The following is a 121,896-nucleotide window of genomic DNA, read 5'->3' as shown; positions in this document are numbered from 1 at the left end:
AAGCATTTTCATGGCAAATTTACAATTTTTATCCGGCGTGGCAAAGCAGGAGGGGGGGGGGCTCTGTATAATATGTTGCCTAGGGCCTCAAAAGGCCTAGAACCGGCACTGGCTATACAAATGTGCTATATAAAAGTGCTATATAAATGTGCTATACAAATGTGCTATACAAATGTGCTATATAAAAGTGCTATATAAATGTGCTAGATGTAATTTCCTGGGGTCTATAATAAATCGCTATAAAATTGTGCAAGAAAATACATATTTAGCCCCATGTTCAAATGCCCCCGCCCATGTCAAAAACAGCTAAAATCCCTAAAACGAAAAACAAAATCAGCAAATGAATAAGAAATAACACTCATATTTTACTTTCTCTAATAACCTAAAACATGAATCTTGGTTGAAAAAAACTGAAGTTGTCCTTTAAACAGGCATAACTCATGCCTCGTTTGCCCAAAAGCCATGGAATTTGTTTACACATGCGGAACACATCTGTCACTTTGTACGTGAAGAAATGTGTAAATAAATAAATAATAATAATAAATCTGCAAGCAGCGATAAGTGGAGCAAAGGAATGCAGCAATACAAAAAGACTACATGCAATATGCACAATAAGCAGGTCTGTTTGGGCCCTGTTTGGGGTGCGAACAGCTGCAATACCGCTGGGTGACCTAAAGTGGCATGGTTAAGCAAAAGGGTCATTCACATTGAGCAAATGAGCACTATAACTGCAGAAACCAGCGGTGTTGTTGAGCACACGCTCAGTTGACACGGGTGATTTTTCTTATTGCTGCTTGTATATATTTCACATTGAGTTTGAATTATCAACAGCCTTCTAAAATGCTCTGTTTGTTGTCGGCTAAATCTAAGTCTCATTCAATAATTGTTGGTAGGCTACAGCATTCATTACAAATTAATGCCAGTTTTTGTGTGCTGTCTTTGACTTTGACTTGACTTTGCATCCGTATACTGTATAATCTGTTCAGCAAAGTTGTTTTTTATTTAAGCATCAAAACCTACATCTATCTGTGGTGGTGCCATTTTATACGAAATATATTTCACTTTCTACCTTCTAGTATAAGTACACAACAACACATCAGCATCACATATACTAGGATGTATAATGTTTATAGGTGCTGATGTGATAAGTGATATTGTTACGTTGTTTTTATTGTTGCAACTGGAACACTATACAATGAAGCTGATAAATGAAATTTTATTTTCCGATTAGCTGAAATTGGTGGGGGGGGGGGGGGTTAAGCTTCTGTAGACTATGATTGATAACCATCTGCTACTTTTGCGATTGCAAAAAAAACTTAACAAAACAACTAAAACTAATAGTAAAATAGGCTAAAGAATACAACAACATATTTTTTTATACTCAAAATACAAATACAAACTATATCCAATCTTGATTAAGACAGCCTACAACTTAAAAAAATGTCTTAAGACTACACATCCTGATTCCTGCACACTTGTCCTTCCTCTGACGTTCAGATGTTTTCTGTCATCTTAAAGACACAACCTGTTGCAGCCATAGCACTGCGCGATCGCTATCATTTCGTTTCATCATCATTACTCTTTCTTCCATCAATAATCCAATCCGTGCATAACAGTGATGGGATGGGCTTGGTCAAGAACATCCTGATTCGCTGCATCGCTGTGCTGTCTCTGGCCACTGATTCGCGCACATCGTTGCACTATATTCACATCATATTTGTTTTCTTCTAGGGCTGCAAGAATCGGTGCTCGATTGGATTGGACTGGAGAGAAACCATGGCAGAAACATCCGAGGATAATGTTACAGTTCCTGAGTTCAACAACCTTCTCCAGATGGACCCCTACCTCAAACCGTTCGAGAAGGACTTCAAGAGGAGGTAAACAGCTCCAAACGGTAGCATTATGCCTAGCTTGTCGCACCAAGTCAAATCCGGATGTTGCGGACAGCACCGGGGCTTGCTTTGGCATCAATGTCTGTTAGTAAAACGCACAACAAGCGACGAAAAACACCGTTTCTTTCAGATGACGAGGCAGCATCTATTAACGGTCATGACATTTAGGCAGGGGTCGCGTTCTTTCCTCTGTGTGCGCGTGCGCGCGCTTTTCTCGTCCCCTCGATCGCCTCGGTCTCCTCCTTTGGACTTTCACATAGAAGGCGGCTGCATGTTAGTAGACACATTTGCGGTTTCCCCATCTTGCTAAACGACTGCCGTTTGTCATTCTAAAACAATCGCCACATATGATATTCTATTCATGGTGTTATCCCTGCTATGTTATTATCAACTTCCGGGTGCTTGGGCTTCATTCATAATTTGTAGGGTAGTTCCCTCCCGGTTGTGTGACACTGGCATACATAATAGGCCAATAGATGTGGTCCTTCATTGTCTGCATCTCAGTCTGGGACAGGAACTCAGGTTGAGGCTGCATGCTCGACACAGTAGTAGAGAGTTTATTGGAAACAGTATGCGAACATGTCGACAAATTTGTAGGGTAGTCCTGGTCGTGTGACACTGGCATCTATATATATTTTATATTTTCATACTTGATAGGCCAATAGGGTAATAATGTGGTCCTTGTCTGCATCTCAGTCTGGGACAGGAACTCAGGTTGAGGCTGCATGCTCGACACAGTAGTAGAGAGTTTATTTAATGGAAACATTATGCGAACATGTCGACAAATATGGATGAACCATGAATTATTTTAGATCATACTTTATCCTGATTTTGTCTTCCGTTCGGATAGAAATTGTCCATTAGATAGGACAAGAGTCATATAGGCAATATTGCATCAGTCAGATTTTAATCTGATGAGATATTTTGTAACATATGGTCAGAGATAGTCTCCTTTCAACTAACTAACAAGTTGACAGTATGTCATTGTTTACTTGTCCACTGTACTAGTTTGCAATCCCTATAGGCATGTAAACACGGCATATGTTGTGTTGGGCTAGTCTAGAGAGGACTATATGCACTATGCATATTGGTAGACAGTAAAGCTGTCTCTGCAAGCAGTTCTACAGTGCTAAAATTGCAGTGTTAAGGTGCCCCATTTCTCTGTCAATGTGATTCATGCTTGTGTCCCGACTCCCAAGTCCCTAGTATTTACTCATGCAGTCCCAAGTCAATTGTATTGGTCTTTAAACACTCTAAACCCTCTAAACACTCAAAAAGGTGCCAGGATTATTATAGAGTAGTCAGAATTGTGGGGTGGATCCCAATCATAGACTGTAAAGGTAGCCACGCCCCTCAGAACATACTCGACTTTATGGTAATTGTTTAATAAATTGGACCATAATTTTCCAAAAAGAATATTATGACATGAGAAATGAGATTTTAAACTAGTGACTGGAAGCATAAAGTATTCATGACCATGTTTATTAAGGTAATACAGTCTAGGTGAAGTTGGGCCCAAATACATGGAGCTATGGGGTTTTTTGGGCCCAATGACAGCGCCACAACAGGCCATTATATGAACTTTCAGGAAATCAGGATATCCTACTGGCTTCAGACACTATTGGCTTCACTGCCCCCCTGGTAGTAGTACAAGATGTGAGTGTTGCAACGGCAAGGAAAAACTTTCAGTTGCATTTATTTCTATTTTGTGAGGTAAAGCAGAAAAGCACTGCTTTGGGTTCTTTAGCGAGACCTAAGATGAACCTACGTACAAATGGGGTCGTTTGTGGCCAACATACTGCCAAGCCAACACTGCTCTTCAGAAGTACTGTAAATACACATGTCCTGGCTTATCAAGAAACTCAGATAACAGTTTGTTTTTGACCTCACTAACTTGTTGCTATTTTGTTTGTTTTCAAAGTACCACTGTCAATTCATTCAGAGATGGTGTGCGTGTGCGTGCGTGCGTGCGTGTGTGTGTGTGTGTGTGTGTGTGTGTGTGTGTGTGTTGTGTGTGTGTGTGTGTGCGCTAGCCTACATCTTCACCATCCACCCATAAGCCGATTCGGAACCCATTTAGACCTGAGGCCGATCCTAAATCCTAACAGTTCTCTTAAACACTTTTTCAATGATAAAGTACGTTGCTTTTGCAACATCTAAATGTACACAGACGCTGTCCCAGATTGAGAGGTATAACAACGTATAGATTTATCAGGTCTAAATGGGTTATATAGCTGTGGGTTGCATACATTTTATTTCTGGGAAAATTAAAAGAGTAAGAACCCTGTTACGTTACAAGTTAGGCAGATTTAGCATTAAGCCTATGATGACATATTGAATGATTGAATACTTTATTAACAGTTTGCAGAAAAAACCCCCAGGAAAGTGCAGTTCAATACAAAGTCTGCTAAGAGGATTTAAACTAAAGAAAGCCTATTTGTTTCCATTGGGATCTTTCATACTCAATACATGACGTTACCATTATAATTGCTGTATCTGCCTAGCAGGGCATTAGATATGTTTTAGCTCCAAATTTAATTAATGGAAAAAACCCACTGGTGGCCAGTGATGATGTAGTGGTTAAATCCTGTATCTCTGAAACCACATGCCACTGCAAGCCAGTGTTAAATCTCAACAGAACGTCCCACTCAATGTTCATATTGCCTCAAAAAATATGAAAGGGGTGTAAACTGCTCTTCTAATCAAAAACATAATTTGTAATGTCCTGCTCAGCATTTTCTTGTTCAACCATATATCCATTAGGCACATTTTTTTAATAAGAATTGCTCTTAAATAAGTCTCCCCTCCCCATTCTGGTTAGTTCCAGTTAAAACAGTCTGTCTGCAGTTATATAGCACCTTTTATGTGTTAGTAGTGTTACCTTCACCCATTCACATCATTCCCTCACTGACATAGGAGGTACCAATCTGCTCATCAGGAGCAGTTAGAGGTTCAGTGTCTTGCTCAAGGGTACTGTACTTCAACACAAAGCCAGGGATTTAACCTGGGTTGGCTGGGCCCTTACAGTAGAGTTCTCCAGTTAGGGCCCAGTTAGGGCCAGGCCTTAATTCTCAGGCCCATTGAGAACACTAGCTTCCAGGTCTGCCCCCGGCCCTCAACCCACTCTTCACAAGATTACTGTACTGTACTGTGGGGTGCATACTTAGTTTAGACTAGTCATTGGTTAGACATGGGTTAAGGTTAGGTTTAGGTGTGCTGCCCCGTGGGAGGTGAGGGTTTGAGATGGGTTGTAGTTGTAGGACTAATGACTGTACTGTACTGTACTGTACTGTACTGTACTGTACTGTACTGTACTGCCTTACCAGACAAATCCATCAAAATCCAGATGTTTGTGGATCTGTAGTGGGTCTCATCTCTTATCAGCGATGAGACCATCTCCCCCGTTCCAAGAACTGACTGCAGCAGTACAGGACAGGCCCATCACCAATTCACCATGCGTACAAAATGCCAACTCCAGAGCTATACAGCTCCTCAACAATCACTTGTAGATTCCCTTTCCCAGTGTCCACACACACACACACACACACACACACACACACACACACACACACGCACACACACACACACACACACACACACACACACACACACACAGTAATAAAAAAACAGTCACAGTAGTACTATTTAACTCTTCTGAACTGATTGCCCTGTTTTGCACTAAATACTGCTTTTAGTTTTTTGTATTATTCTAATATATGGTCGTGCTGCTATGTGCACACTACAGTTGCACATAGTTATTTAACTTAAACATAGTTGTATCCTATTTTTCATGTTGGTCCACAACCACAACCATTTCATGCATGTTCTATATTGGCAATAAGTGTATGTGAGCTCATCAATAAATGCGTACTATAGTGTTCTCTGTATCTTGGTGGTATTATACATAATTTATATTGCATGGACACTTCCATCTTCCAGTGATGTGATGTCCAATATTATGTAGTTACAAGTACTTTGGCTTAAAGATGGAGTGCCGTGATTTATTTCCACCCTAAAACATGATCATCAGGTATTATAAGTAGAAAGATTTCTCCAAAAACTGTACAGTATTTGTTAAAATATAGTTTTTTAGGTTACTGGACAATACATGCCCACCAATTCATTAAGTATGCCTGGTTTTCCTGGGGGGTGGTGATCGACCTGAACTGATTCCGCATCCACAGCTGTTGTATGATAAAGGGGGAGGGGTTAGGGTGGGGACGTTTGACTGTCAAGGTTTCAGCCTCCAGGAAGAAACCCTAAATTCAAAGGGAAAACATCATTGCATTTATCAACCACAAAAAGGAGTCTAAATGAAGTCACCTCAAACACATTAACTGGAAAAAGAAAATACAAAAATCACGGCTACCATATTTCACTGTTATAATTCCAGATACTGCGGCTATTGTATTTGCATATACAGTATGCCACTAAACCATTTTGTATAAATGGAACACTGCATCATAGTGAATGGGCCTAAATGTATTATTGTGTTTTGGCAAGTGATGTTGTGGTCATTTGGCTGTTATAAGTTGACAGTATATAGTCATATATTGTTTACTTGTTGTTCACTGTACAGTTTGCAATCCCTTTAGCTGCGTGTAAACACAGCATAGGTTGTGTTGGGCTAGGATGCACTATGCATCATTTGGTTGTAGAGTAGACAATGTAAAGCTGTCTCTGCAAGCAGTTCTACAGTGCTGAAATTGCAGTGTTAAGGTGCCCAATTTCTCTGTCAGTGTGATTCATGCTTGTGTCCCTAGTAATTACCCAGTCCAAGTCAATAATCCTTGGACCCATTTATTGGTCTTTAGCCCTCTAAATACTCAAAAAGGTGCCAGGAGTTTATAGAGTAGAGTCAGAATTTGTCAAAACGAAAAAGCTGTGAGTGTTGAAGCGGCAAGCAAAAACCTTTAGTACATGGGCTAATTTGCATTTATTTGTACGTGTATGCTTAGACCTACATTACGTTTTGTGAGGTACAGCAGAAAAGCACCGCGTTGGGTTCTTTAGCGAGACCTAAGATGAACTGGGGTCGTTTGTGGTCAACAGACTGACTTCCTGCCAACACTACTCTTTAGAAGTACTGTAAATACACATGTCCTGGCTTATCAATAAACTAACTCAGATAACAGTTTATTGTGTGACCTCACTAACTTGTTGCTATTTTGTTTGTTTTTAAAGTTGCACTGTTTGCCAATACATTCAGTGAAGTCTATTGTTTAACTGAGAAATTAAATGGGACACTCACTTAAAGTTAAGCTGAATATGCATTACGCAATCATTATAATAATTTTCCTGTGTAATTCCGGTACATTACATTTCTAAATGAGATGGCATGTGTGCTTGCACATACATTGATCTTTGTGTTGCTATGCTAATGTCAACACTGCCCTGCTACTGCCCAACACTACTGTGTGTGTGTGTGTGTGTGTGTGTGTGTGTGTGTGTGTGTGTGTGTGTGTGTGTGTGTGTGTGTGTGTGTGTGTGTGTGTGTGTGTGTGTGTGTGTGTGTGTGTGTGTGTGTGTGTGTGTGTGTGTGTGTGTGTGTGTGTGTGTGTGTGTGTGTGTGTGTGTGTGTGTGTGTGTGTGTGTGTGTGTGTGTGTGTGTGTGTGTGTGTGGTACACAATATACATCGCATTGCTGCACCTGGGACGTATCCTCAGTGATGTATCCCAAGGTCATCAGGGTTTCGGGTCTTCCAACATCATACCTCTCACTCAGGTGTTCCAGCCGGGGTGATCAAGTCCCACTTACGTCCTAGTAGCTAGCTACCCTCGATCAGTCCCATTAGGGAAAAACCAGGGCCACACAATCCGTTCCTCCCGAACTACTCTGCCAGGACTGGGAGGCACTATTCTGGCGCCTTGCACCAGACTCCCAGCACCAGACACTTCATTAAGGAAAGGTTGGATTCTCGGGCCGCAATGGTTCCGCAGGCTCCACCTTGCCCATGATGGTGTAAATAATAATTTATATATATATATATATATATGAGAATGAGACAAAAAAGGGACTCCTGCACATCCAAAAAGACCTGTAGGAGGTGCAAGTCTAGTTACCAGGCATAGACATCAAAAAGAGAAAAACCTTCCAAGGAAGGGACTGCACACTCCAGGGAACAGAGACGGACAACTTACTGCATCAACTTATTTATTAGCATGACGCGTTTCGCCGTGAGCTTCGTCAGGTGCTATATATATATATATATATATATATATATATATATACATAGTATACTTTGGCTCCAGAATCTACATCTGATCTTGTGTAATGTGACGGCATGTAAGGGACCACATGCTTTGTATTTGAACCATGTGAGTGGTGCGCTAACCTTGCAGAGAGATGAGCATGTCAGTTTAATCTCAAACACAGCTTGGGTTCGCTAGGCTTCACTGAGCCCTAGACGTGTCTCCAACACCTGTCTCACAGATGAAAGTTACACATAAATAATTTTACATATAGATGCACTGCTGTATGAAGGTTAATTCTTGAACAGCCCTCGGTGTACAAAGTTGCAAACCCCCCCAGAGTACAAAGATTTCATGAACACAATCGTAGAAACTCAAGAGCTTTCTCAGACTTTGATGTCCTCTTGCTGTGCAGCTCAGTGCTACGAATTCAACTGCCTTATCAGAAAAAAATCTGAAATGAGTTATACTGTACAACTACAGTAAGTGTAGTGTAGTGCAGACTGTAGTGTATTCAGACAGATGTATTTTCTCTGTTAATTTTAATCAGTGTAAATGACAAGTTCCATGGTTGAATATAACGTGTGATTTTATGCAAATTCCATTGTCAATGGAGTTGTAAAACAATGAATCATCCTTTTAACACTCCAGCGACAAGACACAGTTTGCTCTCTTGCAGAATCAACTAGAAATGTCGCCATTTTGGAAAAGTGTGGTTGCTGCAGTCGCTTATATAGGTCCCTTCCACTAATTTTGCTAGCCAATTACAATCTCACGTCACTCCTGTGATTATGTGTAAGTAATTTTTGGGGGGGGGATTTATCCCCCCAACAAAACATTTTTATGCAACAAACTGTTACACTTTTTGCATTTACGGCGCCCCTATGGATGAAAATGGAATTGCTTTTAGCTCTTGGTTGATTAAACCATCGACATCTGATTCAAATTCGGGGTGGATTGGACGTTTGGTTCATTATAGGGTCCGGAGATCTCTTAGCAAAATACAAGCACACGATTCCAGATGAAGCCGATGGGTCGATTTGACATATGGCTCAAGTGTGTGCGGCCAAAAACTGTGGGAGGAGTAGTGCAGCAAAGTATCGCTCATTTACAATAACAATAGTCTGGTTGGCAACCACACTCAATAACCATAGTCTGGTTGCCCTACACTAATAACTTTTTTAGCCTTTCGAAGATTATCCCCCGATATTTTGTAAAAACTGCAGCCAGTCATCTTCAAAATTGGAGGAAGTGAAAGAATATCAAAGTTCATTATAATACTTGTGCATGTTCAAGGTAGTATTGAGTTTACTTTTCTATCACCTTGGTTGAGGGTCAGCAAAATCATTGTTTGCATGACATTTTAGCCTTCATCAATCAGCCTTTCTGAAAATGCTCAGGCAGCTGTTTCGCCTCGTTAATGTACTTTTCTCAAATAATGGCATTCATAACATCTTTGAAAGTCACCTTGCCATTGAGAAATAGAACCGCTTCAAACCACCTTAAATAATAATAATTACAAAAAGCCTTTACTACTTACTGTATGATTTCCCCATTATAACAGACAGAGAGCCTAAAATCACACAAAATCTTTAGTATAGTGGCTCAGTTGTGAGAAGATTTTTGGACTTTATTGATTATGAATAAGCTTGGGATACATCACTGAGGATACGTCCCAGGTGCATGCAATGTTTTTAATCAGCTTGGGATACATCATTGAGGATACGTCCCAGGTGCATGCAATGTTTTTAATCAGCTTGGGATACATCATTGAGGATACGTCCCAGGTGCATGCAATGTTTTTAATCAGCTTGGGATACATCATTGAGGATACGTCCCAGGTGCATGCAATGTTTTTAATCAGCTTGGGATACATCACTGAGGATACGTCCCAGGTGCATGCAATGTTTTTAATCAGCTTGGGATACATCACTGAGGATACGTCCCAGGTGCATGCAATGTTTTTAATCAGCTTGGGATACATCACTGAGGATACGTCCCAGGTGCATGCAATGTTTTTTCGTTCTGGTCTGTACAGCCTGGTTTGTTCCGTTTCACTAAAGCCAAGTGAGGCTGAGGATTGGCGGATTTGGCGAGTCAGGATTATCAAGACTGGATAAAAGCACAGCCTGGCTTTTCCTCAGTAGACCATGCAGTGGAGCACAGATTTACTGATCATTCTTCTTCATGGGGTATTATGGCAGTTGGCATCCTTAATAGTTGCATTACCGCCCCCTTCTGTATATCTCAGTATAGGTACTTAGAATCTATCCCACAGACTTACTGATACGAGGCCTAGCTGATAAAATAAATACTGTTGCTATAATCAAAGAGAGAATACTCTCAATAGTGGACACGGAATGATTAACTCCACCAAAAATATTGATTTTTAGATTGATTGGAGTATTTACAGTTTGCAGAATGGGTACATTTCATATGAAAGCACAACTCAATACAAAGACTTACTGTGGATGACACACTGATAAAGCATTACTTATTTACATCACGGTCCACCATTTTCAATTCATCAGAACATTTAGAGACGTACAAATATACACTACTATATAAAAAAACAAGGTAAAAAGGTAAAAGAAACATACGGAATTGGGGTGAGGGATTCAGATTTTACAGGTTCCAGTTTTGAATAGCAGCTCTCCGTAGGTGCCCTTTTGAGAGTCAACTTCAAGGGATTCCTTAATTGCTGTTGGTAAGGCATTCCACATTTTGGTGGCGTAGGAGCGAAATGAATTTAGTCCCTTGTTTGTGCCGAATCTGGGTTGCACATGGTTTGTTGAACTCCCTCTGGTGTTGTGGGTGTGAACTTCTTTGACATTAAGGAAGTATTTAGACAGGTATCATGGTGGTAGTGTATCTTGTGGACTAGACCCATTGCAAGATGCTGTACTCTGTCCCCAACCCTAAGCCTGTCAAAGTGGGCAGAGGTGAGGTGGGTTCGGGGAGTGAGGTCAAGTAGTAGCCTGACCAGTTTGTTTTTGGAAGTCTGGACTCTGGAGCCTTGTTTTAAGGGCATTTGTGGTGCTGTGGTACCAAGAGGTGCATGCATAGTCGAAGAAACCTTGTACGGGGGTTCCTTTTAGGGTCTTCAAGGTGTTTTTGTTGACCAGTTTGGAGATCCTGTATAGGAATGTTGTTCTTTGGTTGACCTTTTTCATTTCGTTGGTGGCCATTTTATCACCGGAAAGATTTGCCTCCAGGATGAAACCTAGGTAGGTAAATTCATCTTTACGTGTGATAAAATTGTCACCCACTTTAACCAAGAAGCCATCTGCCTTGCTGAGATTACTATTTGATCCAAAGAGAATGGATTCAGTTTTTCCCAGTTGTATGAGTACCGAGTTCAGAGCTGAGGGCATTTTCAACCTGCAGTTTGTTCCTGTCCGAGACCAGCAGTGCTGAGTCATCTGCGAACAGGAACAAGTTGCAGTCACAAGCTGATGTCACGTTGTTTACATATTTTAGGAACAGTGAAGTGAAGTCCCTAGTATGCTTCCTTGTGGAACGCCACAGCTCACTGGGAGGAGGGGGGGGGGCAGTGTTCCGTTCACCTCCACCATCTGTTCTCTCCCCTCTAGGTACAGTAGCATTGCATCCAGCTCACTGATGAAATTGTAAGCATAAAGATATTGTAGTGTTGTGATATTTGGCCATAACTCAACTAGATTAGGCCGGGGGCCACAACAGTAGAATGATTGTGTGTGGGGGGGGCGCACAGCGTGCGCGCGAAACGCCAAGATTTGTGGGTTCTCAATGCATTTTGTTCTTAAACTTACTATGTGTGTGTGTTACCTTAGAATATCTGTAGTACTATTTGACAGCGCATTAACATAATTGCCATGACATTAACGGGCGTCAACGAGCACCAGCTGAAAACACACACACACACACACACACACACACACACACAGTATTCTAGTCTAAAATGACTGGTGTCTGTCTCATTTCTCTCCAAAAGCTCTTGAGTATTATAGAATATGATTAAGGATTACTGTCATTATGATAATCTCACACTTAATACCGCACAAACCATATCTGTAACTTTCATTAGCTCTCTCAAAAAAGTTGCAATGGGGGACGCATTTGGCTTGCGGGCCGCCAGTTGAATACCCCTGCCATACAGTATGTCAGATTGTCACCTCCCCCTGATGAGACATGTATTACTACTCACATCATATCAAGTACATTTAACTATATGGGTGATGCTAGCCAAAGGTAAAATACCAATATTCAAAATAGATTATGGTTCTTGATAGTTTACTGATACTGTAGGTAGGCTAATATTTAGTCATTGATTAGAAGGTTAATTGCCGTATGTATATTAAAGCAAATAAACTCAATCAAATGCAAATCTTTTCTCTAATAATTTAGTGCATAGCTACAGTGTAGCACCACTTTGTCTTGTGCCATGGTCTTTTTTTGAGGCAAGTTTTGAGACTTCTAATTTGTATCAATACCAATTAAATGACACAATATGTACTTCCTTTTGGCAAACCTTTAGATTTTACTCTGGCTCAGACATAACTAACTGTCTGAGAAATCAGTTTCAAATGTAGTCACATTGTGATTTTGCTGCGTAGCCTGATGTAATCTGCTTGTGGTAATCATGACTGGATTGTAATCACGACTAGGCCCACAGTCTAAAGATGCAGAGGATCTTGCACCCCTACGGGAGCTAACCATTCTTCTCCTACCACTGGAGAAGAATTTCTTGGAATCATAATTTTTACTCTGTCTTTAATTTATTTTTAACCAATGGGAGATTTAGAATCCCTGAAATGTGTCGGTCTGTCAGAGGGTTTCTACGGCAGCATGGGTTGGACTTTAAAAGTTGACGTTTGGCAAATGCTGTCTGTATCCACTGTGCTTTACACAGGGAGCAGCTGCTGAGAAATCGCACTGTTACCTCAGCCCATCATCACTAGCCCCAGGGCATTCAGCAGCCAGTCTGAGCTTGGCTGCAGGGCTGTATGGGGGAGAGTGCACTTAACTCAGTTGGCTGAGAGACTCTCTGTACCAGGGGAATCTGATATGGACACCAGCTGGCCGCTGGAACTTAAGTGAGATAAATTGCAAAGTAGTTAGTCTATCCTCCAGAACTTGAAAGTAACAGACAGAGGTTTATCTCTAGGATGTGCCCATAGTCACATTTTCTGGCGGCACAGAGGCAATTTTTATGTTTTGCATATCCAGGCAGGTGCCAGGAGGCAGGAGCTAATTGTGGACAGAAATAAGGTGATACAACGCTTTATGTTTTGGAACATCATACAGTAGACACCTCTTTAAAACTTACCATTAAGCTGATGCTGTTACATTAATATGGAGTATTGCAAAACAAATAAAGAATCTCTAACTATTTAATTGCACATTAAAGCATGCTGGCTGAATTTAAACATGGTTGAACATATATATACATTTACATTTGTGCTTTCTACAGCAATTGACAGTTTAATCAAAAGCTGTTTTAATTTCAGAATCAAAAACCTTGCGTGTTAAGTCTGTAGTTCACAGACTTGACACGCATTAATATAGAATACTTGACTACTCTCAATGAGCGTAGTGAAGTGACGTCGTGATGCCTGCCCAAAATGTAATTCCTGGAAACGCTACTGACGCTCATACTAAATCTGGATTAATCATGTTGAAGATTATTTTATCCAGTAATTATTAGGTGTGATGATTGATAATTGTGTTTCCTTTGGTTTTGAAGGTATGGACTGCTGCAAAAGCATCTCTTCCTCCTGGAGGAAGCCGAGGGAGGTTTTGACCAGTTCACACGCAGCTACAGGAACTTTGGCATCACACGACAGCCTGACAACAGCCTGTTCTTAAAAGAATGGGCTCCAGCAGCCGAAGCCCTCTTCCTCACCGGTGACTTCAGTAAGTACACTGCTTGCAGCACAAGCATAGCTGTCAGCTCCAGACTAAACTTGTCAGCGTAATGTATAAGCCAGGGTTCCTAAGGGAAGCTTTGAGTTCTGTGGCCTTCTCATATGTTATCAAAACGTTTACTATATATTTTGAGCATGGCTGGCTCTGTGTTTTTGCTGAAAGGTGCAGCAGTTTGATAAAGTATGCCCGCTCCAGTTCTTTAACAGTAATGATTAAAAAAAAAGATTTATCGACTTAACCCAGACATAAACAGCACTCAATAGTGACTCCACATGAAAACATTTGAAACGTTATTTATTTATAGAATATGTATTCATATTTTAGTGGCTAGATTTTGAGAGAGTGCAAGCTTTCTGTTTGTAACTTTGTACTGAAATCTTCTTTTCCTCTGTGTCCAACTTTGAAGGTAGTTTCAGGTTGAGGATCTGTGGTTATTTTGTTCATACTATACCGTTGTAAATTATGTAATAGTTAAAGGGGTAGTGCATTTTTTGGGCGAATCTAGCTATTTTCCCTACTGACCCAGTGTCTTGAGGTAGACAGTAGTGTGACAGGAAATGGGGAGGGGGGGTGGCTCGAACCTGCTACATGCAGTCAAGCTGGATTACCAGCCTCGGTGCCCAGACCGCTAGGCCGGCCCGGACCATTCATGAATGCATTTTTCCCTCTTATTCACTTTAATGCTATATTGCAGTTGCATGGTGAGGTTAGCCCAGTTCTATTGCAATTCTTTCCCTCAAAAGTAGGGAAATGCACCTTTTAAACTTCTACAAAAAATGATTTCTGCTCTAACAAAACTACACATTGTAATTTACACAATAAAGTAGTAAATAAATTAGATTGGTTTTCTCGTGGACAGCCACGAGAAAACATTCATAAATGCTTTCATACAAGGGACAGATTTCCAGCTGCATAACGCAATATGCTGTTAACCACAGTGAGAGGCGAGACAATGTATTCTGCAGAAACAAGGGGCTTGTCAGGGGACATGAGGATAAGGATCAAACGTCCTCTTGACTTTCATGGTCACAAATTCTTTCCCCACAACATATTGAATGAACTAATGGAATGTAATCGTGGCATGCACGGTCAATACGCTGCTGAGTCACAGGTGCTAGGCATTATGCCATGATAGAATAAGACGATCGAGGGACATAAGTTTTTAGAGTTAATTTAACTCATTTGTCAAAAAGTTATTTACACAATATACATAGCATAATAGCTGGTACAGTATGTACATTTTGTTAGACATAAGGGCCCTCATTTATCAATTGAGTGTAAAATCTGCCACAGATTCGAGTGCAGGTTTCGTAGTACACCCACGTCGCCACGGCATTTATAAAGTGATCGCAAACAGCTGATCCTTCCTTAATTTCGTTCTGACGTTAATAAATGTGACGGCTGAAATCTATTTGGCACGCCCTATCTATGAAATCAAGCCTCGCCCTCGTTTTTGCGACATCAACCACTGCAGTACGACCTTCGAAACCATAGTTACATGACGAAAAAAGTAAATGAAAACGTTTCCCTCTCATACACACACACACACACACACACACACACAAAGACGCACGCACGCACACGCAACTTGCAAGCCCATGGTGTGTTAAATAAATAAAGAACGAACACTTTTCTCCTCTCGCCTCGCTTGCCTTGCTGCTCGCCTCACCCACACACACACGCACGCACATATCGCAACTTAATTGCAAGCAATTGTCACTGTGTCACCGGCGTAGGGTCCATTCGAGCCTTGTGCATGCAAATTTCTTGTTAGTAAACCACAGCATGCCTTTGTTAATGGTCCCCCAAACCGTTCACACTTCACACCTACATCGGCCGGGGATGTGCTGCTGCCCCATGCTAATTTGCACAGTCAAACATTTGATCGACGCTACGTGCCTGCTGTGTGTTGTTAGTTGTAGCCTATATTAAATGATTCAATTATTTATTAATTTAATATAGCCTACAACAATATATTTGTGAACGAAAACCTGAACCTGCATGTGAACCATTAATTAAATAACAAATAGGCGCACACAGCCACACACACGCTGCTGTTTTGCAACATCTCCTCCTCTCCTGACCTGTCTGTCTCTCTCTATCACTGTGGTCCGTTCATGACACCGTGACCATGCACGTTTATGACAATCTATTTAGATTACCTCGCTATAGTCGCTGCAGTGGCTGGGGCTGTCTGTCAATATGTGCAGCCTAAACCAGCCTCATGCACTGGCACTGTGGGCTGGCAGCCTGGCTGGCTTAGCCTACCTATCTCCGATGCGGTCAGACGGTCCCCTGTACTTGCGCTGGCACGGCACATTTGGCATTCGAGCGACACGTCAGGTTTATCCTTAAAACGGCGAGATGTAACTCGAGAAAGACATGGCTGTAGATTGCACTATAGCCTACCCGTTGGTTGGTAGACTTGACTATAGCTGCAGCACTGCAAATGCCTCTCGATCCATGTCATGGAAGTAACTTCCAGGGGGGGGGGCACCGGCATGCGCTCATGCAAAACACTGTTTAAATGGCTTAAGCATCAAGCGCAATTTTAATTGTAAAGTTGGAAATCCCCTACTAATTTAATTTCATATGACACAAAGACACATCTTGTAGGTCTATTCCTTTTTTCTTTTCTTTTTCTATGTTTACATGTAGCCATATACATACAGTTTTATATTAACATTTTAGGAGTGAATACATATATGTTTAGATGCCTGTGACAGCCTCTCAGCTGGTCAAACAATGCTGCTCCGCTGTTCTACGACAGAAAAACTGGTGAGGACAAAGCGTACGACAGCTCCCGACCAGACGTGACTTTTTGTCCTACTCAAGTTCAATTTCAAGCCGGAAATGGTAAATGCCGAAAATGTCGGTAATTCCGGCGTGCCCCCATATTTTGCCGTACGCACGGTTGATAAATGAGGGCCAAGGTGTATACGGTTAGACACAAAGGTGGTAGCACTGGTAGGTCGACAAAGTAGCAGCTGTAACATGACATTAGTGGTGCAAAAGACTGTCAGCATGTTGTAACTGAGATAAAGTGCAAACGAGTGTGAACGAATTGTCAGGTTACCACATAACTAACCACTAACTCTAGAAAACCCCTTTTGAGTTGGTACACATTTGACATTTTGACTATTTAGAGTCTAAATAGTCTAAATTTGAGACCTTCGTGTGTGTGTGTGTGTGTGTGTGTGTGCATTTGCATAGTCTGATTGGTGGTTGTCCAGAACCGCCGATCCAATGGTGCTGATCAGTCCAGCTGTTGAGAGATTATCCCCAGACAGACAGACACTCTTCTAGACAGTTCACCTCTGAGGAACAATGTCATAAAAACTACAACAGCAATACACTCAGATTAATATTGTGTACTAAACCTAAGGTCTGTCAATTTGTTTATTGTCACTATTCAGTTGTCTGCGCTGCGGGTACTACTGCTATTCCTCCTTTAGACGCTTCTCCATTTATTTTCCTTTTTTAATTATCTTCCCGACCTGGGGCAGGGGCTCAATTCCAACATTCAATTCTGCAAGAGATTACATTTTGACACGGCTCAGTCATATTATTTGATTTCAATTTCATAGCAAATGTAGAAACAGCCCAGCAGCCCTAGTCATGAATATGGTGCAGGTTGGATGCATAATACACCCCCCCCCCCCCCCCCCCTTTAAGCAAGGCAAGATAAATAAATTGTGAAAAATAAGACCTAGTCTGTCTGTGAAAACGGGTAGGTGCTGAGCCTGGTCACTTCTGGTGTAACGCTGGTGATTCATTTTGCATCCTGCATTTTTTCATTTTTTTCATGAATACTAAACAGAAATGGTTTGCTGTATAATAACACAATGTATTAAAGTGACATGCAAAGATGGTCTGTTTGTAATAATGTTTGTTGCTGTGTCCTAATATACCCCTGTCAATCAATGTGGCATCATAAAATATACTCCTTTGTATTTGTGGTATCGTATGAAATAAAATATTCAATGAGCAGTGAAGTAACGTACAGTACTGTATTTCACATTGATGATTAATCTACACACTGTGGTGAGCTGTACAGATGAGGATAAAGAATATGTACCCTAAGTGAGTTTAGACACTTACTCTACACATATTTTTGAGAAAATATTTTACAAAAAACAATAATGTCCCATAACAGGCACAACAATATTGGTCTCATCAGAGTCAATCACAGAATGAGCACAGGCCTTGTTGGGTTTGAACCTGGCTCATGATGTTACCATCCCTCTGCCCACCCCTTTTCCTCACCGTAGTACATGATGTTATATTTTCCTTTCTTTCTTCTATGTAAGAGCAATGAAGTCAAATTCCTCATATATTATATGAACATACCTGGGTGGACAATTAATAAATGGTTTCTGTTAAAGTCTCTCCTGATGAAGGTCTAATCGGCCGAAACGTCAACCCAATAAAGAGCAACATTTTGGCAAGTGTCTGACAGTGTGCAGGACCTTTTCTTTGTTTTTCAAAGATACCCTTTTTAAAGTCTGACAATAAAGCAGAATTCTTCTGATTGTTTGTTTGCAGTATTAACTTGGTATCCATCTTCAACCCATTTTGCTTTTCACTTGTAGATGGCTGGGACAAATTCTCTCACCGTTACGACAAGAAAGAATTTGGGAAGTGGGAGCTCACTCTGCCACCCAAGCCTGATGGGTCTCCAGCTGTGGATCACAACAGCAAACTCAAGGTACAGGATGGTAGTTTGGTGTCTATTTTTATGTCGTCAGTTGGTGTCACCTCAGTCTGGCTGCATGGGGCCTTGTTGTTGTAATGTGTGATGGAGATTAGCTCTCATGCGTGGTGTCCTTTATTATGATCCAAGTGGAGCCCCACCGTGTAGCCGTCAACAATATGTCACACTCACAGCGCACCAGAGGGAGATTACTGTATGTACAAGATGTGACACAGCAGTGCACTCCTGAGAAACCTGCTTCTGTAAATTACGTCCCTTTGGTTACATTAAAATGTAACTCCCTCTCTGACCGGTTTCTCTCAGGATGTGTTGTTCTTTCACACAACACAGCCCACTGTGTGTGCAGATGATTGTGTTTTAGCTCTAGTAAATAATTCATCAGGGTTAAATGCAAAGAAGCAACCTCCCATAATGCGTCTCCCAGAGTCTCGGGCCCAAACTGCATGGATGAGAAATGAGCCTGAATGTGATGCCATGAAGGTGAAAGAAAGAATGACACAATATCAATCTCCTTGGAATCAGGTCATCATTGGCACACACCTTTGTCATTGACAGCCATCCGCAATCCCATTGTCAGCGGAGGTCAGTCTAAGGACGATAAGAAGCAGATGGAAATGTTGGCACATGGCCTCTAGTTGGGCACCCCTGTAGCCTATGAATGGCTGTCTTGCTGCGGGCTCCATTTTAAAATTAGTTCCACAGCACTCCCTCGTGAAAGCAAAAGCCTAGCTACGATCGCTCTCATATTGAGCTTGCCCTTGCATGCTTTGTGTTCAGTGCATTGAATTCACCCTTTGTCAGCCTTCTGATTGGTCCCTGATTGGCTAACCAGCAGGCTCTTGTTCCGCCCTGGTTCGGCCTTGTTTATGTTGAATTTGCTAAAACATATTTTTTGGAAAAAACTAAAGACCCAGTCACCATTCTGTGCACTCAGTATTGAGTGCACAGAATATAAATATGAAGCAACTGAAAAACATTTTATTTCAATGGAGGACTTTTATCCAACCACGAAACAGCAACCAATGTTGCGAAGAGGGGCACAACCACGGGCGGGACTTGACAAAGGGTGAATTGTCTATGTCCATGGCAGGTTCAGTGTTTAAATTTGCATTACATACGTTTTGCTAAAGTAATCACAAAATCACAAAATCACATCTTAACATTGCATGTGATGTTTATTTATTGTAGTATTAGCTTTCAGTTCAGCTCAGACGTCTGTTCATTTTGCCAGAAGGACGACCACTCTGTCAGACCCTACAGCAGTCCAATTATCCAGCTATCTTTTCCTAATCTTATATAAAGTATAAAGTACAGGTCTCTAACCCCCAGGTGGCTTGGCGGTAATGAAAAAGTCTCAGAGGGGGGTCTTGCCAGTGGCTCACAAGCAGGTGGTGTTGGGACAGTCAGTACCTCACAACAGAATTAGTTGTGTTCAAATGCCCATTTCTGCAGGGGACAGAACCAGGCGCACTCATACTGTGGGCTACCAAATTGATTCTCTCTGCGGCTTTCAAGCACCCTTGCTGCCTTTCTCCTTTCTTCTCTGAACGACGGCAGGAAAGTAACTTGGCAATTAGAACTCCAAACCACACCGAATAGATTCTCGTTTTTGCCTTCAACTGAGTAGAAGACATTATAGATAAAAGTGGCTATAGAACATTATTTTGTTAGATTCTTCTTTATGTGTGTAGTTTTAGATGTGTTAGATTTTAACAGTGAGCCCAGTGTCTCTGAAGTCATGGACGCTTGATTATGGATCCTGCCGCAAAAGAACAAGGATTTGCGCTAGAGGCAGACCCACAGCCGTCTTGAGTGACAGGCTGTCAGGCAGGCAGGCACCGCTGTTAAGAACACAACAGAATAGCGTTGTTACTTTGTATTTTATCTATCTATCTATCTATCTATCTATCTATCTATCTATCTATCTATCTATCTATCTATCTATCTATCTATCTGCTAATTGTAGTGAGCAAGGAAGGTGTTGGTGTGAGTAATGAGTGTGGTTGATGCACATATGTATGGTGTAAATGCAGACGGGTGTTTGTATTAATTTTGGATCCCAAAATAAATGTGATACAAATGGATCCTTTCAAGACATTAAAAGGCAGTCTCGTTTAGAAGATCATAGAAAGAAGATAGCATGTGTTGTGTAATGACATGGTTTATTGTCATATTGTACGCAGAGTGTTTGTAGCAATATGTAAAGAAATGTAAGGAAGGCTGAATAGTAGTAAATTATATTGATAATATGACAGTATGTAGTGTGAACATTAACAGTGAAGTGCAATTGTATGTTGCATCAGGGGAACAGTGCAAAGCATAGGCAATGGCAAAGATGTTGAATATGAAGGTCATTAATTGCATGCATGCAGGTAGTAGCATTAAATGTGATTGTTAATCCGTCCCTGGTATGGGGACATGTTTTACTCTTGATTATAGTTGTCTGATGTCTAAAATATAAATATTTTAAAAATGTAGTGAAGTTGGCTAGAGGAATAGGATGTTTGTAAAAAGTGGTGGGCAGGGAATATGTGGTTAATTACGTATACAGAGCTGAATGGAGGCCATGGGGAGCAGAAGGTGTGTCATTGTGTGGAAATGGGCCTGTGCAGGACACTGAACCCCTAACAGCTCCCCGGGTGCATGCTGCTCCTAATAGTGAGGTTTCACTGTAGCTGTGTGTGTGTGTGTGTGTGGGGGGAATATAAGCATAGACCCGATTGCTTGTTTCTGTCTCAGCTGTAAATTCTGGCAACCCGTGTCGTGGCAAAGATGGCCTACCTGATTGCGTGACAGATGGATTGATTCTAAAAACCCTTGGCTTCCCCAAAAACTCAGCTTCCCATCATGCACCTGTGCACAGTGTGAAGCTCCACAGCACCACTGTGCAACGGCGTCAACTCCGCGGGTGCGCAGGAGCCGAAGCACCCGCTGGCAAAGTAATAAGCCAATAATAATAAGTTGCGGGGCGGGTGGGCACCTTAAAATATATAGGCTACTCTAAGGTGGGCACCCACTGTCGTTATAGGAACCTTCTGCCCCTGCCACTGTGTCACCCAGTGGTACCCTAAACTGACGTGGTTACCCTAAACATACATACATACTACATACATACAGTACATACATACATACCAGCTTCCATAACCATCAAACACATAATTCATCCAACAGAAATTAACTTCATGGACACCGCCATATTTTTTCATACAATAGATCATACACATAAACGACTACTGACAAAAATATATTTTAAGGACACAGACACACACGCACTACTCCATAAACACAGTTACCACCCAAAGCACACTTTTGCAGGAATCATCAAATCACAAATCATTCGGTTTTTCAGGATTTCATCCAATAGGGAACACTTTAATCAGGCCACACACACACTCTTTACAGTCCTCCGAAGGAGAGGTTACAGCAAAAGATCTTTGCGTACTATCAGGAGCAATGCCCTGGCCTCTCTCTCCCCCACCCAGCCACTCTCCACAAACACTCTGCCTCCTACCCCTAACCCTCTCACCCCCATTTCTAACCCTAACCTCAATCCTAGCTTTCTTCCCCAGCCACCTCAGAGCATGCACCCGGATCAGAGGCCTCTCTCTAACATTACCCTCTCCTCTATGTCTTCCCTCCTCCAACTCTTCTTCTCCCACCATCCAGGCCATCGGCTCCTCTACCATTACAACACTACTCCCATTCATAACTACATTTTCACATACACTCCAACCACCACAAATTGAAACAGAATTTCACTACTACACAACAATCCTACCCCCCATTACAAACACATCAAGTAATTTCGGCACTTAGAAGGAATAGGAACCTGGGAGACCTCCTTGTGCATTCCAAATGTTCCTTTACCTCCCAAGCCCCCACAGCCACATACACTCCATTTCAAACCCCGCAAATTCATCAACAACCCCCATAGTCACACTTCCTCCCCCATCACGGACCCCCTGTCTCTGACCACCCCCAATATAGTCTACATCATCACCTGCACACAATGTCATAAACACTACATAGGAGAAACCGGACACACACTAGAAACACGCCTCAAACAAAAATAAATAATTGCGAATGCAATGAGCACTTACTATGAGACCTAGCAGATCATGTCTGTCTGTCTGTGTGTCTGTCTGTCTGTCTGTCTGTCTGTGTGTGTCCCCCCCCTTTGTGCCCATATATGGAGCTACGTCCAAATATGGAGTGTGTTGCATCAATACGTCACCATGACTCAGCCATGACTCAGCCATAACCATAATATGGGGACTCCTTATATTATAAGGAGTCCCCAAAGCAGCTATACGTCCAAAACCCAAATATGTACGAGCTGCGTTCGCTTCCTGCGTTTGCGCGTCTTACTGGCATATTTTTTGCCCAACGTTAAACACGTTAAAAAGGCGTTAAAGACGTTGTTGGCAGTCTGGGAGATCAAAAAAAAGAAGTTAAATAAGTCCTTGGCGATGGATAATGCAAGGCTGACGTCACGGTAGCCCTACTGGCCTACCGGTGCCATTTTGATTGTGATGGCCTACATATTAGATCTGCATTGAGTGTATACTATAAAGTTGGTGTTTGAGTGTTTAGTACACAGTGCTAGAGCTCTTTCAGTTCGCCAAAATGGGATTTATTAAGCCTACTTGAGTAGGCTACTTGTTGTGTGAAATACAACAAGTAGGCTTCTCACCATAAACGAGGTCAGAATAAAGGGGATAAAATAGATAATGGACTAACATAACGTTTCACCGCATTCCTCTCACTGCCGCCGCCTCCTCCGAGTGTGACTTCTCTCTCTCTCTCTCTCTCTCTCTCTCTCTCTCTCTCTCTCTCTCTCTCATATATCTCACACGTTATACATTACGGGCTGATTCATACAGCAGTACTACGACATGTTTCCTACCTGCTGCTGCTCCATCTGTCTGTCAGTGTCAAACAGAAACAACCACACGTCATTTAATTATTTAATATCGCCAGCCGACGTGGACCCCATGCGGACATAATTATCCTTATGGAAGGGCGAGAGGGGAAAACACCACAAGAGTGACTATTCATCAGGCAAACTTTGTTGCTAGCCACCTATGGCAGTGGTTCCCAAAGTGAGGTCCGGGGACCCCCAGGCGTACTTCCATTCCAGGGGGGACCCAGCTAAATGATAATTTGGAACCATGTGGACCCTTATCGGTCTGTAACTCAGAGAGTGTACAAATGGAACCAAATGGACCTAGTTCCATTTGTACGTTCTCAGAGTAAAATTAGCATTGATTTTACAATATAAATTGGGGGTCCCAGAGATAAAAAATTCTATTATTCTGCATACAGCATAACATACTGAGGTTATGCTCTCGCTGTAGCGACTAGTTTTATATAATATATATTAATGTGTGCTCCTTTTTTATGTACAGTAACATGTAAATGTGCCTTGTTTTAAAGACAAATGTTTTTGAATCTTGCTCATAACATTATTTGCTTAATACTTTTGATGTGAAACAGTCTCCTTCTCTGTTAGCTCAAAATGAGCTAACAGGCTCTCTTTGTAGCCCACAAACAAACATGAAGACTTCACTAAGTTGACTTATACGCAGAAATACAGAGAATAAATCGGGGACAGGTTGAATTGAATTGTGGTTCCTCTAGATACCACAGATGCACTGTTGTTGTTCTGATATATATACGTATGCCTGTCCGTTGGCCAGGTATAGTGACTTATCAGTTATCGCATTCACAATGGCGCACCCTCCCCCAAAGGTGCGAGGTTTGCATGCCCTAGCCCCTAACAGACTGGCATGATGTAATTAGCACAGCTGTGTGAGGTAGCCGGGGTGTTGGAAAGACTCGGCGGACGGCTCTGGGCTCTCCCACAGCGTCCCGCTGGCGATATTTGTTTTCATAGGCGACCATTTCAAAACTCTGTTTGTGATTGGTTGTCAGTGGGATAGGGAGCGCTGTGCTGTGTTCATTTGGACCGCACACAAGTGGTTTTGCCTACTAGTACTAACCCTGTCTCTAACTCTAACCTAAACATAACCGCAAGCAGGGGAGCAACGTACCCCTCACGAACCTTAATCCAAAAACGATTAACGTACCCCTCACCAACCTTAATCCAAAAACTATTAACGTACCCCTCACCAACCTTAATCCAAAAACGATTAACGTACCCCTCACCAACCTTAATCCAAAAACGATTAACGTACCCCTCACCAACCTTAATCCAAAAACGATTAACGTACCCCTCACCAACCTTAATCCAAAAACTATTAACGTACCCCTCACCAACCTTAATCCAAAAACTATTAAAGTCGGCGCGAACACGCAACCCATGGATTGCAAGTCGGCGTAGTAGTTCACTAGGCTAACGAGGCAGCTATCAGGATGGGGTTTTAGTTTGTATTAGAAGGTGAAGTTCCGCCTGTGCGGGTGGCGCTTTCCTTGGCTTTCCTCGGCTAACTACGCAGGCAGGGTAAAACGAGCACACCCTTGGAAATTGGCGCCTATGAATACAATATTAGCATCCTGCTGTGTGGCACGTCGCATGCGTTGTGAAGTTGTGGTGGTGGGAAAGTGAAATATATTCCACGAATCTGCTCTCTGTCCCTGTCTGTGTCGCGGCGCTAAGCGCATGCATATTTTGTGGGGGTGACAGTGAATTTGGTGACCTGCAGAAATGTGCTGCGGATCGAAGTGTGTGTGTGTGTGTGTGTGTGTGTGTGTGTGTGTGTGTTGATGATGTGTTGATGGACAAGGAAGGTGGCTGCATGGCGCCAGATTAGAGCGGTTTTATATTGTTTGTACAGTATGTGGAGAGATTAGTAGCGGGATGATGGGGCACAAACCTTGCCGGAGTACTTAGCAAGTGTCGTGTGAAATGTGGTGGCACGTAAGTGTGCGTGTGTTTGTGAGGAAGGTTTTGGCTGTGGCCGTCATTTGTGTGGCTTGGGATACTAAGGTATCTTTTTCTTCTTTTTTTTAATGTTTTTTTTTGTGGCTTTCGCCTTTATTTTATATTTATTATTTTTTTATGGAGGGACAGACAGTAGGCTGACAGGAAATGGGGAGAGAGATGGGGGGAAGACATGCAGTAAAGGCCGTCGGGATCGGGAGTCGAACCCGCGGCACACTGCCAGACTGGATTGCCAGCCAAGGTGCCTGGACCACTGAGCCATGGCCCAGGCCTAAGGTATCTTTAAATACTATAGGGTATTCTAACAATTGGAATATGTAGAAATTGCACTTCCCACACATAACGGCACCCCACAAACTGATGTTAAGCCTGTATTCTAACAATTGGAATATATAGAAATTGCACCTCCCACACACAACGGCACCCCACAAACTGACGTTAATAGGAAAAAGATTACCATAAATCAGACTTGCCAGTGTATAGTAAAGTATTAAATGGTTTCTTCCATCTTGTGATCAATGGATCTTTGGCCACTGCCCCATCATCTTTCAAAGACTCTCTGAGCCACTATATTAGCGTAAAAGCTGTGAGCAGTTTGCTGCAAGAGAGATGCTTCTGATGCTGTAATGGCATTGAAAAATCACACTTGTCTGAAGTGAGGGGCGCTCTTATCATCATACATCATCATATATCGGCCAATCAAATCATCACATTCCGTGCTACAAACACACCAACACACAAAGCTGTACAAAAATGTTTGGTTGAACTGTCTGCGGTCCAAAAGAATGTGGATGGAGCATATATATATAAACAAAATGAATACACAAGATGTGAATACAAATAAATCTTCATATAATCCTATCGTATAATTAAATTTGGCTTAACAGCTGTAACGGCTACGCCCAAATATGTAGTGTGTTGTCATGATCATGAATCTGCAAACAAATCAGTCGGCTCCTTTTATGGGCACAAAAGGGGCATGCCCATGAGCATATACTGATGACATCAGTGATCTCCATATATGGATATGAAAGGGACTGACAGATGCATGGGCATATCAGTCAGGTCGACTTTCTTTCTGGCAGTAATTTGCTTTGTTGAGATCAGATGCAAATTTTGGTGTGTAACACCTTTTGTAGGAGGAAGGTAGGATAAATCATGCTTAACCCATTTTAGACTGAGGTCGATAAAAAAAAGGCTTCTAAATCCTAACATTTTTCTGAAAAACCCATGTTTCTATGTCAGTGGTGCTCAACCTTTTTCATGTCGAGGAACCCCAGAATTATCTCTATTGGGCCACGGACCCCCATCTCAAAATATGTAGTTCCAGGGACCCCCCAGAAGCCAATATTTTAGTTAAAAATGTTCGCTCTGAAATATAATATTCAATGATTTGCGCCACATTTTAACAATTAAAACAAAATAGCAGACCTACAAGCTCGTAGCGCGCCACTCGGTGGCGCGCTATGAGCTTGTAGATCTGCTATTTTTCAATAGCTAAATTATAACATAATGTTTAAAACACCAAAAGGGGTTCCTGCCCAAAATGGATTAAAACTTAAACCTTTTGCGTTATGAGCTATTGTCAGAAAGTTGAATTTGGTCTGAACTGGAAAGAGAGATGAGGACATGCAACACAGGCCCCCAGCTGGGTGTGATTATGTGGCGGTGACACACTGTCAAGCATTTACTGATTCATGACCATCTGTCTATAATGCTTGAATACTGTTTGGTTTTGCTAAGTACTCTCCTATACGCTTTATGGCATCATTTCCAATTCCATTATACAGTGTTTCTGTTTTTAACTTTATTATATTTTACTAGCCGTTACCAGTAGTGAAATACTTGCCGGGGGTACTGCGCCTTGGGTGCGTTTTCGCGTTTTTAATTCACTAATAAATTCATTATTAATTTATAATTTGTTAAATTGGAAAAAGGGCTTCGTTAAGACCTCCATATTATTATGGTCAATTGGTGATTGGTGCAGGCAGTGAGGAGCTACGGCAGTCACAGTGACAGACAGACAAACATTCAGACATTCAGACATTGTCCGAATTTTAGTATGATTTATATTTGACTCAGAACACACCTTTTACTTTCCCCTTATATGGTTATTTTCTGTACCTTAATTTTGAGTGCACTCCCTAAAACAATCCAACATTTTTCTCTTGTCCCAGGTGGTAGTACACACTTCAACAGGCGAACGGCTGTACAGAATGTCCCCCTGGGCAAAATATGTGACCAGACCGGAGAAGTCGGTCATCTATGATTGGGTACACTGGGACCCTGTTCAGCCGTATGTAGTAAGTTTCTCATCATATTTAAATTTCTCAATATGTTATGCCCAGTATGGATTACTTGGAATATATATGATGAAACAAGTCAAAGATAATTCACATTCTGAACTTGGCTTTCATATCCACATTCTACCCTCATTGCATTTGATGGAGACATCCAAACCTTGAAATCTCCTTCTCAGACCTAATCAAATCTTGACTATTCTTAATAAGGGTGCTTGATTGTGATGTTTATTTATATCCTTGCACAAGTCTGCAAAAAAGAAGAGAGTAATAATGACTACACTGTTTTACTATTTATTTGAGAAGTATACCCTTCTGTCAGCTGAATATTCACTTTGTTTTTAAGAAACTCAATTATGCACTTCAGACTTGCCTGGTTGGTAGTTGTCATTGGATTGTCACTGTAAATACATCTGAGTGGTTCTAATTATCAGTGGATGCTGGGATTCATAGATCATAGGGGTCACATACAAATATATACTGTAGACCTCTGGAATAGTGATGTATGATTACTGAATTAATGTAATTTCAGCACTTACAAAAATGTGGCCTCAGATGCCATGATTTATCTGTTTTGGTTGTCATCATCAGCACATCCACCCCAGGCCAAAGAAGCCCAAGAGTTTGAGAATTTATGAGTCGCATGTGGGCATTGCTTCACCGGAAGGGAAGGTTGCATCATATACCAACTTTACAACCAATGTATTGCCTCGAATAAAAGACCTGGGTAAGATACCTACAAACAGAGAATTGCCTAAAGTCGAAATACTTCCTTTTCCTTTATACTTACCAACCCTTTGTTATGGAGCATGATATTTACTGTGATTTTTTTTTGCTGTGTCTGCAAAATGGCAGTGCATGATCGTGCAGTGAATATTTTCATAGAAGGGAAACATTTCTGTCAGTGGATCCTTTTGTAAGTTGTATTGCAACTAAGTGCTTTAGTACAAAGAGCAAGTTGAAGCATTGCAACTATCAATTCTGATCCTATGATATCGTTTGAAAAACAGTAGTCAGGACAGGGCTGCAGCACACATTTTCTGCCTGCCAGTGTCCAGTGTCATCTCTTTCACGGTATGTTGTTTTGAGTGCCACCAGTCTTTTAAGAGGTATTTTCAGTGGCAGACCTGTCACATTTACTTAGTGCAACGCCTCATCGACAAGGCAACATCCTTTGTACTAGTCTATGACCTGCAGTGGTCATTACTACTGGACAGGTTTTGTCAGGGCAGCTCTATGGCATAAGTCACACCCAGCTCTGAGAGCCTTGACTGCAAACCTGCCAGTTTGTCTTTGTTTCTTTGATTTGGACAAAGACAAATGATAGCTTCAATGCTCCTGCAACACGCGTGTTGTGTCCTACTGTGTATCCTATGTCATAACAACTGCAATAGGATGCGCATATATTGAACACTATTTTGTCAGTATGTTTGAAATTATATTCTCAGACTCAAGGTCCATATCGCATACAAAATGACACAATGCACAATAAATAAGACAAAACAACAACTAAAACTGAAAAACATAATGAAAATATGCTTAGTCTGTAGGGGCTGATTAGACTTCACAGGGTTGATTAAAATACAATGGCACAGTTGTCAGACTCTTCTAATCGACACAAGATTTTTTTCTTAAAAGGACTTGACAGTTAGGCACCCCCAAGTTCACAAACAGCTGGTTGGCACTGTGCCATCTTGGTACCCTCACCAGCAACCGGAATGCATCATTGTATGCAACCTTTAGTTTTTCAAGAGTATTATTTTGCATTTTAGTACAAGCTGCTTCTTTGACAGTAGTATAAGGCACTAAGGCAGTGATATGTCTGGCACAGAAACCAAGGAGTAATCAGATAATGTTTCCTTGGTTGTGCCATCATTTTTAAATGGGTAAAGAAACTGCCAGTTTAAAATGCTGTCAGGAAAATCTACCTGCAGTTGAAATGAAACTGCACAATAGGATTCTCCAAGAGACTAAATTTCCCCATTTCCAGTGATGGCTGCTTTTGCCTGCTGTTTCCGATTGCAGAGACATGAGTGCATATTAAAGAGAGATATCCTCTCACCCATCTGTTTTGTCACAGTTCCGTTGGATGCCTTATTTCACTATAGTCTGAAAAGAAGCAGAGATATAAATAAATAAATAAATCTGCTTCACATGTCTGGGCTTTCCCCCCTGAGACTTCATTGTAAGTTTAAAAGCCTGATGTTCTCTTATTTGTGGAACTTGTACTATACAGTACCTGTTTTGATGTTTCACACATGACCTCATGACTTGGATAGCGTGTGTTTGACCATAGATGTTTGTCTTGGGGATTCAACAGTACAACTGGCATAGGTTTAAATTATAATTTTAAATCATTCTAATGTTTGGAGCAGAATTAAGGTCAGATAAATTGTCAGCCACAGAAAAGTTGACATTTACTTTGAAATATTTCACTATATTCTATGAATCTACTGCACATGATTTGTCCTGCAACATGAGGTGGAAATCACCTACATATAGCTGTCTGAAACCTTTTTGTGTGTTTCTGAAACCCTAAATGGGGAAAAAACAACCTAACTGCATAAGAGAATTGATACATTTAAGACAGGAGAAGGTACACTGTTGGGTGGGGAAATATACTTGAATTATATTAACAGGAATTCATGTTACATGTCAAACTGCCACCACATAACTGCATATTGTATTTATCTGAATTAAAATAATTTATCCTGTTGTAGTAGGCAAGCTATAAAAATATTCCTTTCTTGAAGTATCTACTTTATTTTTATAATAACTTTTATTTCAGAAACTTTGGAGGTTTACAGATCAATATATGTTTACACTCCCTCTTTATATTCAGGTTACAACTGTATCCAATTGATGGCTATCATGGAACATGCCTACTATGCTTGCTTTGGATATCAGGTTACAAGTTTCTTTGCTGCTTCCAGGTAAATCCATGATTATTTGTGAACATCATTTGCATTTGTTTACAAATTATTGATGTTCCACTTGATGTTCCTCGGCCACCCTGGAACTAACTTCTACCTTTCACTGTAAGTCGCACTAGATAAAAACATCTGCTAAATGCCTAATTGGAAATTCACCCCACGACCTCCCAGATAGTGTTTGGTATTCTCCCTTGGCAAAGTTTTAGGAACATCTGGGAAAAGTTTATGCTCATCTGGGTTGAATGAATAACTCTAAAATATTACATGATCATGGAAATAGTTATCTGGATGGTGATTGGAAATGAAGTTGAGGTATTCTGACAGCAGCCATAATCTCCCTCTAGGCACATTTGCAGTTAATCCAGGGAGGAGGAGCAGATAAAACTGGACTAGTCAGGAAATCTATCTACAGTATATCCCTTATTCCAAAGGCTCCAAGCAAGGCTCCTTCCCTTGCTTGGAGGGGCACATAAGCCCAAACTGTAATGTATACACAGTGTAATTTCACCCATGATTGATCTCTCATAGTCATTTGAAACCTGAGCAGTTGGATACTGGGAAGCAGGATAATACTTCTGCTGTGTATTCTGTTTGCAAGGAAACTGATATTATGATAGCCTGAAGGACAGATGAGACATCATAGGACAATATAAGAAATGTACATGGAGGTGTGTGTGTGTGCGTGCACATACCCATGCGTACATATAATGGTGTTTAATATAGTCTGTGGTTTGCAGGGTGTGGCATAGATGAAAAATATCCTCTACACGTATGACCATTCCAATGGTATTACATTAATGTAATAAATGTAGGTGGTACTTTTGATGAATTGAAGCTCAGTTAATAACCTCAGAAGGCTTTGGGTACTTAATATACCAACAAACGGTGTCATTGTTGTTTTAAGCACCTTTCATATGCAATGAAATAGATTGATATGTGTGCATGCGTACACTGTGTGTGTACTGTAATGTAGTTTATGTGTGTGTATTTTTACACATCTTTGCAGTGGTGGACAAAGTACTCACATGTCACTCTTAAGTAAAAGTATCAATACTGTAATGTAGAAATACTCTGTTACAAGTAAAAGTCTGCATCAAAATGTAATTATAGTACCAAAAGTAGCCAAAATGTAGGGCTGAAGTGGTAAATGTATGTTTTGTAATAATAATATTAAGTACCGGTAACTAGTAACTACAGTTTTCAAATAAATGTATTGGGAGTAAAAGTATAATATTTGGATCTGAGATGTAGTGCAGTAGAAGTAATGATATTGGAAATTGGAAATATTCAAGCAAAGTACAAATGCCTCAAAGTACTTAAGTAAATGTACTTTGTTACTTACCACCACTGCACCCTTGCAATTGTCCCCAGTCGCTATGGGACACCAGAGGAGCTGAAGGAGCTGATAGACGTGGCTCATTCCATGGGCATTGTGGTGCTGCTGGACGTGGTCCACAGTCACGCCTGCAAGAACACAGAGGATGGCCTCAACCAATTCGATGGCTCAGACTCCTGCTTCTTCCACTCTCCACCCAGAGGGGAACACGCCATGTGGGACAGTCGCCTCTTCAACTACTCCAGGTATTCTCCGTTCACTCTTGTCCACACATGTACACACTGGATAAATTGACACATCACATTTTACTGTGCACTAGAGCGGTGCCGGTTGGGCACTGGTCTTCTTGGAGACTTGGTGCATTTATAGCTAGATAGATAAGATAGATGTGTTCATGGGGTTCCTACTGATCACGCTGGCTGTAAACATCCAACAATATGGCACTATACAATTTCTATACAAAATGTCTATACAAAATACTTTACATGGAAATGTACAGTAAGCATTTCCATTCTCTCACAGCCAGTGATGTCACTGTGTATGCATTTCATATTCTACTGGCCAAGTTCATTTAAATTAATTTGTACATGAAGTGATTGGACAGAAAGTACAAAGTTTCCCAGTTGTGTGCAACTACAACAGAGACAGAGGTTCTGTAATGTCCTTCGTTAGATCATAGTTAGCATTTGCAAGATAAACACATTTGCATCATTTTTTTAATTCATTTTCAAAGGATTTGACTTCCAGTTTACCCCTCTGTCAGCAGTACAGAAAAGAGATTAGATCACAATGCAAATGCAACATTTGGGACATTTGGCAAAACCAGATAAGAACCTACCGCTACTTACTGTAATAATAATAATATAACTTTTTATAAATGTTAAATGGTGCATTTAGTGTCTCATTTATGTAGCGCTTTTAAACGATCTTGATTCATGTCAGTGAAATTGTGACTGGGTACACCAATAGTACTAGCAGCTGGAGAATGCTCATATAGCGGTACATAAAAAAACAAGGTTGATTTAAAAGGGTAGCATTTCAGTGTGGCTGTGGCTGCATTTTAACACAAATAATTATGTGCTCAACTTAAGAGCAGATTGATAAGTTACATTTAGAGTGATCTGACGTAACACACTACAGTTAGAGTGATCTTACGTAACACACTAACTGATAATTTATTGCATAATTTCCTGATGGTCAAAGATATGGCATGTTCCTGAGATGGCAGACTACATCTTTCAATTTAGTGGCTATGTAGCAAGATTATTTGATACTCCCAAGGCTTAGAATGCAGTGTTAATAGTACGTTTAAGCTTCGTCTCTTAGATCATACAATAATGCATGGCCAGATGGATGTTCAATTTCAAAGAATTGCGAATCATGATATGATGTTACGTTGGCAGCAAGTGATATCCATATATTCAGATCATTATAGAAGCATGGGGGAAAAAACATCAAAGTCTGTGCACGGTGGTTATTATCTGACCCTGTCACTGTGCACTGTATACCAAAGCCATTGATTGGTGTTTGTGTTTGGCCTTCTAATTAATCTCTCCTCTGCTGTCTGTCATTGGGAAATGATCCCACCACACATTAAAAGGAAACGGGAACCTGCACCTATCAACTACCCCTTTGAACTTGCGTTTAATAAGTATGTGCAACTTCTAATGCATTATAAAATGCTTAGTGTGAGGCATAGAGGCTATAATAAGGAAAGCGTTACACGTTGAAGTCTCCTCATATCACATGGACTCATTTCCTTCCTAGCCACTCTCACCGGTTGTTTGGATGTGTCCTTTGTGTCACACGTTCCTTATACTGTCCCTTTTTGAAGGAAACAGACCCCAGAAGGATGTCAGGAACCAAGGACCCTAAAATGATATAAATTTTTAACCAAGCAGCCCTAATATAAGAATCATTATGCAGACACTGATACAGGCTGATACAGGTTGCATGCTGCTGGCGTGTTCTCTCAGTTGTACCCATCAACATCTCTGTCAAAGAACACCTTGTTTCATGTCCGCCATGTCACCCTGAGGGTGAGAAGCGACCTCGCTCTAAAGGGCGAGGTAGCGCTGAAACAACAGAGCTTCTTAATACGGCACAGTTGAGAACCTCTGCCGTAGAATACTGGGTGAGCGCTGGCGCTTTGGCATGGGATCAACTTTGGCCAACAAAATACACATCTGGCAGTGGGGGCAGTGTCTTACTACTCTTGAGTGTACAGCCTTTGATGAGGTCTGGCCATATATGGTTCGTGTCTTGAATGTACAGGGTTTGATGAGGTCAGATCAACATATGGAATGTCAGAACAGGTCAGCTCCATATAATGGAGATCTAAGGGTGGCGGCGGGGGCAGTGTCTTGAGTATACAGAGTTTGATGAGGTCAGATCAATATAATGGAAGGAATTGGCCATATATGGAGTGCGTCACGAGGCGTGACTGATGGACAGACAGGTTTTAGTGTTACTGACTGACAGGTTTTGCAGGTTTTCATAGTAAACTGCGACCTATGGTCACAATGAAGGTTGATTAGACATATGTTTATTGTTTGATGCTTCTAATCTGTAAAATGCTGAGGTAAATTAACTTTACCATGCATGGATTGCGTACTCTGGAGTTATTACCATCATTCTTTCTTCCTCTTTTCCTTTTGGCTTTTGGGGTCACCACAGCGAATCATCTGCCTCTACCTCACCCTGTCCTCTGCCTCCTCTTCTCTAACACCAAATAACTTCATGTCCTCTTTCACTACATCCATACAGTACATCTTCTCTTTGGTCTTCCTCTAGTCTAGACCTCCTGCCTGGCAGTTCAACGTCAACATCCTTCTACCGATATACTCGGTACTCTGTACGTGTCCAAACCATCTCAGTCTGGCCTCTCTGGCTTTATCCCCAAAACATCTGACATGTGCTGTCCCTCTGATGTACTCGTTTCTGATCCTATACATCCTTGTTACTCCCAGAGAGAACCTCAACGTAATGGTCTCTGCTACCTCCAGCTATGCTTCCAGACTTTTCCTCAGTGCGACTGTCTCTAAACCATGCAACATAGCTGATCTCACCACCGTCTTGTACGCCTTCCCTTTCAGTCTTGCTGATAGTTCCTATCACACATCACACACACAAGACCATCATTCTTTGACTTTATTTATTCTCTACGGTTACATTATACTGTATTGTATTGTACTGTATACATACTGTGTCCAATGTCCATATGGTGCTCCCAATGTGATGAACACTAACTGGCTCTGGGATATTCAGGACCCGTCTTTTCTTTTCCTTTTTTTCCTTTTTTTTTCACGGCTGCTTTAATAAGCCTTTTCAAAGAGGGCAAGGACACCTTGAGACAGTGAGTACATTAATGTAGCCCATATTATTTCATGGTTTGAAGGGGCACCATCATCTCATTCCAGCCATTGAAGGCAGACCTTTCTGCAGATCAGGCCCTTCAGATGTGAGACTTCTGACAGTTTTGAGGTTCGCTTCCCCAGTAATCCTCACTCTGTGGCTCTAGTAGAATCATTTGAATCCATTTTTCATGTATCTTTGTATATTTTCTTTAGATATGACTATAGGCCCAAGGCCAAGCTTTTGAGTGAAAAAGATCGTTTCAATTCTTCTCCACGTTTCTTCTCCACGTTCCTGTATCTTATGAGGGTAGAGTGTTTGATGGTCAATGACATAATTTTCTTTTTGACATTACTGCACACAGCAGCATGCATGCTGACATGCACTGCATGTATTAATGTCTTCTAAAAGTAATTGTTGTGTTTGCTTTACATAAAACCGATGAAGAAATAATACAATAAATGCAGCAACATAATAAAAATACCACAACGATGAAGTGAGCATTACAATTTCACACATTAAATTTATGGAACAGTCTTTTGATAAATGTAAGAAGACAGTGATTTATCAAGCCTCAGGCAGGTCATTTCAGAGTCAAGGAGCCCTGACATCAAATTCACAGTCATACTTTGTCTTGAGCTTAGACTCGGGTAAAACCTGCCTGAGGACTTCAATAGTGGTATATGGAGTATCTCCAGCCATGGTGAAAAAGAGGCCAGTTTGGTATTATGTAACCTGACTCCATGGTTCCAATGGTTAAAATATATTTTCATTTAATAATGAAGAATAATACATTAAAATAACTTTGGTTCCTCAGTGAGGTTTTGTGAATATAATCTCATTTAATCATCTCATCAAAGTTCCCTTATTATAACTCAAATACGTATTGTAGACTACTGGCAGTCTAATTAGCCAATCTAATTTTATATCAAATCTTTTATCTGTATTATTTTAAAATAAATAAAAAATGGTTTAAAAAAATTATCTGTTTCTTACCTATACAAATGTTACAGCATAATCTGTGTCTAGCAATGTGTGAATTTGCCAAACGTTACATGTCATTTCTGTGTTCCCTTTATTTCCTGGTTCTCTCCACACTGTCCACAGCATACTATGTAACACTAAAGGGGAGGTATAAGAGTAACATGTGAAGGCAAGAGATAGAGTTCCCTGCTGATGACTGGCCTGGGGGTTTTATTGTGTTCAAAACAAAGAAAAAGGGAATAGAATAGAAATTTGGCAAGATAGAAACAAAACAACCAGGCTCCCGACTTCCCCTAGGAGTTTTCACCTTTTATTTCATCGGTCCCTGGAAGGACTGGGCCACTATCCAGCTGACCAATCAATCAAGAAGCCAAAAATAAACGGTCAAGGGTTCAAATGCCAGTCTAGTCCAAAAGCCTGTAATTCCTGTACCCATGAGGTGTTTTTCCTGCCACAGCTACCAGCCTCTGGTGAGCTCCAGGTAATGAGCTCAACTGCTGTAGCTCCAGGTGTGTGTGTGCATGTGTGCGTGTGCTACCATGAGCTTTTGTTTCATACCACACATTACCAATGGACAGGAACGTAGAGGTCCTCCACTACAGTATTACACTATCTATCTAGTAAAGATTACATTCAAGCCATTTTCATATAATCTTCTAAAATAGACCATTTGGAAATGTCACAGGAGGTAAAGACAGCTGCCATTAATAGAAATATTAGTGTGTACATTTGATTTAGGTGTTTCAGTTAAGCTTTGATAGCGACTATATAGGGTATGCGCATGCATAAAGTGAGTGGCAAATCAATAAAAATGTAAGTTATATAAACTCACTTTGCCACTTGTTTTACAAGACAAGACAGAAAAAACAAACTTACAATACATATTACATCACAAACGTACATAAAATAAAAAACAGAAAAATAAAAAATACAACAGGCATCGACATTGCGTTTTAAAAAGTTACATACATCTTTCTAGGCATTCACAGTTGTCTCTCATTCCCCTATACCCTTAAATATTGTCCATTTATACCATTTGTCCTCCATTTTTTTCTTCTTGTAGCTTCAGACTGTGTGTTAGTTTCTCCATAAAATGAATCTCCTGAATCAAGTCCTCCCATTGTTCCTGTGTTGGAGGTTCCATCTGTCCCCATTTTCTTGTGATAGCTTTCTTTGCTGCCGCCAATAAAATGTTTACCAAATATCTATCCTCTCCTCGTATCTGACCCCCCATCAGGTTTCCTAAATACAAAACATCACACTTCATAGGCACCTCATATCCCAATATCTTTTGTATCTGCTCATGTATCATTTTCCAAAACTCATCCATTTTGGGACATTTCCAAAAAACATGATCTACATTTGCATCCCCACAACCTCTCCAACATTGTATCTGTTGCTTCAACTGTTTACTCTTGATTTTTGGTGTTATAAAAAATCTGCATAGATTTTTCCAAGAGAATTCCCTCCAGGCAAAGTGAGTTTAATGTCGTTTAATGCAATAAGTTTGGATGTGGGCTGTCAAAGCCAGAGAGTAGTTTTTTGCCACTCAGTAGGCGTTCCCGCATAACTTCCAGGTATGCTCATAGCCTCTATGTTGTCAATGCTTAATTCTTAGGCTTAAATCAAACAGACTCATTATGAATGTTATTATCTGCAGCTGTTTGGACCCTGCTATGACACAGTAGGAAAACAGTCCATTGTTTGTCCGCCATGTCATGGTGCCCGGTTACAGTTTTTTCTTAATTTAATTATATGATTTATTTTTATATCTATTACATTTGAGACAGAACTAATTGTGAGTGCATATTTCGTGCGCAGTTCAGTTGGGCAAGTCATAGCCGGCCACCGCAGGCGGGTCGAGCTTACACACTTGTTTAGCTTATCTGGTGTTCTAATTAATAGCCTCAGAAAGTGACTGGGACTGAAATGTATTGCAGTCGTGTTTCTGGTCAATGCCACTGTCCCTGGATGCATCAATACCAGGGGACCAGAGAAAAGCCTGAAATGCCTTAAATGAAGCACCTTATATGTCCTTTTCGCTCTAACAAATGCACACCATCCATCAGGCTGTCTAGTGTTGTTGTTTGAGCATCACAACTCTTGTGGAATGACCTGTCAGCTTTTTAAATTTATTTTGTCTTATCTGGAGCTTAACTGTAATGTTGTGACTACAGGCACTTAAATCTTCATCTCTGCCACTATGACAAGTTACCTTGACCCTTTTATATAAAACGGACATTCAGGAACACAGCATGTTTAGGCTTTTGTGCTGTAATTGTCACATCAATTCTAGAATATGGACACAGGGAATACGCTTCTGATAAGGCCTAGTAGGAGAAGCTGAAATATGAACCGATTTACAAAAGATGAATGAATGCAGATTCACTTACAGTTTATCTGTATGTTTGACATTCATTTAACATGGTACGCCTTATAGTTAAAATATCAAACATCACGGTTATCTTTTTTTTTTTTATGTTGCTGCATGCAAACTCACACAACATTCACACTTCAACTCCAATAGTGGTTAGAAACAAATTGGCTATTTTTCCTTTGGTGAGGTTTTGCATGATGAGTACAGCCGCAAGTGTGACCCACTTTCGTAATAATATCACAAACCAGAGGTCGAATTAATTTAACTGCATACCCTGTAAAATAATCTGTTAATTTAACTTAGCCTGGAAACCAGACGAATGTGCTAGTGCAAATAGTGAAAATAAAAGCCTGTGGCAGATTTGGTCTGGCCCTGCTCGGTTGTGTTTGGATTTCCCTGCCCCTGAAGTTGTGAGGCACCTATCAGGCCCAGCATGCAAATATGGGGAAGGTTTAACGGAGGCATTTTTTAAAAATCTGGCCCTAAATGCAGGTTCCACACACAGATCCAAGACTAATATATCTACGCAGTGGATATATTAGTGGTAACATTTTTCAGTGTACAAACAAATCACACCCAGTGAAGTAAGCGGTGCCTTTGATTAGTAATACTACTCTACTTGAGTGTGCTCATCCAATAATATCAATATAAAAACACATCCATTATGCAATGTAAAAACATCCCATAAAATCTATGTAAAAAACATCAGCTTCAGATGCAGCCGTTTATGTCATGTTTAGCAGAGTGGCTCAGAGCCTGATGGCCTCAAAAGTCTAATATCTCCATAGGGATATCCCTTTGGTCTAGACTCTAGTGGTTAAGATGTTGGACTTTCACACGGGAGACCCGAGTTTGAACCGGGCGTTACACATGCACATACAGAGTCAGACAACGTGTGTGGCTGTGCCATGCACACACAAAAACTCACTTGTAGAATCGGCATGCACCACTTTAAAAGAGTGTAACTCAGCGAGTGTACACATACAACAAAATGAACGCATTTGGTTACATTTGTCCACTCTCTGAGTTGAATCGCCACTCAGGATTTCACAGGGTAGATAAGCACCACGCAGTGTATTGCATCAGGTATAGGGATCTAACTTCCTGCTGTAATTGGACTTGGTGATGAATGGCATTGTGGATCTTAATGTGGCAGTATGGTTTCATCTTGAGCCGCTGGCTCTCGCTGGCTATTATCTCTATCCCGTGAGGATACATTGTGTCTGAGCCTTTGTTGGCTCTGTGCAGTGGAGTGGTGCACCTAATCTATTTATCACAGGAGCTGCGTGACCACCCAGCCAGGTTGCTATATCGGATTCTACAAGGCTCCCATGTTGCATTTCCTCTGGGGAAGCATGCAGCTTTACACCTATCAAACAGTGCCGCTGGGGTGCTCCCTCCCGCCCCAACATACGGAGCGTGGAACATCACATTATCTAAATGTATTTTTAGATAATGTGATGTCGTTGGGAATTTGGGATTTTCTGATATGCCCCAAAATTGTATACATTGTTTGTCATTTTGACAATTAATGATGCAGTCTAGATCTTATTTGAATCACTAAAACAATATCTTAAACAATCTGTATGGTAGACTATGTTAATATACAATATAACTAGAACATATGCTGTGGTCGAAAAATCCAAGAATCGAAGTATATCGAAATGGAAACTCAACATATCTTATTGTTTGACTTTGTATCGTATCGTATCATTTTGAAATGCTAATAATTGGTATCGAATCGTTTTGCAATGCAAATAATAGTAGCAATACTAAGCACGTAAATGTGTGAATTCTCTGTGTTCATGTCAAGGTGCAGGTTTGTCCATATGTGTTCAAATATAATGTCCATATGTTTGCCAGAGAAACACTGTTTATTTTATATGCATACTAATAAATGTTTCCCTAAAAAACTGCTATATCCACATGTTTCACACATGTCTTTGCTAAATAGTTACTGTAACGATTTTAAATCATTGAATCATGAATGAATCATGAACCAATATCGTCCATGTACGTCAACCATGTACTGTGATATGTATCGTATCGCTATTAAAATGTATTGTTACACCCCTATAGTTTACCCTACTCTTCCATTGAGAAATACTTATCCCTGTATTGGGCAGGACACCTACTGGTTGACATGTACTAATAAGTGCAATATTTCTCCTGGTCAAGCCGGGATTGTCTCTTTTGACCGATCAGTAGAGGTTTGTTCTCTCACAGGGGAGACACGTGTTTGAAAGTAATCCAAACCTCCAAACAGTATGCTCTTCATGCTCATCTCCATTCACAAGACACGAGAAGAGGCAACTACCGTATATACAGTATAGTACAGAGAGCACTTAACCACTTCTGGAATACAATCTTTCATCTCTATTTTAGGCATGTCATTATAAGCACTGTGTACAAAGAAGCTAACACACACCAAAGTCCTTTTAGCGGTGCTGGCACACGGGAGAAAACTGTAGAGGAAATCTTGAAAAAACAAGAGGGAATGATGAATTCCCTGATGAAGGCTTAACCGCCGAAACGTTGGATTCATTTTTGGCTTACCTGCTGTCCTAATAAAATATTGGCACTCTGGCTATTGGCGTGTGTGGTCACCCTCTTTTTTTCAAGATTTCCTCTACATGCAAACATTTTCAATTTCAAAGATTTTCTGAAATAGTGACAATTAGCCCTTCACCAAATCCATCCCCAAAAAGCGATTGTCCAATGCCAATCCAAATAGTTTAGCAACGGTTGATATGCAGGTCAAGCTTTCTTCGCTGCAAACTGCCTATTGGACAAGGATGGGTTGGGGAGGGACTTAGTGAAGGGCTAATTGCAGCTACAAGTTGCATCGCTGTATGACAAGCTCACAAAACGAAGTGTATATAGGGCTTATTATTAAGTATTTATTAAGCATTTGCCAGGGTTGCAGTACACTACAGTAGATCAGTGGTCATGAATATAGCATGTGCCTTGCATCCTCTATGCTACACAGTAAAACATTTTATTTACCGTCATTACATTTCCAGATCATATTTGAAGACTGTTACCTAAAATTATTTTCAGCATGTGTATAAGGATGTTGCTTCATTACACATCATTTGCATATAGTCACCAGCACTTACATACTAGTAATGGTTAAAAGATATTACTCAATAAAATTATACAATATTTACTTTGTTGTCAGCAGCCTGCTTCTGGAATATCCTGACCAACATGATCAGCACTGACCAGCACTTAACTGATGATTCTATGGCAACATGTGCTTGATCACATGACTGCACGTGTCTAGTTATTTGTTCATGTCGGGATGACACATTTTCCCAGATTCTTCAACCTTCAAGGATAGGGGCTAAAATACACTATCAATCAAAGTCAACTCCTAAATTCTGTGCCGACATAGAACAGCCAGAAAGGCCCTCCAACTCTGTCTCACTAGTTAGTTAACAACGTTATCTGTCAGAGTTTTTGTCTTCCTGGTTGTGAGGACTGAGATGACAGTCACACTTCGGTAATGGCGCCAAAAGCAGGTGGAAGTATATTATCTCGGATCTTATCCTTGACTGTGAGAGGGAACCCATTTTCTCAGCATGGTGTTTGTTTACCCAGGTGTTACATGAAAACATATCGCTTCAAACACGCAGAGACATACTTAACATTTAGTGAGTCGGCATGCTGATGGAAATCAGACAAGGCTGCATACTGTAAAGCCATTGATTTCTCTTCCTGACAGTGCTAACAATTGGACACATCAGGGATGGCTTGGCTTCCCCTCTACAGTTTAGTTAATGAAAACACCATCCTTTACACTCCATCTCTGACACTGTGCAGCTCTGCCTATCAATATGGGAATGTCCTGTAGTAGTGAAAATTAATCTCTGGAGCCTGCAACCTGTGTGAAGAGATATGTGAATAATTCACAACGTCTTGTTTGTCTGACCTTGAAGTCGTGTGTGTGTGTGTGTGTGTGTGTGTGTGTGTGTGTGTGTGTGTGTGTGTGTGTGTGTGTGTGTGCGCACGTGTGCACCTGCATGCGTGCGTGCTCTCTTTCCTTTCTAGCTGGGAAGTGTTGCGGTTCCTGTTGTCAAACTTGCGCTGGTGGATGGAGGAGTACCGCTTCGACGGCTTCCGCTTTGATGGCGTGACCTCCATGCTGTACCACCACCATGGCATAGGTAAGGCTAGCTAACAAGACTAGAGTCATGTACCAACCAACACCATGACATAGGTATAGCTATCTAACAGGAGTGGAGTCATGCAAGCATGTACCCCCACCATGACAGTCATGTACCAACCAACACCATGACACATCCCACCATGTCTTCAGTAAGGCTTGCTAACAGGACTGGAGTGATGTGCACAAAGCATATCAGCCAGCTCATCCCATAGTCAACACGCATTGTAGCACTGAGCATTTCATTTGCAATGCAAGGCAGCTGAAGCGTTGGGTTTAGCCAGCAGGGTTTGGCTGACGGGGCTGAACGGTGCCATTCCAGCAGGCTTCACAAAAATGGTTTATTGGATCTGGTGAACATGCATTGGTGCTTCATATCAATGTGAAAGAACTGATGTGTTGCATGGAGAAAGGCCACATTCTTTAGTCTTTGTGGGGAATTCCAGACATTTTGAATAGAAAGTGGAGCAGCGAGATAAGCTGACGTGCGAAAAGTGCACAAGCCGTACTATAGCAGATGTGTGTAGTGTGCACGGCTGTTCAATCCGCAGGTGTAATATGGCAGATGTGTGTTGTGTGCACGACTGTTCACTCAGGTAGCGGCTTCTCAGGAGACTACAGTGAGTACTTCGGCCTACAGGTGGATGAGGACTCTCTGGTTTACCTGATGCTGGCCAACCACATTCTGCACACACTCTATCCTGACTGTATCACCATCGCAGAGGTGAGACGACCTACTCTTGTGTTAATTTGACTCTGTAAGTACACAAATGTAACCAGGCCCATTTGGTTATCTTCGACTCACAGAGTTATGAATGCATAAATTAACACTGAGGACTTAACTGTGTACTGTAATTCTGCATGTTTGCGCGCATACCACACACACACACACACACACACACACACACACACACACACACACACACACACACAAGCACAATCACACGTAAACTTATTCAGTAACGTCTCACTGACACCGACCACTGTTAAGATTAGATGAGCACACTGAGTAGCACCAGTTGTCATTGGTTTAATTAAAATATGGTGCAGTGGTAAATGGGGTTGCCACCATTTTGTTTCGTATGTGTGCTGTCAAGTGTAGTACATGTAGTAAACATGTTATTTCTAGCATATCGTCGCACAGATAAAGATGCAGATGCAGAAATCACTCTCACGGATGCAAACACACAAATGTAATTAGAATGTTTGTCTCATCCTAGGATGTGTCAGGAATGCCTGCGCTGTGCAGAGGAGTGGCAGAGGGAGGGCTTGGTTTTGATTACCGTCTGGCTATGGCCATCCCAGACAAGTGGATCCAGGTGAGCATGTTTGGAGAAAGGCACTAATATAAATTGACCATAAATAGCAAAGCACAACAAAGGGTGCAACAATTAATCAAACTAATTGATTTATTGGATTATACAAAAACATTCAAGTATCGATAATTTGATAAAATAATGCATCTCTATTTTTGTCATGTCCTTGTAGGTGAAAAGTCGCATTTACTATGAAAACGTACATTTGTCATCATTGATATATTCCTATATTGATATAGTGAGAACGTGTTAAGTTAGAAGTTAAGAGATGGGCACTGTTCCTAATTTCTAGGCTTTCAGATTGTACCTGTTTTGAGTGTTTTCAAGCGTAAACCATACTTTATGATACATAGGGAAGTGCTTTTGTTCAAGTCAGTTGTCTGTATATTCATGGTAAGAAACTAGAAACTTAATTGAAATCATTTAATTAGTATATACAAACACAAGCCATTAGTCCTTTTCATCATTTTATTATATTTTTATTTTTATTTATTATAAATATATCATACAGTAGAGATAATTGAGATGGGGAAAAAAATTACTTACGGTAATACAAACTTGCTATATCCAGATTCCAGACCAACATTTAACCTCTCGCAAAAATATCTGAGGCTGGGTATAGACGTATTTGCATTAATCTGCTGCCTGCAGCAGTCGAACAGCACTGTATCTCTGAACCTGTGACCTCCTTGGCCAGACAGTAAAATCCACTGTATTAAGAGGAGGCAATTCAATAGACCAGTATTCACCATAAGATTTTTCTTTGCTTCATTATTCTTTCTGAAACTGCTGTTCTTGGGGTAGCAACATGAAGTGTCCAACCTCACTTGCGGGTGAATGGAAGCACATTGCAGCAGAAATGCTCCAACTAGTGAAACGCCATCCTAGAATAATGGAGAATGTTATAGTAACAAAGGGGGACCAACTGCATATCAATGCTCATGATTTGCTTCCATTAGGCACAAGACCCAGTGACGAGGTCTCAGGTCAGACACTGATGTTGCGTGATTAGGCCTGGCTCACAATGCATTCCAAAAGGTGGTTTGATTTGAACCAGAGGCGCAACACGGACCGAACGCTTTGCGGCGCCGCCGAAAAATCCGTCCCCCCCGTCCCCCCCACCACCCTAGGGGAGGGGGGGGATGGGGGGGTGTAACCACCAAAACGTGGGGTTATGGTTAGGGTCGGATTACAGAGAGGTTGTTCCAGTGACTCAATGCACATACAAAACTGCTTTGGCACAGTTATTATTATTATTATGAATTACCTGGCTGTGATTCCTCCTCCTCCCATGTGTCTCAAAACGTAAAAGTTTAACCACATTATCAGCAGCGCCTAAAACAGGTCAAAACTCACTGACCTCATGTAAGTTAGCCTATTCTATATAAAATGTACAACACCTGGGAAGTTTTCAGGAGAGGAGAGGGTTCGCATGTTTTAAATATGTAGTTGCACCTTACCTGGTGTTGACAGTTGTGCTTTCATTAGTGGCTAATATAATAATATAAATACCAAAGTGGGGTCCGGCCGTCCGGGGACCCCCAGAGGTCCTTGAGCCGTGAGTTCCAGGGGGTACAGTATAGCTACATGATAGTTTGGAACCAAATGGACCCTTGTCGCCTTAATTGTGGCATGTCATGTGGACGCAGCGGGGTCCTTGAAATTAAACGGGTTGAGAATCACTGCTACTGCTAGAGCTGTATAAATCTTCTCTTATGGGGGTCCTTCTCTTCTCTTCAAATGGGGGGAGGGGGGTCCGCGGGCTAATACGTGTCCATAGAGTAGAGGATAAAGTATATTCATTCATCTCCTATCGATCTAGTCAATACACGTTACCAAAAGTTGTGCGTGACACCAAAAGTGGTGACCTATTGAATACTGTTCCTGTATTATTAGAATCATTACGCAATCACCACAGAGTGCAAAGCACATTGGGTCACTGATGGCGGTGTAACAACTTCCAACAAACCGGAGGTAGATGGGCCAAACCATTTTGGGATTTAGACAGGGGTGGATCAAATATACCCTTCAAAATATGTCGCGTTTATGAACGCAGGATTTCACAAGTATTACTCCTAAGATAACTTTGGAGCCAGGGGGGATAAAGGGGGGGACCCCCAAGCCAGAGGGGGATCCCCAAACTCATTTGGGGGGGACCAATGTGACGCTGGCAGGGGATTCGTCCCCTCCGTCCCCTAGCTTATTGCGCCCCTGATTTGAACTGCAAATAACATTCGTTAAAAGACATTTGATTGTGGCAGTGATACTGTATGTACAATAGCCTCAGAGACCACATGCATTTTCCTTTCAAAAGAAAAGGAAACGCCTGGGCAAGAACCCCTTCAATTGTAATATATACAGGAGCGCTAACACGTCTCTCACTCTGCTAATTACTGATGCTCTGCAGCTTAATTCAATTGACACACGCATACACACTTCTCTTTGTCGGCCGGGAGATGCTAAGCCAAAAGAAGGACGGGTCTCTTTCAGGGTATATGTATAATAAATACAACCGATTTGCATAACAAAACATCACACCATGACAATGTATACTTGTATAGTATACAATAATAAAACAAGAAAAACGGTCTCTGCCAGGCTCGTGGCCTACACAGGGCCCACACATTTTGGAAATCCGACTGATACATGTTGATCACAAGACGTCAGACATGTGTGCTGATTTGCATGAGTTTGGACTACATCTGTAGCAGCAAAATGTGTTTGGAATAAAACACAATGGGCTGTATTTTGCGTGTCTTAAGTACCAGGTCTTATTCCCTAACTTGAGTAAACTAAAGACCTGGAGGCGTGATCAATGCCATTTGGCTATTCTGAGTGGCCAAAGAGCATTGATCACGCCTCCAGGTCTTTAGTTTACTCAAGTTAGGGAATAAGACCTGGTACTTAAGACACGCAAAATACAGCCAAATGTCTCAACCTGATTTAGCTCCACCATGAGTGGTTCTTACTCCCTACTGGGAGTGTGTGTCCATGCAAAGTTTCACAGCGATTGATCCAACAGTGCCGGAGATTAGCTGTTCACAGTTGGACCTACCTAGGCAGAAGGACGGACACAGAGATGGACAACATAGATCCTTTTAGATTATTCGTTTTATACATCTGCTATTCAAAAATAGACAATCTACAAGCTCCCATACATAAAACAACTAGAAATGCACTCTGTCAAGCTGCCAACTTGCGACGCCACCAAAGACAATACACAATCCCTGATTGGCCGAGCGTGTCACCGAAAATTCACAAGCCCCGATTGGCCGAAGCAGTCACGGACATACGCAGCCGAAAACAGTACTTGCGCCACTCTGCTCACGCAAGTAATAATAATAAGTAAAAGCTGTAACAGTAATTCAAATCCCATCTACATACACTTTCTCCGAGTGTGTGCACAATAATGCACATACCGGTATGCATGCATGTGTACTGTACATTGTACAAGTAGGGGATATTGAAGAGAAGTGTTTAGCAGTCAGAGGTAGGTGAAAAGCCACAGATGTAGCTCTGTACAATAGATGGACCTGGACCTCATCTTCCTGCGGAAGAACAGGCGTTTGTTGGCACTTGAAATGTATCCTCTCACCATTGGTCTTAAAGGTGAGCTTGTGATCGATGGTCGTGCCAAGTTTATACTCCTCGTGACAGGTTTATACTCAATGCGCTGTAATGTTGGCCATTTATCTCCAGGCTTGGGCGAATGGGCTGGTTTCTTTGGTGTTGCTGGAATTTAGGTCCAGGTGTTCTCACACCACCAAAATGTGGATTGAGTTGTGTCAGAGTGTGTTGTTGAGTATTTGATCATTGTCTCACTCTCCACCAGTAGAGAAGGCATGGGGAGAGAGTATGTTTTGCACTCCGTCCGTGTCTGTGTGTGTGTTCGTGTGTCCGTCCGTTCGTCTGTTACCAGCTAATCTCCGGCACCATTAACCCAGTCGATGCCAAATTTTGCACACACTCCCTGGATGCCAACGATGAACCTCTGCCCCAAAATTTCCAGAATGGCCTGTTATAGTGCCACCAGGAGGCCGACTTTTGAAAAACTGTGGCCTTGATCAGAGTCTCTCTGATTCATTGAAATAAGGTGATATTCTGGGCCAGATCTGACTAGTCTTGCTTTGCCTTGATCTGGCCCCAATCGAGACGTCACTAATTCGTCCAGGTCCTGACCGTGCTTGCTGGGGTATCTATGCTATATTGCATTATTTAACATACTCATCCATGCAGACTTTTATTCATTGAGATAAGTTTCAGATTGCAGCTTTAACCATAACATGCTCCAGTAAAAGAGCAATATCCAGCCTCTGCAAAACATCCCTAGATAAATCACAGTTAACATACAGTACAGTGCACAGTGCAGTTACATGTTGTTTTGCCCATGCCATCTACACTCGAGAGGATGTTGTAAGACTATCTGCAATCTTACTGTATGATTGAATGAATGAATGAAGACTGGTGTGCACTCTGGTTAGGAGCCCCGACATAATTCATAATTGATTATATTCTCATCCCTTGGGGTTTTCGAATGTTGAATGTATTCATTCATATCCAGGCCATGAATTCTTTCGCTGCATGAGCTGGTGTTTTTTTTTAAGATTCCTCAGAAAAAAATGTTTGTGGGAAAGCAGATAGCGGCCTCTCTCTGGGGGGGTTTGCGTATCTGTTTGGGTGACGAGGGTGCTGCGGATCGCTTGAATCATAACCTGTGTGTTTGCTGTATCTGGGACTGGGTAGATACAGGCTTCTTATTACAGTATTTTGGCTTTCTACATTTATGGTAAAGGTAGCAATATGCTGTTTGAGATACAGAATGGCCTACAAGGTATGTGTAAGACACCTTTTTATTTTATCTTACAGAACAAACATTATATTTACGTGATCTTGAAGGATATCTGGATAATGTCTCTTGTTTAATCCAAGTTACCAACTACAACACAAGTTATATTTACTTGATTTCATGAGAAGCTACAGTGTGTGACCTCGTAACTGCATGCATCCTATCACACTACAGTGTTTCTTGTCTCTCGATGGGGGATATCCACGCATCGTTAATCAAGTCTGTCTCTCACAGCAGTGGTTTTTACTCGGTAGCAGAGCGAGATGGAAAGAGGAGCAGGAGGAGGAGAAGAGGGGGTTTAGTCCCAGACTTGACCTTCCTCAGCGACGCTTGTGCTAGCTGTGCAGTGAGCATTGCTGTACACCACTGAGGCGCAGCCTTCTTGACAGTTACCCAGAAGGTTCATGGGATAATCCTTTGGATGCCTCTGGAGAGGCAGTTGCTGCTCATTCTTTAAAAAAACAAAAAATGGCAACAACATTGCTTGCAATGTAATATTCATTTACCGTAGATCGTTCTTTGGGTTGCTTTTCCCCCTCTCAGATTATATTTGTTGCTTCCCTGAGGAGGCCAGGCCATGTGAAACGTAAAGCCAGAGGGATGCAAGCGAGCAGTGTTATTCATGTATTTCTGTGCAGGGATGCATTCATGTGCTTCCAGTGAAGTGCACTCAGGGTTGCCTAGACTCTCCTCACAGTGTCAATTAGGAGGGATTTGAATGGGCTGAAGTATAGCCCCGACTGAGGTGTGTGCCTTTGAGAGTAAGCGAGAGAAACCAGAGACAAAGACAGAGAGTGAGCCATGTGTAGATTTAGAGAATCATGGTGTGCGATTGTGCGTACGTGCGAACAAATCAACAGCCTGCTGGTTCCTTGAGCTGGGTCTCATGCTGTGCTTTGTCCTTTGCCTGACTGATTCATATGACTCATTTCCTGCCTGTGCCAATCTGTTAGGATCAACTAGCTGTGAAATATGAAGATACCTTAATGAGAGAACCTGATCAAGTTTGGGATGATTCAATCTGATTACAAGCATAAAATGCTGTCACTCCTGATGGATAATGTGACAAAAGCCCTATAATTTAACAAGTGCCCTTCCCTCTAGCTACAATAGATTGAGACGTAATTGAAACAATTAGATGTGGAGGAGGTAGAGAATTAGCCATTATCTCTTTTTTTATGGCGATGCTCTGCAAGAAACAAGTCTACAAATAGGTCTGTGAGTCTGTCAATCTGTTTGTTTGTCCGAGGCTAATCTCATATAATATGCTGGACTGAGCACCATACAGTAGTATGTTTTGTTTTGTGCATTCTGCCTGTAGACTGCTTGTAAGGAAGTACATCCATGCATTTTATTTCACATTATGTTTTAGATATTCTATATATTTTTGAGAGGCGCTAGCCCCTCCAATAGCATACTGAAATTATGTCATGTGGCAGCCAAGTCTATGGACTTTTAATGTTTGCATAGAACACTTGGTTTGGACAAAAAAAAACGTTTCCAGCCAAGTCTATGGATTTGTTTAGCGCACTGAATGATGACATGAACCGGTTCTGTTCATGTCATCATTTAGTGCGGTTCGCAGCCGAGTGTACGGCGGCTGGGTTGAGGACCAGTGTCTCCAAATCTGAGGCCATGGTTCTCAGCAGGAAACCGGTGGATTGTGCTTTCCAGGTAGGGAATGAGGCATTACCTAGCCTGGGCACCATTTCATTTCGGTATATGATCCGGGCTGGAGCCGGATGATATGCTTACGTCATATGTTGTAGGCAATGGTTTGCCTACAACAAAAAGGAAGCTGTTTGTTGCTTCCTGTTTGATTAAAAGCAATAAAAGCTCTCGTAAGCGAGAGCTTTTATTGAGAGGGAAAAGGAAGTTGTCGCCGCCTGTTCATCCTGTCTGGCGACTACAAAACAATACTACAACATGACGTAACCACATCATCCGGCCCCAGGCGGGATCATACGGACTTTTGAAACAGAGACCAGGCTTTCCTCCGAGGCGGTGGAAAGCCTGGTGAGGCGAGGTTAGGCATTACCCCAGGTGAAGGAGTTTAAGTATCTCGGGGTCTTGTGAGGGGAGGACGGAGAAGGAGATCAGCCAGCGAATCGGAGCGGCAGGGGCGGTATTGCAGTCACTGTACCACACTGTTGTGGAGTGGAGCCAGAAGGCAAAGCTCTCTGTCTACTGAGCAATCTTCGTTCCTACTCTCACCTATGGTCATGAAGTGTGGGTCATGAACGAAAGAATAAGGTTGCGGATACAAGCAAAATGAGTTTTCGCCGACAAGTGGCTGGCATCTCCCTTAGAGATAGGGTGAGAAGTTCAGTCACATGGGAGAGACTCAGAGTAGAGCCGCTGCTCCTTCACCTGGAAAGGAGCCAACGTAGGTGGTTCGGGCATCTGGTTAGGATGCCTCTCGGGCATCTCCCTAGGGAGGTCCTTGATGCACGTCCCACTGGGAGGAGAGGGATTATATCGACTCACTGGCCTTGGAACGTCTTGGGATGCCCCAGGAGGAAGTCACTAATGTTGCTCTGGAGAGGGAAGTCTGGAGCTCTCTGGTGGAGCTGTTGCCCCCGCCGTAAAACATACTTGAGGTTGCGTTCTTCTCCCCTCTGTGGCGCACCCGTTCACCGATGCTCAGCCAATCGTTGCGCAGAATGACACCTTCCGGCCAATCACCACGTGCAATATCGGACATGCTGTCCACCACATTTTGAGGACGCAATCTCTAGAATTATTAATTAAGGTTGGTTTTTTTCCACTACAAATGCATGAAAATATCAGCCTATGCATTATCTCCATCTACTGTATGAGCTTGATGAAAAGGAAATTTAGGTCCTGATACTTTAGTCTGTCTATCACACTGGCATTATAAACCTTTCAATTATAGCTTACTGACATTCAGACTGCTGGTAGGTAATGATAGAATACAAAATGTCAACCTTACTGCACGTGCTCATGGCTTTGCTAGTAGCCCAAGAGCGGCTCCAACTCACTTTCACCCCTCGCCCTATGTCAACCTCAGTTCGCCTGCTCGAACGGAGGCATTTCTGCTTCAGCCTGCTTTATTCTATTAGCTAATTGCACTCCGATGCCTTCCTCGTATTGAGTAAACTTCCAGTGCACGATTTAGACACCAAGCTTCTTCGGCTTGGCTTATTGCAAGCAAACAGTGAGGAGGGCCAGGCAGGCAGTGCCTTTCAGTAGAGCTAAGCCCCAGGCAGACTCATTTGCGTGGGCAGAAAGTTCATGTATCTCAAAAACAGTGAACACATACAGAGGCATTAGCTAGATCCATGGGATTGTCTAATTCTGCTCTCTCTCTCTACTCACCTACGTCACGTGTGAGTTGGATGTCCCCATAGCAGCCAATGCGCTGTTGCAGAAGTGGATGTTAAAATCAAGAGAGTCAGCATGCCTAGGCCAGTCATCACACCTAATACACTTGCTTCACTGTATAATATTTCCACCACCTCCGTACCAGGTGAGAAAGGTAGAGAACGCTGTTGAGTAGGTCAACCTCGACCTGCACTGCAATTTTATTTAGTTCTTTGGTCCTGGCTCTGCCTAATTAATCCGGGTTCTCTGGTTGGCTGCTGACAGCAGGCTTGTAAAGTAAGATTTGTGCACTGCTCATTATCATTGATGAAGTGTAGTGTCAGTAGTGGCAGGCAGCTTGGCTGGTTTGGGTTGATGTGGGTGAGCCGGTGCTAGCCCAGTCATGGCTCTCTCTGCTTAGATGCTTCCACTCTTAGATTAATTGCTCCCAGGCCACTTATGTGGTTAAAGTGAGCCATAATGATTCATAAGGAAAGGCAGAGCATTTGACTGCATGGAAACGGACATGGCTTGGATAATCAAATGGATGTTTTGGCTGTTTTACTATAGTTGAAAAGATTTTTGACTTTTCATTCAAACTTTATTTAAGATAATGTGAGAAAACATTGAGGGGGATCTTCACTTAAAATGATGCAGAGAGATGACAATCATGACATTGTGGAAAAATACAAACAATATCAGTTAAAAAAAAAGTAATGCGAGATAAAAAGGGACCAATGTTCCAGTGCAACATAGATGTGATATGTTGTTCATTTTGTGATCAGCGCCGATTCAACCACTCTCAACCTGGCGTTGAGAGTGGGCACATCGTTATATGGAACATTTAAAAAAAATAGCAGATCTAAAAGCTCACAACGTAACACAATGTGAAACGCTTTGAGCTTGAAGATTAGCAATTTTTGTTATTCTTGTGCAACCTTGACAATTTATAAAACTAGAGGTTCGGGCCGCTACATAGCCCTCACATATAATTCTGTACTGGCCATTATGGAGCGTGTCTTGAGTGTACAGGGTTTGATGAGGTCAGATTTTGAGGTTTGAGGTCATAGAGTACATGGGGTAGAGGGTAGAGTTGCTGGCCGGCTCCATATATGCAGATCTAGGTGATGATCCAGTCTTCTCCATGTATAGCTATACAGGGTTTGATAAGGTCAGTGTCGTGATCATCATATATGGAGACGGCCATATATGGAGCCTGTCACAAGGTGTGATGGACTGACCGCCATATATGGCGGTGTGACGTATCACGATGCGTGATGACTGATGGCCATATATGGCGGTGTGACGTGTCACGAGTCGTGATGTCACGACTCACGAGGTGTGACGTGTCACGAGGCGTGATGGAATGACAACCATATATGGAGGCGTGACCTGACGGAACGCAAGTTTTCATAGTAATCTACGACCTGTTGTAATATGTGAATATTTTACACGTCATCACAAACATCACACATACACGTCGATGAAGTAACCCAGAAACACGCAATCACACACACATACACACACGCACACACTCAAAAAAGAAAGTCATTTGCCGCACACACAAACTCCACCTTGTCATTCACAGACATTTTTTTGTGTTTATTTTATTTTTTGCTTTATGTTTTTATAGAGGGATAGGGTGACAGTAGGCTGACAGGAAATGGGGAGAGAGATGGGGGGGTGACATGCAGTGAAGGCCGTCGAACCCGCGGCACACTGCCAGACTGGATTATCAGCCAAGGTACCTGGACCGTTGAGCTACAGCCCAGGCCCAGACACCGTTTGTCTTTCCCTCCGTAGCCCTTCCGGGTTGAAAATGACGGCAACGTAATAGCCGTCATGATGGAGTGGTGTGCTACTGAGCGAAAATATGGGCCAAAGAACAAATACAAATGTATACGGAACAATTTAAATGACACGATCCAAAGGCTACAGCTTTGATACATTTAGGCTAAATGTGTTGTAAATTGGACAATGGACATGTGGTCTGCTACAACAAACAACAAAGAATAACAGCCACACGATAACACCCAGATGATAACACCCAACCTCTGGCCCTTTAAACTGCATGGAATTGTTGAGTGTGTGACCATATCTACATCTCTATCTACATAGAATGTTCCTAGAGTCTAGTCTGCACTGCTCCTCACTACTAGGTGGATGCTCCTTACAGTACACTGCTATTTTAAATAACACAATTCATATTACTACAAAAATAAATGAATAGAAATAGTGACAGGAACTGCAAACATAATATGTTGGAAGAAAATAAACAAATCTGGCAGAGCCCTAGTGCTGTCTTTATGTTAGTGATCAGTGGTTCTCAGAGGGGGGTTTTGAGACCCCCAGGGGTCCTTGAGGGTGTTCTATGGGGGGGCCCAGCTAAATTAATGATAATTCGGAACCAAATGGACCCTTATATGATTGTATTTCAGAGAGTGTACAAATGGAACCAAAGGGACTCCAATGTGGGTCCATGGCCTAATATGCATACCAAGCTTGGCCCGGAGTAGACAATGCTCACATAAGATGGGATGTGGTTGATTGTGGTTGCAGGTGATGACCACTGCATTGAGGTTAGCTGGCGGCATTAGTGATGACTGTCAGCAGAGAAAGATTTAGACAGAGATTCTCTCCTCTATTTAGGCCAACCAGAGAGTTCAGCTTACCGCATCGATCCGCACAATTTACTCTCTTTTCTCAAAGGATTATGGTCCTGTAAAGTAATATAAAGGTTTCCTCACATGTCAATCATCTGTCAAGACCTGCTCCATTGAGCAGGCTTCAGGCTGTCAGAGAGAGTGGCTAGTCAAGCTTCCTGCCAATCAGACAGACTTCTTGTCTATCAAGGTTGGCTCTGGGCATATTCAGTTTTCAACCCTCTCACCTCCCAACTTGGTTCACACACCCGCTCTTCTACGTATGTAGTTTTTAATTTCAGGTCGATCTTGATCCTCTGGTTTTGTCCTTTTTTGTGTATTGTACCCCCCACTTGACTGTGTATGGTAGGTTTGAGGAAATAGCACGCATTTGTGATTGCAACACTATCCGAAATAATGCACTGTGTAGACGGGTGATGTGATGCATTTCTTACAATCCTGTATATCCCTCTGACGTCTGCTGATGACCCTTTGGCTGGTAGTATGGATGTAGTTGGGCCCACAGCAAGGAATTGATTTCAGGCTTGGATTTATTGTTGAATCCTCCCAATTGGATGAGAGGGTTTGACCTTGCCCATCGCAGGTGTGGGGGGCTGCTGTATGCCTATCCATGGGCCATAGGGAAGTTATTAAAAACTCCATTACCACCATTCAAAGATAGACATAACTCACAGTGGGGATATAGAGATGTCAAAACAGATGGATTAGGGAAGAAAGTATAACCTAGACAGAAGTTGTCGTGGAAGGAGCACATAGTGTACAGCCAGAACACAATGATGAGTTTTAGCCATCAGTCAGACTCAGAAAGGCTCTCCCAGCTGACCATCTATCATTCCCTCTGTCTCTGCACAGATCCTAAAGGAGTTAAAGGATGAGGACTGGGACATGGGCAATATTGTCCACACACTGACCAACAGACGCTACGGGGAGAAGTGCATAGCATATGTTGAAAGCCACGACCAGGTAGAGTAAAGCCATCTCGATACGTTTTATATCATAGCCATTGTCCAGCTGATGATCATAAAACCTGTGTGAACGTTTGTTTCTCTTAGGCTCTGGTTGGGGACAAAACGCTTGCGTTCTGGCTGATGGACAAGGAGATGTACACCAACATGAGCTCCCTAGTGCCCATGACACCTGTGATCGATCGCGGCATCCAACTCCACAAGATGATCCGCCTCCTCTGTCACGGCCTGGGCGGAGAGGGCTACCTCAACTTCATTGGTGAGTCCGTCGTTATGGTAACAAACACAGAGAGACCCCACCTCGGCTAAGTTCAAGTTAAAGTAGACAAACATAATATCGAAGACCACCATCTATTAAATCATAGCCTTGAGCATTTCCTACAGTTCTGCATCACATCAGATATTTCAGTTCTATCTATCTCATATAGATATGAGATATCTATATCATATTGCTTGTTTGTGAACCTTCAAATAGATCAGAAATGTCTTTATGCTAAGATCACATTTATTGTTATGCATTGACATTGGGAGCCACCATATCATCTTACTTTGCTACTGAAGAGTTACATTTTTTTTATTAAATATTTATTTAATTTCAGTTGAGGAAAATGTGATCTGGTGTTATTTTTCTTTTATAGAGAAAGAAAATATCAAGTTGTTTTTATTTGAGAAGCAGGTGTACAGCAGATACATGGCCCACAGTACGAAGTAATTCCCCCATCCCCTAGGCTCTCCCTCCACCCCTTACTCACTGACAAAAAATAATGAATACCAACATGGTTATTAAAAATCAGAAGTCTGACTATTGGTATTGGTTCTGTACTTCGTAGTACTGTACTGTACTGTACTGTACTGTACTGTACTGTACTGTACTGTGCTGTGCTCAGGGGCGGCCTTAAAGGTGTAGTGACATGAAAAAGACGTTTTTCACACTTTTAGACCATATCCGTGGTCATCATATGGGCATACCTAACAATGGATGCCAAAGAAATGGGAAAATTCTCATTTCTGTGTGTTTTTATATCAAAAGTCCATAAAAACGATTGTATTATTTATTTATTAAAACGAAAACGTGCTGCGTGATGACGTGTAGAGATACACATCGATAAAAGCCAATAAAAATGAAGCTCACCTGTTTAATTCCCCATGTCTGCGCATCCGTGCAACACAGCTGCTTCTGATTACAGATTACTCCGTTTTTATTTCCATTCAAGATAACATTCAGACAGTGTATTACTCGGTTTCAACTTAATCATCACGCTAAAATATGTATCTGAAAACATTATAGGGTAGAAATAAGCCACATAACAGTAAACTGGTTGTGCTGGCCGACCGTCTGATTTATAAACAAACACATACCACGCTGTAGCGCATAGCATTGCTACCGTCCCTAGCTACCGTCCCATCGCCTGAAGGGATGCGACACTCTGATTGGTTCAGAAACTTCAGACCGGTGTTTCATGTGGAAACACCATTTTCATGTTGTTCACCATTTCCGTTTCACTACGCCTTTAAGGATCGGGAGGCCCCGTTCATGACGTCATAATTTTAATTAAAGGACCACTTCACCACTTTTCACTAATATCATGAAAATCATGAAAAAGTGGCACGATTCTTTTCTACTCAGTCTGTGTCTCATAGGACGGCTGTGGGCAGTTTAGAAACCGTCTTCCAGTGACATCATCATTAGGCAGATTTTTTTAAAACAAGATTTTTTTTACAAAAATGAGAACGATGACTTCCATTTTCACATTGTAACTTTTCAGGACTATAAAGCCTGCAGTTATTATTAGCTTGTATTCCCCATCGATGATGTCACTGGAAGATGGTTTCTGAACTGCCCACAGCCCTCCTATGAGACACAGACCGAGTAGAAGAAAATTCCCCAATTTTTTCATGATTATTAGTGAGGACCTATTATATGAAGATAGGTTGAAAAGTGGTGAAGTGGTCCTTTAATAATTATTTAAAAAAATAAAAAAAATTGTCTGTGTATTATCGGACTTCAAAGCATGAACAGCATACACAGCCAAGTAGAAAAATACACAACAGCAGCTTGATTAAACAATTTTTTACTTGGGCTATACAATGATGCAATCGCAACTCTCAGCGCTGCTAGTGCAGTGAGTGCACACACTGGGAAGTGGGAACAATTACAACCAAACACAGGTCAATGTGACATGACAGGTCGAGTACCTGCAGTGATTATTAGCTTCTGCCAACAAAGTAGTGGACGTACCGTACAGGATGAGGCTGAATAATAATAAGGCTGATTGGAAGGCTGCGATGCAATGCAATATTACTTCTACTACTACTCCCTTACTATTACTACTACTACTACCACACCTTACTACTACTACTATTTTTTTTAGGCTCGAGGCCTGCTTCAATTGAAACATATATAAGGCCGCCGCCAGCCCGCCACTGACTGTACTGTACTGTACTGTACTCTGTACTGTACTGTTCTTCGTACTACTCTACTGTACTATACTGTACTGTAGTGTTCTTCATGGTACTGTACTTGACCCAGCCAGCCAGGGGGACACATTGCTGTGCATTGGAATGGCTGCACCACTCAAATAAATAAATACACTTAATTAATTAATAGCAATAACATGAAAATGTATCTTGAATAGAATTGTGACCTTTGATTCCAGTCTAAATGTGTATCAAATAAACTGTATTGAAGAGTAATCGACATTGGTTTATATTCAATCTCCAGATCTGAAGTAGAAATTCCAGGCAAAGGCAGTCTAGACTCGGATAGGCTTTTTCAATAGCAGCTAATCCTCAGCCACCGTTGAAGCTCTCTTTATGTTCATCACAACAGTTAAGCTGTTTTGGGTGCATTGACACCTGCTGGTAAGGATAATAAAGTGATAATTAATGATGTTGGAGGTTGACCTTGGCTGAATTGAATGTGTTTTCACACTGGCGGTCTCGTGCTCAATTTAAATACTGCATACCATAGCCTGCCGTATACGGTATCCACAGCATTTTAGCTCCACCTGGTGACTTGGTGTTCTCACCAAACTACAGTATGTTTGCTATTGTAGGATTTGAGATATAATACATCCCCTGTACAGGTTGGATTGATGACGACCCCCCCAAATAATTTGAGGCATTCAATTTAATTTGACTCAATTCCACAGATCAATATTGTGAAATATTGCCAATCTACAAGCTCGCTTAGAGCTTGCTTTTTCAATTTTTTTGTCTCTTTCTTATACTATTTAACAATGTGGCCAATGTTTGATACGTTTTTATAGTACAGTTTGTTGATTACTTTTGTTGCAGTAATGAACTTTTTATTTTCCTTCTTTTCTTCACATCCGTGTGAAGTGAGGGGCGCTCTTATCACATCACATCTTTATATACATCATAATACATCATCTCAATCCGGCCATCCTCACTCAAACTCAAAGCTGGCCATTCATTGTCAATGGCATTTCATTAGTTTGTGTTGGGACAATGTTTGTGTTTACACACACCCTCAAAGCTGGACATAGCCTCCTAATAAAAAGGTCTTAAAAGTCATCTGGGTCATCTGGCTGGACGTAGCCTCCTAATATAAAGGTCTGAGAACCACTGGGATAGATCACAGTGAACAAGATATTATTCAGTTGTCTGCCTGAAATGATTAGACAGTTGACTGCAGTTATATCTGATTCCAAGACAGAAATACATGTTTTGGTTCGGGTTACTCTCAAACCTTTGCCATCTAGTGCTTCAGCCACTTGAGTTCTGTGACAGACACTTAATGTTGATTGACAGGGTAGAAGCTGCTCCAACCAGTGTTAAAGGTCTTGGCTTTAACACAAAGTGTATATTATATATTTATGTACCTAATAATCTGACGAGATTATTCATGAATATGAATGGTATGAATAGTAGTAGAACAGTAAAAGAAAATAATCTCAGTGTCCCTTTTTGGATTCTAGTCTAACCCAGTATAAGAATTCACCATATTCACCAAACCAGGAAGAATTCTCACAGATCTAAGGCGCGATTCATACTCTTATTTTAGAGCCGAATAAAAGTCGGTTCGGCTCTGTAGAGCAATGTGACGTCATTTGAGGTTCAGGCGGGCGGGTACTGTCCTAAAGTCGTCTCTTCGGTGCTACTGAAAATTTCTGACGAGCCGAAATCATTTCGGCACTACAGCGGTAAAATAGGAGTATGAATCGGCCCTAAGATGTCACCTGGTTGTATACCAAATGTACCACAATGAAGACTGGTGTACTGATCACTATAACTATGAAAATAGAGTTTTGAAAATCGTGAAGTGGATGGCAGAGTTCACACCAACTATATAAAAAATGAAGATGAATGCATGTTGTGTTTTCAATAAATGGCTGGCATACATTATACATGACGGATCCGGCTTGGTTACATCAATTAATTAATTACCGACTTGTGTGATATCAATTCTGAAGGAGTAGTGTACCGATTTGTGTGAGATTTGGATAAAATCTAAAAATGCGAGTAATCTAAAGAAAATTTCTTTAGATTACTCGCATTTTTTGATTTTTTTGTGTGTGTGTGATTTTTACAAAACACATTTAATGTGTTTTGTAAAAATCACACACACACAAACACACACACACACACACACACACTATCGGATGGACGGAGTGTAAAACATACTCTTTCCCCATGTCTTCGGCCTGGGACAAAAATACAACGGTGAACCACATAGTTGTAGAGTAGAGTGTGAATGGCCTTTAAACTTGTTGAGCTCAATTTCACCAATAACCCTGAAGGACCTTAGTGATACTATATCACACACATGACACTGTCCCCGGACAGTCCCCTAGGCCTAGGTTAAAGGTTATGTTAGGCTCTGCTGTAGCCTGCTGTATGGTGTGAAATGCTCTCTCTTCACTGGTTGAATTTCTCACTATTTTAACAAGGCAGTTATTACGGTAAAAAACAAACACAGCAGACATGGCAAAGTTTTGTGCATTAAGCAAAAGCATTAGGGAAGTGCTTCAACAAAGAAAAGAAAATCAAAGTAAATACAAGATGACACGCCATGTCAATGGATCAATGACTACAGAGTCATTTAGCCAGTGCTGAGCAAGAACAAATCGTTTGAGCAAGCAAATCAATTTGAAGTGCCTAGCTTACAGAAACCCATCTATTTACTCATGGCCAATGGCAAACACCAGACTGCAAGAAGACACAGGGAGCATCAGTATGTGTGATGTCGAGAGATGGATACTGTAAAGGTTGTTGGAGTGTCATTGACATAAAAGTGGCAAGAGGCATGGCAGTAATGAAACGCCTCAGTGGGTTTATCATTACGTCAGCAGGGATACAATGGAAGGAAGCACTATTACCTCCTGACTTTCAGAGCTCACACAGACGTAAGATAACCTTGCAGATTTAAAGTCTACATTATCGAGCTAATAAGATTGTCAGGATTATACAAACCTATATTGCAACTATCAACCATTATATTTTAGTATTTTTCTCTGACATTCCAAATGGATGAAGCGATGATTTTTCTCAGACATTCCAAATAGATGAAAAGTGATCCATGTTTTCAATTATTTGGCTTTTGATGAAAATGTCAATAATATGTCAGTTTTTTTTTTTACCATAACATTTACCAGAATGTCTTATTTACTGTGCAGACCTTGGATTTTGAATTTGCAAGTGTAGTCAAAGTAACAAAATCTTTTTAGCAGACCTTTGCAAATAATCATTATGTCCACAGTGCTTAAAGCCTTATCTGCCTGCCCCCCCCCCCCCCCCCCCCCTTATATTTTAAAGCACTTTACATTTTTACAAATCTCAAAAGTACTACAGTATTTAAAATATCTACAGATTTTGCCTTTCTAGAAACCCACCACCAATGGAAAGCACATTGATCCATGGCTCCTTTTTGTGCTGCTAATTACTGAGGGGCCTGTGTCACCGTCTGGTGCTTATCTGATGCAGAGCTGTGCAGGGGAGTAATGGTTTAGCCAGCTTGCAAAACTGTCTAAACGCCCCCCCCAGCCCTCCCATGGCCCCTGTTCTCCCCTTGCCTGCCTGTTTCCTTATATCGCACCTTTTCAAGACATGTTCCGTTTAGCGTTTTGGGTTTTTCTTTTGCTTCCCCAGTCAATCGTCGATATGGAGAGTTATCCTTGAACAACACGGGAGTACATTATTTACGTATAATACATAATTATTACGTATATATTTATGATTTATTTTTATGATTTTTATTTATTCTTTACAGTATGGTAGAGGATAATGCCAAATAGGGGCTGAAACCAGTCTTACTCCAATTGGCCAAAGGGTGCTATAGCAATCGAAATGAAAACTGAAGCAACTTGGACACTCAGGCATGAAGGAAGCATGAGTTCAAGTCCGTTGCTCTCCCCATGTCCTGACTAGGTTGGTGGAGGGTGTGTAGAGCCCAGGATCACATTAGATGATTGACACGGGTGAAAAATGGGTTACAAAATCGTGGGATACATTTTTTCTTTTTTTTAAAAATGAAAACTGAACAGGCATAAATCATGCCTCGTTTGGCCAAAAGCCATGTGTCACTTTGACCAGTAAGCTCCGCTCTCAGAAGTTTGAAAAAAGCTTAAACCATATTTTCTTTCTGGATTTTGGAGCAATTTGCATTCAACGTTCTACACACAATCTATAGACTATTACCTGAAATCCTAGTTGAAGAGAACGTATATATCTCATCGCTGCAAGCAGAGGCCAAGGAATGCAACAATAACAAAAAGTGTAAAATCTGCCCAAAATTCAACTGTAGGTTTCGTAGTACACCCACGTCGCCACGGCATTTATAAAGTGATCGCAAACAGCTGATCCTTCCTTAATTTCGTTCCGACGTTAATAAATGTGACGGCCGAAATCTTTCTGGCACGCCCTATGAAATCAAGCCTCGCCCTCGTTTTTGCGACATGAACAATTGCAGTACGACCTTGGAAACCATAGTTACATGACGAAAAAAGTAAATAAAAACGTTTCCCCCGCTTGCCTTGCCTTGCTGCCCGCCTCTCATACACACAAGCACAGACGCACGCACACGCAACTTTCACTGTGTCACTGTGTCACTGTGTGTTGTTAGTTGTATAATTATTAAAGTATTTATTCATTTAATATACAACAAGATTAGTGAACGAAAACCTGAACCTGTGATTCTGTGAAGCATTAATTAAATAACATTGCTCACGTCATTGCAATGAGTTTGGACGCACGCACAGCCTGTGACGAATGCTGTTTTGCAAATCTCCTCCTCCGCTCCTGTTCTGTCTGTCTATGTCACTGTCGTGACCTGCATGCTCGTTTATGACATTACTGTATATTAGACTCCCTACGCAGACATGTTTTTTTTCCTGGCACACGTTCAATTTCAAGGTTTTGCGGAAATGGTAAATCCGGCGTGCACCCACATTTTGGCGTACGCCGAATTGATAAATGAGGGCCTATAAGCGTGTCTGTTTGGGGTATAGACAGCTCCAATACCGCTGGGTGACCATTCACACAGAGCACTGTAACTGCAGCCTGCAACCGCTCAGTTCACACAGGTGTGATTTTTTTCTTATTGCTTAGCCCTGCTTCTTGCAGCTATATTATATGTTTGATTATATGTTTAACTGACAGGTAGTAACCCCCCCCCCCCCCCCCCCCCCCCAAGAGAGGACGTACTGTATAGGGCCTTAGTCCTACTCCTCCTCCCAGCCAACACTCCCCACTGACAGGTAGTTACCCCCCAAAAGGGCATGTGAACTCAAACCCACAATTCAACAGTTTGGTTTTAAGATGTTGATATTCATTTTGTATTCATCCGTAGGACCCCAAATCACACCTTGGAAAGCATGAGTGTCTATTTCAAACAAAGTGTTTTTTGACTGGGGGGGTCATATTTTGACAGGAGAAAATGCCTGTCATAATATGACCCCCCTGTATTAGGATGTTGATATTCATTCATCAGCCAACACTCCCCACTGACGGGTAGTACCCCCCTCCCCACTGACTTGTTTTAGGTGAGAACCTACCATAGGTACAGTATAAGACCTATGTATATGAGTTTCCTTTCTCACGGTCTCACCTGCACTTATTTCTGTCTTTTAATGATGTTGCCTTTTTTGTACTGTCTTTATTGTGCGAATAAAATTGCAATAAATAAATAGACCGGAGGGCGAACCGGGGACTTTCTGATTCCCAGACGGCCTCTTTGCCCATTCAACTATGGCCACAGCTTAAGGAAATGGTAAAATCTAATGGAAGTGTGCATGGCACATTTGACAGCTGGAACAAACAGTCGCAGACTAAATGGACTGGATGACTGGAGATCAACTCCATGTGGCTAACATACTATAACATTGGGGAAGTGAAAGTACACAGAAGTTAGAGATTAGTGAATTTATACAGCCAATTAAGTGAAGTTATTTTGAAAGCTTTTATCAAAGTGTGCATGCGTGCCCCTCAGGGGGCTCATAACCTTAGGTGGTACTTTACGAGTCCTTTACCAAATATGTGCAGGTATGCTACTATGCCAGTATGCCAATATTGCAGTATAGTAGTATAATAATTCAGTATTGTAGCATATTTACATTTTGGACAATTTCTAAAGCCTGATCTTTGCTTTGGTGACGAAGTGCTATGAGATCGCTCAACAAAACGTGGCTGAAGCATAAATCAGGCTTATGGAATCTTCATGTGTTTTGTCTCTTCAGGGAAGGTTGACAATCTCACACTCTGTCCTTGACATCCCTTCAATCCCATCAATACAGTCCTCGCTATCATACGTTCATACCTACTTGCTTTTCCAAGTGGGCTAAGACAATATATCATCTTATTCAAGGTTACTCTTGAGTCAAGATGATCACTCCAGTAGGATCTGACTCTGTCATTTGCATACATTATACTGCATGCGCTGTAACATGGGCTCCTGCATGACACTCAAATTGTATTACCTGCCTCAATCTAAATATTAAATGTTAGTGGGCTAGATTTTTTTTTTAATTGTAAATATGCATCCTTTTCAACTAATGGAAATATACATTTCTGGAAAATAACATTAGTAGAATTACTCGAAATATCTTCTAATATTTATTATCTTTTCAAGACGAATCTGTCTGATATTTCATATTCCATCCTAATTGGCTAACATTGGCTTTCAAAGTTTGCAGGATTGGCCTCAAATCATGAACGCAGCATGCAATTTACGTGAAATCTTTCACAGACTTTCCTACTAGGCTGAGGAATATATCAACCGGTGGATTTTTGCAAAACACGTTTTTGGAGCAAAATCATCCAATTGCAATCCAAGGTGTAAGAAGAAATGGCACCCTTTTCACATTGGCCTATTATAGCACCACCAGGAGGCCACAACCTGACCTGCCCTGGTGGAGACCTGTGCCCTGAGGGGCACTTTATCTAGTTACATTCTATTGTGGTTGGCGAAGATTGAAATCCTCAAATCATGAATGCAGCGTCCAATTGCTGTGAAACTTAGCACACACATTTCCACTACATTGAGGAACAATTGCCACCCTTTAACATTGCCCTATTGCTCAATACTAAACAATGCATGCACACAACAAACGTTCCTGACCTGGTGGAGACCGCACTTTTTCTAGTTTCCCTCTGTTTTGGTTGTTAGTCTGAGGTTTAATTCTCTTCTTGACATTTCTTTCATTAGTGTGAGATTTATACAGTATTATTTGCATACAGTGACAGTCATAAGAAAAATGTCTCTCTCTTTCTCACTAACTCAACTGCTCCCTCCCTCCATCCATGCCTGCCCTCACTTCATAGCTGTGCTAATTCCTAGGCATGCACTGCGTCATGCTTGTTCAACTGGCAGCCCATGGTGGCTTATTGTTTGTTACTTATTTTCAAATTAGCTGTCACTCGTCCGTTCCACTTCATCCCTGTGCTTTTCCATAGCACTGAATAAACACTATTCTATATTCTATAGTCATGCTACTTCCTCCGCTTGTCAAAGCCTTTCTTTCCCTCCCTGGAATTCAATTATCCTGACTGTTGTTTTATGATGTTGTCTTGACATCTGATGACGGCTTCATTATCTCATCCCTTGGGATGACATGACTGTGCTGTTGTCTCGGAGACCTCTGGGAGCTTTCCTTTTTCGCTCCTTCTGTGATGCAGTTTTTTACTGCTAGTTTTATATATGTACTCTTTTCTTTTCTTGGTTTCTTTTAATTCAGTGTGTACAATCAACAGTCTTAATGTAGGCAGAGAAAAAGATAGTTCTCCTCAACATTTTCTTTTTGAATTACTGGTGTCGGGCTTATGAATAGCTGCAGTTTTTTCCAGCAAGTTCCAGCATTGAACTTATTGAGAGATATTATAGAAAATAACGCCTGGTGAATTAATTTGGCATAAATGTTTTGAAAACATTTTGATCCTGGGGTTTAATTTGTGCAAAATGTACCATTGTTTTGTTTTGTCTAATTAGCTGTTCTTGAAAGATCTCCTTGGGGATTTAAAGGGCATATTTGGTGACATGTGGCAGGTGCTTCATCATGCAGATATACAGTACGGATAGTACTGAACTTAAATGTATTCATCGAAAACTAGTTAGAACTTGTCTTTGTGGTATTTGTGTTTTTGTTCTCAGAAACCGTTGGTCTGTCCGAATTGCCACCTCGGGTCATATGAGACACACATGCTAACGGCGGGCTCCACCGGGCGTGTTGCGTCTCCGTCGCGTGCGTCAAAAAACGAACCGGGGCAATTTTAATGCAGTCACGCAACACAACGCGGGCAGTGGAGCAACCCTTCATTGATTAAAAAGAGAACATTCCCTGACGGTGACGCGACGCTGACACGCCCGATGGGGCCCCGGTGTAAGTTTGAGACCTTTCGGTCTGATGCCTTCCGAATTATGCCTGGGACAGAGTGACACAGACACACACAAACTATAAATTATAGTAACCTATAGATGTGGAAAAACCTCACACAGAATTCAGTTTATGGAGAAAATATTTGAGGATGTACGTTATTGGCCTACTGGCACAATACATTTGGCACGGATCAGTCCAATGGTTTGTGAGATTAGTCGTGGACAGTCACAGTCGCACACACACACACACACACACACACACACACACAGGTCCTATTCTAGATGACTCGCCTCTATGCCGTAAAGAAAGTACAAAATGCACAGAACAGTATGGTGTCTTAATTGATAGGGAAGGTGTCCCCGTTGTTTCATTATGTACATATTTTAATAGTCTCTCCTATATTGCAGGGAATGAATTTGGCCATCCAGAGTGGTTAGATTTCCCCAGAGAAGGGAACAGTCAGAGTTACCACTACGCCCGGCGGCAGTTCAACTTGTTGGAAACAGATCACCTCCGCTACATTCAACTCTATACCTTTGACCGGGACATGAACCGCACTGAGGACAAGTACGGCTGGCTGGCCGGCATGCCTGTAAGTATGTAGGACACACAACATACTACCGGAATGCACTCACACATCCACAAGAGGTGTATGCTGTTACGTCCCTGCGTCACACACACCCCACACACACACACGCATGCACGCACGTGCACGCACGTGCACGCGCATGCGTGCGCTCACGCACACACATACACACACACACACACACACACACACACACACACACACACTCGTATTGTGTAAGGACATGGTGTGGTTGTTTTTATCACATACTGTAGCGTTTTTTCAATTACATCCAGTGCATCAGCTTATCGAACATTGTTTCATGTTCTCTGTAATTCTACTCTCAGGCTACGTTTGGTATACAGTACCTTTAGCCTTTATTTTTCTTTCTGTTTCTCTAAATTGAGGAGCAGTTCTCAGACAGGTGGAGGTTTCATTTTTGGAAATGTCTTGTTTCTCTGGCTGCTGTCAAAGTGAACAGTAATGGATTTCAGCTTTTCTATGGCTCTTGGATTGATACATGTGTTGATGATGTAGCATGGTAAAGCACTGCAATGGGATGATGCAAGAAGCGCGTCTGTGTAATTGATTCAAAAATACCCATGGCAAAGGCTCGTCAAATGCAGGGACGTAGGGACCGGCGAACGGTGCCGGAGATTAACTGGTAACAGACAGACGGACGGACAGGGTCAAAAACGTAGTCTTCGTGAGACAATGAACCTGCATCATTGTCGAGTTCTCTCTCATGATCGGATTAAATTCTGTAGGTATATATTTTTAACTAAAATATATAATTTACACACACTTTAACTCTGAGAGTGTACACATATTTTAACCAAAGGGTTAGAGTTACAAATGGATACAATAACATAACACTGAGGATTGGTATTGTGTACTTCACCTTTCTGTGTTACTTTTTGACCTATTTCTCCACACCAGCCAGACGGTCGCATCGGAGTGGGAAATGTATCAGAGAACTTAATTAGGACCATGTCTGGTTCACAAGGCTCATTTCCGCATATTAGTCTATCAATCAAAAGTGTGCTCTGACTCTCTGAACGTGTGGGGCCTCTCACCACTGGGTGAAGATGAACCTTATTAGATGTATGGGGAAGGGAGAGGCAGGCAGGCTGGCTGGCTGGTTTCTACTCTCCCTGCGGGAAAAGCTCATCCCCAAGGAGGCGGCTGGCGGGAAATGAACATACATTTGGCACCATTACTGACCCTGCTATACACTTCAGGCGTTCTCCTTCCTGCCTGTTTCCATACTGCTCACCTGAAGCCATGTACAGTAGATGGATGCACTGCAACGGGTACGTTATATCATTGTCTAGTCATGCTCTCCCCCAGTGCTGATGACCTAAATACTGTAAGGTGTGGAATGGAATGTTTCCATCATCTTACAACATTACAGTATATGTCCACATATGTGACCGATTCTGACCGAGGATAAGTCATTGAGATTTTTTTAATTTTCGTTTTGTCATGTCATGTGAAAGCAGGGAATCATAGCTTCAAATTGACATATTGGTTGTTCAGTTCACCCACCAGTTTTGAAGATATGGCTTATAGAGAGTCTTGCAGAAAACAGGCTTGAAAGGTTCACTTCTTTGGACTCTAACATTACACCTAGATACATGTTTAAGCATTTATTTCATATTTACATGCTCTTGACATTTATTTCAGACATGCTCTAGTATGTGAAGAGTCTAGCCTCTGCTATTAACTCATTCTTTGATGAAAAAAACAAAACAAAAACAGTTTTTCTCCTCTCCTGAAACAGCCAGGAGACTGTCTTTGTATCAAAAAGAGTTGTCTTTACAGTGGAAACTACTCTGACATCTTGTAATTTATACCGCGTGAGATATTTTTTGTCACTGCGTCACCATAATGAAATATTATGAGAAGTGGGTGCTATTGATACAGTGCCGGGGGAGCAGTTACTAGTTTGTCTGTCCCTGTCTTGGTCAGTTGGGGACACTTCGACACTTCGACTGGGTGGACTGACTGAGGGCGAACCTTCTGATTACCAGATGGCCTCTCTAGCCATTATAGCCCCTCCTATCTACTGTTTGCGTTCAAGCGAGTCTCCCTGATACAGTACTTAATGCCCCTAAAGCTCCAACTTAACTTGGCAAACGGGCCTTCATGTGTGCTGCTTGCAGACTGATCTGAAGCTTAAGGACGTGATCACACTTTGGTCTTCCAGGAGTTTACTGTCAAAGCTGATGGCATACTCTGTTTTCTCTGATGGCATACTCTGTTTGACTGTTTTTATAGTTTGTTTATGTTTTATGTTGTGCATGTTGCAACTTTGTCCTGCTGCAACCCTGAACAAGCTCCCTCCTGTATATCAATGGGATTTTTTTTAAAATAATTGTTAAATAAACATTTTAAAGCTGCAGAACATCAGATAACCCAACACGAATTGTCATGAGGATAATCTACATTATAACTTGATTCTACAGTATATTTAAATGGCATTGCTCAAAGGGGGGTGAGGTACTGAGTGAAAATGTTGCTGCTACAGGAACTAGTGAATTTACCACTTTCAACCTGGCATCCCTATTTTGTCTCTGTATTGTCAAATATTTTCAAAGGTTTTCAAAAATTCACCATTGTACAACAATTCAAGTGGGGCTTAAGTGGTTAAGAATATAGGACGGTGATGTCACGTGAAAGTGCACAATGCACTTGCCACTTTGAAGATGTGAATTTAAAGGGGCAAATGCTGTACATGAACCAAAGCCCCCATTAGTTCAGAGATAACATCACTGGTGGTCCTGCTGTGATGTATTAAACCAGACCAGTGCTCTCTCTAAGCAGTCTCTGGCCTCCTGAAAAGATGTGTAGTAGTGAACTTCAAAGGGGCAAATGTACATGACTGGAAGCCCCCGTTCAGTGCCCTGCTGTGATGTACTCTAGACAGAATTGTGCTCTCTCTCTCTCTGAGCGGTCGCTGGCATCTGGAGGCCTCTGTTTATGCTCATATTCTATTTATACCACTGGTGCTTCCCAGCAGGTGGGTTGTGACTTGACAACAGCTGACCCGTAATATTGACTTATTTCCATAACTAAAAAATCCATTGCATGGATGCACCTGGGACGTATCCTCAGTGATGTATCCTGAGGTCAACAGGGTTTCAGGTCTACCAACATCATACCCCTCACTCAGGCGACCCAGCCGGGGTGATCAAGTTCCGACTTACAGTACCCTCAATCAGTCCCACTAGGGCAAAACCAGGGCCACACAATCTGTTAGTTATAGTAACTTTTATTGGAAGTTGACTTGAACCAACTTGAGAAAATCTCAAAAATATTCATGATACGAAAACGAAGTAATTTTGGTCTCATCATTTATTATACTGTATATATACTATAGCTAGTAACTACAGTTCATGTATCACTAGATACATGAACTAAAAAATAGGATGGCTTTATGCTAATGATTAACTGAATGAATAGCATACAATATATTTAGCTAAACGAATAAAATATGCATTTGTACATTTAATACAGTTGGATGCAGTTTAATGTCTTTGCAGATGCAGTTAGCCAGTTATGAAACCATGCATTGAAAACCCGGTGTTCCGGGGAAGGAGAAACATGTAAAAAGAGTTTGCTTGAAGATTGAAGACACCTCTTCCTGTAACCTCCATACTCTGCCAGTCCAATTGTCAAGGGGCATATTTCCCTATTCATTATTTGAATATTCTCCACTGAAAATTGGCTGGGGGAACAAATCGCTAAAAATAGGGGGGTTTGTGTGACATTGATAATCTACTAATGGCACGTTAACAGTGGCTCGCTCCACAGGAGAGTCATGTTGGCTTCATCATCTGCAGCTGTCCAAGGCTGACAGCTTGTGCCTCTCATTGCCCTGAGCACCTGCTCTCAGCTGATGATTGTCACCTGAAATTAGATGTATAGATGGTTTTAGCCGTTATATTTGGATTGGAAACACAATGTGTACTGCAGCCTTCACCTCACTTAACCACTTAATTTTATACCTTGTCTGTCTGAGAAAAATAATGGGAAGCTCCGCACACTCAGATCTGCGCCCAATCAATGTATTTATTTAGCAAGCTTTCGGTCTACTGACCTTCTTCTGGCATCCCTTGTCTGTCTGCAAACATAGACACTATTATCTATTTATTTATTTATTTATATATATATATATATATATATATATATTTCACTATTTTTTAAATAGTTTCAAAATGTTTGCAAATGTCATCCAATAATGATCATTTCCAAAATAGAGGTGTATTTAATAATAAAGTGGAAGATGATTATTATTTTATAAAGCAGTGGTTCTCAAAGTGCACAAACATTATAAACATAACATATCATGCGTAGGGCACCCAAATGCTTAGCAGCAGCCCTGGGTCCCTGGCAAAAGATATTTTCACATACTGTAGTGCCCAAAAACAGATAGTTTTGGCGGTCCTGGAAATGAAAAGATTTGATAATCACTGTCATAAAGTAATAATAACTTGACTTGTTTTGTTCTTTGTCCCATTTAGGCCTTTGTCAGTGCCAAGCATGAAGGAGACAAAGTCATTGTGTTTGAGAGGGCAAATGTGCTGTTTATCTTCAACTTCCATCCCACTAAGAGCTACCAGGACTACAGGGTGGCAGTGGAGGCCACTGGAAAGTATCCTTTTACATCTATACTGTACATGTGAATGCATGTTTGATGATTTGATTATCTTATCACATGCTTGCTATGGATTGACAACCTGCAATGCACACTGCAGTTTGTAGTAAAGTAAAATGTTTGGGGTTAATGCATTATCACTGCTAACCCTTAGCAGTGATAAAGGGAGAATTAGATAAAAGATTTAGGGTATCAATAGGTTACGTACAGTGCTCAGTCTTAATGCCACAGCAACATTGACTTAAGCGTTTCTTTGTACTAGTACAGTATACATGTACAAACCTCCACATGCTGAACGGCTGAACGGCTCCATGTGTGTGTCAGAGGAGGCATGTCGTTCCCTCGCCTGGCCAACAGTGTGGTTGGCAAAAACGGTGTACATGGGGGAATTGATGATGACAGAAAATAACAAAAAGAAATCACAACACTGCAGTATATGGCTGTCATTTGTCAGACTTGCACACTGTGCTGAAACAGAATATTGCTGACACACCCACATCAGGACGCCACATGCATGGAATCGGTTTAGGATTGGCGAAAAACTGTACTGTACTATTTTCATATATTCTCTTCATTTCCAAAGTGAACTGAGTATTAAGTTACTATTTCCTTCCTATAGCTTGTTGTAAAGTTGCCAAATTCTGATGGAAGTTTCAGACAGATTGACCATTTGAAGAGAATATACAGTACATTGATAAATACATTTGCAGTGCACTACGCAGCCTTCAAATCTAGTCCTGTATTGATCAGAGTCAATACAGGACTGTATACATAATACATATATGCAATACATTTTGTATTGAGTCCTGCACTGATCTTTTTTCTGGTGTGTCTATTGTCATGGTAGACCCCTGAATCAAGTTTGAGGTGGATTGGAGCAACGGTGCGCCTTGACAACTTGTGCATCGTCATTGTGCATGGATTTATATAGCGCTTTTATAGGGCTTTACATAGATTGTGCATTACATTCACCCATTCACAGACACGGACGCACGCGCGCACACACACACACACACACACACACACACACACACACACACACACACACACACACCATGCAAGAGTGAGTAGAATAAACTAGTGGCCCTTTAGAACCAATTAATCATCTTTTGAGAAGATGTATGCATTTGGGAATGGATGATGAAATGTAAAGATTGTGTCAGGCTTTTTATTTAGATTTAAAGTAAATGTGACTTGCATTGACCCCTGATTTTAATGGGGTGTTTTCTCTGAGGAATATCCTTTTGTGATACAATTTTAGCAGTCAACAGAGATATGAGTCGGTTGTTTATAGTGGCATGATGTTATTAGAGAGAAATAATAGCAGAAGGCAGTGATTCAGAAAGCACTCTCTTTAGCAGCCAGGCTGTCTGTCTTCCTAAAGAGCAGCACAGAGGAATTTAATGAGTCCCATAGTTGTGATTACAGCAGGCTTAATGATTAGGTATGTGAATGGGGACAGAAAAGCTACAGATTTGGATTTATTATAAAGCATATTAGTCTTAGCTGGTTCTCACAATATATCATGTCAATACATTGTATTCTGGATGGATAGGAAATTGCAGTTCTTTTTCACCTATGGCTCAGGTAATTTGATGGCATGGCAAAACTTTATTAGTTTGACTTTTTCAAATCAGCCCATATGAAGAACAATTAAAATGTAAAAAATGATGTGCATTTTCCTGATCATTTCCAATCTGATCTAATACAATTCCTAATCCATCGGCCAGTTGGAATAGCACTAATTGTAGGTTCTGACTTGTGTTGGTGTGTGAACTTGGGCACTCTGCTAATGGCCTTGCTCCTGTTTGAGGATATATTCTCATTTAGATGGTTTTGCTGCTTTTTCCCCTCCCACTGCATTATTTAAATATTTAAAGAGAGGCCTCACTGTGTGTGTGTGTGTGTGTGTGTGTGTGTGTGTGTGTGTGTGTGTGTGTGTGTGTGTGTGTGTGTGTGTGTGTGTGTGTGTGTGTGTGTGTGTGTGTGTGTGTGTGTGTGTGTGTGTGTGTGTGTGTGTGTGTGTGCGTGCGCACGTTGGGGGGTGAGAGGAAAGGAAATGCAAATAAATGTGAGGGCAAAGCTCTGGCTGTCATTATACAGAGAAGCAGAACAAAACACAGGCAAATGTGTGAGGAAGGTAAATGCTGCATGTGTGTGCGAGGAGATGCAGATCCTCCGATGGGAATGTGTGCAGAGGATCCAATTAGGGGGAGAAGACAGATGAAAGTGCCACTCAGAGGCAGGGGAGGTAAACAAGACAAGCTCCAAGAATCCAAAAGAGCTTTTTCATTAAACTCGGCCGTCACATCCTTATACTTGCTCAAACCTGTGCGAGGGTCAGGCGTGTCACTGGGATACTCCTCATCACGGTTGCCTCTGAAAAAGATAACTGGACGCGACTGAGCATGTTGTGAACTGTTGGAAAATCGATTCAGTGTGTCTGGCTGTCCTCATTTGGAGCCTTGGAGGCACAGCAAGTGCATTATTTTATGGTTTGTCATATGCATATAATTTGGTTGGACGGACCTAACATTTTCACCGTCTCTTCCCCCACTTTCCATAATTTATACCGATGGGCTACCATCTGCCTTTTTTCACATTCATGCATTGGATCTCAGAAATAAGTTTTTCTTTTTCCCTGTTCTTTCAAACGTTGGTATCACAGAACCATTATTTTTTTAATGCATTTTGGTTATATTTTATTTTTTAAATGGTGTTCACCCACCACAGTCTTCGAACAGGTTTGTGATTTGGAACTCTGTTGTAGGGAATTGTGATCTTTGTTGCAGCACTAGCGCCTCCTACAGGTTGGTGTGTGTGTGTGTGTGTGTGTGTGTGTGTGTGTGTGTGTGTGTGTGTGTGTGTGTGTGTGTGTGGCGCACGCGTCTCGATTTTTCATTTGTATGAGCATTGTTGTTTTTGTTTGTATGGTTTTTCAAGCTGGAAAGCAAGAGTAACCTCACCAATGTCGGCCATTAAAATTCAGTCGACATCAGCTTGGACTGGCACTCAAACCATCAGTATGTTGTCTATTCTTTTCTCTCTCAATGGACACATTCCTCAGGCAGTGAGCTTTATCTGGTGGGTTAGAGTATTTGAAAGCCCAGTTGGATCTTGTCTTGAAGGCTTTACCTGTCTGCGTAGATGGGTCTTTGATGTACACTGTCCGATTAGGCAGCTGCAAGTTTATCAGCTAACGATTCTCCACACAACTACATGATAGAAATTTCCTAAACAGAATTACAGCAGAAGAAGTCACACTTAGTAGTGCTGCCATTATGTAACTTGGAAGCCATTTATACAGTGAATATAAAGTTTTTGCTGCTCCTACAGCTTTTGTCCTGCTACACATAATCTCTGTCTGGACTCAGATGATGTGTCAGAAGTTTGCGGGAGGTGCCTACTGTATACTGTCAACAGAACACACTCTCACTCCCCAAAATGCATATTATGACTTCTTGGGATGCCGTTCCGGGCATGTCCACACTCCAGGAATGCAAAGTGCTGTTCTCAAACCCGCTAAAACATAGTTAAAACGATGGAGGCTTTTTATTATCGCGAGAATGATGGCTTCCATTTTCGCATTGCAACTTTTCGGAAATAGAAAGCCTGCAGTTTCTATTTGCTTCATCGATGATGTCACTGGTGGACGGGTTTCTGAATTGCCCATAGCCCTCCTATGAGACTCAGACTGAGTAGAACATAATTGTGCTATTTTATCATGATCATTAGTGAGGACCAATTATATGAAGATAGGTTGAAAAGTGAAAATAAGAAAGTGTTGATCAAATAGAATCAATTTTCGGTTTACTGCATTGTCTATGTGCGGTGGGGGCTCCGAGATAAACAAAGCGGCGAAAAACCAAGAAAACAGCCTGATGGAGAAACTAAGTGGTGGCTTGGTGTGCAATCATGATCATGGCCAGATTGTTTTCAGGTCATCAATGCCTCCAATCACCATGCTCTAGACTGCCTCCCATGCCTTCAGCTCATTGGGCAATTGACTGTGTTCTTAAATCATCCCCATTTATTCACAAAGGCAGTATTGATTACATTACTTTACAGCTGAACTGCAAGCTGTTGTACCAGCCATCTGTACACTACCAAAGACACAATGGTCAAAATATCGCCAACTACCAAATTGTGCTGAAGCTCTGCTCTGCTCTCCTTACTACAGAGTAGTTTGCCAAGGAGCATTGAATTACTGCAGACATTCTCCAATTCAATTCTAGTCCACAGGCACATGTAAAGTTATGAACGTTAGGCTTTCCTTGCTTTATCAAATTAGTACACAGTTTTCTACTGTGTCCATGTTGGAATTGTAACAATTTTTGTCAGTAAGTCGAGGCAGAAAAGAGAGGTGGGGGCTTCTTACCAGCCAGAAACAATGCATAGACCAGCACTTCTTTTTAATCATCAATATCAAAGCAGACAAGCAGGCAGCAAATGCAGAATTTCCCTGACTACGGGCAGAATGAGGCAATGTCGGACGATCTCACTCAGACCTCAGAGCATAGCCGATGGGGTGATTATTCACCCATCCAATTAGGGGTCTCTTTGCATGTCTGATTTCTCTCTCTCATGGTTTTTGTCACTCCTGACTGCTCCAGCCTAACGCAAATAATGCACTACACAGATGTTCAGGGGTACTTTCAAATCAATGTACATCAAGCTACTGATGTGAGGCACAGCACATTATTGACTGTCGAATAAGGAGGGCATGAGGACTGTACCTTTAGCAAGTGTGTGTGTGTGTGTGTGTGTGTGTGTGTGTGTACAAACATTTTGTTTGTTGGTTTATTAACTTTCATTAACCTTTCTGGTAAAAAATAATAATGATAAAATAAACAGATTTGAAGTTGCTGAACAGAATGTTGGTGAATCCAAAAGAAAGAGTCAAATGATCATAGATTGTAAAGCTTTGCATGCACAGAGAAAGAGTGAGTGATGTTTCATGCACTCAGGCCATTCTTCTGACTCTATATGATGTGTCGGAATTGTGCTACGGAAGCCCTGTGTGAATGAAATTTGTAGATTATTTCACTTTTATTTTGATTTCAAACCATGAAAATAAATTAGACAGTAGGCTACTTGTTTCATATTTACTGTAGATAGATGCAAGTCACAGTATGCCCTCCAGATGTACAGTGGGGGTTGAAAGATTATTATTATTTAATGTAATTCAATTTGCTTCATGTGTAAAAGGACATTTATGTTGTATGCAAACCATTGTCACACAGCAATGTAACGGTTTAAATATGACATTAAAAGGAATAGCATAAAATAAACAATCTAAAGTATGGTACAAAATATATGTAATTTGTTTATTTTTAATAATGCCTCTTTTTTTTCTTTTCATGCATGATTGGAAGCACTTACTACAGTATGACATATGTCATATCGTCTCTGTTGGATGTCCAAAACCGTTGCAGGATTCTAATTCAAAAGCTTGTGGATCTGCTACTTTTGATGCTTTTGTGTGCCAATGTAGTATGATCAATTAGGGTATTAATGTACGGAAAAAACACAAAAGATTAGAATATGGAGATAACTGTTATTTTCAGGAAAATGAACCTGTGTTCCTATAGATCCAATTAAGTTATTTAGTCATTTTGTTAATATTGTTAATTGGTTGAATATTTATAAAACAGACAGACTTAACCACCTTCAATCTGATTTTGTGTTTGTCATACTGTAGGTTAAAACAAAAAAAAGAAAATCCATTAAAAGACTAAAAAGGCCAAAAACACAGATCTGCAAGCTCACAACGTGCCGCATTATGAGTTTCAAGATCATCTGTTTTTTCAACTTCTGAAAAATAGGCCATTCATTTAAAAACAAAAGATGAAATATGGAGATACAATGTTTCTGCCCAACCAAGGTTGCGTAGAGAAGAAAGAGATTGAATTATTAAGTTTGTTTAGTTCGATACATTTTTGATGAAATGCATTATTTATGTAATGAATTGAATACATTAGACCGGCACGCTCCTTGGATGAGCGGTGGTTTTGTTTTCTATTTGTGTTCATCTTGGACATCATATCCTGTGTCACGTCGGAGTGTCCTGATGAGCATGAAATGTGCCATGTACGTGCTGCTTGTGTTGAATTGAAAAAGCAGCTGAGCCGCAGTGCTGGAAAATGTACTCATATGTGTAACCACAATATGAAAATATTGAGTAATACAAAAGTATTGGTATGAAAGCATACAGTACCAAAGTAAACGTTTTGATTGATTGATTGTATAGTTTATTAGACAGAACAACAGAGTACAGTCAAACACTTAGTCCAAAAGGGATAGCACCAAAAAGTCCTTGTGGTCTTGTTTTTTAAATAGCCGATCTACAAGCTCATGACGCAGTGTGTGAGCTTGTAGATTTTCTGTTTTCAAATAGGCAAAATATAAAATAATTGGTTAATAATGAATAATATAATTAATTGTTTGACGTGTTTTATGTCTAGAATATAAATTTGTAAAGTAACTAGTAACTAAAGCTGTCAAATGATTGTAGTAGAGTAAAACAAAAGTACAATATTTGCCTGAGAGCTGTAGAAATCAAGAAATTTGTGTCTAGTTTTTATTAATATATTTAGTTTTAGTCATAGCTTAGTGTTTATTTTATTTTGTTTTCGTCAGTGCAAAAGGGTTGTCGACGAACATTGTTCACCTTATTTTTTGTCGACAAAACACTGTAACATCCTGGCTCTTTTCCCTTGTACACCAGTGCTCCTTAACTCCAGCCCTTGTCAGATACAAAATCAAGCTGGACTCTGATATGAGCGTCTATGGCGGTCATGGACGACTGGACCACAACACAGAGTTCATCACAGAGGCTGAGCCATTCAACGGTCGCTCCAACTCTATGCTGGTAAATATATTTTTTACTGAAGTACTGTAAAACATACAGTAGTGACATACATTAACCACTTCAGCCCTATACATTTCGGCCATTTGAAAATAGCAGATCTACAAGCTCAAATGTGTCACATTTCAAAAGATTTTTTATACATTTTGAATTTGTGAAATGGGACATTCTGCACAATGATGATAATAATTATAGTCCTGAATGATATTCATCTTCACAGTCTGTTCAATCAAACACCCACATCAAAAACAACACATACGTGGCCAAGACAATACAAAACATGTATACAGAACCATCCTATTGGTGGGGCAGTTTGTTTAGTGGCTGAGGGAACAAAACTCATACTAAAACTAACCTTTTTCCATGGCGAGGTTCTGTATCTTTGTCCAGATGGCATGAGGGTTAAAGAAGCGATACAGACGATGATCAGTGTCATTTGATATTGAAAGTGCTAGCCGTGTGATAGCCTTATTGTTCATATCAGAGTGTGGGTGTAAGAAGTGATTACTTTTACTTGTAGTAAAGATGATTTCCGGACTTTTACAGAGTATTTCTACATTGCAGTATTGATACTTGTACTGTACATAAGTAAAACGTTGGAGTACTTCTGTCACTGCTGAAATGTACAGTTTTCCTGTAACAGTATTCTCATGAAAGTGTCTTTCTGTGATTTTGGTCCATGTCATTGCTGCCAGGTAGAAACGTTGTTGATCCATATTTCACAGATGTACTGTACCGGTATATGTATATTTAGTAAATCCCTAGTGCCCCACCTACTGTACTTCAACGTACAAGACCGCAGTAGCGATGTGTTATTATGAGGCTATTTTCCCCATTTCCTGAAAAGTAACAGTGTAGGTTACATGCCGTATAGGGTTTCCACGCAACAGAGGAGATATTATGTTTCAAGTGTGAAAAGTGGGTTCGATATATTTTCGGCTAATTGTCCAGCCCCAATGACAGTGCTTGAAAGGTGGGAAGCTGTGCGGTGAGGGTGCATTAGTGACTCCTACAGGTTAGTCAGGGCACCTGTTCAGCAGGGAGAAGAACTACAGGGATAGCACAGAACGCCAAACTAGTTCAGCTTGAGACCCAAAAGTTACATTTTTAGATACATTTGGGTACGGTACATTATGAATTAACCATTAGCCCTGTCTCTGAAATAGTCAAAGTAGCCGATCTGTGTGACTTTTTTGGGAAAATCTTTTGAAATATATAAATATATTTGTTGTAGGAAAAATAAAGATATTTACTCATGACCGATACAAATGGGCCTGCGACCCTAAAATGGGTCCCAATCCATTGTTTGGAAACCACTGGGACAGCGCGTTCCTTTGAATATCAGAGGAGATAATGTGCTGTCTACACACTCCCACACGACCAATTGTAGGTGTTAGCAGTGTCAGGGGACTACAAGTGTGGAGATAATTGGGAATTACAACAAATTGTGAGAAAAGGGAGGAAACAAAGATTGGGGTTGTGGCTGCCAGCACTGGCTTTATGCCACTGAGACTCAGCTCAACCATTGTTCTATAATTTATTGACTTCCTCATTAATATGAGTAGCTTTTAATGTAGCCTCAAGAAAACGATCCAGTATGGGTACGTACAGTATATAAAAAACAAAGGCTAGCTGTGTGAAACTGGGGATGGTAGTGTCTGTGAATAACATTTTGCATGCATGTTTTGTGCTACTCAAGTTGGCCGTCGTCATGGAGTCATGAGACTGAGGTGCATCTGATATAGTGCACTTTCAGATTTCTCCAGCAAACAATGTGCATTATTCATAGTGTTAGAACTTACCTTTTCATCTCTATGACTCTTGAAACTTGCACAGCTTCACTGCGGGGAGAAAATATCAGGGCGAGTGCAACCACTGGGCTTCCATCATAGAGACTGCTGAAGGCTAATGGCATGAAATAGGTTGGTCCTTGAAAATGTAGAAAGAAACACTGATATGCATTTTAAGCACAGCGCTCCAGGACTTTTTTCATGTTTGCAACCCTATTTTCCTTGACATAGTTTTTTCCCTTCATGCCGAAAGCCCCAAAGGCAGTTGGATGTTTATGAATAAGGTCAAAAATGATTTGATGAAGATTTTTATGTTAATGAATCCAATTAATTTACAGATATTGATATCTGTAAACTGGTCTATTGGCAGTTTATGATGTATGATTTAGTGCCAGGATTGATAAAGTGTAAGTCGATGTGTTTATCTGAACCTTAGATGAACTTCACCTAGGGATCTTGAAGGGATGTGTAAATGCTGGCTGTAGTGGAGAGAGAATCTATCTCTCTGTAGAGTTGGATCAGAAACATACTTGGCAATGTTCTGCACTTCCATTAAGAGCATTATTTTCAGCATTATTTAAGATGCAGTTTGCCGTGGTTAAAAGCCTCTTCCCCTCCACGATATTAGCTCAGCTTTCATCAGTGAAGGAGTGAAATTTCACATTCTCTTACATCTTTTCTCACTCTTATTAATTCAAGCACCAACGATTTTCCCCTCCTCCCCGTCATCTCTCCCGGCCAAATTGTGAAGTTTAGTTAACAAGTCATCTGCTAATGTTGGCACTGTCAGGGATGTATGAGAAATTAACACTGGTGGAATTAAACTAAGTACATTTACTGTGCTTTAATACAATTTTGAGGGACATGTACTTGAGTACCGGTATTTCTATTTTTGTATATGTTGTATAAAATCACCGATGTGTGTGTCGTCCGCACGGAGAGTGGAAGAAGGAAGGCAGGACCGCAGGACAAAGGTTCTCCAGATCGCAGCGTTTATTTGGCAAAACATAAGAGATTCAGTAGTTACAAAGCCAGCATGTCAAAAGGTACATGCAGTTCGTCTGTTCCAACCAGCCTAGTAAGAGCCAAATGAAGACTCGTTCGAACAGCCCCCATTCACAAATCCTACAAGGTGCTATATACACAGATCTGACTCCTCCTCTACAGGAGATGAACTAGGCACTTCCTGACTCGTCGACCAATGGAATCTGGGCTAGTAGCTCATTCAGGTTTACAGAGGCGGGCCTCTTAGCAGAGACACTGTTCCTATTATATAGTTAAACTTTACCGTAATTCTAATCTTCGCAATAAGACAACAGATGATGATGACTTAACGATACAATGAACATAGTTAAACATAACCGGTACTAGATGAAACTGAACACTCTAATGAACTGAAATGGAACTGAACAGACTATATTAAGAAATGAATTAAAACGTTTAACCCAGTAACGAACACTATAATCTTATAGCACATTTTAAATCAGTACAAATTGCACTCACTATTAATAGTTATAGCGTCTCTCATTATTCTATACTGACAGAAAGTCATTCTTTGAATGTGGAACAGTTACTCAGTGTTAAGTCAGTGACCAAGAAATACCACCAGATGGTCACCGGAAGAATCTAGCTTCTTCACCCCAGGAGGGCAGGCTTCAAAAGAGTTGTGGTGCTAAGACCCGTTTGTTTCCTGTGCTTATGGAGAGTGCAAAGTCAGGCTGTATTTTTGCACACCACAGCTGTGTGGGGGTGTGCAAAATAGGTGGCAATTCAAGCCTTGTTATATTTTCAACTTCCAAAGTTGGTGCAAACTTATTTTATTTTTAAAGAGTAAAATAATGTACTGTAGCCTACATCTGCCAGTGATGGCAATTGAAAACTTCTCCAGAGAACTGTTACTCTTTTACATTTGATCAATTTCTGAGTTCCATAGTCTAAGAATATGGAAGGTAAGATCAGCAATAATGATTACAGACAGTATTTGAAACTGAGACCTGAAATGCACTGTAACACAGCAGTATTGTTAAACATGGAGTTCTTATTTGGCTGTTATATTGGAATATAATAACTAGAAAAATATATTCTGGGTGTTACTTAATAGCCCCAAGTTGACTTTGTACCATCCATGCTTGTGGTGAATTCTTCACATCTCTGGGGAGCGTTTTTACCATGTTACGGGCTGGAGACAGACACGGTAATGTCTACATTAATCTAATTTAACATTTGTGGAGTTGGTCACCTGACCAAAAGCGGTTAACAAAACTGGTCGACATGTTCTGTTGCCCCAACACGGGCAGAAACAAGGCCTTTTAACCAGGCTACTTACACACACTACAACTCGCTTACAATTCGCAAACCTGGCAACACTGTTCCGTGTTCTCATAGGCCCTCCAGGCCCGCCCCCACAGCTACTTTTCAGTCTCACAATCGGCCATCTTGCTTTTTACTTCGATGCGCGAGTGGACATTTAATGCAAATACATTAATTATAGCTCCAGCAAGCAAACACAAACACCTCAACTCCATCTCATTGTGAATAAGAATTCCGAGGGGAAAAATAATTTTTGGAACGCCACTTTCACCCAGTATGAAGCTAAATGTGGAAGCCGTGTGTGTCACACCAACACTGGTGACCCAGAGAATCCTGTGCCGATTCTCAGGCATCTGGCCTGAGGCACTGCCTGCGAGTTGGCTCTGCGTGCGCTTTTTCCAACTCTCACTGATTTATCCAGCTCACACGTCAATCACAGTCAGCAGCTCTCAGCCTGCACACACACGCACGTCTGTCTTGCGCACACGCGCACACACACACACATACACACACACACACACACACACACACAGAGACACAGAATAGGCATGCAGGCTAAGGCGAGTGGCAATTTAATGCAAATAAATTATTTATAGGTCCAGCAAGCAAATCATGATGGTCTGTAGGTCACAATCACATTCCGATTTGAGGGGTTGTGTTTTGTATGACATTTTGGCCAGTAGTTTTATATCTATCTCAGCTTTTGCCTGATAGCACACATGCTAACAGTGCTGACCACAACGTTAGCAGCATTTGATGACAGCTTGCCATAGCAACGTACAGTGTGCGCAGACCTAACGTGAGCTTCTGGGACAGAAACTTGCGTTTTCATGACAGCAGCAGCTGCTGCACCCTGTGATAGATACTGTGCTAAAGATGCTAAAGCAACACAAAACAACATCCACACGCAAAACAAACCAGGGACCAGGGTTGCCACATATCGTGGATGTGAGAGTGAAACAAGCAACCAGGTCTATAAAAATGTTAATAGGCCAGTTCAAAGTAGGTAAATCAGAAATGGTCCGGAAATTAGTCTTAAAATAATCAATTATAGTGTTGACTGTCACACTTTGTTGTCTAATGTTGTTTCAGAGCAGTGGAACTCAAACATTTCCATGTCAAGGACTACCAATAGATAAACAAGTCCAAAGTAGCTTATAATGATCAGACTTGGCAACACTGTCTCTAGGTTGAACGTTCGACTTTACAAGCTCACACATATGAAATATGTTTTTTTGAATCTTCAAACTGAGACATATTTGATGATAATACTGTTAGCACAGTCATCATACTCCAAGAGCATACAAATGGAACCAAATGGACCCTGATTTTCCCAGAGAGCAAATGGTATCAAATGGGGGTCTGTGGCCTAATGCATTTCAAACTGGGGCTTCTTGCTATTATATTCTCTGCATATCTTATCAACTTGGGGTGAATATTTCACCACAATACTTTACTGAATATTTCACAAGAATATAACACAAGAGTCAAATGTACGGTCAAATGTAATCACAATATAGGCTACAGATGTACATATTTATGACACAGTAAAATGTCGAAAATTAGTGCTATCCCCCCCCCCCACACACACACACACACACGACAGGCAAGGCTGTTGTTTGCATCGTTAGCAGGCAGCAGCTACCTTGCCACTGCTCTCTGTGACTGTAGTTGTTTCACCATGTTTGCGTATTTATGAGAAATAAAAAACACTTTCTGTTATTGCAACGACACTGGGATGAGCCCGGCGAAGCCGGGCGAAATTCTAGTACTCATACACTTGCTCTCTGTATCCTCTGCCAGCACTGTCGGGTTCAAATAAGCTAGCAAAACTAGAGCTTTGATCCGTCCTATTTTCATCCTAGGAGTGATATGTCTACTGGTATTATTTTTAATAGGCAAGAACTTTGCCGTTTACATTTTACTAATGAGCTATGCTAGATGTCCCTATTCTCTTTATCATCATATACAACACAACACAGATACAGTAATTACTGTTTATTCAAACAAATGCTTCTGAGACTAAAAACTTACCTTTAGTACATTTTTGAGATTTTGTTGTAGGCTGAGCGCTCCTTTATCCGCGTCATATTCTCCGCCATGTTTTATTACATAATTGAAATGATGGAGGTGTGACCAATGTCATTTTGCTATAATGGCTGGGTAATCTGCGCTCTCCGCCATGGTGCTTTGCGTAAAACGGCCCTGAATTAGTCATGGGTGTGTTTAGGGCGTCACCTCCATCAACCCAATCAGCGTGGCGGGTGCCATTCCCTTTAAAAGTTAGCTGACACCCGGTACGTTATGCGCAAATTAAGCGTTGCTTAATAGCGTACGAGTGGTATAGCCTACTTGAGACCAGGGTGCAGGCCAGGGGTCTCCACAGCCAAATCCCTACAGTCTATTTTTTTCATTTCTTTTCCACACACAATGGTGTACAAATAATGACTCATGTTGAGCCATTTTATTTCCGCACGCAGGCACCATAGACTTTTGTCGCATTTGGGTTAAATCATAACATTATTCCTATTGCACTGCTGTCTCCTTTGTGCCTCAAAAGAACAGATCTACAAGCTGTCGACAGCCATGATGTGCATGATAGCTTGTAGGCCGATGTCTGCTTTTTGTGGTTCTGTATCGTTTGACTGAATAACAATAGAATCGGGTACGATACATGAATGAAAGCAAACTTCCTAAGGAATATGGAGAATTTTACATTTTAAAAAATGGATGAAAAATCACAGAATTATGGCCGTTTTATGAAAGACAAGACGGGCGCTGTGAAGAGCGTCACACATCCCGACAATTAAGGAGGAAAGATATTGCACGTATGCACTGTTGCACACATCCTCTTTATTTGTTTCTATGGAAAAACATCTGTATCGTTTGCAACAGTCAGTCACTCATATATATGATACAGTCTGCTTCTAGCGAAAATGTAATTCAGCAGCAGTAACATTAGCGTTTTCTCTCAGTCAGTTGATTCTTAATATGAGTGAAGTGGCCGGGGTGACACACAGACGTTTTATTTTTCAAACACAGTTTTTATATGAGGCGATCTAAAATCCCCCTATGGGGATTATAATGCAAATAAAAAGTACACGAACCTGTGGATTTGCGCCCTCTACCGATATTGACGTCAGACTTCGGTGCTCTATTCCACTTGTTTAATCAGTATCCTGACTGTGATCTCTATCCTGATTGGATAAAATTGTTATCCCAGTTTCAGTTTTGGTTTCTGAAAATGCATTTTCTGTTTAATAAAAAGCTGGAGAGACATACTCCTGTTACTGAACAAACACTCTATAGCAATGAGTACTATCACAAGAGCTTTTAAACACTTATTTTAACCAAAGAAAATCACTTACACTACCTTTAATGTCAACAAAGTCCACACTCACACCAGAGGAAGTTAAAATAAAAACACGTGCAAACCCAGATTTGGCTCAAACAAGGGATTAAATTAATTTTGCTCCTATGACAGCCATTAAGACATGTGTTGATGTGAATCCCTTGACTGGGGTCAAAGAGCACCTACGGACAGGCTGCCGGTAAGGTTTGTTCAAGGTTGTAGGTGTGAGAGCCCTGAAATGTCCTAGATCGTTTGTGACTCCATTTTCATGATGGTGACTAGTAAAATGTTAATTATATTGTTATGGGATTGCACTGCTAACATTTGGGACTCTGTGCTGCCCTATATTTGTAGATTGATTTAGAATTTGTCACTATTGTTATCCATTTGGTGGAAATAAAAGCTGTTGACATATTCCAGGTAGCTTTTGTCTAAACAGGTGCAATGATTCATTTCGGCCCTCTGTCTCTCCGCAGTGCTGCTGCGTGCATGGAGACTGTCCCACTGTGACTGTTTAATTAGTCACCAATGTCTGTGTCAGTGTTTGAGCGGCAAGATGCTCCCCTCCCTCGGTACCAAACAGTAGTTTCTCTTTAGTAGTCAGAGAAACACATCCACGCTTGGGTCTGGAAAAGTACGGAATTTTAAAATGGAAACTGTGTAGGAAAGGAACCCACACGTAACAACTGATGCAGAGGGTTGGCTTGAGGAGTTCAGGGGGTGATTGAATTGTTTACAGCTGTGCTCTCTTTTCAGTGTTATGTTTTCTATTGGGAAATGCAATAACATTTGTGTCTGGTTGACTTGTGCTTTGACATGAATCTTAAAGCGATTTACGATATACATAGTGGATCCCCTGCCTCTGAACTACACTCTGGACTGTGAATAAAAATAGGATTGATCAAAGACATGATTAGATGCTCTACTTTGAACTACTTTCCTCCAGAGGAATTATTTGTACTGTGTTGATGTTTGCAGAGAAGATTTCCTTTACTATGTTGAATATTTGTTTTCTTTCATGACATTTCCACCATGTTTTTCTCCTTTCAGCGTAACTTCTGAAGTTATCAGTAGGCAGGGCAGTGAGCGCTATCTTCTCATTCCTTACATTTCTAACATAGCCAGGATGTGAAAATGAAGTGCCAAAGTATGTGTGACTCATTCATTGATCTGTGCTGACTTTACTACACCATTATTTCCTCCTTGAGGGAAGTGGAGTTGCTGAAGCCTACATGGGTGATTCACACATCTTTTTATATTGATCGTGAATATATTGTTTTGTCTATACACAGTGGTTTAGTTGTTTAACTCCTGTGCCGTCTAGTCATGTCACTGCCGAAAGGTTTGGGACCATTTCTACTATACTGTTGTATATTTAGAATCTTCTTCCATGAAATTACTCCTCTAAAGAGCTGATTTCCTGTTGCAGTCTAATTTGAATATGTTAGATATCCAATACTTCTCCTTCTCTCTTCTCTACATCCTGCTCTTTGTTCACCTGTGAAACGTATTATATCTTGATTGTGAGAAATGAACATCCCACATCATCAAGGGACCAACGGTACACCCACACTTTCAACCTGCCATCCCCATTTAGGTCATTATGTCACATTTTCTAAAACATTTATTTTCAGAAAATGTCAAAACTCATCAGTACTAACTAATCAGTAATAACAGGCGTAACAAGTGCTTAAAAATAATAAGAATCTGAGAATGACTGTCTTTAACACAATTAACCACTTGAACGCCAGTGTCCATATTCTGGGGGGAACATCTAGCAGATCTACAGGGGTCATCCCTATGTTCCCCAGGTTCTATGTTCCCCACTTATTTTAGGGTTAGCGTTATAGGTTTTTGGTTTAAGGACTTCAGTGTTTTGTACTATACAATTGTAAGTATTAGTACAGAACAAATTTTTCTTTGTTGAAGAGTCTGAGCAATTATGTTTTATTTTATTTTATGCCAGTGTTATTTTTTAGTTGGCTAAGACTAGATAGTTTAAGTAGCCTAGGCAGGCCTAAAGTTCAATGGATTGTTCAAAGACTAAGCTTAAATCAGAATTTGCTACTAAAAGAACCACTAAGAGTTTCTAAAATACTTTTAGTCTTACTAGAATTACTAAAATTACTAGGTTAGGTTTCTGGTTTAGGTTTATTCTAAGTGGGGAACAAAACCTTTTTTGCATCGTGGGGAATATAGAACCTGGGGAACATACGCTCCCGATCTACAGGCTCACTTGCGACACACTGTGAGCAAAGTTTTGCAAAGTTTCTCAAAGTATATATTTGTATATTTGTATGCATTTACTTACTCTCGTCTACACTGTTGCTTTCTTCTCTGTCTTTCCCCCAGGTCTACCTCCCCTGCAGAACAGCTATTGTTCTGGCCAACGAGGAGATGGATTACTGTTATTAGAGAGTGTTTGCCCCCGCAGACACTGGGATCAAGAATGGTTTACAACCTCAAACCGAGTGTTCAAGAAATTTGCCGCCTACTGCATGTCAACCACGTACACACTGCACAAAAGCACTTATTCTGATTTGTTTCATTTATTTTAGTTTTTAGAATTTGTTTTCTGCATGAGTTACAAAAACACCATAGGCGACCTTACAGTAAATGCTGTGTCAGCTCTAGTTGTCAAAATTCAACCTTGTTTTAATAACAGATCCAGGTCATTTCTGTACGTCCATTTAGGAAGAGTCCAACCTACCCAGTGGCTAGATGCTATTACTGTGCTCCAAATCCTGCTGAGTCCGTCCACCGTAAACCAGAGTCCTCTTACAGGCTCTGTTGAATTGGCACATAACCTGAAGCGCTTGATATAAAACTTTGCACTTGCTTCCACTGATTCATGGATTTGGTTGTGTTGTATTTAAAATGCTAATGTCATGGCACTTAACACATGTTTTGTTTTATTTCTTAGATGGAAAAAGATGTGTATGTATTGAATGCACTGCATTGGAAAAGAATAAGACATTTCTGGGTATTTAACACTTGTACTCCATTAGTGTTAATGCAAACTGTGGGGTATTGTAAGAATAAGGATATTATAATTTGCACAAAGTAATGAGCTGCTTTGAATTATATTTCACTGTGGGTAGCTACATTAAAACAGTTGTAATGTTTAGATTTATGCAGCTACAGGGAACATTTAAGTAGTCGTTTAAAGCCTACTTATTAAGCCAGCAATTTGCTGCTAAAGCAATTTGATCAAATCACCTCATTTACATACCGATAGGTGATGGTGTGCTTCACTGGTTATGATTTGGTCTCTTTTTTTGGTCTTTGTTCCCTTTTGCAAAAAGGTAATGTAGTGTTCGTGTGTCACATCTCACTAGCTTTCACGGATGAAATAATTTTGACGGTTTGAGTTCAGTGTAATCCTATTCACAGAGAATGATGCTTGGAGGACTTTGGAAGTGCTGTTCTATCTGGAAGAAGATTTATTTGAGTAATAAGGCCATGGAGGATTTAAAATAGAATACTATCTAAGAATGTCTGCTATGGTAGGTCACTTTGTATCCTGTCTTACAACTGCTTTAACCCCCCCCCCCCCCCCCAACGCAGTTGCAATAGAAGTGTCATTATGTGATCTTTCATATGGGCTTTGTGCTTTCATCCTTTTCAGGTTATTGCAAACTGTGGCATTAATGTTGGAGAAAAATAAATCTGTTCTAATGTTTTCTTCTGAAAGTTACTCCTCCAGATAAGATGTCGGCTGTGCATTGAACTTGTCTTGTTACTGGACAAATTTAAGTATTTGGTGCTCATCAGAGCAACATTACACTGTGTGAGAGAGAGAGAGAGAGAGAGAGACAAGTCCATATAAAATCTAATGTCTTGATTTACTGCCATGGATGCTGTAATACTGTGGCCTAAACCCACTGTGTTGCTGCAAGTTCTGAGCAATTTACACCAGTGTAATGTAGCATATGGCACGATTTGATCCGCTATCACTGCTGCAAAAGAAAAGGCATTTATATTCAGGACCATTCTCCGGTGTTTAAACAAAGGTATCTTGGAGCACATCACTTCTTTTTGTATAATACAAACATTCAAAATGTGCCTTTTGCCACCTGAAAAGAATAGAGAGGAACAATTTGCATACATTTCAAGTGAGTGTTAGAGCCCAGTTGTGAGCCTGAAGTGGAGTGTTTAATCAGCGCTCTTGTCTGACCCAGTGTCACTGTAATTTTTCTTCTGCCAAAATAAATTGTCTGTATTTATTCTTAAAAGTCAAATTGATGTCTGACTGATGCACAGTAACTGCCGTGTGATGTAATTTTTATTGTAGTACAGTCACCAGCGGCGCTGTTCCAACCCACTGTTATGGAAATGTGAGGGTTTTGAGTGTCCTTGAAAACAGGTATGCATAGATCGTTTTTCTACTTATCCTGCCAAGTACCAAGTGTTAAAACTGTTATGTTGACGCGAGTTCCTACTAATTTAGAAATGCAATCTCTTAGAAATAAAATCTGCATTGGTGTGGTTTACATTAAAAAATGTTTTGTCCCGAACCGATCCTTTGGTTTGGGCTTCAAATCTTCAGTGTACTTTAACTCTAACCAAATGGAATTAGAAATGGAAAAATTAACCACTTAAACACTATATTTAATTGACCAGACGCCTCCACTGACACATGCCTCCTCTATTTGAGTGACCACATCAAACACGAGGTGGATGCTGGCAAATACTGCGGCATGGACCTCCAAAAGGCTTTTGACACCGTAACCATACTGGTTAACCGTTTCAGTTAATAGGAAGCACCTGTACGTCATAAGGATTCGAACCGAGAGGTGCTATGGACGTCTGTGTACGTCCTAGCGCACCCTCAAAGATACGGGGCGAGATAGGAATATTCCGAATTTTTCTTATTATTATTTTTGGCATTTCGCTTTTCTCTTGCCGTATGCTAACGCTCTGTGCAATTATTAGCTTGTCATTGACTCCCATGTTAGCGCGGCGGAAAGAATGACTCGTATCTCCTAATCCAGGGAGCTCTCCGTGGTGATGAATGGATCGATATGCTGGCGCTTCATTTCTGCTCCTCATCCGTCTCTCCCGCAAAATATGAACGCTTTTTGGATCATATATCGTATAAATTAAAATGATCGGGGATGTGAGGTCACTTTGTAAAGTCAACTTTTTTAGGAAAGTGTTTCCGGTTCATGGCTTTCAGAGTAAAAGCGATCAGACAACTCCGGCACCCCAGAGCTCCTATTTTGAAGCACTTCCGGCACTAAATGTGTTTAACAAGCTAAAAGCAACAGATGGTGGAGGTGAATGGAACACTGCCCCGGTGCCCCCCCTCCCAGTGAGCTGTGGCGTTCCACAAGGGAGCATACTAGGGCCTTTACTGTTCCTAGTAGGCTATATGTAAACGACATGACATCAGCTTGTGACTGCAACTTGTTCCTGTTGGCAAATGACTCAGCACTGCTGGTCTCGGACAGGAACAAACTGCAGGTTGAAAAGGCCCTCAGCTCCGAACTCGGAAGAATCTGCACCTGGCTCGCTGATAACAAACTATCTTTACCACCTGAATCCATTCTCTTTGGATCAAATCATAATCTCAGCAAGGCAGATGGCTTCTTGGTTAGAGTGGGTGACAATATTATTACACGAAAAGATGAAATTACCTACCTTGGTTCCATCCTGGAGGCAAATCTTCTGATAAAATGGTCACCAACGTAATAAAAAAAAAGGCAACCAAAGAACAAGGATTCCTATACAGGATCTCCTCACTGGTCGACAAAAACCTAACAGAAGCCCTCGTACAAGGTTTCTTTGACTATGCATGCACCTCGTTGTACCACAGCACCTCAAAGGCCCTTAAAACAAGGCTCCAGAATAGACTTCCCAAAACAAACTGGTCAGGCTACTACTTGCCCACTTTGACAGGCTGGAATGGCTTAGGGTTGATGACAGAGTATGGCTATTTTCTGCAAGATTTGGCATAGAGGCGGAGAATGAGGGGTCTTAGTACAATTAACTACAGATCCCTGGGGGACTTCTGTCAATGAAGTATATAAGGTTGGATAACACAACACTACACTCATACTATATGATTGTGTGAGCCCTGTATTGTATTGTATTGTCTTTTATTTCAGTGTCCCTATAGAATAATTATGACTCACAGTATACCAGTCTATAGAAACAGACAGATTGGACGCCTTCAGCAGTTTTGCAGAATATTTCATTTCTACCCTAGCTGCTTGTGATATTTGTGCTTTTTCTGTCAGAATTTGGGTATGCCATGCACGACGTGGTGCTTTTCCAACCCACTGTCATTGGTGACCCTTGAGAGGCTGTATATGGAGCCATCTCAGCATTTGTACCCCAGAATTCCATCTGGCTGTGATGACATTGCTTCATGTTGCTGCTCCTTTTTCAATAAACCCAAGGACCCGGACTGACCTATGTGTACACTGTACAGTACATGTCCAGATGGACAGCATATCGTCTACATATCTTGAAATCACACATTTAAAGGAGAATTCCATGCTAGAAGGCTTTCTTTATTTGTAGTTGTTACGTCCCCAACAAAGAGGTCCAGGTGTTATTTTGTGCAAAACCTCCTTATTGGCTATTTCCCCTACCATAAGCCCTAAATGAATTGTATTGAATTGAATGGGAATTGAATGGGGCTATGGGGTGTTGTGATAATTCGCTTATTTCCATCACTCAAAACTATTTTTTTGTATATATCCCCTTCATAATTAAATAATATCCCAAGCGGCACACTTTACTACTTATTTCGATGGAAATAAGCGAATTAGCACAACACCCCATAGCCCCATTCAATTCAATGCAATTCATTGAGGGCTTATGGTAGGGGAAATAGCCAATAAGGAGCTTTTGCACATAAACACCTGGACCTCTTTGGTAGGGACGTAACAACTACAAAGAAAGGTAAGAAAGCCTTCTAGCATGGAATTCTACTTTAAGGTTTAGGATTCACACCTTGTGTAATTTGTGATATGACACTTCTGAGCACATGGGTGACAGTTACGGCAAAGACTGTGCTCATGAGATGCAAGGACTCCCAGTCCCAGTTGCATGTCTCTCCTCTCTTTGCCCTTGGTTTTCTGTCTCTGCACTCACCTAGAATTTAGAAATAAAGCATAAAAATGCAGCATATTAATAATTTAACAGCACTGAAACAGCACAAGCTGTTAAGAAGAACAAATAAGAATTTAACAATATGAGTTTAAAAGCTCGTCAGTGGTGTCTGAAGGCAATGCTGCTCCTTACACTCCAACACGACTAAAGTGATTTGAACTGATCTCACTATAGTTTGGGACAAAATAAATGTAAGGTTAAAAAAAGGTGTGTACGGGGGGATCACCAAAATCTGTAGGCTTTAACCTCCCATCTGGCAATTAAATTATGAGCTATCTTGTGAGAGTGGTACTAGAGGAAGGGCAATGGGGTCAGCAAAAGTCATTACGGTTCATCCTCCCAAGAAGCATGAAATAGCACAAAGAATTCCTTGCCAATCCAGCCTGCTATTTTCGAGATGAGTTGTTGGGACCAAAGTCGTGGACAGACTAACCCACTGATCAACTGACGGATCAACACTGAATTACAGGTTACAGATTATAGGATGCCCTATGTGTAGTCCCGGGATTTTCCCCTTCACACTCAGAGTCTCGGTACAGCATTTTCTGGGCATGGGAAAATCAAGATGTGGAAAATAAGGTTAAACAATTTCTCACAATGTGTATGTATTAATATGGATGAATACATTTTGTCTGCTATGCTGGGTGCATGTTAAACATCACAACTCAATTCCTATAGTATAAACACTACAGTATCTGCCAGCAAGAGTTTTGTGAGCATTCTGTTTTCAATCCGCCATAACCATGAATGGTTTCATTGGTGCCATAGGCATCCATTTATGGGTCACTAAGTAATGCATAGAGAGAAACAACACCACTGGCTGGCTGCAGTTATAGTGCTCAGTGTGAATGGCCCTTTTAGGCTGCTCAACATTGCCACTCTTGGTCACCCAGCGGTATTGCAGCTGTTCGTACACAGACAGACAGACAGACAGACAGAGGTACATTTGCTTTGTGACAAGCACTTTCTTATTTTGCTCGTACTTACTCCATGCAAGGCATGTAGATGAATCTTCCTATGCATTTGTGATTGACTTTTCCTCTCTGCCCAACAGTAGTCATGTTTTCTGTGAATATAAACATAAGTGATCAATTTCCCAGTAGTGACTAGTATTAGTATTACAACTGTTGGGCTACTATGTTGGTACGTAGGCTATGTCTTCATTTTAGTTCATGTTAGTATTATATTACAGTCGTTTCTTAAATATGTAGGCTACAATACAGTTTGTGTTATTATGAAGTGTAATATTATGTCACAGAAAATATGTAGAGCTACAGTCAGCCTACATTGTCATGATAAGTTATTTTTGATTTGAACATGGAAGGAAGATATCAGCTGTTCATATGCTATGGGAAAATGCCGTAGGCTCTGAAAAAATCAGGTCCTGCTGTTTTAACTCTCGATGAAGCTGGATGAAGTATTAATCTACACAGTAAAATCCTCAATCCGAGAGTGTACAATTGTAACCAAATGGACCCTTACAGGTCAATTTGGTTATATTTCTTAGGCTCACAGTTAATTAACACTGGGGGGTCCAGTCCACTGTGTATGTGGACAGTCAAGTTATTGAGGCTGATCCCTTTCATGCTAATTCCTTCTCTCAGACTTGATTTTAGTGGCTCAATCACCTTCTTTGTGTAACACTCAAGCACTGGAGTCAACAAGCTCATAAAGATCTTTTCTACCGTGAAACTGTACGTGGTCAGTCAAAATTGTTTGGCATCATACAGTGGCAGCGCCTCGCCATTCCTGTTGTTTTTTTGTTTGTTTTTATTCCTGTTGACCAAAAGGTATTTTACTGTATTGTGTCGAAGAGTCATTCGTTCAAGAATCATTTGTGGAAAAAGAACATTGAATGGCAAATAGTCTAGTCCCTGATTATAATATGACCCTGTTTTTTAGGATATTTCTTTTGGAAAAAAAATATTCAGACCAATAGGGTATCTTTCTTAAAGTCTAACGTCGGATCATCTCAGATCTTCCATGCAGCTTACCAAAGCCAATAAATAAGGGGACAGAGCACTTTGAAATGGACCTATTGGACCTCTTCACTGCCATGATATATGTTGGATGCATATTACATTCAAACGCTAAAGAGGTCTCAATCCAAATATTTTTTGTTAAATGTTTTGAGCTCTGTTTGTCGCGGATGTAGATTTTGATGTAGTATTCCTGAATATGTGCATATTTAACGTGCTGAAGGCAATTTGTGTTAATTTATGTCATAGGCTATATGGTTTTCTAGGGGTATTGAGGGCGCTGAATTCAAATCTGCTGTAAGCCCTGCAGGTTGATCCTACTGTAGGTGTATAATTCCCCTACTTTTCAAATATGTATTTCCATAAAGATGAGTTGAGCTCAGTACAACTACAAACCTTGTATGCCATTATTTAACACAATTTGCCTTCAGGTTAACCCTTTTGGTATTCATATGGAACACAATACCACATCCAGTAATGAAGTTATGCACCCTGCTTTGGACTTTATTTAGTTGACTAATCATTTTCACAATATAGGCATATCCTATTTTTTCTTCACTAGCTGTGTCAGAATATGGGATTTAATTCTCCATTTACTATGAAAACGTACAAAATAACATGTTTCTACCTTGTTAAGTCAAAAAGAAAATTGGACCCTATTGCTTTTCTTTTTTCTTCTTCTTTTTCTTTTTTCCTTTTTTTTTGAAGCACTGAGCATAGGCTACAGCAGATTTAAATTTCATCAAAACTCCACAAAAACCACAGCATGTGGTACGCAATTTGCCTTAGGGGTCAAACTTTTTGGAAAACTGACCCAGTCTACTACAGAGCAGGGCTGACAAGTGAAGATATGAGAACTCAATTAATATTTATGATTTTACCCAGGCAAATACTGTTTCAGAGATAAATTTGGGGGTTAACAATATATATATATATATAGAGAGAGAGAGAGTGCTAATATATATTGGGGCAGTATATTGAGTGTACAGGTTTTGATGAGATCAGATCAACATATGGAATGTCAGAACAGGGTTTGCAGGTTGTCATAGTAATCTGCAACCTACAGTCACAATAAATACATAGTACAATAATACAAAATATAAATTATGAATATACAGGATTGATTGATTGATTGGACATTTTATTAACAGTTTGAAGAATGGGTACAGTGCTCTTTGAGAGCGGTTTTGAAGGAGTCTAGGGATTCACATTTCTCAACGGCTGTTGGTAGGGTGTTCCACATTTTAGTGGCAACTGTGGCAATTGTAAATTACAATTTGTAATTGTATCATTGTGTGCAGGAATCCTTTCCTTTGGAAACACTACCATCTTGTGGCGGACATGGGTTACTTCCAGTGGCTCATTCCTTACAGTAGCCCGGAACGACAGCCGGGTGGAGCCAACGACTCTGCAGGTTGACTTCTATCTGTCTCCTTCTTTTAACATCGGATCAACTGTCAAAAAGTTACATTGTGATTGCAATTTATTTTGATTGTAAAAGTATTGGCCCTTGCTACGTGGCATATTGGATCATAGCCGCAACATTTCACAGCGGTTTTCTTAAGAGGTAAGTCACTTTTACGTTGTTTCTCAAGTTCTTGCCACATGTTTAAGGAACTGTATTGGTTACAGCAGTCTGTTAGTATCGATAATAGATATCACCATGTAACCAAAAACCGTAAAGCATAATGTATATACAATATGCTCCTAGCACGAAGGTGTCCCGTGAACCAAAAAAGAACTGATCTACAAGTTAGCAACGCGTTGTTAGCTTGTAGATGAGTTATATTTTGGCACGCGCCACCGTATAAAGGGGCTTCACACGTAAGGCTACGGCGCACAGCCACTGAGCCACACACACATGGCCTCTCGCTTCGGAGGAAGTAACCATCTTCGGCGATCTTCCTGCTGATGCAATAATAACGTGGTGCACTGGTGCTTATCGTAATGCATTTTCAAATTTGTTTGTTATCCATCGCATTCGCATCCATTAAACAGTTTGATTAGTGTGGCGCATCAGTGGCTATAGGCCTACAGTTCAACTGGCGGCTGTGTTGAGGAGTTTTTATTTTTTTTGCTCTTTCGACTTTCAGAAACTTAACAGGAGTGAGATACGGTCCAGGGCGATGGAGTGGAGCGGGCACCAAACATTGCCTTTTATAGCGACACACTGCATCATGGTCTAAAAGCCAATGAGGAAAAAGTATCCCTGCAGTATTGTAGACTACGATTTTCATTTTCTACAAAGCCAGTGAAACATAAATACCTGTCCTGACTCCTGAACAATCTAACAATATGTCAGGTACAGTAATAACTAAGTAAAAACAACACAGTAATGTAATAGGTTGACTACTCATTCGGCCATGCAGTGGCATTACAGTTAAGTTAAGTACTTTAACTCTATAATATAGAGTTTAAGTACTTAACATAACTGTAATGCCACTGCAATAAAAACAGTTTTCCCAATATTATTGGGAAAACTGTATAATATCAGCAAACTATGTAAGGCAAGCTAATAACTAAATGTAAATTCAACGAAGGAGGAGCAAGTATGAACTGCAGTGTTGACATCTTTATTTAGGCTATCCTCATGTTCCCTCAGTCAGATCACATGTATTTAGGAAGGGAAATACACCTGGGATATACTCTGGTCCATAGCTCTAATGCCTTGAAGGCATTAAAGCTATGGACCAGAGCTAGGATATAGCCTACCTACACCTACATCAGTTTTAAAAAATGTTTTACAATATTATATATATAATATAATATAGGCTAGCTAGCCTACATTTTATTCTACTTACATTTTTATGCAGTAATTATTTTCGAAAATACAGTAGACCCAATTGTGTGGTCATTCCTTGTTCATGCACAAAGAAAATAGACTGCACACTTGTCCATGGAGTTTTAGTCTGCAGACCTTCATCAGGTATATATATATATATATATATATATATATATATATATATATATATATATATATATATACACACACACAATCCCTATATATATATATTTTTTCCCCTTTCCCCCTGGTCCTTGCATGTCCGTTAGTCATAATTGTAATCTTCTCACATAATAGGCCAATCACCATGTCCAAGATATTTTTGGGAAAGGCATTGTGTTCCAGATGCACTTGCAGCTTAGTGTTTTACTACATTATGGTAGCTCCAATCGGAACGTCTCCCTCCGCTCAGCTGTATAGCTTTGAGATGCTATGACAGAGGTTCCAAATGGGGCTAGGATTTTGGTTGCTCTGTGCGTCCAATATGAAACATTAATGTTGAAACAATTTCAATGGTACGCTAGTGAGTGACTAGACATAGACAGACTACAGTCTGTCTCATACCTTGTTTTAATATTTACATTCTTACTTAATACTTAATAAGTTAATACAATGTTTCGAAAATGTTCAGCCCCTACTGGTCATTTATAGGTCTGTCAGCTTCAATTTGTAAGATCCCCCCCCCCCCTCCCTCTTTTGCCTATCTGCCTTTTACTGTCTATCCCAGCCCAGGTGTCCCAAGAACAATTGTCAGAATAGTTTGTTGGAATAGCTGACGGTGTGCATTGAGTATTCCTTCTAAGATGTCTTATCTCGGGGCAATAATTTATATGGAAATCCTATTCCTTAGTCTAAACGTATCCTTTGTTTTTGTTTTTGTCTTTTTTGTATTAGGCTTTGCTCTAAGTCTAAGGCTATGCAGAAGCCCTGTTTTATGCCGATAAATGTCATAAAATACAGAATATAATCCTAATTTCCTTTTGGTTTCATTTAACTTCATTGTTGTTTGTACTGTAGTGTATGTAGACAGATACATTGTTATTGTTGTGTGTTGTACTGCAGCTTTTTTGTCTCAAGGTCAGTGCAGAATCCACAGGTGTTCATTATGACCAGATTCCCAGAAATGGAAAGGTCTCTTTCCATTGCACACGAAGGCTGTCTTTTTATGATCACTCTCACATGGCACTTTTTTTTTTTTTTTACTTTCCCAGTCACATGGACAGAGGGGGACCTAAAAGTTCGGACCTCACTTTGACTTGATTTGATTTGCATAACAAACTGTACAATTTCTTTAAAAATTAAGATTTTCCTTAAGACATTTAAACATTTGCTTCAATGAATGCCCATCACATTTAAAATAGCCTCTTCACATCCTCAAATCCAGATATAGTAATTGTGTTGTAACTGTGCATTAGCACTGCCGGCCAGTTGTTTATACTTTATCTGTTTGACTCATGTACAATGTACATTATTGTAATGTCATCTGGTAGAATTTGAAACAAATTCAATTCTAGTAGGAGCCCATACTGTATATTATCAGATAATAATATTTTGCAGTTTAAACATGAGCATGGTAATGACACGGAAATGGCCGAGGAACACATATTCTGGAACATGGAAGGAATACATTACAAAGCCATTATAGATAGACATTAAATATAGACCATTATCTAAATGGATAATGGTTTCATTCCCGTGCCTGTTTAAAAGGCTCTGTTTGTATGTGTTTCTACTTTCTACTGTGCTGTACAGTCATATCCAGTTGTGTACGGCTATGGCTTCTAAACATGACAGTATGAAGTGACAGTATTTTGTCTAAGTAAAGTTAAGTACTGTACATGTGACTTGACTGCCATTCCGCATTTATCCACGTCCCCTCTCTGTGTCACAGGTGTTCGGCCAAGTTGATTGGTGGAGAAGAGGGCAGGGCCTCTCTCTACCCACCTGCCTATTTTAGCTCTGCTGCAGCATGTCACATCATGAATCAGAATGCATGTGCAATGCCATGCCTTTGTGCTTAGTGCTGAACCCCTGGCTGGTCTTCCTTTAGAGCTACAAATCTCTCTCACACAACATCTAAGGACATATGTTTCCATACTTCTAATTTGTTCCAAGTTTGATTGTTCATTATGAGTACACAACACATTAGCCTATGCAACTCTTGGACGCGGTTTGCTGTACAGTGTCTAGTCTAGACATTGGAGTTTGGGCATTCTGTTTAGTCAGTGGAGAAGATTGGGTATGTGAGGTATTTATAGAGGGATGTGTTATAGAGGTGTTAAACACAAATGGTTCCATTTGATGTACTGTACCAGAGACTTAAAGATAGCATCGGCCAAGCTTTAATTCTCCTAGCTTGTCATAACCCTGTTAGATAATGTGTGACACTCAAACGTTGAGTATGAATTTTGGATTAGATTTTGACAGTCTTCTTTTTACGTTCTGAGCATTCCTGACATTGTCACTTTCTCCATATTTAATCTGCATCTAGATGAAACACATATTTGATTCGATCAGCATTACCATGACCTAGCCTAATACTTTTACAGCCGTGGTGTTTTCATGATCAACAGTTCTTTGCATTATTATTGTAAAGTCAGCTGGAGAGGTCAAGAGTTGGTCTGGCGGGTGGTGTGGTGGGGGTGGGGTAGGGGTTGAGGGGGAGACAGAATGCATGGCTGTCGTCACAGCTGTTCTGAGTCCCTGACCATGTGATGTGTCACCATTCTATTTGTGAGACTGGCACCTGAGGGGTTTGTAGTGCCACAGACCTGTGTTTTGTAGTTGTCAACCTAGTGCACGCTATTGTGGCTGCTTTCTCAGCTACAGTACTGTGTTCATCCTTGTGGGATTGTAAACTGCCCTTTGATGAACATATATATATATTCTGTTCTATGAAGAACATTCTCTAGGATTGCTCATACATCGTAAGGGGAGCAATTGTTCACCTCAAGAAAGGAGAATTTTTGTTGTTTTGCTTTCGAATATTATCAGGAGGCAAAAATCTTGTGAGTATACAGTACCCAAGCGCTTTGTCTTTTCTATTGAATGACTGAGTCTCATCGACCTGTATGAATGCTGTACCTGGGTTGGATATCTGTGGTTTTCACGGCTGCTTGTTTGTCAGAGAGAGACTGAAGCAGGATGTTTGATCAGGCTAATCATGATCGTTAGATAGTGTTATTTTGTAAGCCTACTGTACATGATATGGACAAAATATCATCAAGTTTAAGACTTCATCACTATTTTTAAGTGTGTGTAGTGATATGGGTTTAAATTAACATGGAACTATTAACTTTTGGATGTGGCAGTGGTACTGATGACCAATCTCCTAAATGTCCTAATATTTGAGACCACCCACCAATTTGGCCAGTAGGCAAGACATTATTTCCTACACATGCTGGAGACTGTAGCTTGTTTTCTTTTTTATTATTATTTACTTTAATTCATTGATAGTAGGCCTATTACCTTAACTTCTATTAATCTGTCAAAATTCGTAGTATCGTTTAACAGTTAAAGTGTTAATTATTAAACTAAATTATCTGTATTACCCCTGTTCCTTATTTTTCAGTCGCATTCTCACTATTTTTTAAGGTGTCGACTCAACCATGTCCGTCTGTCCGATCAAGAATATATTCATTAAACATAGTCGGGGCCCCCGGAAATGATTTGGCCATGTCTGGCGCCACCCTCCCCGCCCCGCCCCCCCTCCCCACCCCCAATACAAACTGACTGCAAAAAGAACCGTAATAATAGAGAAAATATATCATAAATGAATACTGAAACCAGATATAATCATTAAGGAAAGTTTATGCATGTAGGCATATTATGTAAACTCTTCATTTCCATTTTCCAGCCATTCAGTTGCAAAAAACCCCCAAAACAAAACATTTTTATTTATTTTTTAATAATTTGGGTCGGGACCAACAGGTTGAGAACCCCTGTCCTACAGTATCTGTACCATACAGATTATGTATGGTACTATGTCATACAGACTGTCTGTCTGTACGTCATAGTAGTATCAAGTTGTTGTAAGAATTAAATCGATTATACAGGGGATCATGAGATCATTCAACTGAGGGTGACTTTGCTTTGTTCTTATTAATCTTAATTTGTTGACCTTTGTTTTACCAGTCTTCTGACATTCAAGATGGGTTTCTACGTACTGTAATGTAGCAGGAGTTTTACACGTGGGAATTAATGTCACAGTCCTAACATCTTTGTGTTCTTGGCGTCAGGTTCACCAGCGAGTGCCAGGATGATTCTGGCGACATTAAAAGACATCGGGAAGCAGCTACTAAGAGTGAAGGTGGTGGACTGTAACACAGAGGATTCCCGTCTGTCCCGATGCCTCAACACCTTTGACCTTGTAGCCCTGGGTGTCGGCAGCACGTTGGGTGCTGGCGTATACGTGCTTGCCGGCGCGGTGGCTCGGGACAACTCCGGACCCGCCATCGTCCTCTCCTTCTTAATCGCAGCCCTGGCCTCTGTCCTGGCCGGTCTGTGCTACGCCGAGTTTGGTGCCCGTGTTCCCAAGACGGGATCAGCATACCTCTACAGCTACGTGACGGTTGGAGAGCTCTGGGCCTTCATCACAGGCTGGAACCTCATCCTTGCTTATATCATCGGTAAGATAGGAGAAAGAAATACTGAAAAGTGTTTTTCTCTGTCCTTTTGTATCATTATAATATTTTCTTTTCTCGTTTTATATCTTGTTTCTTTCCTCTTTTAACTGCCAGTCATCATCTTAATACTTTTTACATACATTTTTGTACACGTATGTTATTTCCTTCAGCTGTGTAACGTTTGTTTTCATGTCTATATGTTTCTGTCTTTTTTTCTTTATGGCACAAATAAACTTACTTTTCATCCACACAGGAACGTCTAGTGTAGCCAGAGCCTGGAGTGCAACATTTGATGAACTGATTGGAAAACATATAGAGGACTTCTGCAGACAATACATGAGCATGAATGCTCCAGGCATTCTGGCACAGTATCCGGACATATTTGCAGTCTTCATCATCATCATACTGACAGGTTAGACGGCTCTACAATATGATGGTAGTGTTTTGCTATTTCACGTCTGTCTCTGGAATGTAATTTTCCTCTCTCACATTTTGTTTTGCTTTCACTGTCCAACAGGCTTACTTGCATTCGGAGTGAAAGAGTCAGCAATGGTTAACAAAGTGTTCACCTGCATCAATGTACTGGTGCTGGTGTTTGTGGTCATCTCAGGTCTGGTCAAAGGAACCCTAAAAAACTGGCATCTGAATCCCAGTGAAATTCTAAACATTACCAGAAACTCCAGCCTTAAGTGAGTGTTTTCAAATGGAAAGCAGATATCCAAATCGGTGTTATAGTTATGCACTTATGCTGCATTCACACTAGCAGCGACAAAGCGACAGCTAGTCATTTTCAATTGAAGTCAGCTAACATGAATATACAAACTCACACCCAACACTTATTGCTGTGTGACAAACTACATCAGAGATAGTCTGATGAAGGTCTAACAGGACCAGGTTGCTGTTCCCTTAATAAAGTTGTTCTGCTGCATTTGAGGACAGTGTGTGGGAGTTTTTCCTTTTTCAGTATGGAACGGGCACTTGGCTGTCCCTCTCCTGTCCTTTGTAGGTGTGCAAAAGCCTTGCTTTTTATGTGTGACAAGGTGACATGGCATTTTGTAGCTTTTGTCGGTGCTAATGTGAAGGTAAGGTAGCATAGCTATCTTCAGTTCAGAGCGGGCCTATTGCTTGGCCTCTGAAAGTGCTGCTTGCCGTGTTCTCGGGAACATCCAATCGATGTGACACTCGACACAGCACTCCCTTGGGTCCTCAGCTATACACCTGCCAAGTGTTAAATCGATCGAGATATAGGGACACAGACTCTACAGATAAACTTTTTTTTTTTTTTTTTTTTTTTTTACAATACTACACAATAGAGGCTAGCTAGCCTACATTACGGTCTACGGTAATGTAATTTTTTAATGCAGTATTTATTCTCGCATAAATTGTCATTCCTTGTTCATGCACACAAGAAAATAGACTGCACACTTGTCCATGGAGTTTCAGTCTGCAGACCTTCATCAGGTCGTATATATATATATATATATATATATATATACAGTATATACACACACACACACACACACACACACACACACACACACACACTCTTGAGGAGCATTAAACATTAAGAGTAGTGAGTCCTTCATAAACTAACTAATAACTAATGATATCATGTGGCATTTCGCCTTCGTCAGGATGTGATGTGATGATGATAGTTACTTTCCACACAACCATAAATTATTATTTAATATGTCTTTGTTATATTCGTTTCAGCATAGCAGAGTCGATAGTATCAGAAGAGAGACTTGGTGAGGGGGGCTTCATGCCTTTTGGCTTCACAGGAGTCCTCTCTGGTGCGGCCACGTGCTTCTATGCCTTTGTAGGCTTTGACTGTATTGCCACTACAGGTGAGAATCAAAATCTCTCTCTATCTCTATCTCTCTCTCTCTCTCTCTCTCTCTCTCTATCTATCTCTCTCTTTGTTTGTAACTTTTTGTAACAGTAAACATGTAACTGCACATTAACATCAGTTAACCAGTAACATTAACCAGTTAACCTCTCCCACAGGAGAGGAGGTTAAGAATCCTCAGCGGGCCATTCCTATCGGGATAGTGTCCTCCCTCCTTATCTGCTTTGTGGCCTACTTTGGAGTGTCTGCAGCCCTCACCATGATGATGCCTTATTACCTGCTGGACCCCAACAGCCCACTGCCTGTGGCCTTTACATATGTGGGCTGGGGTGGGGCTAACATTGCAGTGGCCATTGGATCTTTGTGTGCCCTGTCTACCAGGTAAGGTGCATGGGACACCTTTCTCACAATTTTTCTAATGATTCAGCATGCTTTTTTCAGATATGAATAATGCAATTAAAGTTAAGCTACATTTTGTTTTGCATTAGGAACTTGGCTAACGATATTCGTCCCCTAATAGTAAATTCACACCAAGAAAACTTGCTATTGGTTCTTCTTATAGTATAATGTTGGGTAATTAAATAGTTTAGATTTGTGAACATACTGAATTTATTCCCAAACACTTAACATCAAGTGCGTAAAACAAAAGAAAGTGCACACAATGAGAAAATTCCACGCACTGCCTAGAACTTGCAAAAATCTTTATTACAGAATTATGTTTTGGTCCTTAGACCTTCATCAGTGCAAAAAAGTTGTTTTGTAATGAAAGAATATTGCAAGTTCTAGACAGTGTGCTGGTCTGCTGGATCTGTCTTTTTGTATTCCCAAACATGTCAATAATAGAACATCATAGCGTCATGGCCTCTCTGGATGTGGAACAGTATTGTTTATGTTCACATAATGTTGATGAAACGTCTTAAGATGGAGTATGTTTGAAATGTCCTTATAATATATTGTTGCTATCGGGAAGAAAGAAACCTCTTATATCCATAGTTATGTTCTTTCGTAAAATTATAGTCCTATATCGTCCTACTATAGTGTCACACAAAAGCAGCTAAAATTGCAGATCTACAAGTTCACAACTTGTAGATCAGGTATTGCTTCCTTTTTTTTTAATCCTGAAAAGTAACAGTTGTGGGCATATTAAGTTTACACCCGACAGCAACGATATGCTATATCTAACCATGTGCAATTTACTTGCACGGCTTGCTTTTATTTCTCTCCCCTGCTAGCTTACTAGGCTCCATGTTTCCAATGCCCAGAGTAATATGGGCTATGGCAGAGGACGGCCTGCTCTTCAAATGCTTGGCTAAAATCAGCCCGAGAACCAAAACCCCCCTAACAGCTACAATAACATCTGGCGTTGTGGCAGGTGAGGTCACGTCTTAAACCCACTAACTAGTTGACTTCCCCCTCAGAACCCTAAAGGAAAACTCTAGCCACACAAGGCCTCAAGATCCAGTTTTGCCCTCAACTTTCAAAACCACTTAAGCCCTATTTTATACTTTGATGGTGTCGTGCAGCGAAAACAGACGGTCTACAACCTCAAAACGCGCAATGCAATGTGATGAGAGCTTGTAGAGGGAATTTATTTGAACATTTTCCAGGTTGAAACCCTACATTCTAAATAGTTTTGGGCGCACTAGTCATTTCCCTGTGGAAACACTTTGTTGTGCCATAGTGTGTCTTCCATGTTGTTGGGCTGATAAGGCCGTCAGTTGAAGCCTTGTGTGAAGCCAGAGTTCAGCAACAGTATATTTGGGTTATAAATATCTTCCTCCTCCTCTTCCTCCTTCATTCGACCTTGGCCTAGTCTCCTTGGCTCCATGTTCCCTCTACCACGCATTATCTTTGCTATGGCTCGTGATGGGCTGCTCTTCTCGTTTCTGGCGAGTGTCAGCAAGAGGAAGACACCGATTGTCTCCACCTTTGCTGCAGGGTTCATGTCCGGTAAGGTGACATGATCACACAAAAGCTAATTAAGAACAGATGGAGACTCAAAGCAACAGTCTACAAGTTATTGTTTTCTACCTAATTTTTTATTTTTTATATCAGCAGCATTACAACCAAACATTATTTAAAAAGTCATTTATTCTGTTTTTTTTTTAAACATTTGAAAACATATATGAATTAAACATTATACTATTGGGAGAGATAAATTGTCTACATAAAAGCAATGAAATATAGCCACAAGAAGACCTGAGAGAGAACACGGAATATATTATCTTGTTTATAAATAGTATAGTCATTTCATCCGTCGCTCTACACAATCTGTCTGTAAAGGCCTTACATATTTGACCCAAATAGACCTTCTGAATGAACATATCTTCCTGAAGCCAGAGAGAAAGTAACGGCATAGATGTAATTTACTATCTATCCACTCCTGCATAGTGGGGCCTCTGGAAGTAACCAATAACTTGGTTAGGTATTAATGAATGAATTATTCCAAAAGCGCCAGTGATTTTCAGTCCAGAAACTTATCTTGAAGGCCTCGAAATCTACACATTCCAAAATATGGAAAATTGCAACAGCAGATCAGTATTAAGTATGCTTTTAATGCTTTATGGAACTCTGACCAGAAGAGCTTTACTACTGGACACTGCTGTCAGGTGTCCAAAACCGTTCTTTTTTTGTTATGATTTAAAAATATATTTTAATAATGAAAATAGCCAATCTACAAGCTCACAATGAGTCACATCGTAATGCGTTGTTAGCTGTTTGTCAGATTTTGTGTGACAATATTGTATGATTAAGTAGGGCATTGATTTACGAAAAAAAAAAAATATATATGCCAGTGACCAGATTCCTTAGAACCGCTCTATCCCCAAAATGTAGCACCACTTCAGAGAAAGGAGCATTCTGCTTTGGTGTAACAAAGAATCGAACAAGGCACTTCCACCCAAATTCCAGGTGTACGTGAAAGTGCTAGCCAATATTCATTTCATTTTGAGAAAATATCCTACTCCCATTTTTGAGCGGAGGCTCCAAGGACTGGTCCCTATGTATGTTTGGAGTATGAGTGTGTCCCTCCTATGTATGTTTGGAGTATGAACAGTTGCAATACCGCTGGGTGACCTAAAGTGGCACTGTTGAGCAGCCTAAACACACACACACACACACAGCACCGCTCAGTTCGCACGAACAGGTGCGATTGTTCTTTAATGAATTCTGTGTTGTGGTATTTTTTGTCACAAAATACCTTAATTTATTGTTTTCATTTGAATAAATGAACAACTCTGTTCAAAATTGAAATTTGTGTTTTGTGCATTATTGTTAAATGTGGGACTTGTATTTCTCTGTTTCCTGTCCTGCAGCCGTGATGGCCTTCTTGTTTGAGCTGAAAGACTTAGTGGACCTGATGTCCATCGGCACCCTACTGGCCTACAGCTTGGTGGCTGCCTGTGTCCTAGTCCTCAGGTAGGGGTTGTCATTGTTAACGCTAAGCGATAGCAGCGGAGAATAATGTTTTCACCCTGTCCGTCTGTCTGTCCGTCCGTGTGTGTGATGTGTGTCCTTCCATCTGTTACCAGCTAATCACCATTGGCCCGGTCGCTACGAAACTGTGGCCACACTCCCTGAATGCCAATTCTGAACCTCTGCCCCAAAATTTCCAGAATGGCCGGTTATAGCACCACCATGAGGCCGATTTTTGCAAAAAATATTACTCCTACAGAGTTCATTCATACATCATGCAAATCGCTATAAACTAACTCTATAGTCGTGATCAACACGGACCTTTCCATATTTCATTTCGATTGGCTAAGATTGGCTTCCAAAGTTTGCAGGATTGGTCCGTTTTCAACAAAATGCCTCAAATAAATGTACGTGAAATTAGGACAAAATGCCATTTGGAAATTTTCAAATCAGGCCTGTGGTAACGCTATAATAGGCCAATTCACAGTTTTACCTATAACTGCAGTGCACCGATCTGCGTGAAAGTTTGCATGCACACACCCTAGAGGCCAAGGCAAAACATTTGACCTGCATTTTTCACATCTGGCTTTTATGGCGCCACCATTTTCACGAAACAATTTTTTTGATATTACTCCTTCAGATTCTATCCCAAAATCCTGTACATCTGTACACACTATCACTATAGGGAAACTTTGACAGAAAAATACTCACTCACCGTGTAAAAAAGAAGTAGTAAAAGTAGTAAAGTAGTAAAACTCCTTAGACTGAGAAAATATTTTTTATTTTATTTTATCATGCTCATAAAGTGCTCTGTGCTCAAAGTGCAATTAAAAAGCAAACTTTTCAGTCCTAAGACCTTCGTCAGTGCTATATGTTTTTGAGACCACCGCTACCGTAGTCAAGTTTGAAAAAAAGGACAAAGAAAGACGCAACAGTTTTCTCAGTGCTTCACACTATCACTATAGTCATGTGATATAGTATAGCGTCAGTCAGTATAGCCGTCAGAGACCTGTGCTCCAAGGAGAACTTTTTCTAGTTTAAGTCTGTGTATGCCTCCCCTATCATGACCACTCTATCACATGCTTTATATCTCAACAGTCAACACACATGCTAAAAGCATACATAGTACCATAGTTTTGACTGTCATAGTAAAATAACCTCTTGTCACTTGTAAGGTACCAACCAGAACTTCAGAGTGTGGCTTATGAAATGGCCAACACGCAAGATGAAACCGAATCCATTAACGAGGGGACCATTGGCTTCCTGCCAGAGGCAGATGACCGTTTCACCCTAAAGAGCCTAGTTCTCCCTTCCAACACAGAACCTTCTCAACTATCCGGTTTTATTGCAAGCATGTGCACCAGTACAATTGGTGAGACACATTGTTTTTATGCAAGCTTTCACTTACTTTTGACGCCACTGCATTTCTAGTATGGGACTCTTGGGACCCAAACTTACCAAAATATATTATGAGTTAGCCAATTCATGATTAGTTTTAGTTTTTAGTTTGTTTTCAAAATTTTAATACAGCAATGCATTGATATTCTTGATTATATACTTCGTCCACCACTGCGATGCACTGTGTTTTAGTTTGTTGTTTTGTTTTGTCTAGTCACTGCTGTGTCTCTTTTCCTCTCCAGGTGTTTTGGTGTGTGTCTTCTGTATTATAGCTGTGCAAGGGGGATTCGCACCCTGGTCACTCACCCTCCTAAGTATTTTTATGTTTGCCATCCTGGTTATCACCTTCATTGTATGGAGACAGCCAGAGAGCAAAACCAAACTGTCATTCAAGGTAATGTCAGTTATCATACAGTAAAGATCATTACACACTGGCAAATTTGTGATGTGACACGAATAAACGACCCGAAAATGCAAAATATTTGGCCAGCGAATTTGGACGCGGCTGCCTATACACATTTAAGTGCGATGCGTATATGCGATTATTCACCACTCCTCTCCTCATCCAGCTTCTGATTATTCGCCACTCCTCTCCACTCCTCCTGAGTAGTTGATGCAGACAGCGCAATTGTGTTGGGACGCAGAGTCATTTGTGGTCCACGGCCGCCCACCACGGCCATCTGTAAAAAAAAAAGATAAACAGTGCCCAGCTCCCCCCATAGACTGTAAAAAATATGGACAAAGCGTTCCCCGGGTCTAACATGAACGTAAAATGAAGCCTGTCAGTCCTTGCAATGGAAGTCGCCATCTTTCTAGATCCGTTTTGGTCCAGCTGGCCATTGGCTGGCCCAGACAACGAGGCGGGACTTCCCCCCTTCTTCTCCGTTGGTTTTTATTTTGACTCGAGTGGGAGGGGGATCCCTATCATAGACTGTAACCGTAGCCACGCCCCTCAGAACATACGCGACTTTATGGTCATTTTTTAAATTAATGGGACCATAATTTTCCAAAAAGAATATTATGACATTAGAAATGAGACTTTAAACTAGTGACTGGAAGAAGAAAGTATTCATGACCATGTTTATTAAGGTAATACAGTCTAGGTGAAGTTGGGCCCAAATACATGGACTTCTATGGGGCTATGGGTTTTTCTGGGTCCAATGACAGCGCCACAACAGGCCATTATATGAACTTTCATTTCCTTAGTGGCTTCACAAAATATCTGTCTGACTGCCCCCCTGGCTCCCCCCCAACAGTTCTAGTGTGGTGGAGGTTAGCTTAATAATTTGGAGAAGAGGTAGAGGGTGCAGTAGGCTCCCTGCAGAGCTAAAGGCTGGCTGCTGCTCTGTTCACAATCACAGCAGGTACGTTTGGGCTGCATTTTGATAGGGGAGAGGTGTAGCATTCCAGCATGCCAGCCAATGTCCGCAAAATTCGACACCAGAGCAAAAAAATAACAGATGCATTTTCACGTCAAAAATTTGCCCCTGGTGTGTAAGTAGTTGAGTGAGTCTGAATTGTTAGTCTGAAGCGGTGGAAAATAGTTGATCTACTATTGTTCTGTATGTCTGCTGTTTGCAGGTTGTTACAGTAATAGTAAGACAGAGAAAGTTTATTTGTACTGTATGTTACAAATAAACCGTACTACCTAACTACTGCATTTTAAAACCTCACTTCCTCAGGTTCCCTTGTTGCCATTCGTCCCTGTAGCTAGTATGTTCATCAATGTATATCTGATGATGCAGCTCGACAGAGGCACCTGGTTGCGTTTTGCCATCTGGATGGTCTTGGGTACGTTTATTTTCTCAAAGCCACACAATTTTCATAAAATGAATGTAGGGCCTCAATTAAAATGTTGGTTCTACGTTCTGTTATTGTCATATTTAATACGGTAATGCACATTTTGAGCCACTTGAGCCCTATACGACAAATAGCAAAAAAAGCAGATCTACAACTTCACAACACATCGTATGGCAACATGTATCTACTAACATAATGGGCTAGTAGATCTGCTATTCTCGTATTTAAAAACATATATAATATATATATATATATATATATATATATATATATATTTGGAAACATTGTCCAAAATTGCTGGATGTCAAGTTCAATGTACTGTATTTAAACATGTTAAAAAGAGAGTTTGTTACCTTGTGACAGATTGTAGAGTGGAGTGGGTGGATGCGTTTGTTTTGTTTTGTTATGTGTCAGCAGTAATGTTTCTGTACTCTCTCCAGGTTTCTTTATCTACTTTGGCTATGGTATTCGTAACAGTGCAGAGGCAGCAATGAGCAGGGGCAGCCCTGACAGTTACAAACCACCGTGCTCTCTCAATGGACAGCCCATGAACATAGAGAAGGAGGCCTTTCTACACAGTGGACATACAGCCGCAGAAGATGACGACGAGGATTCTTAAGAGAGGTCCGGTGTTCTTCTCTGTGTCTACTATGAATGAAGCTTCGTATATACTTTGTCACTCTCCATAGTGTAAATTGGGCTTATCACACTGTCACTGACACCCACAGGTGCCTCTCGGACGTAATACAAACCCAAGAGACTCATGAAGCGTTCATTGCACCTTTCAAACCTGTGCACCAACACCCTGGTGTCACCATTTGGTTGCTGTTGTCCTTGAATTGATCTAAAGGCTAAATTTGTATTTTTTTAATTTACCATAATTGCTTGATAGTGTTGCTTTAAGTCATCACTGTACAGTACGTTATTTATTGGTATATGTATGCACTTTGATATGGTTAGAATAGCAAAATATAATATATCAAATGTATTGTACTGCCCTTCAATTGTTACTACACAACCAATACAAATGAGCCATATTTGCCTCTTTCTATGAGTAACAACATTCAATTCTATTCATCTCATAAAATGTGCATCGTTAGTTTTAGAAAAATATACATTTAATTTAAGAACAACTAAGAAACACCAATCGTTCATAACATTGTTAAATGATTTAACAATAACAAATTCAAAATGTGCATATTATCACAGTTGGCAAAGGCAGATGGATCACTTTTCAGATACAGGTCCTCTGTCTCTGATATTTTAAATGTAGTCCAGTGGCACAGTGCTGGTCACTGTGTCCAAAATCTATGCAAAATTATCAAGCCAACATCCATTTGTTGTGCCAGTACCCCAATCAATAAAATACTTACTGTATATTTGGAAATGATGATTATTGTCAAGTATAGCACAAGCTTCTAGTAATATGCACACTGTCTTTTGTGATGCTGCTGCACTACTTGGCCATAATACTCAAGACAAGACAAGACATTTCTGTCTGGAAACAATGCACTAAATGGGGATATAGTGACATGCTAGTATGTATGCCCCTTCTGTACGTCAGCAGTATGTTGCATGGTGCTCTAAAGAGGGGGTATTTAGTTGCTGCTGAACTGACTTTATCTGGTTTCTCCATCACCTGCTTATTTATTTGAGGTCAGGCTTAATATAATCTCACATGTCAAGTTCTGGCAAGGGATTTGTCACGCTAGAATTTTGCCAAAGAATAGTGCACATCCTGGTGCTGTGCTTTATGTTATATAATGTGAATTTATTATCAGCCATCGCATTACACAAGTCATGTAATATTATGATCAAACATTTAAGTGCCTGTGTGTTTCTATATTGCCGGTACCCCAAAGAGTAAACTATTTTATCTCTGACTAGCATTGACAAGAGTGTCTGTAAATACTGTACATTGTGTATTTAATGCTTTTTTTTTCTTTTTTTCCCCTTTTTTTTGTAAAGACATTTTAGCTTTTTCTTTGTTTTGTTGTACTTTTGCATACACATCTCTCTATGAGTCAATCAATATGAAGACAAACTTGATGCTGCTTCTCAAGAAGTATGATAAAATGGCAGTTGTCCAATTCGGTTGATAAATTCGTTTAGAGGGATGTGTGTGGAGTAAAATAAAATAAAAGGTACACTAAAGTAAAGTATGTCTTTAATGAACCCTGTTTAATTGGTTTGTCAATTAGTTTTTAGTTTTTATTTTTGGTTTAGGTATTTATGATTCTTCATCTTGTTAACCAGAGGCCAAATTCATTCATAAAATGTATTATTATTATTAATTATTATTATTATTACCCTTATTATTATTATGAACAGTATAACTTTGCATTATAAATATATCATATTTATTTAAAATGCAAGCGTAGTCTTGTCTATGGATTCTCAGTCAGACTAAGCAGTTACATAAAACATAAAAAAGGTTAGTGGTAAAACCACTTGAATCAAATGAGCTGTTGCTACATAAATGTTACGCTTCTGTGTTCATCATGGCTTGTATGTTTTGTAAATACTATGCTTGTTGCCATTTTTGCCGTGTAACTGGGGATTCATTGTACTTTATCAAGAACCAAAGACAACCATTTCATTATCATTGGGATGTATTTGGGTTGCTTGCAAAGTTGTTATGTTTTGGACTTTCTTGTACAAAACATGTTTTTCTTTTCCCTTTAATGTACAGTTACAGCTTTAAAAAAAGAAGAAAATGTAATGCCAAGAATACTTTGAAGGAGCTGAATGCCAGTTTTCCCATACCAAATGTATAGTGGGGTGCTACACGTTTTCTGAATGTAATATATTTGTTTTCCCAGTCCAAGCACAATAGAATCACATACCACCATGCATGTGTCATTGAAAATCATCACACCATTTGTTGTTTTGGAGTGTGTATAGTTTAGAATATGGGCATTATCCTGCTGTAACCAGCATTCAAGTGAAGCCAGATCGACCATTGTGTTTGAATATTTTGTCTTTGATGCTGTGCATTTCATTGGAGTTGAATTGTGTGCAAACTTGAATGAAGCTATTTTGTTTTCATGCAGTTACACCTAAATGAAAACACTTATTTGCACTCTGTTTGTTTTTCAATCATTCTCGACTAATCGTCTTCCTGTCAAGGTTGAAGTCCTGCTGTAAATAAATGATGCTGGAAAGTTAATGGCACAAATATTGTTATTGATGTGTTGTAATGTGCTTGAATGTTTGTCATGCTCTGCATTTGTTATGAATCCAAAATATGTGGAGCCATGTGTAGGAGCCATGACGTGCTTAGTCTTCTGCTGTCTGTTGGGTCAAACTTATGGCTTGGAGTGGACCTGAATTCCTTTGCGTGCACATATGATATAAGTGTTAAACACTCATGATTATCTCCTCATTTTCCTCAAGGCCCCACTGTATTGGAAACGGTATACGGCTGTGGAGTGTGGTGTGCCAGTGTGTACTACTATTCACCAACAGGGGGCGATATATGTTCACATTCAGAAGGGCGTTGAAACCCCCCACCCCCCTGCCTCCTTCTCCCTGGACTCTCCTGCCTCCCTATTTTCTTCCGATGCTGCAGAATGGTACCTTAGATGTTACTGGATCTAGTCCCGTCTCCCGTGCCGTGAAGCTGTTTCCGCACAGATTTCCTGAATGTAAAAGGTAAATGTTTAAGAATTTAAGAATGTGTTTGGTCGAGGGCTTTTCTTATTTTTGTTAAGCATATGCTATAGGCCTATTAATTAACTAGAAAGGTGGAGCATTGTCGACACTGCTGAATGTCGCATTAGCTTAATATTTTAAAACAAATCTCCGTATTAACACACTCTTGTAAATACCGTATTTAGAAGAGTGTGTTTATATTGCAATTGCAGCTGCAGTCGCTGTAGTCAACTCAACCTGCATGGAGGTAATTGTACAGTATAGGTGAATGTGAATCAAGCAAGTGCAGCGTGTGTCGTGTGCTCGCGACGCGTGTGTTCGTGGGCGCGTGTTCCTGTGCAGAATATGTATTATGTACCTGTCCTAAACTCTGTTCCAAAGCAAGAAAAGACACACATCATTCCAATAGATAACTGGCTGTTAGCTGTTTGGGGTCAAGTGTGAGCCTGTGTGTGTGAGCTTTATCAGGAACACAAACACGACAGCATTATGAAGTGATCGATGACTGATGTGATTTCATTTGATCATACTCATATAGTCATCCTCCAAGAATCTTTGTTGGATTGTGTTGCAGTGAACTATGGAGAGGAGCAGATTTATCTCTGTGTGTGTGCGTGTGTGTGTGTGTGTGTGTGTGTGTGTGTGTGTGTGTGTGTGTGCGCGCGCGAGTGTGCGAGTGTGCATGTACAGGAATCACATGCTGTTTGATGTGTCTGTTGAGCAGAAGTGAGTGACAGACCAGTGTTTATTTGCAAATAATACAAATGTAGATGAGTGTCTGACTGGTGAACTGTACACACTATCAGATAATCAGAAGACCCTAGGCACAGTTTCCATACGTACAGTAGGCCCCACACAGAGGAATGGTGGTAACGGTTTCTGTACTCATCTCCTCTCAGTCTGTTCCTGTAGGTTGGTGGGTTGTTGTTGTTGTTGCTGTACACAAAGAAGACAGTATGGAAGCAGCTAGGTCAGGAGTACTATACCGTATGCCTCCATTTTCACTCATCTTCAATATTTTATGGTTCCAGTTCAGTGGTAAGCAGAGATCCCCAGAGAATTTACTATCACGATCTGTGATCCAGTTCAGAAATCAGGCATGGATGTAATTTCACTTAGGATGGAAGCCGTAAGCATGCACGCATGTACGCACACGTTCACACAGTCACACACAGGCATGCACTATACTCGTGGCAGAATAATGCTCAGATGTGACAAGGGGTGTTGATGATGGAAGGTCAGGCCACCATGTTGCCTATACCAGGAGGCAGGTAGTGAGGTTAGTGGAGGATAGGTGGGTGAGGGATGGGGGAAGGGAGCGTACTCATGGAAGCGCATTGGAGGTCTGGGCATAAATCTTATAGCATAAAGGCTCTGCAATAAAAGCAGTGGGGGCATAAACAACAGAGGGGAAAGCATGAGAAAGCCAGCACAGGCCACAGATGGGTATATGTGCAGTGTGTGGGTTGTGGGTGGAATTGTCTCTGTAAAACGAGGAATGTCGCGTCATTCACACACAGGGCCACACACACACGCACAGATGTATTATGCTGTGGCTCTTCAGCTTAGCGAAGGTGACCATTACATTCAAAGCATTTACTGTACAAATGGAAAGTAATAGCAGCCGGCAGCCTGCTTCCTGTCAAGGTTTCAGCACTATTACTCTCTTATCAGTCCCTGTCCACATGGATTGTGTACTGTAGGATAGGATTCATTCTAAATAAACACATAACCAACAAGTGGAAGAAGATAAGTTTGTCTAAGAACCCAGCTGTCCTCCCTCTGTGTGTGTGTGTGTGTGTGTGTGTGTGTGTGTGTGTGTGTGTGTGTGTGTGTGTGTGTGTGTGTGTGTGTGTGTGTGTGCGTGCATGCATGCATGTGTGTACATGTGTGTGTTAATAGAACGCTAACTGAATAAACTCCCATCTCCTCATTAGTAATTCAGTGTGTCTTTTTGTAGTTTATTTTTTATTTTTTACAAGGGCAACTTACTTGAATGACACAGATGTGCCATAGTCATCATGTCAGATCCTCCTCCAGGAAGATACTTTGCTGCTCTGGTCTTCCGGTGGGCTGCACTATTGATTTTAGGATAGTAATCATTTTTTCAGAAGCAGGGAAAGCAATCAAAGTTGCAGGACAGGCTCCAGGTTCTTATTTTTGTTATCTGGTGCTTAGGCATTGCACACATTTTGTGAATCTTTATCAGGACATTAGCTTTTTGGATTAAGTTTCTCTATTTATGCAGCTGGACAGCACTACATTACCCCCAGTGTAATGTATGAGACCGGATAGGGAGACCAGAGGGGCAGGTGTAATGGATTCTGATTTATTGGCCTCAGTTCTGCACTGCAGGTGCTGAGACAGCATTTGTGTGTTAGACTAGCCTGCTCAACAAGCCACTCCCACAACTGCTCAAATGGCATGTTGCATTGAACTTATCTCTCTGCTGAGCCCACCACCCACAGAAGTGGATTACTAATTACTAATTAGCTTATTTTACTGGGGAGCACAGGTTCGAACTGGGAACCTAGTGTGGTTCCCATCCGGCCACTCTACCCCTGAGTCACCGCTGCCCCTGTTTTAACTGAGAGTGTGACTGTGAGAGTGTATGAATAAATAGTATTAAAAACGACAATAAATATGTTAAAAAGTCATATCACAATTTAAAAGGCTATATAGGCTATACCCTTGGAAAGGAGTCACGTGATCAGAGTGTCACCTGTCAGAAGCGTGAAGAGTTGCTGCAGAGAAGTCACTTTTATGGGAATGTCAGAGAGAGACAATAATAATTCACCTGCACATGATTCAAGAGGCACAGATGGTAGGCTACATGTTCTTTATTGATTGTTTGTTGTGATGTGTTTGTTGTGTGTTGCTGTAATGTAGAACTGCAAACTTTTGATTGAGAATTGGATGAACCTGTGTGTAATCACTAATCAGATAGGGACATACCCTTGTTTCTTAGTTGTCACTGTGTCTGGGTGTCTGTTTGGAGGAGTTGGATTAAAGGCCCATGTTAAAATAAAACCAAGATAAAGACATCTGTATGATGCGTGGACAACTGGACATTCTATTGAACCTGTGGCAGTTGCAGAGAGTTTACCAATTGTCCCTTCTGGTCCCATTTGTACTCACTCTCTCTGTTGGGTGCAGAATAGCTGTATTAAAAGAACAACTTCACCCATTTTCAACCTATCTTCGTATAATTGGTCATCAGACTCCTCACTAAAACGGTACAATTTGCCTTCTAGTCGGTCTGTGTCTCATAAGAGGGCTGTGGAGTGTGGACACTTCAGCCTACCAGTGATTTGGTGTGTTTTCATTATCTGTTATTTTACTACCACGAGAACAATGGCTTCCATTATAACATACTAACTGTCCAAACCTGCAGTAACTTTCTATTGGCTTGGATTCCCCAGCAATGAGGATGAGCACTGGTAGGCAGGTTTCTGAACTGTCCACAGCCCTCCTCTGAGACACAGACATTTTAATGGCACAAAATGGTGCCATTAAAATGAAAATTAGTGAAGACCAATTATATGAATTTAAAGGGCCACTTCACCCCTTTTGCAATCAGAGCTTATTTGAATGATGCTTGGCAGACAACACACACTTTCCTGGGGTTTTTATGTGTGTAATATTAGATATTTTAGTTCATGACCAACAACCTGTCATGAACGTGAGCATGGGATCTTCAGCGTGTATGAGTAGATGGTGCACTGTGATTGGCCAGTCGTTGTGATTGACAGCCTAAACCTAACCGTAACCCTAAACCTAACCTCAGTCAAACTATTCCTAAACCCAGAGCCATAGAGTAAGACAGAGTTCTGACAACTCCGTTCACTTCATGGGGCCAGTCCAATGGCGGCTCTTCTACATAGACTTCTATTGGTGAAGAGCATTGCGAGTATGGACCGTCCCGAGCAGGGACAGTCCTGGACCGGAAGTTGGCAGAAATGCATTGGACTCGGGCAACAGCCCAGCTTTAATGATCTTAAATCCCTTTATTTTAGATTGTTTGTTTTTTTAGTAATAGTACAACATAAACATTACAGAGACTTATTTCCATTGATACATTCATGCAATTTTCACCATACTAGACAACTAAAATAGCAAAACAACAACATGGTACTGTAAATGGAACCTGCTTCCACTCAACTAATTGATGATTATTAGGTCCAGCAGCTCTTTATGGAGGACTTGAAGTTAACAATGGAGCTAATCGTCTTAAGGCTTGCATCTGTCATGAGCATCTGTCACGAGCAGCCAAACCTTAGGGTTGTTGATCCTTTGAGATTTACACTGTTAAACAAGTTCCTTAAATGATCTCATTGGGACAGTCAGTGACACATGATGTTTTTGTTGGCATACGGTACTTCTTTCCACCTTAAGTCACAGGCTGGTATGATTTCAAGTTTCTGATGTCTTCAGACATTAGCTGATGAGGTGGAACCAGTCTTTTGCTTTATCTGCAGCAACAATGTCATCTTTAAAGGCAGAGTAAGTGATTTTCTTTAGTTAAAACTAAATTCAAAAGTTATAGCTCTATATTCATTGCTATAGAGTTTAATAACATGGGGTCTCCCCATCTCTCCAGATCTGTAATAATTAGAGGTGGATTTGAGGTAGATTAACAATTCCAGCCAACCAGAAGAGACATTTCACCTGTATATCATGTATTAGTTCTTTCTCCTGATTGGATAAAATTTCTATCCCGAGAAAATGCATTTATTTTTGTTTACTGAACATAAACTTGAGTCTATAGCGATGATTATATATGGATAGTTTAGTCTTGGATAGTTTATCCATATATGGATCGTTTACTAGTTTACACCTGTGTGTTATCATCATACATCAACATCTCATTCTCAACCAATGGCACATCTCCCACCCAATCACGCCGGCCAATCACAATTTGCATCCTCACTTTTGTCTTCAATGTTTGTGTTTACACATTTTGTCTTCAATGTTTGTGTTTACACAGCCCCTGAAACTGGACATAGCAAGCTCCCCTAAAAAAAAGAATAAAAGAAAGTACTGCTGTATGCATGCACATAATCACCACAACAATCTCTGTTTAGTTGTCAGATATTACCTTCTGATAATGTGACATCTGGCATTTTAGATACTTCCAGGAGAAATTGAAACATTGAATGAATTGGCAAAATGTAGGCTACTAACCAGACATTGAGAACATCTGTGATTGAACTGGGTTACTCCTTGGATTTTGTGTCAAAACTAATGATGCCGAGTCTTGTCGACAAAGTCTCTTCTCAGCTGCTTTCACACTGGAACCAGATTTTTGCGTTAAGGGTATTAAATAATACAAACTTCCTCTATAAATTGGAAATAATCTCTCAGAACATTTGGCTCCACCACTGACTGTTATGAGTCCCCATTGGTCTAATTCAGTGGTTCTCAAAGTGGGGTGGCAGGGCCCCCAGTGGTCCTTGGGGTATACTGGGTCGCTAGTACAACACAAATCTCTTATGGGCCCAAAATACTTTCAGATGGTCCGTGGCCAAATACATACTGCATGAAGATGTTGTGTTATAGGTCGCACGGAGCCTCATTCTAACAAGAGCGATATTCCAGCATAACTGTGCTCTTGCTCTTCAGAATCAGCAGAGACAGTTATTTTTCTTAAAGGCCCTACAGTAGTCTGCTGTGTTGTCCTTGCCATACTGCCCCATTTATGAAGCTTTGTCTGCAACTGGATAGGACTGCGTTGTTTTCTCATAACAGAGACATTGTTAGTCACATGATAAACCATATTTACCCAGTTGTAGAAAATCACCATGGTTTTGAAGACCATTGCATACAGACTCAGAGTACATACCTTTTCTAAATATTATTTCAAGCAACTGCACAAAACACTTTCAGAAAAAGATGACTGGGCTTTGGCAAAAGTAGGTCATACCAGTGTCTTATTCGGAGAGGAGATGTGCTTTCTAAAAAGGCATTGAGTTAGTTCAGTCAGATATACTCGAGGGGTTTCATGCTGTGCTCAAGGGCGCATATATACTCAAGGGGTTAATTTGCTGCATTACTATGTGGGTGTACTGCGTCGCCCGCCCTCGTTACGTTACGGTTACGGTATGATACAAGAGCACTATAACTTGTAACTTTTATTTTTGTAGAAGAGGCAAACTAATATTGTTTATGCCGTTTACTTTGATGGAATAATTGATTGAACATGCACTTCGTAATATGATTTGATTTGGGTGTGTTCTAAAATAAAGTGTTTGTTGATTATGGGGGAATTTGTTTGTATGTGTAAACTTTAAACATTATTGTACTATAAAAAGGTCTATTTTCCCTTCATCTTTATCCTTTTTAGTGTAATAGTTAACTATAATTAGATTAATACACAATAATCAACACTAACACTTTATTTAGAACACACCCAAATCAAATTATAGTACAACGTATGTGTTCAATCAATTATTATTAAACAATATTAGTTTGCCTCTTCTACAAAAATAAAACGTACAAGTTAGTTACAAGGCTGCATTCTGTCGCGCGTGCCAAGCTGTCATTCTCTTGTTGTATTATTTATTTCTCAATCTCACCACGGAGTAACCTTGCGTCCCGACAGTCAAGACGGGCAGTGTCGGTAGGCCAATCACAGGCAGGCGGGGCGTTACCATGCCTCAGCCATGCCTATGCTCGGACGCAAACGAGATTGTGCCGAGCAGGGAGAAAAATTTAGCCAAGA

At 40.8% G+C, this 121,896-nt stretch overlaps 2 protein-coding genes across 8 annotated transcripts; both read left to right on the top strand.

Moving 5' to 3' along the window:
* The first annotated feature begins 1,613 nt into the window (after positions 1-1,613).
* gbe1b (glucan (1,4-alpha-), branching enzyme 1b) lies at positions 1,614-90,235 on the top strand. Of its 2 annotated transcripts, XM_080772799.1 has the most exons (16): positions 1,614-1,877; positions 13,810-13,979; positions 18,584-18,699; positions 27,787-27,912; positions 28,501-28,636; positions 30,752-30,842; positions 32,214-32,423; positions 42,947-43,062; positions 43,658-43,785; positions 44,282-44,380; positions 56,063-56,173; positions 56,263-56,434; positions 67,415-67,599; positions 72,099-72,229; positions 78,986-79,103; positions 88,905-90,235. In XM_080772799.1, the coding sequence occupies exons 1-16, from the start codon at positions 1,777-1,779 to the stop codon at positions 88,965-88,967; spliced, it is 2,073 nt and encodes a 690-aa protein (XP_080628925.1). In that variant the 5' UTR covers positions 1,614-1,776; the 3' UTR covers positions 88,968-90,235. The 2 variants fall into 2 exon arrangements, with proteins under 2 accessions (XP_080628925.1, XP_080628926.1); XM_080772800.1 differs by lacking the exons at positions 1,614-1,877; positions 13,810-13,979 and adding an exon at positions 25,733-25,885 and having other exon boundaries at positions 18,612-18,699.
* A 6,824-nt stretch (positions 90,236-97,059) lies between these two features.
* Positions 97,060-114,690, top strand: LOC308321414 (high affinity cationic amino acid transporter 1-like). 6 transcript variants are annotated; one of them, XM_080772283.1, is made up of 13 exons: positions 97,851-97,955; positions 102,674-103,063; positions 103,314-103,472; positions 103,578-103,749; positions 104,774-104,907; positions 105,068-105,290; positions 106,142-106,281; positions 108,224-108,326; positions 109,499-109,695; positions 109,964-110,115; positions 111,404-111,512; positions 111,962-112,145; positions 112,250-114,690. In XM_080772283.1, exons 1-12 carry the CDS (start codon positions 97,949-97,951, stop codon positions 112,138-112,140), a joined length of 1,965 nt encoding a protein of 654 aa, XP_080628409.1. In that variant the 5' UTR covers positions 97,851-97,948; the 3' UTR covers positions 112,141-112,145; positions 112,250-114,690. The 6 variants fall into 6 exon arrangements, with proteins under 6 accessions (XP_080628411.1, XP_080628409.1, XP_080628410.1 ...); XM_080772285.1 differs by lacking the exon at positions 97,851-97,955 and adding an exon at positions 97,060-97,220 and having other exon boundaries at positions 111,962-114,690; XM_080772284.1 differs by lacking the exon at positions 106,142-106,281 and adding an exon at positions 106,723-106,859 and having other exon boundaries at positions 111,962-114,690.
* The last annotated feature ends 7,206 nt before the right edge of the window (positions 114,691-121,896 follow it).

The sequence above is a fragment of the Protomyctophum bolini genome (assembly GCF_963924005.1).
Source record: "Protomyctophum bolini genome assembly, chromosome: 9".
NCBI lineage: Eukaryota > Metazoa > Chordata > Actinopteri > Myctophiformes > Myctophidae > Protomyctophum > Protomyctophum bolini.
The sequence above is the reverse complement of the archived record's forward strand: the minus strand, read 5'-3'. Positions and strand labels throughout refer to the sequence as shown.

Bases quoted from the DNA above. Each gene is read 5' to 3' on its own strand.
- gbe1b (XM_080772799.1), top strand. From the start codon at position 1,777: ATGGCAGAAACATCCGAGGATAATGTTACAGTTCCTGAGTTCAACAAC. The intron at 30,843-32,213 runs GTAAATCCATGA...AATTGTCCCCAG, and splicing joins AGTTTCTTTGCTGCTTCCAG to TCGCTATGGGACACCAGAGG. The intron at 72,230-78,985 runs GTATCCTTTTAC...AGCCCTTGTCAG, and splicing joins GCAGTGGAGGCCACTGGAAA to ATACAAAATCAAGCTGGACT.
- LOC308321414 (XM_080772283.1), top strand. The intron at 108,327-109,498 runs GTAGGGGTTGTC...GTCACTTGTAAG, and splicing joins GCCTGTGTCCTAGTCCTCAG to GTACCAACCAGAACTTCAGA. The intron at 109,696-109,963 runs GTGAGACACATT...TTTCCTCTCCAG, and splicing joins CATGTGCACCAGTACAATTG to GTGTTTTGGTGTGTGTCTTC.